The sequence below is a fragment of the Balaenoptera borealis genome, assembly GCF_965194805.1.
Source record: "Balaenoptera borealis genome assembly, chromosome: 1".
Taxonomy (NCBI): Eukaryota; Metazoa; Chordata; class Mammalia; order Artiodactyla; family Balaenopteridae; genus Balaenoptera; species Balaenoptera borealis.
The window spans coordinates 99439245-99583423 of NC_138860.1; the positions used below are offsets into that span (position 1 = coordinate 99439245).

A 144179-nucleotide genomic window follows, 5' to 3' on the forward strand; every position below is an offset into this window, starting at 1 on the left:
ACTTTGATTTTGTTATTGATAGTAGGATGCTGATGCATAAATTGTGTTTGCAACATATAATTTTTAAGATAAATATATTACATTTTTTCTGTTGATTTACTTTAGTTTTATTGGAGAGCATAGTGAGTGAATATGGACAGAGAATAGTTTTTAAAAAAGAAAAAAATATGTTGTGTTATACCCAGGTTTTAAATAATAGTTCTGTATTTTTTTGTGAGTATATTTTAGGAATCCATAACTATTATACTGATGACTAAAAAAATAAAGACCCACTAATCTTCCTTCTTTCCTTTGATGTCCTCCTGCCTGCATTTCCCTCTCTGTTTTTACTAGTATTTATCCCAAAGCTATTCTTCATCTTTAAGTTGCAGCACCCTCTACTGAGTTGGTAGCAACATTACATTGTGGCTATTTTTCCAATAGTGGATCCTTTTCCTTCGAAAGGAAAAATAACACTTTGAAAATGTACTAAAAAGATGGACTTTCTGCAAATTGAATTGCTTGCAGACTATTTCAAACTTATTAAAAAGATACAAGTACAGTCACATTACTACAAAGAAACAAGTGATCATGAGTTTGAAGGTATTATGAAAACACAAGCAAACAATGTAAAAGACATTTAATTTTTGAGTATATATAGCAATAAGGTATGAATGAAATAAAAAAAGCAAAAAGTCCCATTTTAAATATGAGTTATGAACACTTTAAAATGAAAAATGTGCATTTGGACTTTCTCTCTGCACAGTAAAACTGTTAAAATGAATGTTGGAGGAGCAAATTTTTATTGTTCTGTAGATTCTTAGTTTTATTGTTATTCACATGGCCCAAATTTCTTCCAGTTACAATATCCTGGAGGTATGGTTAAGTTATTTTGTCTCCTCTGACTAAATTGTACGCTCCGTGAGTACAGACACCCCTCTATATTTCTGTATCTAAAAATATTTAAAACCATGAATTCACACCAATACCACTAATTCAAATCCAAAACTATAGGGTTCATTCTAGTTTTCCTCTTGGCATATTTGTAACTCGCTTCCGTGACAACAAGAAGCCTAGCTCTCATTATCCTCAGTATATTTATTTATTTGCTCTATCCTCTTGTATGTAACTAGTCTCCCAACCATTAGACTGCTGCCCTGCTCAGCTTCCTTTTTTCCTTGAGCTTTGATCCATGCTGGGCAGCTTTCCTCAAGCCTGCCTAATAGCTTTTAACTGGTGATACCAGGAGGAAGAGAGGGAGGGAGGGAGGGAAGTAGGAAAGGAGATGGAGGCTTTACATACAAAAACATAAGTATAGAATATTGATACAATTTCCATGATTATTGATTCTTCAAAAGATGTGCAATCTTTTCCCCTTCACTTTCAATCTATTGGTCTTCAGGACAAAATTTACACAAATGTTCACAAACTGAAGATGGTCTGAACACAGTCTTTCACGTAATTATTTTCAAAGTGATGAGGTATGTGGTTTTGAATCCAGTTTGAATTTGACACAACTGGTTTGAAATGGGAATTATTTACATGATTTAATAATAATGGCAGTTTTTCAGTAATTAAGTGCCATGTTTTTGTGATTGAGAGTTGTCTGCATTTACCTTTTGGGGGATTGGAGATAGTGGATAGCCTGAGCAAGAGACAGAATTCACCTTCTTATCTGGATTTCTGTCTCCTAAATGCCTTGGAAAACCTGGAGAGAATATCCACTTATCTTAATGGTATAAATGAGTCAAAACTTAAAATGATTGTTGTTCCCCTAAAGACTACAAGAACATTCAAATGTAAAACTCATTGTATGATAAAATTGTCTATCCAGTGATGGTTTTACAGTGAGCCAATCAAACTCTTGGCCCACTTTGTGATCACTTAAATTTGAGACAGCAATGACCAGGATTTTGAAATAGGATCAGGTCTTTGTGGACCAGCTGAGACTTTGGTCTTATTGGAACTAAGTGTTCCAGGAAATAAAAAGGGTAAACTTGTTTACCAGCTAAAACTCTGAAAATCTAGAATGATTATTCAAGCAGATCCCCCTAACTATATGGTATTCAAAGTAGGTGTTGAAAGAGGTCTTTGAAGAGCAAAGTAGATGAAATTGATTAAGTTCAAAAGTTGTTCCAGTGGAAGACAGTAGTACTTGAGAAGGCTAGATGCTGGGAAAAATGGAAGCAAGCTGAACCCCAGACTTCTGTCCTGACCATGGAAATAAATTGGGCTAAGGAAGCGAATGAGTTCAGGGTTTCTGCTCTTGACCTCTGTAGGAACACTGGTCTTTGAGAATTACCAGCATACAAGTGGGTAGGGATGCCCTCTCTCATGCAGATGTTTAAACATCTATGTAACATTTTCTTTTCTCATGCTTAAAGTTGCTATTGTTAATTATACCTTTATTAGGTGTGGTAACAGTGTTTTCTTAACTCATTGCAGTTACTTTTATTTAAAAAATTAAAAATGAATTATTAGAAAATTGAAATAAAAAGACAAGCCATGAGGTTTTCTTTTTATGTACTAGATTCAACAAATAGGAAATTACTCTATCAAACTGCTGTAAAGTTTCTAAATGCTTCCTCTTAATCTCTGACTTACCTTGTTGTGAACAGGTAACAGCTTGCAGTCTGGCACCAGTGTGCAAACTACACTTTGAGTGGTATTACTTTACACCAGCAGAGCTTCTTAAACCTGAATGTGTGAAAGATCACCTGAGGCTCTTGTGTAAGTGCAACTCTTATTTCGTAGACCTGGGGTGGTGGTGCTGAGATTCTGTATTCCTAACAAGCTCTCAAGTGATACTGATGCTGCTGGTCTGCAACCACGCTTTTGTGTAGCCAGTCTTGAAGTTTATGTACTTCATAAGCTACTTTGATTTTCACAGTGATCTTTTGAGCTAAGAATTCTTATTCCATTTTACTTATGTTTAAGTCAGATTTATTGAGGTATATTTCTAGAGAGTGCACAGTGCTGTGCATTTTAACAAGCTCATACAGTTGCATAAACACCACCATAATCAAAACACAGAACAGTTCCATCACTCGCTCCCTGCCCCTCAGCACCTGACAACCACTGATCTGTTTTCTGTCTCTAGAGTTTTGCCTTTTCTAGAATGTCATGTAATGTATGGTTGCATGCATCAGTTCATTCCTTTTTATTGCTGAGTAGTATTCCATTGTATGAATGTAACACAGGTTGCTTATCTGTTCACCCATTTAAGAAATTTTGCTTATTTCTGGGTTTTGGCAATTATGAAGAAAACTGCTATAAACATTCTTGTACAAGTTTTTGTGTGAACATAAGTTTTCTCAGTCAAAAATTTGACAGGTAATTCCTCTATTTACTCCAAAGAAAGAAAAGAAAGAAAGAAAGAAAAGAAAAAGAAGAAGAAAAACATTTAAGTCTGAGATGACCATTTCAAGCAGCTTCTCTTCAAGTACAGTGTTCATCGCAGGGATTGAAAGAGGTTTTTAAAGACGGATAGAAAATTTGATGACGTTTGAAAGCCTTTCCAAAGGAAGAGGATAATTCTTAACAAAACCAGAAATTGTAAGTAAAATAAGCAAACAAATTGGTTTCAAGATGATTTTACTAAACAAGCAGTCCTCAGTTTACAAACTCTAGATTTGCATATGTCTTAAATATATAAAGTAGTATGAGGGGAAGTAAATTCAAGGTCTGAGTTCCTGGATTTTGTTGGAACTAGTTTTTGTTTAGTGTTTCAGAAAGCGTGGGCAGATCCTTATTTATAGTACAAATACGGATCTGTATCTCCTGCAGGTAACAGGAACACAGTGATAGTTTCTATAAGCAGCTGTGGATGAACAGAGAATTATTACAATTAATATCTCATCTGATTGGCACTTGAGAGTGTTAAGATCTTTCACATACAATATACAACCTTGTTGTTATGAGACAGATATTTATACTCTCATTTTACTGATGAGAGAGGCTACCCAGGGAGGTTATGCCACATCTCCAAGTTTACACAGCTGAAGGATTAGGACCCTGTCTGGTATTTTCTTTGGAGGTCCACTGTTCCTTCGCTTATCCCATGTTATGCAGTAAGAAGTTCTGTCTTTCCTGGGCAATAAACCCCAAGCCTTGTAACTGCATCCATCTTGAGAGGGAGAGGCCTGAGGTTTTTCTAACACGTGTTGATGGCAGATGCTCCCTAAGATTTATCGGGGCAGATCACACTAACTAAGCTGTAGAGCGAAGTAATCCCTCTTTTTACCGCCGCCCACCTGGATGGATGTTGATAGTTTCTGCAAAAGACCCTTGAGTGCCCCCCAACCCCGCGCCCAGTTTTGTTGAGCTATAATTATATAATACCGTATTAGTTTTAAGTGTTCCTTTTTGTTTCTTAATTGCTTTCAGATTTAACTCCTCTGCTTCTTAAAGCTTAATTCCCATCCCAGGTGAGCAGCCACCCAACTCTCTCATTTTCTGCGAATAGAAAACAGTCCCAGAGATGTGTAGCGTCCGCGGAGTTGCACGAAAAAGTGCGGAGATCTGTGCGAGACAAAGCCCGAGAAGGCCCAGTGTCCCTGCAGAGAGGACTGTTTCTGGGCAGTTCGCCAGGGCTCCAAGCCCGAAGGGAAGGGAGCTTGAAGTTAAGTAACCTGAGCTTCAAGCTGCTCCCCCAGTCCTCCCGTTCACACCCCCGCCCCCACCTCCGTCCCCCGCTCCACCTTTAATACGCTGATGCAGAATCCCACAACCTCCGGGGACTGGCTCCTCGTGCCGCACCCCTGACAGCTCCACTAGGGACGCCGCAGAGCTCACCCCCCAGGTCCCACAGCCCCTCCCGGGCCGCACCCCGCAGCCCTTTCACTTCCGGCCCGCTCCAGGCAGCGCCTGGCCCGTCCCCCGCGCCTCTCGGGGAGGCGGGCGCCGGGCGAGCTCCTCCCCAGGCAGTAGCGGGAGCGGCCACGCCCTGTGCGCCGAGCCGGCCTCGGGTGGGGACTTGGCTCTGTTCAGCTTGCGCGCCGCGGGCCCCTTACAGCCAGGCCTCGCGCCCGATCAGCCCTCGGCCCCCCTGACCTCCCTCGGCTGGGCCGGCCCGCGCCTCCCGGACCATGCTGCGCTGGCTGCGGGGCTTCGTGCTGCCCGCGGCGGCCTGCCAGGACGCGGAGCCGCCGACGCGCTACGAGACCCTCTTCCACAAGCTTGACCGCAACGGGGACGGCGTGGTGGACATCTGCGAGCTGCAGGAGGGGCTCAAGAACCTGGGCATCCCCCTGGGCCAGGACGCCGAGGAGGTGGGTCGCTGCGGGGCCCGAGGGCCGGGAGGGCTGCGGGGACTCTGGGCGCTGCCAGGACGGAGGGCGACTGCCCGCGCCTCTGCAGGAAGTAGCTGGGACTGTGGCTTCCAGCCCGCGAGTGGCTTCAGAAGCTCGGGAATGGGGTCAGGTATCCCGGAACGAATGCGCGTCAGGATCTGAAAGGCTACCGGTACTTTTCCAGAAAAATTAGTGCAGTGGACACTCTGGCTCACTCTAAGAATTTAAAATCCTGTGCCCAGTACGTTTGGTCTGAATGCATCCCAGGCCTTTTTAAGCCTATGCAAAAATTTAGCCACTTTTTGTTTTCTGTTTTTTTTTTAGCTCTCGCACTTCAGTGGGCCCCAAGTTCTGTAAAGAGTCTCACATTTTGTATCTCTTCGAAGCTGCTTTCTTACACCAGCTAGTTTGTCTACTGTTTCAAAACTCTTTGAAAACCAGTGGTATGTTTCCCCCAACTTCCCGTTGAGGAGAGGCGACGTTCCATTGTTTAAGACATTCTTAATGCCCTAAGTACATACATTGACCTGAAGGGTTGGCCCGTCGTATGAGCAATTTCAGCTTCTCTGAGTCATTTTAATTGTGTCCCTGAAGTGCAGCCCCTATCAGCAGAGATACTTGGAACCTCTCCAACCCCACTGAAACGTAGGAGGACACTTTGGCATTCCCTATCCCAAGAGATAAAGTGATTAAGCTATAAGAGCCATAAACTGTTTTATAGTAGTTATATTTTAAGCTACTCATTCAATGTCTTTAGTAGTTACAGGCCTCTTCAGGTTACTATTTCTTCCTGAGTCAGATTTAGAAAGTTACAACTTTTAGGAAACTGCCCATTCTGTCCAAGGCTCATAATATTTATATTCACTTGTGATTTAAAAAAAGTTCTGACTGTATCTGTAGTTATGTTCTCTGTTTTATTCCTGATATCTCCCCCCCACCCCCGCTTTCCCTTCAATCTTGCCAAATCTTTTTTTTTTCCCCTTCAACCTTTGTCTCTTTTATTCATACACTGAAAGAACCAACTTTTGGTACTTTTTGCAGATTGTCTCCGTTTTTAAAATCTTCTTCCATTAACTTTTGTTTATTTCCTTCTACTTTCTTTGGGTTTACTCATTTGTCCCTTTTCTAATTTCTTGAGTTATTAATAAATGCTTGATTTATTAATTTTGAGCTACAATATCACTTTAATCACTTCTTTAGTTTCATCCCGTAAGTTTGTACTTTTGTTGTAATTTAGTTCTAAGTATTTTCTAATTTCCAATATGATTTCATCTTTGACCCATGAATTATTTAAATGTGTGCTTTAAATTTCCAACTATATGCTTTTTTGGTTGGTTCTTTGAAAATATGAATAAAATAGACAAATCTCTGGCAAGACTGATTAATAAAAAGAGAGAGGAACTCAGGAATAAAAAATGTCTTCAATTTTCCAAAATTTATATAAGAACAAATTATAAAATAAGTTGTATAAAACTGTGTGTATGCAAACATATAGAACAGGATGGCGTATATTTGTCACACACATAATATATGTATTCTATACATACACATAAAATATATTTTATACCTACATACATATACATAGTATCACTCTGTGCTCATGCCAGATATTATTAACTATTCTCAGCACTCTTTTTTGATGGGTATATTCTTCAATTAAAGGTTAATAATGATTACTTCTGGATGGTAGGCGTTAAATTACCTTGTTACTTTTTTCTTCACAATTTTTGTATTATTTCAATTTTTTAAAATGATCATACATTATTATTTTTATGATTAGGAAAAAATAGAGTTTTTTTTTTTTTTTTTTTTTAATAAATATCACCTCCTCTGGGATGAGCTTTTCTGGACCACCCTCTATAGAAGAGTTGGTCTCACCCTGCTATTTGTAGATCTTTGTCTCCTATATCGCTACGACTGTAATTTTCAAAAGGTACTATTTTTATTTATTGGCTGTGCCTTCCACTAAGACCAGACAGCTTGAAGATGAGGGTCATGTCTCAGTGATCTAAGCACAGTGGTACAAAAAGATTTAAGGCTGTGATTTGAAATACCCTAAACAAGACAGTGGGTCATTTGAAATAATTAAAAGAAAAAAAAATTTAACTGTAAAACAGTTGTTAGTGCTTTTATTTCCAGCATATGTAGGACAAGAAAACCAAAAACTCTCCTGTTGCTAGATACCTAGAAATTTTGGATAAAATAAGATAAATATATAAAAGACTTTTTTTAGAGCAGTTTTTTGTTTCAACAAAGTTGAGAGGAAAGTACAGAGATTTCCCATACAGTCTCTGCCTCTAAACATCACATACATAGCCTCCCCCATTGTCAACATCACTCATCGGAATGGTACATTTTTTACCAAAGGTGAACCTACATTGACACCTCATTATCACTTTAAGTCCATAGTTTACCTTAGGGTTCAGTCTTGGTGTTGTATGTTCTATGGGTTTGGACAAATGTATAATGACGTACATCCATTATTATAATATCATATAGAGTATTATTACTGCCCTAAAAGTCCTCTGTGCTCTGCCTATTCATTCCCACACCCGTGACCACTGATCTTTTTATTGATTCTGTAGTTTTTCCAGATAAACATCTTTTTACATACATAGATGAGCTTGTAAGAAAATAAGAAAAATCTAGTCAAACCACCTGGGTTTAAATCTTGGTTCTGCTACTTAACTAGTTAACTTTGGGCCATTAAAAATATCTTTTTAGCTTCAGTTTCCTCATCTGTGACAGAGGTAACATGAGTACTTATCTTGTAGGGTTATTGTGAAGAATAGATGAATTAAAATACGTAAAGTATTTAGAATAATTCATGATACCTAATAAGCAATCAATTAGCCTTTAAATTATCTAAAACTGTTACTACCATCACTTTTGAAAGAGGGGTGTCAAAATTTCCTCTATGATTGTACATTTGCCAACTTTCCTGTATAAGTCTGTTGATTTTCCCTTTTATTTTAAAAACAGACAATATAATGGACTATACTGCTAGTGTATTCAAATTTAGCATTGTTTTAGCTTCCTGGTGAATTGCTCCTTTCATCATTACGCTTTCTTGCCTACCCTTATAGCATGGTTCCCGCCATATTTTACAAATGCCTGAGTCATTGCACTAGCCAGGGTGTTCCCCTCAAACGGCTTGTTTTCCCAGGTCACCGCTGGGAAATCTTCAGCATTTGGGCTCCCACCTTGTACAAGGCATCATCCTTGCCCCATGTTCCACTCAGGGCTCTTTGCCTGCTGGGCAGTGAATGAGCCAGTTCCCAAACCCCATGTTCTCACCTCTTGTCTTGGGCTACTGCTGGTGCGAACTGCGTCATTTCTGGTTCTCCTAGGAGCAGAAACCAAGATGGGATTGGGTGTGCAAAAGAAGGGTAAGGGAGAGGAAACAGGAGTGGGTCGAAGGGGGTGTCTTCAGACCACGATACAAGTTTAACCCCTGTTAGAAGAGCGCAAGAAAAAAGAAGGTTTAGGAAGAACTTCAGACCAAAGCATAGTTCTTAGAAAGTCTCAACTAGGCTAACGGGGAGTCACTGAGGAAAGGTAATCTGTTAGGAGAGTCCTGCAGTGGCTGCCCCGTGCTGTACTAGTCATTGGTCGGAGCAGCCCAGGGCAAGCGTGGCCTTGGAGTGAGTGCTGCAGTGGGTCCAGAGGTCCAAAGGTGTGGCAGGTTGGCTGTCAGTCACCTCTGCTCCTGCAGCAGGTTCGCCTGTGGAGCGACCTGACCTGGCCTCCACAGGCCACTCCATGGCTCCCACAGATGTGCTTCTCAGCATAGCTTTGGGGAGTGCTCCCTTATTGTTCTCAGCCTCTCTTCCTCAGGGAGGACAGTGGGACAAACTACAGTCCCCATTGCTTCACTTGGTCACAACTGGCACTCATGATTTCCCTTCTTGACTGTCTATTTCAAATTCCACTCACATTGAGCTAGACTCTCTGCAGGTCTCTGTGACTTACCTGGTGGTGTGACCCACGCTTTCCTTTCTGCAGTGTCTGAGCTTCTCAGGCCAGTGTTGCTGCATGTGCCCATTCACAGTTATAACTGGGCATCCCTGGGGTCCACATGGATCATCTGGGTTCCATAAGTATTCCCCTCTGTCTCTGCGGTGTAGAAGCAGCCCTGCTTCCTGCTGATCAGGGCCAATTTACACCTACTAAGAGGATGACTTCTTTTCTTGCCTGTTGGTCCCTGGACACAAGGAGTTACAAATGTCCAGGTGAAAGTTACAGCTTGTAGTTCAATGGGACCCTCATTGTGTTCCCTGACAAGAGTATATCTATCCTGCTTGGGGACCAGAAGCTAACCCTGCAGAGCCCAGAGTTGTGGGGGCGGGAAGCAAAAAGTCCCCAGTGGGTCATTGGGAGTGATAGTAAGTGGGACCGCTCCTGCTTCCACCTCTTAGTTCCTGGACTCATGTATTCTTCCTTTGGGGGGCACAGAGCCACATGGTAGTTCTCTGATTTAGTGTACATAACGGCATCCCGAAGGGTGGCAACCCATTTTTGCCAAATATTGTCTCCTAGGTGGTGCTTCGGCTGTGCTTTCAGTAGGACATTCCAGCATTCTGTGAGGTTGGCTGCTTCCAGATGGTGTGGGGTGTGAAATGGCCAGTGGATCCAGTGGTCTTGGGCCCATGTCCACACCTCTTACACTATGAAGGGATCCCCTGGTCAGATGCTGTGTTCTGCAGGGATTTCATGCCTGTGGCTCAGGCATTCCACAAGCCCCCAGATAGTGGTGCTATCTGAACCTTTGTGGGCAGGAAAGGGAAACCCCTACCTTCCTTTGAGGAAGACCCAGTGCCCCTTACACCACAGGAAGCACCCAATATAACTGACTTTCCACCGAGTGACCAGTTGGCCTTCTTGAGGATTAGTGTCATGTCAGGGCCAGGCAAGGGCCAGATCATGAAAGGCATTGAGGACCTGCCAGGTGGTTTGGACTTTTATCATTTAAGTGATGGGAGCACTTGGGAGGTTTTAAGCAAGAGGGGACACAGGCAAACTTATGACTTAGGAAGATCACTCTGGTGGCTGTGCAAAAACAGGAGGAAGAGAGGGTGTGGAGGCAAGCCTGGGCGACAGTAGCCGATCAAATACTTGGAATTAGGGTTACATGGTCAGTCTTTATGGGGGAGAATTTCAGAGGCATAGGTCAAGGGTTTGTATAATGTCAAGGATTGGGGAGATTACCCACTTGAGTATCTAGAAATGAGAACTATGGGGTGATTCTTCAAGGGAAGGTTTCAGGATAATTTGCATCTAAAACAAATACTCAACCTAAAGTGAAATCTCTATAAATTTCTGTCTGACTTGATCTCATCTCCATGTTGCCAGGCTTTTGTAACGAGTTTGGCATGTAGAAGAGAGCAAATTTCTGTTTAAGTTCCTTTAGGCCTTAAATGGAAAGAATGTGGAACATAATAAGGAATACAATAACTAATTGTTACTAAGTGTTCCAAAAGTATACAGGGAAGGGAAAAGACATCAAGGCAAGTCCTTAGACAAAATTAAGAACTAGCTAGAGGCGAACTCACTATGGTTTCCTCTGATATGAATGACCCTGCTTTTCCATGTGTTTCCAGATCTCCTCATTATGAAATCAGTGTTTTAGAAGAGATAAAATTCACATTAAGTTCTCCTACGACTCAGGAATTGAGAGCAGAAGGTAGTATGAGGAACAAGGAGATACAGTAGTTATTACTAATTTTCCCATAAGAATTTAGTAATCCTGTCTGCTTTTTGGAGTATTTTCCATCGTTTCCTCCCTCCTCCCTCTTTGCCTCCCCCTCCTCCTCCTCCTCCTCATTGTTTTTCATCAAAGCCCACATTAGAACATTTTAAAAGGCAATCCCAATGTTTGGATGTCATTTGAGGTACTCTGAGGAAAAAAATTTCAGAACATCAAAGAGCAGAAGAAATAATCTGAATTTTAATTTACTGAAATGGAAATCAGAAAAATAAACTGATGATGAAGAGTCAGCAGTTTTAGCTGGAAGTATGCTTGTTTTGGTTCAGTTTAGGCTTGGAAGACTTCAGAATAGTGTAGGACCAAAAAAAAAAAAAAATCTGGATTTAGAATTAAGGCAATAAAATGATGAGATGATCAAGTCTATGTTTTGCTCTCTTCTATCAGTTCTATAAAATGCTGTTAGTCTGTTTTCTTTATTCAGAAGTCTGGCTGTGACTTCTGTCTCTTCTACTTGGTCTTTAGACTCTTGCGCCTGCCTGGATGTCTGTCTTCTATGACTCTTTGTGACTACTTGCATTCTCTGCAATGCCCAGGGAAGGATCATTCCCTGTGGACTGTAAAATTCTCTTTTGTTGGAGAATTCCTTGTTGATTGGGCCACAGCACATCTTGTGAAACAACATTAGATGTTTGCCACTGCTCAGCAGCTCTGGGGAGAAACGTTTATTGCGAAGCTTGCAGTAGTTCTTATGACTAAGCATGGCATAATCTCTTTCTGGCAAACCCATGGGTAGTTCAAGGACATGGGATGGTCCTCTTTGTGTTTTCAGTACTTGACATGATGAGTAAACAGAACAAAAACTGACAGATAATGGCTTGATTAGATTACCTTTATGAATTAAAAAAATTTTATTTTGGGGGAGCAGTTTTATGTTCACAGCAAAGTTAAGAGGAAGGTCTAGAGATTTCCCATATCTCACCTGCCCCCATGCATGCATAGCCTCCCCCATGATCAACATCTGACACCGAGTGGTAACATTTGTTACAGCTGATGAACCTACATTGACATATCACCCCAAGTCCATAGTTGACCTTAGGTGTTGTATATTCTATCGGTTTGGACAAATGTATAATGATGTGTATCCATCTTTACAGAATCATACAGGGTATTTTTCACTGCACTAAAGATCCTCTCTGCTCTGTCTATTCATCCTTCCACCCATTTCTCCAACCGTCTGGCAACCACTGATCTTTTTACTGTCTCTATAGTTTTGCCTTTTCCAGAATATGATATTGCTAGAATCATACAGTATGTAACCTTTTCAGATTGGCTTCTTTCACTTAGTAATATGAACTTAAGATTTCTCCATGTCTTTTCATGGCTTGATAGCTCTTTTCTTTCTAACACTGAATAATGGTCCATTGTCTGGATGTACCACAGTTTACTTACCCGTTCACCTACATCTTGGTTGCTTCCAATTTTGGCAATTATGAATAAGGCTGCTACAAACATTTGTGTTTAGATTTTCATGTGGACATACATTTTCAACTCCTTTGGGTAGATACCAAGGAGCATGATTGCTGGATTATATGGTAAAAGTGTGTTTAGTTTTGTAAGAAATTGCCAAACTGTCTTCCCAGGTGTACCATTTTGCATTCCCACCAGCATGAGAGTTCTTGTTACTCCATATGAATTTTAACATTCAAGTTTTTAAAGAGTACTCCATATTTTTAAAAGTAACTTATGTAAAAAGTGGAATTTTGACTGTGAAACTACACTTCCACATTTCCAGTGGAGCCAGATGAGGGACCACAGGTATGTGTATAGGGAAGCCAGAGCTCTCAGCGGTTACGGAAAGTGGCGATTAAGAAGACGCCATAAACATTGTTTATGAGTATCTCCTGGACCCCAGTTGACTTAACTTCTGCGCATTTTGAGATTATCCTCCCAAGTGTGCTGCCAAAATCTGTACAGATGGAGATGGGACTCCGTCTGTTCAGCAGCCTTGCTCTGGAGCCACTGAAGATACTGAGTGAAGATAAGGAACTGGGGGAGAGGATCACAGAAGGAAAGGCCCACATAGTCAGATTTTCATTCTGGTCCCAAGCTTCATTACAGTAATTCCCAAGTGCCTTAACCTTAGAAGAAGAAGTCTTAGGTGTGACCAGACAACTTAAAAAAAAAAAAAATGTTGGACCAACACCACCAGTTCATGTCTCAGAACTCCCCTACCCACTTTTCTCTAAAAAGAAGTTCTACCTTTAGAGACAGACCTGTGCGGAGGCCTCTCAGGAAGCTTCTGGAGAAAAGGCTCTTCCTGGAGTGAGGTGGGAAACAGGGAGTCTGATTGGCTGATCTGGGAGTGGGGCCGGAACTCCATAGCCTCACACTCCAGGCCTGACCTCCAGCACCAACCCCTCCGAGGCTCCCAGCGCATCTCGTGCCTCCGCTCTGGAGCCGTTGCGATGAACCGTCCCCTTTCCGTTCTGTACCTGGCCCAGGGGTTTTGCATTTGGTAGCAGAGAGGCGGCTGCTACCTTAGGTCTTTTCCAACTCGGCCTGTGGTGGGCAGAGATCACCATCCTCCCTCTCACTTCCACCTCGGGGAGACTAACGGGGGTCACGGCGTGGACCACCCGAAGCACTTCTGTTGCCAGAGACATCCCAGATGGACGCCTTCTATGAAGAACTGTTTTTGTACCTAGACCATAATGAAGATGGGACCCTGGACATCCTTGAACTTCAGGAAGGCCTGCAGGACATAGGGGTCATTCAGGATAAAGGGAAGGTGGGCTTCAGTGGGACTGTGGTCGGAGAGACGTTGGGTCTGAGAATTCTGGAGGGGCCTTGGGCAGAGAAGGGTAAAGCCAAATTTACACGTTCCCAAGCTTGATGCTGGGCCCCACTATAGTTTTCAGGTCTATTACCAACGTTACTGTATGAAGAATAACAACGTTATTAATACTCCTCTCAAGCATTTTTCTCAATTTTCTCCCTGGCTCTAATAACACTTCTAAATTCAAATTGCTCTCAAGATGTTGGCTGCAACCTTGTTTTTGGAGTCACCTTGTTCAATGTACTCACCTGTTATTAGTAGCCTAGATGTGCATTTAGGCCAAAGATGCTCTCTTCCCACTTTGGGGAACTGGCATAATCACTGTGTGTTTTGGGAGTTGTGTGGTAGTTGGAAATTCTCTAATAGTGTATTTTGGTTTCTGTTCTTGGAAGGAGGGCAATCAGTCTGAGTGGCTTGTACTCTTGGCGTTTCTCCCATGCTGCTGTTTCCTCATAAGGTGCCTTTATCATCAGACTTTTGAAGAATGAGCTTGGGCATTGTTTCCTTTGCACATCTTTTCCCCAGCAACCTAGATGAGAGGATACTTCTCAGTATGCAGTGCCTAATGCATATTTCTATCAGTGTATTTCCAAGTTATTTTCTGTTCAGAAGTTATTATTGAGTATAATTATTACTTTCCAATTATCTTTGCTCTTTGGATGTTTAACCCAATAGATGGAGATCCATGAGAGTTAAAGACTGGCAAATTCATTGAAGATAATTGGCACTTCATGCTCAAAAAACTGTCAGATGAGTTCTGTCATGTTAAGATTTGGTAAAACTCTTCCGATTAGCCGTGTGAACTTTGGGAGTCTTTATTTTGATCATTCACTTAGTCATTGATCAGTTGTATTTTGAGCACATTCTATATGCCAAGCACTGTGTCCTGGTTTCCTCATTTGTAACATCAGAGGCCTGGACTGGATGTTGTCCATGGACCAGAACAGTCCAAAATATTATCTCTGTAAAGTTTACTTGGATTTTTAAATTGTTTTTCCTTTTAAACCTAAATGTCCTTCATGCTTTTTTAAAGCTACTCTTGTACTTAGATTTTCACATGTGACTTGTATTGATATTTGTTTATTTGATACAAACTAACCTTTCATAAGAAATTCAGGATTATGCCATAAACAAGCTTAACCCTTTAAAACACATTTCTTCTTTATCAAAACAAATTTTGTTGCATATTTGTCTTTTGTTTTTGGTAAGAGGTGGTGTGAGCCATATAAAGGCTTTTTATGACTGATGATGTCTCACATATCAAAACTCTGGCAGTCTCTGCACCAGCCACATAGAACCTTATATTTCAGGGAAACTGATGTGGCTTTTCCTCAGGTGCTGGTGATACCTCTAGGAAGTTTTGATGTGAGTTTTCTCCCCCATGTCTCTAGCTTCCCTAGTAGAAGTTTATTTATATAGATTGAGAATTCAATTGATTCTTTAAATATAGAAATGGTACTTACATACTGCTAAGAAAGAAAAGATACAACCTTTTATTCTGATAACAGATTTTTTGAATGATACTTGATTTGGTTTTTTTTTTGCTGTGAAAGGTGAGAGACTGAATACGCAAATAGACAGTGGTTAGACCATATTTAAAATTGAACTTTGAATTTCATAATGTGTGCAAATGTCAAATCACTATGTAGTACACCTGAAACTAACTTAATACTGTAAGTCAACTATATTTAATTAAAAAACATTTGAACTTTGACCTAGGACCTACCCAGAAAACTACCCCTTGTCTATAATAAACGATCCAGGAAGCCAACCTGCTATAAGTCAGACTTACTGGAAGCCAGAATGCTATCTCTAGTGACAGTCCAGGAAGCTAAACAATAACTTGTGTAACAGTCAGCCCCAAATGGCCAGAAATTAATTGATAACTGACATTTTCCCCAATTTTTGTCCCTGCTTCCAACTTAGGACCATCCAGAGAAAGCCAAATATGCCCCCCTAACCAATCACACAGGATGCCCCACGTTTGCTTTAGCCCATCTCCAGTTTACCCAGGCCAACAGTCTCCAATCAGGGCACACCCCAAAACTCCTTTTTTTTCTACTGTAAAGCTTTCTCACTCTTCTTCCTGCCTTTGAGCCAAAATACAAGTGACAGTGGTTGACTTCCTTGCTATAGTAATCTCAGAATAAACAGCCTTTCCTTTTCTCCTTTGACTGGTCTTTATTTCCACAGAGGAATAGGCAAGAAAACTCAAAAGTCAGAGTCATTAGACAGTTGTAACTCTGGGAATCTTTATTTATCGTAACAAAGGCTAATGAAACATGGGTAAAAAAATCAGGCTTTTCAAAGATAGCATTAGAGATGTCCTTTAACTTGTAATTTCTAAAATGATAGTTGTTCACTGTTATTTTCATTGACCAAAATATGAACTTCTTAGATGAAACTTCAGTACATAAATGGGGCCCCAGAATGCTGTGACATTTTCTCTTGGATTATGCAAATCTCAGTATATGTGTTGAGTAATCAGAAAATAATTTCCAGTTGAAAATCATCCTTAATCTAATTTGTGAAAGTAATTAAATAGGAATAATTATTTTTCAGTGACACTACAAATGTATTTGCTTTTAAAACTGTAAATAATAATTGATGGCATTTAGGTTGCAGATAAGAGAATCCTAGTCATACTTGTTTAAACAAAAAAGGATAGAATTCTTTGTAGATACCCTTTATTAGTTTGAGGAAGCACCATTCCTAGTTTGCTCAGAGTTTTTAGTCACAAATGATATTGAATCCATCAAATGTTTGTCCGCATTTATTAAGGTAACCACATGACTTTTCTTTTTTATTCTGTTACTGTGGTAAATTACAAGATTAAAAAAAAATATGTTAACCTAACCTGGGATTACTGGAATACATTTATTTTGTGTATGTATGTGTGTCCATATGTAGTGTTATGTATATACGTATTATGTACATATGTATATGTAATATATAGTATTATACATGTACATATGTGTATGTATAATACATATAGTATTATATGTGTATATATATATAATATCCATTTATATATTGTATTCATATAATTATATATATAGTATTATCAATTTTATATATTGTATCCATATATATTATGTATATATATATTATGTGTGTGTGTATATCAATACATATATTTGTGTGAAATAATATATTATTTCTTTCTCAAAGGAATGATTTTTCTTTTTTTTTTTTTTTTTTAAATTATTTATTTTTATTTATTTATTTATGGCTGTGCTGGGTCTTCGTTTCTGTGCGAGGGCTTTCTCTAGTTGTGGCAAGTGGGGACCACTCTTCATAGCGGTGCGCGGGCCTCTCACTATCACGGCCTCTCTTGTGGCGGAGCACAGGCTCCAGACGCGCAGGCTCAGTAATTGTGGCCCACGGGCCTAGTTGCTCCGCGGCATGTGGGATCCTCCCAGACCAGGGCTCGAACCCGTGTCCCCTGCATTGGCAGGCGGATTCTCAACCACTGCGCCACCAGGGAAGCCCAGGAATGATTTTTCTTAATAGAGATAGACAGTTTGATATGACAGCTTTTTATAAGAATCATCTTTAGGAAAAGATTATTTAATTTTGGAAATTAAAGGGAAAAAATACTATTTTAAACATTTAAATTTAGGTCAAGATTTGTCTTCTATCTTAGGATTTATAAAATACAAGTCTTAATAGGAAAACAGCCAATCTGCTTGACGTGTTTGTACAAAAAATCTAATATTTTTAACCCATATAAAAATATCTCTAATTTTTTCCTTTTTTGTAGAAAATTTTTACTACTGGTGATGTCAACAAAGATGGAAAGCTGGATTTTGAAGAATTTATGAAGTACCTTAAAGACCATGAGAAACAAATGAAATTGGCATTTAAGAGTTTGGACAAAAATAATGATGGTGCGTCTTTCTTTTCTGTTTATCACCAGCACATCTCATGCTTCCAAAAGTCTAAAACAATGTATATTTAGTCAGTCTACTTTTAGATGATAATTATTACTTGTGTTAATGCTTGTTTTTCTTAGTAATGTGATTTTTATATAGAATGTTTTTAGTGAAGAAAAGTTATATGTAGCTTTGCCCAATGAATCATAAACTGTGAGTAGGGCCTTTGTAATATATTAATTATGGAACCTTATACTGATTTGACTTAAAACTATGGGTTAAAAATAATAGTTATGTTTTTTTGCTCTCTGGGCAAGAGACTTATTTTTATTCTTACTAAGCATAAGTATTATATATTCTAAAATTTAAACAACTTTCAGAGTATCTTATATTTGATAGTCTTTTTGAAAGAATTACATGTGATCAAAGAAGATGCTCTGATTCTGAAAGTTAGAAAAGAAAACAGCAGATAGACGTTTAAATATATACCTTCTGATTGGGATTATAGTTTTTCTATTTAGATTAATAGCTTGGAGTCCCAGTCATGTGGAGCAAGAAGTAAGGGCCACCGTAGGAGAAAGGGAAGAGCTATCAAACCCTTATCACCAGAGGCAACCTTTGGTAGGAAGAGGGCATTTATTTTAAAAATGTATAATGCAGCCTCAGACCCCTCCCCACACATGAGTGGTCAAGGCCATTTCATTCAAGATTTGTTATTCAAGAAACAAGTTAAACAAATAAATTGAGAGACAATATGGTTCATACCAGGGATAGGCAAACTTCTTTGTTTTGTAAAAGTCCAGATAGTATTTTAGCTTAGTGGGCCGTATGATCTCAGTTGCAGGTACTCATCTCTGCTGTCACAGTGCAGAAACAGTCATAGATAATATGTAAATGAGTAGGCGTGGCTGTGTTCCAATAAAACTTTATTTACAAAAGCAGGCAACTGGCCTTATTTGGCCAGAGGGTTATAGTTTGCTGATCCCTGATTTTTACTGAACATTAACTTCAGTTAGACTCAAGGCAAGTTCCTTCAAACAAAGAAACAACTAAACCCTTTGAATGGTATTGATGATCGTTCAAATCTGTGACTTGGCTAGGAAGAGCTGAGTTTGTGGTGGAAAGTAGTACCGTTAGAATATTTGTTACCACCCATAAACCTTACATTGTATATTCCAAGTCTACCTTAGTCCAATCTTGTAGCAAAATTCAATTCTTACAATCAAATTTATTTCTTCCCACAAACTTTCATCCCACCCTGAACCCTCTAAAGTTCAGCTGCAGAGAAGGGACTGTCTATATACTGTTAGGGCAGGCAGTTGCTGGGAGATGAAGCTACCTCAGGATAATCTCCAGGTAAGTAGAGGCCAATCGTTCAGTATGTACAGTATGCAGGTATCAATGGTCCGTTTCAGAAAATTCTAAATGAACCAGAAGAAATAATTAAAGGTGAAATATTTTTATTTTATTTTTTATTGAGGTATAGTTGATTTATAATGTTGTATTAAAGATGAAATTTGTAGTAAATACAAACAGTTTCCCCTCAGTTTATCTTGTTTTTGTATTTAAAAACACTTTTTCATTATAGGTTCATACTTTTGTTTATTAGACTTTCTTAAAGCAAAGCATAAACAGTCTGTCCTCATTATTCATGAATTCTGTATTTGAGAATTTTTCTACTTGCTAAAATTTAACTCCATAAGTAACCCCCAAATCAATACTCACAGTGCTTTTGCAGTCATTCATGGATTTGCACTGAGCAGCCACAAATTTCATTTGCTTGGTGAGCACATTTCTAGCTGAGATAGAAAGAGGTGATGCGCTGTGTTCTTGTTTTAGCTTTTTTATTGTAAACAAGTCCTTCTGCAGTCTCCTTGGTGCCATGTTTTTTGCATTTTTGTGCTTTTTATTGGTGATTTCACTATTTGCAATGGCTCCCAAGAACAGTGCTGAAATGGTGTCGAGTGTTCCTAAATGCGGGAAGGCTGTGATGTGCCTTTGGAAGAAAATACGTGTGTCAGAAAAGCTTCACTTGGGCATGAGTTATAGTGCTGTTGACCATGAGTTCAATGTTTATGAGTCAATAATATATATTAAACAAGGTGTCTTTAAACAGAAACACACAGAAAACAAGGTTTTGTATTGATTGGTTGATGAGAATATTGTGACCAGAGGCACAGGAGCCTAACCCTGTATTTCCCTTAGGAACAGTGGTTCGGTTCTTTAGTTCTGTGTTCATGGTGACCTTATAGAAAGTAACTACAGTGAATAATGAGAATCAACTGTACTTCTTTGAGAGTGCAATCATAAAGGAGATTGTTCAGAGTGGTATTTGAAAAATGTCATCGCTAACAGGGTGACGCCTCTAACTGCTCTTACATTGTCCGGATTCTCATGTTGCTCCTTTCCTCGCCCTGGGAGAAGTCTCTCCAAACCCTGTCATTCCTTCAGAGTCCTTCCGTTAAAGGGAGTCTTTCCTTTCACCACTAACAGTAATTTTTGTGTTCTTCTTTTCCTGGAGAACTTTGCTGTTAATCCTGGTTTGGCATCAGACCCTTTGGTTTGTTTACCTGTTCCATGCGTCTTCGTCTTAGGATCCTCATGAGTCTGTGGGATGCTTGAGGGAAATGCAATCTTACATTTATTGCTTATGTTTTCTCTTTCTTCTTCTCTTCTGATTCTTCTCCTTTCTATAACATGCTCTAATTGCTCTTATAATAATAATTTTCCTACTTCCATCATCCTACATCATCCCGCTTTATTTTTATTGCCAGATTTCTCAAGAGAATATTCTACACTCTTTGGCTTCATTTAGTCATTTTCTACTTTCTTTTAACTCAGTGCCTTACATCTTTATGTATAATAAATGCTTAATCATTTATTAAAATGTAGAAATGCATACTTTAAAATTAATAGAGCCTAGCTTAATTGAATTTACCTCAAAGTCAGAGTATCTTGATTTGAATCTCAGTTCTGCTCCTTCTTTTTTTTTTTTTTTTTTTTTTTTTTCATAAATTTATTTATTTATTTGTTTGTTTGTTTTTATTTTTTGGTTGTGTTGGGTCTTCGTTGCTGCGTGCGGGCTTTCTCTAGTTGCAGCGAGCGGGGGCTACTCTTCGTTGCGGTGCACGGGCTTCTCACTGCGGTGGCTTCTCTTGTTGCGGAGCTCTAGGCGCGCCAGCTTCAGTAGTTGTGGCGCACAGACTTAGTTGCTCCGCAGCATGTGGGATCTTCCCAGACCAGGGCTCGAACCCGTATCCCCTGCATTGGCAGGCGGATTCTTAACCACTGCGCCACCAGGGAAGCCCCTCTGCTCCTTCTTAATGTCATTTCTTGGTAAGGCCATGTAAGCTCTCAGTCTTTTCTTTAGATGGAATGTCATTATTTACCTACAAGGCTGTTATGATTTTTGAATAAAATAATGTGTGTATATTTGTTTAATGTATTTGTTGAAATTTGAGTTGGTGTTGCAATATGTTCTTAAGCAAATCTATAGCTCATCTAAATTCACAATTTTACCTTAATCAGTTCAAGGCTCTCCCTTATAAAGTGAGGGATTTGAAATTCATGATTTCTAAGGTCTTATCAGTTCTGAGTTTATAATTTTGATTTTTTAAAGGAAGAATTGAGGCTTCTGAAATTGTCCAGTCTCTCCAGATACTAGGTGTAACTATTTCTAAACAACAAGCAGAGTTGATTCTTCAAAGGTAAGCTCTTCCTCTATTGACAGTTGTTTTTTTTTTTTACTTTTAGTATCCTGTATTAGAGATCTGCCTTTGTAACTGTGGCTTAAAACAAATCCTTGTACCTTACCATTCCTCGCTATGTACTTTCGATATCTTTCTCCCCTTTTTCTCGCTTTTCATTTTGTGTGTACACATATACCTAAAGTGTAGGAATGGGAAAACTCTTTCAAGGCCTCCAGGGCTGGTGCAGTAGAAGAAGCTGTTTTCCCTTTTACGTGACTCCTTTACCACTCACACAAAACACTTCACTTCTGAAACTTCTGGTCACTGAATATGTGGGGTTTTTTCTCCACAACAAGCAATTCTAGCTGACACTAGCTGGGTGTCCTACAACGTAACTCAATTCTAACATTGTCTACCTGGAGGTAGTGTCAGATCCCACAGATTAAGGACTCAGTTTCACAAGACTGCTCTCCGCTTCAGATACCAATCGCAAGTAGTAGGTCCCCAGATTACCCACATCTTCTGCCTGACTTGACTACACATCAGAGGTTCCCGTGACCTTCTCCCCCTTGGGTTCAGTTACTTGCTAGAAGAGCTTACAGAACTCAGGGAAACATTTACTTATGCTTATTAGTTTATTACAGGATATTATAAAGGATACAGATGAACAGGCAGGCAAAAAGATACGTTAAGGGGAGGCCTGGGAGGGTCCTGAGCACAGGTGTCCTTGTGGAGTTAGGTGTTTCACTCTGCCAGTGTGTGGATGTGTTTGCTAACCAGAAGCTCCCTAAATCCTGTGCTATTGAGATTTTTATGGAGGCTTCTTCATGTAGATATGCTCAATTATTAACTCCATTTTCAGTCCCTCTCCCCCTCTGGAGAATTGGGGTGGGATGGGGGTGGGAAGGGGGCTGAAAATTCCAAGCTTCTAATCATGACTTGGTTTTTCTGGTGACCAGCCCTCATCCAGGAGCCATCCAGGAGCCCACCCAGAGTTGCCTCATTAGAACAAAAGATGCCCTAGTGCTCTTATCACTTAGGAAATTACAAGGGCTTTAGGGGCTCTTGCCAGGAACAGGGAACAGAGACCAAGTTATATATTTTCTTTTATCTCACAGTGTTTTAAAAGGCAGAATCTGATTGTGTTTTCAGTAGTGGAAATCACAGACCTTCCCTTGAGTGCTCAGCCGTCAGTGTGACTCATATACCTCCAAATGTCAGCTTCCTTTCTTCCATTTCACTGTCTCTTAGTATACTCAAAACTGAATTCATGGGAGAGAAGTCTGAAAGGTGCTGATTGAAACAGCTGAGGCTGAGTCATCAGAGTATGAGAATAGGAATCAGTTGGTTGAAATACAGCCTCCTAGTTCTACTTTTTCAGTAGAAAATATGGGTGGGGAGTAGCTGAAATAGGTAGGCAGTCGCTCCCAAACATGTGTGCTTCATGTATCTTTATCTTCCGCTCTCAAGTAAAAATCCATTTTCCTTTTAGGCTTTCATCTCCATCCCTCTTTCCTCTAATTTTCTTATCTCTAGTTCCCTCTCCACATTTATTGAGGACCTTGGCACTTGTCAAATAGTCATTTTCTCTTTAAGTCCTAGGAAACTTCAGTATTCGTGCTGGTGACTCCTCTTTCTAGCGTCCGTGTTCCTTGCCTTCCTCAACACACCTGAGACTTTTATTCCATTTTGCTTCAGCAGCCCACTCCCTCTCAGGATTGTATCATAACTTGAAGCCACTCCTCGTCTGAAGTCTTAAAAATCTGTATCCTACCTTCTGACCCTTCTTCCTCCAGATTCTACACTGTCTTGCTCCTATGGTACTTGCATTTTTTTTTTTTATTATGATGTGACAATGTAGGTTCATTCTTTTATTTATTTATTTATTTATTTATTTTTGGCTGTGTTGGGTCTTCGTTTCTGTGCGAGGGCTTTCTCTAGTTGCGGCGAGCGGGGGCCACTCTTCATCGCGGTGCGCGGGCCTCTCACTGTTGCAGCCTCTCTTGTTGCGGAGCACAGGCTCCAGACGCGCAGGCTCAGTAGTTGTGGCTCACGGGCCTAGTTGCTCCGCAGCATGTGGGATCTTCCCAGACCAGGGCTTGAACCCTTGTCCCCTGCATCGGCAGGCAGATTCTCAACCACTGAGCCACCAAGGAAGCCCGGTACTTGCATTTTGACTTACAGATCTCTGGCCCCTTCATTTCCACCAGTCCGTCAATCTCCTCTTGATCGATTCCTTCTACCACTCTTACTTACTTTCCCCCAATCCTGAACCATCCTCTCAGTTGTTCTCTTTGCCCCAGCATTTGAGCTATGAAACATTTCTAGAGAAAAATGAAACTATACAGGCCCAAGAATAACCAAGACATTCTTGGAGAACCATAAGGAGCTGGGGGCCTGCCCTATCAGATATCAAAGAGTTGTTATAAGCTATAATTAAGACTTAGTGGTATTGCTACACAGACAGACAAGTTGACAAATGGAACATACCATCCCAGAAACAGACCCATCTATATTTGGGATTTGTCACATGAGAGAAGTAGCTTTGCAAATCCCTGGGAAAAGGAGAGACTATGCAATAAATGGTTCTGGTGCACCTGGTTATCCATGCAGACAGAAATACAGTTGGGTACCTGCCTCACGCCATGCACAGAAATCACAGACATAGAAAACAAACTTATGGTTACCTAACGGGAAAGGGAGGGTAGGAAGGATAAATTAGGGGTATGGGATTAACAGATGCAAACTACTATACATAAAATAGATAAGCAACAAGGATTTACTGTATAGCACAGGGAACTATATTCAGTATGCTGTAATAACCTATAATGGAAAATAATCTGAAAAAATTATACGTATAACTGAGTCACTTTGCTGTACATCTGAAACTAACACAATATTGTAAATCAACTGTACTTCAATTTAAAAAAATCAAACTAAATGTGAAAGTTACACTGCAATACCTTTAGAGGAAAAAGAAGCAAATGTCTATATCTCAGTATAGGGAAGAATATATTTTAAAAAACTACAGATGTCAGTAACCATATATGAAAAGATTGATAAATCCAGCTGTATTATAATCAAGAGCATCTATTCATGGACACTATAAATAAAATGAAAAGACAGAGAGAGGGTACTTGCTAATTTATAACTTGAAGGATTAAATCAACTATATAAAGAACTATACATATTTAAGAAAAAAACACAACCCATTAGAAAAATGGGCAAAAGATATGAACAAGCATTTCACAAGGGGAAAAACACGAATAGCAGATGAATATGATGAGATGCTCAACTTCGTTAGTAAGTTGAAGAGAAACGCAATTTAAACCCCCAGTGAGACTATCTTATTTAAGAAGTTTGTCAACACTAAGTGTTCTGTAGCTTTAAGCTGCAGAGTTTGGAATTCATTTATTCATTCAACAAATATTTGCTCTGCACCAGGCACTGTTCTAGACACTTTGGTCATATCAGTGAATAAAATAAAAAATCCTTGCCTTGTGGAGGATGCTTGCGTGCGTGTGTGGGGGGTTGAGGGGTAGGGTCAGACAATAAACAATTGCATTAAAATAGAAAATAGCGATTAAAAAATAGAGCTATAAATATTTTAACCCAGAAGAATAGTGTCATAAACATCAGTAGTAACTAGGACTCTTATGCAAATATGGAATGTTAACACCTGTGTGCTGGGACAATTGAAAGTTTAAGTGTAATTTCATGTATGCAATCAAAGTTAAAAGTGGCACTGGAAAATATAATCATAAATATCTGAAAATAGCGTTTTATCTGACTGCCATCTTTATGCATCACTTTCACACAAGTCATAGAATAAATATAAAATTCAGAGGAGACACCAAAACTGTTTTTTCAGATATATTCATTAATTCAATAAATAAGTGAGCACTTTCTTTGTACTGCCCACTTTAGATGCTGGGTCTACAGTAGTGAACAAAACTGTCAAAATCCTGGGCAGTTTAAAGTTGCTTTTAGGAAAATAAACAGGTACAAATGACATTATTGCCAAGAACCTACTAAAATAAGCAAAAAGTTAATGAAAAATATCCAAGGCTACAATATGTTAATTTTAAATGTTGAAGATAAGGTACCAGGATTTCTTAAGACTCAGAAGGCCCAATCACCAAGTTTGATTTTATTTTTTACAATCATTGGTAATTTTCTTAGCTTAGAGAAAATTGGAGAAGGAAATTGATAGTGTATTTTGAGTATATTCTGAAGTCACATCCAAATGTTAACAACAGAACATTAAGAACTATCTTCTTGAGCCAGTGTAAGAAAAAATGGATCATAAATTCATTCAATGCTACCCCCCAATTTTATCTTCCAGCATTAGTGTTTGATAGCTCATTGACTTGGAGTTTGACAGAGCACCAAAAGTAACCTTTAGTGAGACCTGTAATTTGGGGGTCTATTTTTATCTAAATGATTAAAACAGATCATCAAATGCTTGTTGCCATTTCCAAAAACCTTTTAAGAATATTAAGTTGGAAGAGAAACTGTCATTCTTCAACATGGCCAATAATGTTAGTTTTATTTATACATTTAATTTTGTTCTTTAATCAGCTTCTTTTTGTTTTCAGCATCGATGCTGATGGGACGATGACAGTGGACTGGAATGAATGGAGAGACTACTTCTTATTTAACCCTGTTACAGACATTGAGGAAATTATCCGTTTCTGGAAACATTCTACTGTGAGTACGCTTTACGTATTAATTTATACTTATTTGGAGCTGTAAGCAATTGGTATGGTTATCATCCAAGAGCACTGTGTAACACTTATGGGCCATGGTACCCAAGTCTCAATAGCTCTTTAACTTGTAGAGTTCTACGTATTCTGTTAAGTGTATACTCAGAGTATATTAAAGCTTTTTTTTTTTAATTAATTAATTTTATTTTATTTATTTTTGACTGTGTTGGGTCTTCGTTGCTGCGGGTGGGCTTTCTCTAGTTGCGGCGAGCGGGGGCTACTCTTTGTTGAGGTGCGTGGGCTTCTTGTTGCAGTGGCTTCTTTTGTTGTGGAGCACGGGCTCCACGCACGCAGGATTCAGTAGTTGTGGCTCGCGGGCTCTAGAGCGCAGGCTCAGTAGTTGTGGTGCACGGGCTTAGTTGCTCCGCAGAATGTGGGATCTTCCCAGACCAGGGATCGAACCCGTGTTCCCTGCATTGGCAGGAGGATTCTTAACCACTGCGCCACCAGAGAAGTCCCGGGGATTTTACTTTTTATAGATAATATATTGCCTAAATAATCTCAGTACCTCGTGGTTGATAATGACCAAAGATCCCTTCTGAAACTTGCTTGTTCAGTCAACCACCTACATTTATCTCTGGCTTAAGGCACCTATAATAATAATCGTGGAAGGTTAAAAAATCTTTGGCTCATCTGCTTAGTATTGCACACCTATCCATCTGTATTCTTCTAAACTTTCAAATTTTAATTAAATTTCATTAATATCCTACTGAAATATCCTGGGGTAAATGAAATTCATTTCATTCTGCAATCTGTTCCTGAAAACAATGGGAACTCTTTGAGGGAATTTTTATTTTTCTAATGGGCTTGACTTCTATATGTATTCCTGGATTTCAGTACATTTTATATGCACTAAATGAAGCCTAGAGTTCACATTGTTACTAGTAACAATGCCTAAACTTACCTAGAGCATTGTAGAATTATTGGTGACTAATGCCTTTTCAACTATGAGTATAAAATAATACTATATTTGTAGTTCAGTTGCCTTGATAAATTTTTTACTTATGTGAAGTCATATTTACATAATCAAATTCTTATTGTATCTTTGGAGATAGTAATAGTTGAAACTAAAATCATGTATCCATTTTATTGATAGTAAAATGAAGAAATAGAGCGTCACTACTATAGCAAAACTCCTTACCCTGACACTCTTACCTATAAAATCTTTTACACTAGAATCATTTAGATAATAAAGTTGTAAAAATATTATTATAGAATTTTGTTTCTGTCAAGCTATGTTTGTAACCTATAGTAATATTTAGAGAAGATTGGAAGGTAGATCATTTTAAACAATACCTCCCTGTAAGCTAAATTTTATATAGAATCTATTGCATGTTTTAAATGACAAGTCAGATTTATAAAAATATTTACAGACAGTCTATATAGGAAGTGAGTTTAGGGATACTCAAATTACAGTTTTAATTTAATTTTTATGTACATATTTAGAGCACATATCATGTTATAAAGTATAATGTGGATATAATTTTGAGATAAAGTGTGTATCTTTGAAGAACTGACAAATTATTTTCTTTCTGTAGCTAAGGATTCACTACCTCTGATCAAATGCTGCTCTTTCATTCTGACTTAGACCTAGAAGAGAAAAGTTATTCTGAATCTATTAAGAAAAAAGTTTTAATTGTTGGTTTTGTAAATTTGTAATTACTGTTAATTTTCATTTCTTGTGGACTGATACTGTACTTCATTTAGCGTGAATAGGCTACTTATAATTGCCTATATGCTCAGATTGGTTCATATATTACTTTCTAAGGATTGAAGCTGATCTTAATTATAAAATAATACGTAATTCTTTCAAAGAAGCAAACCTTCTGGAATGATCTGTCTTTAATTGATGGAGCCTGGGGCTCTTTCTTCCATTTTAACAGGGTATTGACATAGGAGATAGTTTAACTATTCCAGATGAATTCACGGAAGATGAAAAGAAGTCGGGGCAGTGGTGGAGGCAGCTTTTGGCAGGAGGTGTTGCCGGTGCCATCTCTCGAACAAGCACTGCCCCTTTGGATCGTCTGAAAGTCATGATGCAGGTGAGCTTTGCGATCTTCTGTCTAAGTTTGTACAAAATATTCTGAAACAATGAGAAATGTGGTGCTTTGATAAAAGTTCAAAAATTTCACAGTGATAGTCATACCTTTAAAAAGAAATCTCTCAATTTTATTGCTATTAATCCTAAATTCAGTCCATGTTAAGTATTTCAGTGTTTGACCAAACCTTAAATTGTTGGTACGTGAGTGTGATGAACTTTTAATCTTGGCTTTCTGTGACTATTCAAATGTTTAATTAGAAAAGAAAATCTCTAGCCATTATTGTAGGGTTCTCCTTAAATTACTTATATTTTCCTTATATTTTATGTTCTTTCTCAAAAGAGGGTTTTTTTGAAATCTAGAATCTTGGAAGAAGGATGTAACTTAAAAAACTATTCTAAAGCTGAGGTTGGCAGGAAAGACCTGGGTTTATAAGCTGACTTTCCTATTTACTAGCAGTGTAGCCTTGGCTGGTCAGAGTGGAAAGAAAGAGGGAAAGGAAAGGATTAATATTTATTTGGTGCTCATTATGGTAACCCATTTAATCCTCTAGTAACCCAACATGGGGGGATTTTATCCTCATATTATCTGTGGAGAACACAAGGCTCAGAGAGTTAAATAACTTTTCCTTTACAACAAATTAGACAAGGAATGGAGTATTTCTGGCTCTAAAGCTCATGGTTCTCAAACTGCATGAAACCCCTGAGGCCTCATTTTCCTTCATTCTAGAATGGGAATAGGAATATCTAACAAGGGTGGTTGTAAGAATTAAATAATGTAAGGTATGTGAAAATGCCTGGTAGGCTGGAACACCCTGCTAGAATATACTAGCTGCTTAAAAAAGGTTTTTAAAAGTTGTGTTGTTATACCTATGGTCAGCACTTTTTATATGTGCCCTTAGATTTCTGTACAAAATGATTTCTGACAATATTTTAAACTAGCATCCATTGAGAATGTACCTACATCTCAAAATAGGTTTAGGGGTAAAGATACTGCTTTAAAAAAAAAGGAGAAGGAATTGGCCTGTATGTTTTTCTTTAGGAACAATAGTAAATTGACTTTGAGAGAGCTTGAATAAGCATTCATCTTTTCCTTTGTCATATTTTATTGTGAAGTTTATTTAAAATAAAATGGATATATTTAGACTTTAGTTCCTGAAAGTTCAGGGGTTTCCCCAAACTACCTTCAGATTCATTAATTCACAGAACTCACTGGAAGCTTTTATACTCATGGTTATGGTTTATTACAGTGAAGGATATACATTAAAATCAGCCAAGGAAAGAAGAGCATAGGGCTTCCAAAGAAGTACCAAATGCAGAGTTTCTGTTGTTTTCTCCCCAGAGAGTCAGAATGTATTATTTCCTGACATTGGTATGTGACAATATGCACAGAGTTGCACGCCAGCCAAGGAGGCTCACCTGACTCTTTGGTGTCCAGAGTTTTTATTGTGACTAGATCACACACTGCCCTCATGGCTGACCTTTAGTCTTCAGCCTCTCCCTTCCTCCCTTCTTGTTTTTTTTTTTTTTTAATAGTAGCCACTCATTTTGTGTAAGCAGAAACAATCAGAAGAATAGCTGACTTCTTTAATTACTTTTGGTTTATTAGATTTAGTCAGTTTTATATAGAGGCAAGCATAATGTCTCGTTTATTTAAACAACTATCACATCGGTAATATGAGCCAGGTAATTCATCGATATTCACTGGGTTAGGCAGTTGGTACATGAGACTTCGAGATAAGCTGTAGAAGTTACAATTTTTATTTTTGGTGTCAGGCTGTGTGTATTCTATTCTCTATGGCTCTGATAAACATAACATCCAGATTGTTTTGAGTCCCATTTATATTTCATGTCAGTATTCTCAGGGGGAGGGATAATATATTACATTCAGTATATTTTTCTAATTTTTCTTACACTGAACTTGCTCATGTTCCAAAGGGTGTTCCATAGCCTAATAAATAATAAATTGGTTCATTTTATCTTATGAACGTTGTTCATAATTTTACTTTTGATCATGCCTTCTCTGTTTGCTTTCCCACACTGAGGGCTACGATTTTTCTTAGTTTTAGATTCTGAGTCAGGATTCTAAAATGATGGTAATAGTTCTTCCCATTATATATTTTCTCAACCTTTTATATTCTATTTTCAAATACATCTTCATGCAGTAATAAATAATACTGAAGAAAAGAGAGTGGACTGTATGGTTACTTTAGAAATAGTAATAATAACATCCCACCAGTATTTAATATCGTTTTGCTTTTGTTTTTAGGTCCATGGTTCAAAATCAGAGAAAATGAACATATATGGTGGCTTTCGACAGATGGTCAAAGAGGGAGGTATCCGCTCGCTTTGGAGAGGAAATGGTACAAATGTCATTAAAATTGCTCCTGAGACAGCTGTTAAGTTCTGGGCATATGAACAGGTAATAGTTATTACCTGTGGAATTTGTTAACAAAGGGGAGTGAATGAACTGATTCAATAACAATTATCATACAATGCTTTTTAGATTATTATTTTAATACATGATAATTTTCCACATATGCTCTATGAGGAATTTCTCTTATAAGAGATTAGACTAGATAACCTCAGAGATCCCTCATGACTCAATTCTGGGCTTCTAAATTTCATATTACTTAAAAAGACTTTTGTGTTCTTTTCTAAGTAGTTCTTAAAGGAAACGTAAGATTTTAGGTTATTCATTTTGAATTCAGAATAGAAGCTGCACATAAGTTTTTGTGAAAGTATCCCCACCCAGCATCTGGAAGGAAAACTTTTAAGTTGAAGTCCTTTGTGTAATTTGACATTGCTATAAAATTGAGTTGAATTTAGAGTGAAAGCTCCATGAAGGCAGGGGCTTGGCTTCTTCTCCATGCACTCCAGCATTTAGACAGAGCCTGGCATGTGATAAGTGCTCAGTAAGTGTAGAATGAGTGAGTGAATGAGTAAATGAGTGAATGCATTTTCTTCTGAATCAACTTCTCTGGTGACTTAGATTGTTTAGGACGCTTAGATATTAGGATGCTGCTTCAGCATAACTTGGTGTTAAGAGGAAATACAGTAGTGGATTTTAGAGTTTGGCTTCTCTTTGTCATTAGCAGAATTGTCTAGGTAAGCACGCACAAAATTATTCTTTCCACTATTTCTTCCATCATTGTTAACCATAGACGATAAGAACCTTGAAATTTAACCCCACCTTATATTTTGTATTATTTCAAATAGATTTTTGATAATTTTGGAGAACATTTTGTTCTTGAGCAACAGAATACTCTTGAGAAGATTACAAAGTCTAGTGGTGTTTTTTTCTTGGCTTAGGAAATAGAGAAACAAAGAAAACACTGAAGAAAATCTAGCCTCCATAACTTTAATTACAGCTTATCTTTGGGAAGTATATTTTCCTTCTGTGAATGTTTGAGGATACATATCACGACTAGTAAGGGCTAGCATTTTAGATACCTGTGTGTTATTCTGATCACGTACTTGGATTTTATGATAGGAAAACCAGACCCTAAAATAAATAAGTATTCAAGTATAAAACCATTATTCCATATGCAGGAAGTCAGTATTTTTGAAAGTCCGTATTATTGCAAGCAAATGTATGTATTATACTTTATGCTACTTAGCAGGTTCTTACCTTGAACACTACCAACAGGCATCCAGCCAGGCTCATTTCTCAGGCCTCTTCCCAATATTTTAATTTCTGCATGCTAACTTTTCTTAGAGATCAAGAGAAAGCTCTCTGCGCAGTGTGGTATAGAGTTCTTGTGGTCTCTGGGACCTATTATGCCTGTCCATTTTCTGCCCCCTGCTGAAGGTCCTTTCATCCCTCAGGGCTCTCTTAAGCCCAGCTTCCTATGAGAAGCATTTCCTAAGCATCCCAACCAAAACCGATGCCTCTCCTGCCTGGTTTCCTTAGAGTACTATTTTACAGAATATCCAATTTTCCACCGGATAATGGAAAACCCATTGTTTTTCCCAGTGAGTTGTAAACTACCTTGGGATAAATGTTATGCCATATATATTCTCAAATTTCCCAGAGTACCTAACTAGCTCACTTCTGTATTCAAGTAGGTCTTGTTCATTGAATAACTAATAGCTTAGAAAACGAAGAAAAGGATATTTTCAGCCTGGTACGTAGCTCTCTTAAACACATCAACATGGGATAAAGCTGCGGTCCATTTGGGTCCTCATTGCCATAGCAGTTCAATTGTATCAGGAACAGGGTAGCAGTATGGTGTTGTGTTCTCATGGTTTCAGCTGCCATCTGCATTCTAACTGCTTTCCATTCTAACATTTTTCTCTTCATCTCTATACCTGCACATCCACCTGAGCACTGCATATCTGTGCATCTCCGCTTACATATCCCAGGGGTACTTTACAGTCATCCCTCCCCCACCCCCCGCTCCAGTGACACACACACACACCATTCCTCTTCCTGTAGGTCATATGGTGGTGAACATCTTTCAAGACTTTGCTCGGGAGTTATTTCCTCCAGGACATCTTACCTTTGTTTCCCTCTGTTAGCACTCTCACACTGAATTCTGATCTCAGTACTTATCTCTCTTCTTAAGGAGACTGTGAGCTTCCTTAGGCAGGATCTGTTTTCAGGTGTGTGTTCCCAGCACCTTGCCCAGTGCCAGTAAATCCTCATTGAAGGAGCGTGAGTCTTTCTTTTTTTTTTTAAACTTTGGGTTTTATTTATGGCTGTGTTGGGTCTTCGTTTCTGTGCGAGGGCTTTCTCTAGTTGCGGCAAGTGGGGGCCACTCTTCATCGCGGTGCGCGGGCCTCTCACGATCGCGGCCTCTCTTGTTGCGGAGCACAGGCTCCAGACGCGCAGGCTCAGTAGTTGTGGCTCACGGGCCTAGTTGCTCCGCGGCATGTGGGATCTTCCCAGACCAGGGCTCGAACCCGTGTCCCCTGCATTGGCAGGCAGATTCTCAACCACTGCGCCACCAGGGAAGCCCCTGAGCATGAGTCTTAAGTCCATTAAGATGAAGGGGAAGATGGGTATTTGAGCAGAAGCAGCAGCCTGTGGACAGAAATGTTGGCACAGGAGAGCATCACTCACTAAGGAAGCTGAAGGTGGTTCACTAGGCTTAAGTGTAGTGGAGTGTGTGTCTGGGAAGATGATGATGAAAGCAGGCTGGACAGATAGGCAGGAGCCAAATGTGATAGGAGTCTAGATTTTATCCTGAATGTGGTGAGGGGGTTACTGAAGAATCTTACCTAGGGAAGTGGAATAACTATATTTACATTTAAGAAAGATCAATGTGGAAAAAGAGTGGAGAGGTATTGGAAGAGAGTGAGGCTGTACTTGAGGCAGGGAGACTATTTAAGGAAATATTTCAGGAATTCAGGTAAGAAATGATGAGTACCAGTATAAGGAGACGGCTGTAGTGACTGAAGAAAAACCGAAATGAACTGAAAGCTATTTTGGGAAATAGAAACAACAGAACTCACTGAGTGAATGTAGAGGTGAGAAAGAGGAATCCAGGGTGATACTCTGGTTTCTAACTTGAGCAACTAAGTATGTAGAGAATACAATAAGAGGAACAAGAGGAACTGATTTTGAGGTAAAATGACAGGTTGCATTTTGGACATGCTGGGTTTGAGCTATTTCTGTAACACGTACAAGGAGCTGTCCAGTAGGACAGGGAGGTTGTGATTGAGGTGAAGCCTTTGGAATGGAGCCCTCAGGAAGGCTTATAGAATGAGAACAGTTCTGGGGACATGCCCAGGGAGAAGTAGGAGAAACTTGTAGAGGAGACTGAGAAGGAGCAGCCAAAGAGACAGGAGGAAATCCAGAGAAAGCGATGGCCCGGAAGTCAGAGGAAGAAGAGGGTTTCATGAAGGGTCAAATACTGCAGGGTACTAAATACAATAAAAAGTTTATCTTTCAGAATTTACCAGCTCCAAGATAGGAAAGCTTGGTATAAATGTTTCAGTGAAGTAATGAGATGAGAAACCAATTGAAATGAGCTAAAGTGAGCAGGAGGTGAAGAAAACTGGACAGTAGACAGCTTTGTCAGGAGCTTGACTTCAGTGAAGGGAAGGAGAAAAGAAGAAGGAGAGAGTGATAGGTTAGAAGGATGTTGGGTTTTGATACGTTTTATTTTAATGACATGCCTGTGGCTGAAGGAAGCATGTCAATACAAAGAAGGAGGTTAAAAAATATAAGTGAGAGAGACTGATGACAAGTGCAGCAGGTATTCAGAGGAAGTATGTGTGTGGAGTAGGGAGTGGGGGTGGAGGGGCTGGGGGAGAAATGGGTACTAACCAGCCTGCTGGCAGGATTAGCCTTTGGCTGTGTGGAGGACTCTTCTCATGTCAGCTCGGGAAGAAAAAGATATAAGTGGATGCAGGTGATTTTGTGGGAACTGGGCAGGAATACCAAGATATCCTTGCCTGGTGGCCTCTCTGTTCTTCCTTGAGTTCCCAAGAAAGGACTTTTTTTGAGAATGAGGGAGGAAGTGGTATTGGAAGCTGGAGGAGAATGGAGAAGGTTGAAATAGGTATTCTAACAAATGGAGAGAAAGTTGAGATAGATAGGATGGATGGAAAGAAAGAAAAAAAGAAACAAACAAAATTGAAAGAAAGGAAAGGAGGGAGGAAGGAAGGAAGAGAAGGAAAGAAAAGAAAACAAACAAGAAAAGAAAAGAAGGAAGGAAGAAAGAGAGAAAGAAAGAAAGGAAGAAAATTGAAATCCTGAAAAGGATTTCAGGCTGGCTTTTAGAGCCCAGCTAAGTCATCTTTGAGAAAGTCAAATTCTGTGGCCTTGAGCAAGCCACTTAAAGTCTCTGTGACTGTAACCTCCTTTCTGGGGTAGGAATTAAGCTTGGTGACATAGTGTTAAGCACCTGTCCCTTTGCCTAACCCTGTACAGGCTCTCTGTCCTCAACTCTTCCCTTTGTGCATTGTATGTTCTGGGGTGCAGGAGCCCCAAACCCCTACACTTCAAATATTTATTCACCAATCACTAAAGAGTACTTTTGATAGGTGCTTTTGGGATGGGGGTACACAATGTAAACGATGTCTCCGAGGTTCCTGTTCATATGCAGGAAGGTTTTCAATACATTATATTTAATGATTGTGATAATCTGACATGCAGGAAAATTAATAGGGCCCACGCAGAAGGGAGTTTTGGTTAACATTCTGGTGCAGTTCAGGAAATAGAGCCTGTGGAAACATTGATCTTTGGGGGTAAGCGGATATCTGCTATTTGGGGAACTTTGTGAAATTATAATATATTTAATTTTTATCATGAGCAGAGAAACACAGTTTTACTAGGAGAAAGTATTCCTGTGTTTTGGCATTGGGCTCTTTGGATCCCAAGGAACAGAGACTGGCTGGCTCAGGGAAGCAGGCTGGAGGTGGGGGTCGCTGTGGAGGTGCCTGTGGCATTAAGGGGAGGAGCCTCAGGAAGTGCGGAAAGTGGAACCTCACTGACCTGTCCCTTCTCCATGTGTCTGCTTCTCTATTGCTTTATCCATTTCTCCCTCAGGTGTCAGTGCCTAATTACACCTGTAGACCCACCTCACATTTCTAGGAGAAGGAATCTGGTTCGCCTGGCTTATAACCACAGTCTGTGTTCGGACAGAGATTTTCTCTCCAAGTTGTAGAAAGATAATATTGAATATATTTGTAATAATAATAACAACAACAACAACAATAACATTTACTGAACATTTGCCATTTGCCCAGCACTGTGCTGTGTTACATGTATTATCTTATCGAATTCTTTCAACAACCCCGTGAAACTGGGGTTATCACAGATGAGGAAACTGCATGTGGACATGTTCATAAACTTGCTCAGGGCCACAAAGACCTAGGGTTCAAGCCCAGGTCTGCCTGACTGTGGAGCCCATGATGTTAACATCCTGCCCTATCGGTATTTCGGCTGCATTTGTGCCAGATTTCCCCATTTGGCCAGATCAGCCATGTCGGTTGCTTTAGTACTGGTGGGCCAGGCGGGCTCTGGGGTCGACAAGTTAGTATAGTTGAATGTATTACCTACAAAAACTGTTTTTCTAAGTTGTTTTGTTAATATTTGTCACTTATTTATTAGTTTTACTTATACTGGTGAAAATAAACTCATCTTAAAGAAAGGAAAACTATGGGGAAAATATCTAAAAACTGTGAACACTTTATTAACCTGTGCATCTGAGGAAGAATGTTGTTATGAATCTGTTTTAGCAAAGGAGCTACCGGGTCCCCTCTGTGGACCATCTGTGTTTTGTGGAATTCTAACTTGAAAATCACTGTCCAGTAAACTGAATGTATTAGCGTTCAAACCTTGCTTTTCTGTTAGATATTGTTAATGCAGTGTGTGCATTTTGAGAAACATCATATTGTCAATTGATTTCTAGGAGCTGATTTGTATTTTTGTATTGTCTTAGCTTGGCCTGCCATAACAAAATACCGTACGCTGGGTTGTTTAAACAAAAGAAGTTTATTTCTCACAGTTCTAGAGCTGGGGAGTCTGTCATCATGGTGCTGACCAATTCGATTTCCGGTGAGGGCTCTCTCCCTGGCTTGCAGATGGCCACCCTCTCACTGTGTGGTCACATGGCCTTTCCTTGGTGCATACAAGTTGGGGGGAGAGAGACAGAGGGGTGAGGGGTAGGGAAGGAAGGAGGGAGAGAGTGAGCATGTGTGTGAAAGAAAGAGAGAAAGAGAGAGGGGCCCCACCTCATGATCAAACCATAATTACCTCCCAAAGGCCCCAGCTCCAAATACTATCGCATTGGAGGTTACAGTTTCAACATATGAATTTGTCGGGGGCGGGGGGGAAGAACACAATTCATTCTGTAGCAGGTATTAATGTGCATTTAAAACTTTATTTACACAGTACAAGAAGTTGCTTACTGAAGAAGGACAAAAAGTAGGAACCTTAGAGAGATTCGTTTCTGGTTCCATGGCTGGAGCAACTGCACAGACATTTATTTATCCTTTGGAGGTAAGTACCATTGTGAAGTCTGATTGCATTAATGGTGTTTGTATTATTATCTATTGCTGTGTAACAAGTTATCCCAAGATTAACAGTTTAAAACAACAAGTATTTATAATCTCGTGGTTTCTGTGGGTCAGGAATCTGGGTGTAGCTTAGCTGGGTTCCTGTGGCTCATGGTTTCTCACAGCCTATGGCAGGGTGTCAGCCGGGCTGCAGTCACTGCAAGGTTCAACTGGGGATGGATCTGTTTTCAAGCTTATTCACGTGTTTGTTGCCAGGTTTCCCTGGCTGTTGGTTGAAGATATCAGTTCCTTATCGCAGGGTCCTCTCCATAGGATGCTTGAGTATCCTCACAACATGGTAGCTGGTTTGTCCAAATCAGTTATCAAAGAGAGCACCCAAGATAGAAACTGCAATCTTTGGTCACATCTGCTCTATTCTGTTGGTCACAAAGACCGCCCCTGGTAGAGTGTGGAAGGGGACTACACATGGTGTGAATACCAGGAGGCAGGGATAGTTGGGGGCCATCTTGGGGGCTGGCTCCCATAGTGTTGATAAGAATTATAACACCCATTCCTCTCCAAAGAGTTTCTGTACCATAAAGTTCGTAATGGAACCTTAGAATTTGATTAGGTGATGGTAATCCTAACTGGACATCCTTTTATTAGAGCATAGGTTAGCAAACCATGGACCTGTGGACTGTTTTGTACAACCCTTGAGCTAAGAATGGTTTTTATATTTTTACGTTTTTAAGGTGGTTTAAAAACAACAACAACAAAAAAAACAAAACCAAAGAATATGCAACAGAGACCTGGTATTTCAGTCTTGCAAAGACTAAAATATTTACTTTGTAGAAAAAGTTTGCCAACTCCTGCTTTAGAGCAAGAATAATATTGTTGATGTGGATATCTTTATTGACATGACAAAGCATTTTTCAATAACTGGTAAGACTTAAGAAATACTGTTAGTTTTCACCTTTTGGTATGCATATTAATATAGCTTTCCTTGCAGGCATCTTAATATGATTGTTCATATTACTCCACACACCCCTCAAAAAATATCCTAATTCAATACCTAGGCTTCCTCTTGTATCCTCCATCTCAGTTAATAGCATCACCTTCCCTCTTCTCTGCTGGCCCCATCCCGAGTTCCAAGCTAGAAACACTGGGATCATCCTTTACGCTACCATTTCCCCCACCCTCCATATCTAATTCGTCACAATTTTGTTAAGATGTCAATATATTATCTTCTCTCTATTTCCTCTGCCACTGCCCTAATTCAGATCATCTTTACAGCAAAAGGGGTCTTCTTGGCTCTGGTCTTAGACCCTTAAGAGAGATAATATGTGAGAGCGAACACATCAACATACTGGACAGTCATTTGAGTGACAATATATGCTAGATATTTGTTCTTTGTAAAGTTACTTCTTTTGAATTCTGTGATGATAGCATTGATGTGAATAATAATATTCGTTATATTCTTTCATAACCAGGTTCTGAAAACCAGGCTGGCTGTAGGCAAAACTGGACAATACTCTGGGATGTTTGATTGTGCCAAGAAGATTTTGAAACATGAAAAAATGGGAGCTTTTTACAAAGGTTATGTTCCCAATTTATTAGGCATCATACCTTATGCAGGTATAGATCTTGCTGTGTATGAGGTGAGTTTGTAGCAATCTTTTGAATCTGAAAATGTAGTTAAATAGTTCTCATTGTTAGAATTTGGGTTTATATAGAGAGGTGTATATGTACCAGGAAACAGTTTGTGACCAAAAGTAGATTCAAGGGTGTGTTCTTTGATCTTTCTTTTCAAGTTCCTTGAATATGAGACCCCATATGCCTGTGGTCACTTTTGTATTAGATTTCCGTGTTAATTATCTTTATTAATGAAGAGAATACTCTCACATTCAGATATAGTTGTTCACTTCTCTAGCACCATATACACAAATAAAATAAAAATAGATTAAAGACCTAAATGTATGACTGGATACTATAAAACTCCTAGAGGAAAACATAGGCAGAACACTCTTTGACATAAATCACAGCAATATTTTTTTGGATCCATTTCCGAGAGTATTGGAAATAAAAACAAAAATAAACAAGTGGGACCTAATTAAACTTAAAATCTTTTGCACAACAAAGGAAACCATAAACAAAACAAAAAGACAACCTACGGACTGGGATAAAATATTTGCAAACGATGCTACCAACAAGGGATTAATTTCCAAAATACACAAATAGCTTAATATCAAAAGAACAACCCAATCAAAAAATGGGTAGAAGAACTAAATAGACATTTCTCCAAAGAAGACATACAGATGGCCAACAGGCACATGAAAAGATGCTCGATATCACTAACTACTAGAGAAATGCACATCAAAATTATAATGAGGTATCACCTCACACAGTCAGAATGGCCATCATTAAAAAGTCTACAAATAATAATTGCTGTGGAGAAAAGGAATAATAATGGTGTGGAGAAAAGGGAACCCTTCTGCACTGTTGGTGGGAATGTAAATTGGCACAGCCACTATGGAGAGCAGTAGTGAGGTTCCTTGCCAAATTAAAATAGAACTGCCATATGATCCAGAAATCCCACTCCTGGGCGTATATCTGGAGCAAACTCTAATTTGAAAAGATACATGCACCCCAGTGTTCATAGCAGCACTGTTTGCAATAGCTAAGACATGGAAGTTAACCTAAGTGTCCATCAACAGATGAATGGATAAAGAAGATGTATTTATACACAATGGAATATCACTCAGCCATAAAAAAGAATGAAATAATGCTATTTGCAGCAACATGGATAGAACTAGAGATTATCATATTATGTGAAAGACAGAAAGACAAATATCATATGATATCACTTATATGTGGAACCTAAAAAAATGATATAAATGAACTTATTTACAAAACAGAAATAGACTCACAGACATAGAAAACAAACTTATAGTTGCCAGAGGGGATAGTGGGAGTGGGAGGGATAAATTAGGAGTTTGGGGTTAACATATACATACCACTATGTATAAAATAGTTAACAACAAGGACCTACTCTATAGCACAGGGAACTATATTCAATGTCTTGTAATAACCTATAATGGAAAAGAATCTGAAAACAAGAATGTATAATTGAATCACTTTGCTGTATACCTGAAGCTAATAAAACATTGTAAATTAACTGTACTTCAACTGAAAAAAAAAGGTTATTACAGATACAGTTGTTCAGCTTAGCAGATGATATTAGGGATTTTTTTGAGGAGAGAGAAATAAGCAGAAATGGCACATTTTCTTTGGTTTGTTAAAATTTAACATTGATAAAACCAAGAGACTGATGTAGGTAGTACAGATTCATTCCTTGTACTTGTCAACCTGAAGAAACCTAGGAGGCAATAATCAAACACAATGCATTTATTTGGGATCAAAGAATTGCAATTCGGTACACACAGATTTGGGTATCAATCTGAACAGTGTCTGCTAGGGAGTAAAAGTCAGGGGTTTTTAATGGCAAAGAAAGGAGGTTTGCATTACAAAGAATTTTAGTTGGAGCTGAAGGCAGAACCTAGTTGGCTAAACATGATTGATTGCTAAGGCTATCAGAGGGAGGTAAGAGTTCGTTACTGTGACAAGTTGCAGGTGTTCTTGCAGAGTCCTTGGACTATGTGTGGTGTGGCCCAGTTCATACGTTCATGGTTCCACCTGGTGAGACAGGCATACGGTCCACCTCTTGAATGGCCTTCCAGCTTCATTTTAAAACCCCTTGACATAAGTGACTCCATCTTATGTCACATATCCCCCTTTTGATCAAGATCATTCTCTAAAAGCATTGCCAATCAACTTACAGATTTGCTTTGTCTCACTTTGCTGGGATGGACCTGTCCCAGAAAGTCATGTCCCATGTCGGGGGGAATTTTTAATTTCCAGTGGTTATTTCAAGGAGTCAGTGTCATAGGGTTAGACCATTGGGCAACAGGGAGGCACAGGAAATGACTCCTAGGAGATTTGGTGGCTTGTAAGGCAGTTGTCCTTGTGGCCTGATTAGCCAAGTTATTTCTTTTGGTTTCATCTGAATTTAATTTTGCATGCCCAGGTACCCTAATGATGGCTAGGACAGATGGAAGTTGGATCGATTCCAACAATTTATTGACCCAATTTTCATTCTTAATCTGGCTTCCCCCTGAGGTTAAGAATCCTCTTGGTTTCTAAAGCATGCCAAAGTCATCAACTACCCTAAAGGCAAAGCGACAATCTGTATAGGTATTCACAGTTTTACCTTCTGCTAGGGTGCAATCTCTAGTTAAACCATGGAGCTCTGCCTGCTGGGCTGAAGTAGCGGTCAGCAGTGGAGCTGCCTCAGTTACTTCAAAGGAGCAGATGATTGCATACCCAGTACAATATTTTCCTTTGCCATTTTTCAAGCAAGAACCATCAGTAAGCCATGAAATCTCAATGTTAGCAACAGGGGTTTCTTGTAAGTCAGCTCTAAGGGTTAATAACTGATCAGTCAGGGTCAGACAGTCATGAGGAGTTTTGTCACTAAGTAAAGGGAGATGGGTTGCAGGGTTGAAGTTGTAGCGGGAAAGGGTTATGTGAGAAGTTAGTAATAATATTTCATGTGGGGTAAGACAGCTTGCAGAAGGGTGTTGAGTGTGATGAGAATTGTGCAAACCTCCTACCACATGGGGGAACGTAGATGGTGAGTGGAGAGCCCATAACTATTTCCTCAGTTGATGCTGTAAGTGCTGTTGCTGCTGAAATAGCTCTCATGTTGGAGGAAGGCCTCTGGCTACAGGTCTGATTGTTGAGTGTAATATCCAAGGGGTTGGTGTTGACCTCTGTGCCTTTGAGTAAGCGCTCCTAAGCCATTTCTGTTCTTTCGTACATGAAGTGGAAAAGGGGAAGCTAATAATTAGTATGTCCTAAAACAGGGGACTGCAAAGTCCACTTTTCAGGTTCTGGAGCCCTAAAGACGTTTTCTTCCCACTCTAAAGGATCTGGTCTTTAAGCTTTGAGAGGCTGGGCAACTAAAAAATTAAGTATCCAGTTTCTGTAGTATCCAGTCAGCCCGAAACATCTTTAAAGTTGTCTTTTGGTCTGTGGCTATGGGAAATTCAAGACACTTTGAATCCTATTAGGGTCTTAAAGGAGTCCTTAATCTGAGATCAAGAGTCCTAGGTATTTGACCTGTGTTTGAACAAGTTGTAATTTCTCTTTAGAGACCTTTATGACCTTTAGTTGCTAACAGCTTGGGGAGATGGACGCTATCTTGCTCACTTGCCCCGTTGGAAGAGGAGCAAAGAAGGTCATCAACTTATTGAAAAGGATGGACACTTACAGAAAAATGACACCTGCTCAATCTGCTTTTAGGATCTGTAAAAAGTAGGAAAGGCTTTTAGTCTAGACTTGTGGCATGACAGTCCAGGTGTATTGTCCTTCCCACATGAAAGCAAATAAAATTTGACTTTCACAATCCACAGAGATGCCGAAAAAGGTGCTACAGAGGTCAGTTATGGTGAAAAGTTTACTCTCTGTAGGTATTGCCATTAAAAGGGTATGAGGGTAAAGGGCAACTGGATGATGATTGATGACAATGTTATTAATAGCCCTCAAATCTTGGACAAATCTCCATTCTCCTCTGTGGGGTTTCTTAATAAGGAGAATGGGTGTATTACAGAGACTAGTGTAGGGGACTATGAGTTCTTGTGTTTTGTATTCCTCTATGATTGGTTTAATTCCTGCTAAGGTCTCAAGATTTAAAGAATATTGTTTAATGTTAGGAAGAGGCTGACTGCGGTCAATTTGAATTTTAATTGAGGGAGCCAAATGAACCTGCCCAACGTGGGTTGTGGATTTTGCCGAGTCTTTCAGGGACTTTTTTGAGTTTTCAGTTTACGTTACCTTCCAAGCTTGTCTTAAGGGCAAAAACTGCTGATAGGGTTGAGGAGCTTGGAATGCCATCAGTTGTTGAGGGGTTGAATTAATTTCAAGGATACTTTCCCCTCTTGGGAAAAATGGATACAAGTATTGATATCTCTTCAAGTCTCTGCTGTCAGTTCCTTTGGGTGTATACCTATCAGTATACAAAATTGCTGGGTCATACGGTAATTCTGTGTTGAGCTTTTCGAGGAACAAACTGTTTTCTATAGAAGCTGCACCATTTTTCATTCCCACTAACAGTGCGTTTTTCTGCATCCTTGTTAATATTTGTTAGTTTCTGGTTTTTGATAGTGCCCATCCTAACAGGTGTGAGACAATATCTCATTGTGCTTTTGACTTGCATTACTCTGATGATAAGTGATGTTGAGCATCTTTTCATGTGCTTTTTGTCCATTTATTTATCTTCTTTGGAGAGATGTCTATTCAAGTCCTTTGCCCATTTTTTTAATTTTGTTGTTGAATTGTAGGAGTTATTTATATATTTTGGATATTAACTCCTTCTCAGATATATGGTTTACAAATATATTCTCCCATTCCATAGGTTACCTTTTCACTCTGTTGATTGTTTTCTTTGCTTCACAGAAGTGTTTAAGGGGATGAAATCCATTTGTCTATTTTTGCTTTTTTGCCTGTGCTTTTGGTATCATATCCAAGAAATTGTTGCCAAAGCCAATGTCCTAAAGCTTTTATCCTGTGTTTTCTCCTAGGAATTTTATAGTATTAGGTCTTATGTTTAGGCCCTGGATTTATTTTGAGTTAGTTTTTTGTATATGTTGTAAGATAAGGATCCAACTTTATTCTTTTGCGTGTGGGTATCCAGTTTTCCCAGCACCATTTTTTTTTTTTTTTTTAATTTTTGGCCCCACTGCACAGCATGTGGGATCTCAGTGCCCCGACCAGGGATCGAACCCATGCCCCCTGCAGTGGAAGCACGGAGTCTTAACCACTGGACCACCAGGGAAGTCCCCCCAGCACCATTTGTTGAAGAGACTGTCCTTTGCCCAGTGTGGGGTCTTGGCACCTTTGCTGAAGATCATGTGCCCATGTATTCAAGAATTTATTTCTGGGCTGTCTATTTTGTTCCATTATTCTATGTATCTGTCTTTATGCTAGCACCACACTATCTTGGCTGCTGTTGCTTTGTAATATACATTGAAATCAGGAAGTGTGAGGTCTCCAACTTTGTTCTTTTTCAAGGTTATTTTGGTTAGTTGGGGTCCCTTAAGATTCTATTTGAATTTTTTTTCTACTTCTTCAAACAATGTCATTGAAATTTGAATAAGGATTACATTGAATATGCAGTTTGCTTTGGGTAGTGTATTAGTATGTTTGGGCTACCATAACAAAATACCAGAGACTGGGAGGGTTAAACAAAAGAAATTTACTTTTTCGGAGTTCTGGAGGCTGGAAGGCCAAGATCAGGGTTCTGGCTGATTTGGTTTGTGGTAAGGCTCTCTTACTGGCTTGCAGACAGCTGCCTTCTTCCTATGTTCCCAGAGGGAGAGGGAGAGAGAGTTGAGTGAGTGAATTCTCTGGTATTTCTTCTTATAAAGACACTAATCCTATTGGATCAGGACCCCACTGTTATGACCTTGATGTTGCCAGAGAACCTTCATAAGGTGATAGAATTTTGAGAATATCTATAAATTGAGGGGTACAAAGCCAATAAAGAGGAGGAGACAAAAATAAATAAGTAAAAAAATATATATAGTGAGATCTGAGAGGCAAGGAATGATAATGGATCCTAGGATGTAGAAGAAAATGATTATGGGACACACAGAGAGGACTTATAAGATCATGTATATTTTATAGGATTTTAAATTAATTGTTTTAAAAGTGCATTTTCCTATCTCTCCCCCCCCCCACCCCATTCTGGTGTTAATAGTGTAAATAGTTGCTTAGTTTCTAGTGAATCACTTCTCTTTTCTCATTTTTGTAGTTCAGACATGGTTGTCTTTAGCCTTATTGACTTTATTTCTTGTCATATTACAGTAGTAAATGGACCTTAAATAAGATACTTAAATATAATCTTTGTTTTCAAATTTATAGAGATATTCTTGTTATATAATTGTAAGGTCCAAGTATGCAGTTAAATTTTATCTTAAAATATTTAAACTAGAATATAATTTCCCGCACATATTAGCATATATTTTAATACTTCAGATATTTTTTATTTAAAAAGTAGATTATACATTTCTCTCAATTAATTGCCTTCTAATGGAAATACAAAGACCTAGGATAATAGGGAAGAAGCATGGCCTGAGGATCCGTATGCTTGATTCAGCACTCTTGTTTAGAAAACCCCACTGAGACTAATTTTCCTCATTTCTAAAATCAGAAGAATAGCTCCACCTCAGAGCTTTTGTAGAAGGACTGAATGAAATAACATAAGTGTAAAGTACAAAATTAGCTGCAGTTTGTAGTATTATATTATTTTCATTGATAAACACTGTAGGAAATGTTGTTTAGATCCTGGTCTGATGTGCTGTTGATCTTCACATTTAGTTAGAAGAAGATGAGCACCCAGTCACACCTCTCATGTTTTGAATCCCCTGTGGCTTCCCCACCTCTCTACAGAGCTGCTGCTTCCTACAGTGGCTGTGCCGCCCAATCTTGCAGAAATGTATCCTGTCTCATAAGGATGAGAGTAGCTGTGAGAACGTTCACGTTGAGTGAAAGCAGTTGTAAAGTTCGTTGTTTATTATTTTTCTTCTTTTCTGTTTCTCTGGCAGCTCTTGAAGTCCCATTGGCTAGATAATTTTGCCAAAGACTCTGTAAACCCTGGAGTCATGGTGCTGCTGGGATGTGGTGCCTTATCCAGCACCTGTGGTCAGCTGGCCAGCTATCCCTTGGCTTTGGTGAGAACACGCATGCAGGCTCAAGGTGAGTTTTGGATAAAAGGATGGCACTGATAATGTACTGCATCAGTAACATGCTTTTGGAACTTCAGGTTTCACTGAGACAGCAGAGTGTGGTTTTAAGATAGTATTTCTCAACCTGTTTTGCATTATTGCCTCCCTAAGGAAGCTTTTTAGAAATTCTTTTCCAAATCAGTTCCTCTTCATGAAATTTTAATACCACGGATACTCTGTGCATATATTGTATGTATATCTGTGGTTTATGCACAGGGTAAGATTTTCATGCTCCCGTTGAGAATGCATGTTTTAAGAGTACAGTTGGCCCTTCATATTCGTGGGCTCTGTATCCATGGATTCAACCAACTCTCTCGATTGAAAATATTCAGGAAAAAGACTCCCAAACTCCAGAAAGTTCCAAAAAGTAAAACTTGCATTTGCCATGCAGTCCACTCTTTACATTTGTATTCACAGATCATCTACATTGGAAATACTGGTTAATTAATGATTGACTGCTTGGTTGGGGGAGGGTGGTTGGTACTTGGAAGAGAAATCGGAGATAGAGGCATCTCGATGCTCAGGGAGTACTGTTTAAAGAAATGGTAGTGGGTGAGATTGGCCAGGGATAAAGCAGAAAACGAAAGAAAGGCGCAGAATGAATACTACTTTAGCATAGCAATAAAAGCCAGCAAATCATAAGAAAAGAGAATACTCAGTCGGACGGCAGGAGAGCCAGGAGGGCGCTGTGTAATCAAAGTCGAGGAGACAGTGTCACAGTGGGGAGGAATCACAGTTCAGAAGTTGTAGGTCCCATAATAACAAACAACTCCAGCCACCATTTACTGAGAATTTGACAGATGCCAACTGCTTTACATATGTTGCTACTGATTCTTTCAACACTGCAGTTTTCATTCCATTTACAGAGGAGAAAGACCATCAGCTTTCAGCTCTCCCACTTGCTAGCTGAGTGTGTTGGGACAAGTTTCTCTATCTTTTTAAACCTCCAATTCCTTACTTATTAAATAGGTATAATAACACTTAGCTTAGAGGATTGGTATATAAAGTAATTAACTCAATATCTAACACAGAGTAATCACTCATCTTTGTTATAATCAGGGCATTCACTGTTAGGTGCCACACAGGGAGAATTATATAAAGGGGGCACTTTCTCGGGCCCCTTGGAATAAATTTTATCCTTTTGTTCTGTTCGTTCTAGAAAATCATTCTGAATCATAATTGCATATAGTCATAATAAAACATGCATGAATATTAAATTAGCCTGGTTTCTTTTTTAATTTTCTAGCCATGGTAGAAGGAACCCCACGGCTGAACATGGTTGGGCTCTTTCGACGAATAATTTCTAAAGAAGGATTACCAGGACTTTACAGAGGCATCACCCCAAACTTTATGAAGGTGCTCCCTGCTGTAGGCATCAGTTATGTGGTTTACGAAAATATGAGACAAACTTTAGGAGTAACTCAGAGCTGAATTTTTTGCTTTAGCATGATTATGGAAACTTCCAACCATCTCCAGAGTGACCTTTTCTCCTAGAATTGCAACAAGTCCATGGCAAAAAGAAGCTGTATTTTTTTTTCATGAAAGGGAAGAGCATATCATTGGTGACTTCAAACATTTGGACTCAATTTTATACATTCAGAAATGCTAAAAATCATTGTTTTGATGAGCTCATACAGTTTTGAAAAGGCAATAAAATTATATTTTTTCTTATTGGTCCTTTCTACAAATCTCTCCCTGGAATCCTAAATCTGAAAAAATGTACCTGCTTGAACTAAATTTGCTTTGTTTGAATTATAAATCTTTGATCTTTATTTTGCTTGGTTCAAGTTTGTGCCAGTTCCTTTATACTTAAATATCTTTTTCTTAAAAACAAAATGATCGGAAAACCTAGAAACTTAAATTGTTTATATATTTTGAATGTCTTTATAAACTTCTTAAAATTTCCTTGTAGGACCGTTCATGGAGAATCATTGCATGAAAACATAATCTTACAGCAGCCAAATAGGTGTAAGGTCTCTATTCTTTCTTTAAGCTGAATAAGAATGAACATAAGCGGCAGAACTTCAAGGCATGTGAATACCCTAGTCCACTCATATGATTTTTGTGTAAGGAAGAGTGATAAAATATTATTTATTTCAGTGAGCACTTCTCCATTTTTCTTGTACTGTTATTTGGTTCCCAGGATGACACACTGATTGTCAGTATATTACTGTTAAATTATTGACACAAGGCAACTTAATTGAAAAATTCTGTTTATTGTCATTGCTTTGAAAAGAACCAGGAAACAAAACCCTTTTACTTGTATCAGTTTCTGAAGAGCATCTCTCTTCTCTTTGTCCTTTGTTTCCTACTTGAATCAGACTTCCATTTTAATCAGGAAGGCTTCTGGGGACCATTCTTGGTTATCTCAAATTTCTTAATTACATGAAGTAGGTTGATCATGGGTGAATGGCATTCTCATTTCCCCCTCACTTTTAATTTATTTGACCCTGCAATTCTCAATTTGGGCAACACAAAGCTAGGAGAATAGTATATATTAATAGTAGTATATATTAATTTTATGTATTTGGTACTATAAATGAAAGGCCCAATTTACAAACATGTACATTCATATTTTTTCTTGCCCCCCGCCTAGAAACACATTATGATATAGGAAATTTGATTTATAATATTGATAGCATGTTTTTATTTTACTGAAGCCATTGTGTGTAATCAACTATCTTTTCTGATTTGTGTGATTAGGACTTAGAAAAATATTTATTAGTTGAAGTTATTCTTATGACTTTTCAATTTAGTTCTTTTTTTTTAACATCTTTATTAGAGTATAATTGCTTTACAATGGTGTGTTCGTTTCTGCTCTATAACAAAGTGAATCAGCTATACATATACATATATCCCCGTATTCAATTTAGTTCTTAAACTCAAGTTTGATTTCTAGTAATTTGTTATAAATTGCCAACATTTTAATGGAAATCTAGTGACATAATAGGCATTTACTTTATTTGAACCTACCTCTCATCTTTTCTGAACCAGAGAGAAATGTTGGACTTGTGTTTGTGAAACATATCCTAACATATAGTTTTCATTATATTAATTATACCTGATAAATGTCTTAGTATTTTTATAATACATATGATAAGAATGGGACTCTATCTTCAGGGTGTTTGTACTTTTGAGTGATACATAAATGACAATATTAAGGTATATGATTAGCTCTTTTTTCACTTGTAAAATTATGGAATGAGTAAAATTTCAAGCTACTGAAAAATATTCATTGTTCATTATGAATTTAAATTGTTTGCTCTTTAACATTTGTAAGGAATGAATGTGATTTATCTGTGTATCTTGTATCTTTTGAAAAGAGCCTGGAGTTGAAGATAGTTCATTTCTGGCATTACTGCATATTTACTTTCTGTTTATATTAAAAATACATATATGTTTGTTTTTGAAATGTCTTGTTTCCTCATTTAAAAAAAATAGTGTAACTAAGGCAAAAAAATGGCTGTGTTATGCAGTTTATATCACTGGCAGCAGTTTGAATAGTCTGTATAGTATTGCTGAATAAGACTCACTGTAGTCTTTCCAAATATTTTGGCCTTTTCTGAACAGCCATAACAGTTATTACCTCTGTCATACCTTTTGGTATAAGATGATGTTTTTCGTGATGTCCAAATTCCACATTTACCATTTAGGGTGATACCCCCGGGGCTCATAGTGCCAAGGAGAGTCCAAAGTCACAGGGCTCCTTGGCACATCTCGGTGGAGTACCAGTTTGTCTTGAAGTTGTGGGAAACAAAAGCTAAGTAAGTTTACTGGTAAGTAATTAAAACAATTTTATAATGCAGATTATGCAACTATAAAGATTATAAAATTTGATTTTAAAAAATAAAATAAAACATAAGACTGCAAAGAAATTCTGCTTTCCAACCTGAATGCTCCCCGGCCTCCAGGAAAAACGTATTTGCCCTCCTTGGCTCTCAGGGACCCTTTATTAGAAAAATGTCACCAATTTGTTTCTTACACATTTGTCTTGTATCCCCATCCAGAGAGTAAGCTTCACGTGAACAGGCATTGCATTTTATACTATTTTGTTTTTTGAGCTTTACATCAGGTCACATGTATAAAAGTATGGCATAGGTTCCCTATGCCCAAATAAGAATTTTCCCAGCTCTTTTGTTCTCATGGAATTTCTTTGTTTTGAGAAGAGCACCTAACGAGTAATAATATATGTGAAGAGGAGCAACCAATAACCTTCCTTTTCCTCCTTTGCCATATTCCCTGCTTGGGAGAAACACAGAGCAGACTGAGCTCATCAAATCGCTCTCTGGGAGAGCATGCCCTGCAAAGTTCTGTCTGCCCTCCTGCTTCCATGTAGGACAGAGCTGTGCTGAGGTCCAAGCTGCCTGGGCCTGGACCTGGACCTGTTGCAGCCCTCTGACCACAGTGCAATTGAAGACACCTGTTCACAGCCTTCTGGTTTTTTTGTTTTTGTTTTTTGCTTGTTTTGTTTGTTTGCAAATTTGCATGTTCTCTGGTTGTCACTGGGCTCCACAAACCTATACTCAGATGCTCGGCCAGAGCCACTGCAGCATTGTTTGTTGTGAAAGCAGAAGTGCCCCAAGCCTGGGCCACTTGGCATTTATTCTGTAAACATTCACTTGCTCATTGGTTCTTTCAGTGAGAATTTATTAAACACCTACTGTGTGTCAGATACTTTTAGAGGCTGAGGACACAGCATTGAACAGGACTCCATACTTTTCCTAATGGAGATTATCTAGTGGAGACAGACAACAAATGAACTAAGTAAAATATGTAATATGTCAGATGTTGATAAGTGCAGGAGGCAATGCTGGGGCCGAGGTGGCAATTTTAGGCAGAGAAGACCTTGCTGAGAAGGTGCTGTTTGGATAAAGGGCTGAAGGCACGGGAATGGGCCCCACTGGTGTCTGGGAAGGGCATTCCAGGCAGAGGGAATGCAGGTAAAGGCCGTGGGTGGAGGGAACATCGGGGAGGTCGGTGTGCCTGGAGTGGGGTGAGCAAAATGGAAGATATTAGGCGATGAAGCCACAGAGGGCTGGAGGGAGGCCTGTCTGCTGAGCACTTCCGGTACTGCAATAGCCACAGTTCCTTGGTAATGTTTCCTAACCAAGATTCAGACGTCTCTCCTCTGGGGGTGGGAGTCTCATTATTGGAAACATCATTGGAAAACCTTGCAGTTTCTGTAACTGTCGTGTCCATCACACACACAATGGTTTTCCCTGAAACTGCTGTCCCAACATAGTGGCCCTTTTCCCAGGTGGCATGTCTATTGGCTACTCTTTGCCTTTCCTTCTCTCAGGAGGATTTTAATTTTTAAAAAGACAAATTAACTTAGAGACCTTAAAATCTTTCTAGATATTTTCCTAAGAATTAGAGAACTTGAATCTTAGCAAACCAACAAAGCTGTCATTGTGCTCACTTCCTTCTCTGACCACCTTGTAACTGCCCAGGATTTATTTGTTTGTTTATGATTTATACAAATTGTACAATATTGAAAACAATCTTTTTATTTATTTTTTGTTAGTTGATATTGTCTTGCTTTGAATTTACTTCCACCAAGTCAAGATAATAGTAACCAAAGAAGTGATTTGTATTTTGTTACTTTTAAAAGAGGGCCAGGGATTTTAAAGCATTATGAATTACTCTTTCAAACCGAACCTTATCGCAGATCCTTGGTATTTGCTAATCAGGTGTGTTTTCCAAGAGTTTACACTCATCTTTTTATACACCATTCTGCAATACAGTCACGACCATGGATTCAGGATGAATTAGCTTAAATTCCAGCACCTGTAATCAATGTCAGCCGCAGATATACATCACTCAACCCCCAGGGGAGGTCCCCACATGAATCTTAGTGTGCCAACTGGGATGTGCAAAAAATGTGACATTTCTGAATTTTCTTTAAATTAGCTTAAATCCAGCTGGAAGCTCCTATACCACTCAGTGTTGTGCCAGTGAACTGGGATCTTGGCCACCTAGGGACACTGGTCATGGTCTACCAGTTGCTGCTAAAGGGCCCTTTGCTGCAGCCTGTATGGTCCCTTGGACCCCATGGCTGTGCTGTGCTTGGCATGGGGGTAGTTGGTAAGACATGGGGCATCTGTACCTGGGGTCTGGCCTTTCCATTCTGCAAGGGTTAGGAGTTGAATGTGAATCTCTCCTCACCTTGGGGCCCACCAACCTATGTCTCCTTTCCAGGCCCTGGGTTTGTCCCTTTTTCTTTTTGCTCTTAAAGGCACCCATCTGCTCATCCCCTGGGACTCCTGGCATCCTCTCTGCAGGTAGGTTAGATGCTTGCAAAAGACAGAAGAGCCTCTGATTGAAAGTGACTTCTGTTTTCCACTTTTAAAAATCACTGAGGGAAGGAGATATTAAAGCCCTGCCTCCTTGTCTGAAATGAGATGAAAGGGAACATATAAGGAGAATAAATACAAATTAGTCTTTCACTCAGTTTTCTTGCTGTAGGCTCTCAAACCACCTCCTGCCCCTTGTACTCTGTGTTTCAGGAATGAGCATTATTGTGCCGCAGAGTGGTGGGCTCTGCTCACGTGAAACAACACATCGTTCAGCCTACTGAATCTCTAAATCCCCAGAACGTTACTGATATGTGGCATTGTAGCCTCACAGCCAGATGGTTCAGTAAATAGTGTCCTGAGTGAAAAGTCAACAGTATAATTGAGAGCTGACACTTTTCAAGGAGATGGAAGGAGATGGGAAGGAGAGGAGATGGACAGAAGAGGGTAAAATTAATTGTAATGTGGAAAAGGATGATAAGATTCTTCAGAGTTAGAACTGTTTCTAAATCTGTTTTGTTCTTGGATGATTTAGGGAATATGAGTGTAAGCCCTCAGAAGACATGGGTGATAAGGTGCAAGTGTAGACTTACAGGTAATAATGACTCGGGTGCTTGAGGCTTTTACAGTAGAAGAATCTGCAGGCAAACTAAAGGTGAGGAGAAGTTTTAAAGTCCATCCATTTGTGATTTGTTCCTCCTCTGATTTTGTTCCCTTCCCTCTTTACTGTTTATAAAGATGTCCCTTCTGGAGAAAAACGAGAAAATCTTCCATAAGGTAACAAAACTATATCAAGGAGAGGAAAAAGTCGGTAAACAACTGAAGAATTTTGCTGTAGTTTGAAAATTTTGCTATTTCATATGTTTGTTTTCTTTAACTAGTAAAAATGTATGGCTATTGTTTTAGGGAATACTGACCAGATTATGAGAGATGCTCCTCTCTTTGCCAAGCCTTAATCATTCACTTATTTTTCTTATAAGGCAATGAGCACAAAGATTCAGAACATCAAGAGCCATATGTTGGCCAAGAGTGTTATTCAGCAAAGTTCTTTCTATTTTTTTATGGTACTATTAACTTATAAGCAGATGGTGACTCCTGGTGAGGTATTTCCCTCCCCTCTTCAGAATTCCCAGCAGTGGTGTTCCCCTTGGTCAGGAGGGGCAGGAAGAAGGACCTGGAGAAGTTGGTTCAGTGCAGTGCTGTGGACATGCCCTCAAGGTGAGAAGTGAACCGACAGCCTTATTTATCACCATGATAATTGCTCATGATGTTATTCAACTATAGATTTGCCCATTTGGGGCACCACGGGCCATAAATATGTTCTCTAGTCACTAATATAGACTTTCCAAGTATCAAGCATGCCTAATTTCTGAGAGAGAGAGGGGGAATTGACTGATGAGTTTTTTTTAAAATAAATTTATTTATTTATTTATTTTTGGCTGTGTTGGGTCTTTGTTTCTGTGCGAGGGCTTTCTCTAGTTGCGGCGAGCGGGGGCCACTCGTCATCGCGGTGCTTGAGCCTCTCACTATCGCGGCCTCTCTTGTTGCGGAGCACAGGCTCCAGACGCGCAGGCTCAGTAATTGTGGCTCACGGGCCTAGTTGCTCCGCGGCATGTGGGATCCTCCCAGACCAGGGCTCAAACCCGTGTCCCCTGCATTGGCAGGCAGATTCTCAACCACTGCGCCACCAGGTAAGCCCAGACTGATGAGTTTTGCAGCCCACTTCATGCCTTCCCTTGTTGAGCTTGTATAAATTCTCTTTAAAAACAAACAGCACAGCCTTTGGGAACAGTACAATCAAGCTCTTCCTTTCCCAGGTGGTTGGATAGTCGTATAGCAAATGGCTAGGAGCCTCAGCCCAAAGGGACAGTATTTTCCAAGGATTTCTTGCCGTAATTTACCCTTTGTCTTACTGACTGGCAACAGAGGAGTTACAAAACTCTTTAAGTAGATCCTTGTATTTGTTCCATCATCCAATCAATGCAAAGTGAAATGCGAAGGCTGGTTTTTACCTGTGGTGGTGATAGCACAGGACCAGTAAAATAGGGACACCTGGCCCACAGAGCAAGGCTTCGAGGGTGCTGGTCATGGGAGCTTTACCCACAGCAGCCCAAAGACCACCATTCCCAAAGTATAAACTGTTAGTGCCTAGTTATTGATTTAATTTTAACACTATGGCCTGTCTTGCATTAGCTCTTCACTTAGGGCCAGATACGATTGTTCAGTTTCAGATGATTCAAATTAAGATTATCTACAAAGTGAGGTAAGGCCAAGTTTACCTCAGCCTGTTGGGTCCAAAGTGTACACTCTTGACTCTCATAAAGTGTAATCCAAATGGTATATGCTCCTTCTGAGGGGCATTATTTTTTGCCAGGCAATAGAATGGTGACTTTAACTGGGGTGGGGGTTGGTCTCTGTATCCTTGTTGATTGCGGCCCTCACGAGGATACTGACAGCTTTGGTTGGGTAAATTAAATGGACACATGTACATAATTGCCAATTTAATGTTAGAATGAACTGTCCAGGTTTTTTCCTGCTACGGGAGGAGTCATCTATTTCAGTGCATATTTCTACTTAGAGCAAAGCCAGGTATTTTTATGGAACCTCCAGGATTTCCAAAGTGAGCCAGTAAGTATGTACCTTATACCAATTGCATATATAATATGTACAAAGTAATACAGATTAAGGAGGAAGTTACAAATTTAATAAAATTGTTTGGAAGAACAAAAGTAAACTAATTTTTAGTAAGGAGACATTGTAACTTCTTAAGCAGATCTTCTTAGACATAAGTTGAGTCTTCGAAAGTAATATTTTTTACATAGCCTTCTTGATGTATAATTGACGTTCGATAAACTACTCATATTTAAAGTGTATAATTTGATGTGTTGACGTATCTATTTACCTACAATCAAGATGATGAACATACCATCACCCCTAAAAGTTTCCTGTTGCACAGGAAATCACTTATCTGCTTTCTTGTTATCACTATAGATTAGCTTGCATTTTATAGAATTTCATATAAATGTCTGACTTCTTTGACTCCGCATACTGGTTCCTTTGTGTTGTTATATGTGTCAATAGTCCATTCCTTTTTATTGCTGAGTAGTGTTCCATTATAGGGATATTCTACTATTTGCTTATGGACACTGACCTATTGATGAGCATTAGCGTTGTTTCCAGTTTTTGGCTATTACAGATAAGCCGCTATGAACATTTATGTACAAGCTCTGTATGGACATATGTTTTTAATTTCTCTTGGGTAAATACCTAGGAGTGGCATGATTGTCCCACTTGTTCCACATCCTTGCCTTTGTGGATATTTCTCAATTTTAGCCACTCTAATAGGAGTTATGGTATCTTATTGTGGTTTTAATGTACATTTCCCTAATGATATGTGCTTTTTCTTGCCACCAGTTTTGGTAAAAACTGTGTTTATGAGTGTATACATAGGTCAAGGCTTATCAAATTATAAGTTTCATCAAGTGAAAAGACACTTGTCTTTTCAGATATTTTGACCATTCTGGGGGGTTGTTTGCCTTATTTTGGAGTAGTGAGAGTTCTCTCTCTATATTGTGTATGAAAGTCCTTTTTCAGGTATATCCCAACCTGGTGCTTGTCTCTCCACTCTCTTAGCTATGTCTTTGAAGAGCAGTTTTTAATTTTGATGTAGTCCAATTTATCAATTTGTTCTTTTTGAATCATAGTATTATATCTAAGAAAAATTTCTTAGCTTTTAAGATTTTCTTAAAATTTTAAGAACATTTTCTCCTGTGTTTTCTTCTAGAAATTTTGTAGTTTAAAGGCCTTGAATTTAGGTCTATCATCTGTTTTGAATTAATTTTTGTGTATGGTGCAAGGTATGGATTGAAGTTCTAGCTTTTGCATATGAACATTCAATTGTTCTGGTACCATTTGTTGAAAGGACTATTCTTCCTCTACTGAATCACCTTTGTACCTTTGTTGAAAATCAGTTGTCCATGTATTTGTGGTCAATTGTTGGACCCTATTCTGTTCTGTTTATCTATTTGTGTATTTTAATGCCACACTGTCTTCATTACCGTGGCTTCATAAGTCTTGAAATCAAGTACTGTAAATTATCCAAACTTGTTCTTCTTTTTCAAAGTTGTTTTGGCTATTCTAGATCCTTTGCATTTCCATATGAATTTTGGAATCAGCTTGTCAATGTCTACAGTGAAACCTGCTGGAAATTTGATTGGGATTACATTGAATCTATAGATTAATTTGGGGAGAAATGACATCTTTCTTAAGATGTCAGAAGAGAAGGTATCTCTCTCCATTTATGAATTTAAAAAAATTTTCTTGATAATATTTCGTAGTTTCATAGCAATATGTGTGAATCTAACAAAAAGTCATAATATTGAGTAAAAATTGCAAGTTGTATAAGGATACTTATATCACCTTTCATATAAGTTTAAAAAACCCACCACAATTAGTTACCAGTATAGTATTTAAAAATAACATATAGTTTAAAATACAGTTTTAAGAAAAGCAACATTCAGATTAGTGGTTGTTGTTGGGTGGGAGGGGGTTATAATTTAGGGGGCTTTCTGGATATTTCAGCAATACTCTTACATCTTAGGCTGAGTAATGGAGACACATATTTTATATATACATATATATTTTTATGTAGAATATTTCATTGAACTATTTGAGTCAAAACTGTAAAATAGCTGTGTAATTTCTAATCTACTTAAAGAAGGCAAAGGAAACATGAGAACTTAATCAGCCTGACAGAATTGAGCAAAGGGGATGTAAAAGAAACAGTGAGAATGCGTTACGTACATATCACATGTGCCTGTGTCTGTAAAGCTTGTAAATGCACAGATAGGATCTCTACTGAAACCCACAGTGTTATTCCCTGGGGCAGGGAGTATCATGGGTGGGCTGTGCATGAGAACTTTCACTTTTTAATGGAGACCTACATATTGTTTGATTTTGTACAACTAGTATGTTTTACTTTTATAACCTTTAAAACCATAAAAAGCAAAGTGAGATTGTATTCTATGTGACATTTTGTCATCTTAATTGCCCTGGTCCTGGGCTTGTCTGCCTTCAGATTTATCCCTTGCCCTTCCCCTGCCCTGCTCTGTATTCCTGGTGTGACTCCTCCAGGTAATGTTTCCCAGCCTCTCAGGTCTGCTGCTCCCAGGGGGAGCTGGCCAGTGGGGGCACTGGCAAGAGACTGGAGGGCAGAGGAAGAGGGAAGCCAGGGTATTTCTCCCCCAGCCTCTGCCTTTGGAAGCACCTCTGGCAGCACACACATCTAGACCCACCATTGCAAAGTTCAGAACACCAAGGGTAAAGAGAAAAGATCTTAAAAGCTTCCAAAATGGAGGAGGAAACAGACCATCTGCAAAGGAATAAGAATCAAAATGCATCGGATTTTGCAGCTGTATCCCTAGAAAGTAGAAAAGTGATAATCTAGAGTCAAAAGCAATGCAACTGTTTACTAAGCTGAAGATGAGAACAATAAATTTCCAAAGTGAAAGGAAGTTTACTTCCCACACATTATTTCTTAGGATATATTCAAGTAAAACTAGGGAGTAAATATACCAAGAAAAAAAGGAGAACGGGATATAGGCAACAGTGGATCCAACCAGGGAAAGCAATGTCAGGAAGTCTGAGGCTGACAATAGGTGCAGAGAGAAGGAGTCCAGACTAGAGCAGCACCATGGAGGGCACTGCAAAGAAACTCTACAGAGAAAAGGGGTACAACAGAACACCTGACCCCTGATGGGTAGAAGAGGTTAAGGAAAAATGTCATTATGAAACAAAGGCAAAAAGTGCAAGAACATTAAAAGACAGAAACCTCAGGAAAAATGGAAAAGGTTGAATACAAAAGAAATGTAATTATAGTGAACACTAGCTCTGCAGTGAAAAATACTGTGTAGTCACATAAATGCACTTTTTTTTTTTGCTTTAAAATATGCTGTTTATTTTTTTCTCCGATTATAAAAATAATACATTATCCAAACAGATAGTTTAGGAAGCACAAAAACCCACCCAGGAAAATGACAACAAAAGCCCCTCCATCCCACCAGCCAGAGATAAGCGCTGCTGGTGTCTGTGACGAAGGCGCATCTGAGGCCGTGCGGTGTGTACAGATGATGCCTTTTAAGTCCGGGCAGAAGACAGAAGAACTCACACTAAAAGGAAGGCTGCAGTAAGGCTCCAAAGTTTTTGCACATGGAACGGTGGCCTTAAAGTCTCCTCCTCTTGACCATTTTTCATGCTGCAGAGCCCCACCCACCTGGGGACACAGGAAGAACACGTCCTGGCCCCCTGGGGACAGGGCTGGCCTCTCCTCCTCTCAGCCAGGTGCCCATGTCCATGGCCACAGGGGACGATGCCCCAGGACTCCACGGGGCATAGTGGGGACCTGCAAGCAGGGACCCCGAGCCTGTGGGTGTGACTGTGCGTTCCAGAGCGGGCACCAGGAGACGGGGCTGGAGTCCCAGCTCTGCCGCCCAGTGCCCTTGGACCAGGCAGTCTCTTGGGCCTCGGCTTCCTCATCTATAAAACAGGAATAACGCCCACCTCATGGGTTCCTGAAGGGACTAAATAAAACATGAGAAGCAGGTCACAGCACTGGCACATCTCAAGGGTCAATAAATGTCACAGAACCCATCACTCCTTCCCATTAACCTGCTTCGTGTCAACCCTGTGGCTCTCATTTTTTAAAAAACTGTCCCTCTGAGCACTGACCAAAGCCCAGGGGGTAAAGGGGAGGTTTATCCTATCCAGAGCCAACCCGAGTCTAGATCCAGCCAGGCCTGCCAGGTGATGAGAACCCGTGAGCCAGCGGCCTGGACCCGGGACCCTGGACCAGAGGAGAGCAGCCCTGCGAGGGCTCTGCCAGGGCCATGTTCACACTGCAGAGCAGACAGGGCCCAACAAAGGACGGGCTTGTGTGGAGGGGCCCCATGGGGGGCACCGAGGCGACCCGGCAGACCTCGGGGGAAGGAAGCCTGTTCACAGGCCAAGCTGGAACCCTCCCTGCAAAACAATGAATCCCCCATCATTGTTTTGCCTTTAATCACGTTTTTAAACACTTAACATATGAACATCTGTTCCTTGATGTTTCGTCTTTGTGCATCTGTCATCCTCAATATGAAAGTCCGGAACCTTCTGCACTAATTTTAAAGTCGGGCTGAGCGTTTAGTAATGAACAAAGCTGCTTAAATTTCCCTCTAATTCTAAGTCTTCGTGAAGTTTATCATAAGTAGGGTCAGCATAAAGGAATTTCTGAATCATTCCAATCAACGATTCTAAGACCGTCATCTTTTTGCTGTCTTTCTCAGTGGCGGGACTGTGCCGGAGACATCTCTGAGCAAAAGCAAAACCTTGGTAGCACCCGATCTCAGATCCAATTTTAGCTCCATGTAACGTGCCGTACTGACTTCCTTCAATCATACCCAAACTACTTCCTTCTTCATCGCCTTCCTGATACCCTTCCCCGTGAAACCTCTCATCCGCCATCACGAGGGCATCGAACACGTCCTGACTCCCGGCCGTGGCGGTAGCGGGCCCGACCCCCAAACCCCGCCCCTCGAGCTCCGGCGCCTCGCGCTGCGGCTGCAGACCCGCGAGGCTTGGGCACGGACGCCTAAATGCACTTTTAAAATTAAACTATAGGCTGAACTCCCAGGACTTAGTATAGCTATAGAACAATGCAACTGAGAAAGAAAATATAATCAAAAGTTGAGAGGTGGGAGGCTGGGGGGTGGGGTGGTGTCTGAAAGTCTTCATCTTAAGAGGATGAGATGCTGCCTATTGTGGATGGAACAAAAAAGAAAGCTGTTAGTATATACGGAAAGTTACAAAGATTTCCAAAGAAGGATTAACAAATGGTGGTATTGGGAGGATGGGAAGGGGAGGTAGGGTGTGTGCTGGTGACTTGCTCATCTAGGCACGATGGCTGTAATGGCTGCAACCAGTGCCCTGCCCAGACACCTGGTCCTGCCCATGGCAGCACACAGCGGCTCTGTGTCCACTTGCCAGCTTCTGCATTTCTTTGCTCCAGGGTTTTGCCTGCCAGAACTCACTTTGCTGACAGGAGCAGCCCTCAACCAGTGATCCTGGGCTCCGTTGTCCACTGGCTCCATTTTGCCCTGGGGTCTGGCTCCAGGTGCCCACAGTGGCAGCTGGTTTGGTGATGTACCCTTTCCTGGCTGCCTTCCCCACCTCATCTGACTTCCCCATCCTGCCCTTGAATCCTTGTCTCATGGTCTACTTCTGAGGGAACCCAAACTGAGGCAGTCTGCCCCCCACAGATCTGAAAATAGCAGCAGAAGCATTTTATTCAGAGAAACAGCTGACAGACGTACGGGGAGTTACCTCTACCTGGACCAGGACTGGAGGTGGGAAGGGGTGGAACTGATGCCTTCAAATCGATGCCTGTATGTGTACCTGAAAACAATCATTTAAAACATAAGGCAGGGCTTCCCTGGTGGCACAGTGGTTGAGAGTCTGCCTGCCAATGCAGGGAACACGGGTTCGAGCCCTGGTCTGGGAAGATCCCACATGCCGCGGAGCAACTGGGCCCGTGAGCCACAACTACTGAGCCTGCGCGTCTGGAGCCTGTGCTCCGCAACAAGAGAGACCGCGACAGTGAGAGGCCCGTGCAATGCGATGAAGAGTGGCCCCCGCTCGCCGCAACTAGAGAAAGCCCTCGCACAGAAACGAAGACCCAACACAGCAAAAAATAAAATTAATTAATTAATTAATTAATTAAAAAAAAATGCTTAAAACATAAGGCAAACTGGAATAATGTGACAAAAGAAACCAAAAGAAGAGAGCACAAATACATGTGGGCGGCCTGGCCTGGGCTCTAGGTCCAGATCCCTTAACTTTTTTTTTTTTTTTTAACATCTTTATTGGAGTATAATGGCTTTACATTGTTGTGTTAGTTTCTGCTGTATAACAAAGTGAATCAGCTATACATATACATATATCCCGTATCTCCTCCCTCTTGTGTGTCCCTCCCATCCTCCCTATCCCACCCCTCTAAGTGGTCACAAAGCACCGAGCTGATCTCCCTGTGCTATGCGGCTGCTTCCGACTAGCTATCTATTTTACATTTGGTAGTGTATATATGTCCGTGCCACTCTCTCACTTCGTCCCAGCTTACCCTTCCCCCTCCCCGTGTCCTCAAGTCCATTCTCTATGTCTGCGTCTTTATTCCTGTCCTGCCCCTAGGTTGTTCAGAACCATTTTTTTTTTTTTTAGATTCCATATATATGTGTTAGCATACGGTATTTGTTTTTCTCTTTCGACTTATTTCACTCTGTATGACAGACTCTAGTTCCATCCACCTCACTACAAATAACTCAATTTCGTTTCTTTTTATGGCTGAGTAATATTCCATTGTATATATGTGCCACATCTTCTTTATCCATTCATCTGTTGATGGACACTTAGGTTGCTTCCATGTCCTGGCTATTGTAAATAGAACTGCACTGAACATTGTGGTATATGACTCTTTTTTTTTTTTTAAATGGAACTTGTTTTTTTGTTTTAATTAATTAATTAATTAATTAATTAATGGCTATGTTGGGTCTTCGTTTCTGTGCAAGGGCTTTCTCTAGTTGTGGCAAGCGGAGGCCACTCTTCATTGCGGTGCGCGGGCCTCTCACTATCGCAGCCTCTCTTGTTGCGGAGCACAGGCTCCAGACGCGCAGGCTCAGTAATTGTGGCTCATGGGCCCAGCTGCTCTGCGGCATGTGGGATCTTCCCAGACCAGGGCTTGAATCTGTGTCCCCTGCATTGGCAGGCAGATTCTCAACCACTGCGCCACCAGGGAAGCCCGATGACTCTTTTTGAATTATGGTTTTCTCAGGGGATATGCCCAGTAGTGGGATTGCTGGGTCGTATGGTAGTTCTATTTTTAGTTTTTTAAGGAACCTCCATACTGTTCTCCATAGTGGCTGTATCAATTAACATTCCCACCAACAGTGCAAGAGGGTTCCCTTTTCTCCACACCCTCTCCAGCATTTATTATTTGTAGATTTTTTGATGATGGCCATTCTGACCAGTGTAAGGTGGTACCTCATTGTGGTTTTGATTTGCATTTCTCTAATGATTAGTGACGTTGAGCATCCTTTCATGTGTTTGTTGGCAGTCTGTATATCTTCTTTAGAGAAATGTCTATTTAGGTCTTCTTGCCCTTTTTTGCCGATCCCTTAACTTTGCTTGAACATGTCAGTCACTTTTGAAAGAGAGCATAAACTGAGGTACATTATTGCATGGATCTGAACAGATGAAAAATATTCTCTGCAGATACTGAAAAAGTACAACTTTAATCATAGTAATGGGGGATAAATATCCTTCCCACCTTGTTTTCGCTATTGAGTAGGAAAAGACACACAGAATACATTGGTAATCACTGTAGAAATGAGAAAGGATTTGTTAAACACTCAGTACTTTATGTGGCACTTTAGAGCATACTTTATGCTCTTATATAGGGCACTACTGCATAGTTGTCATTTATAGAACATTTTGTGTCTTGGGTTTAAATATGGCTGCTTGTTGTTGGCATTTTCCCGATAGAACACCATGTCTCGAATGGAAGCTATGACCCAGGGCTCTGTAGAAGCAGTTCTTGATGCCCCAAAAGACCTGCACCAAACTACTATTACAAGTAACCGTCATGGCCTCCATCCTCCACTGGGTGGCCGACTTCTCCCAGCTCTGCGGACTGCAGATACCCAGAGCTTCTCAGCTTCTCCCTTTGCCTCCTTCTGGAAAATCACTGGGCTGCCTCAGGCCAGATTTGAATTTCCTTCATGAACCATCATTGCCTTGTTTAGAGGAGGGAAGGTAGGGTCGGCTTGTTACCATTCCAGCAGAGAAGGTGACAAAGAAGGTCCTTTATGTGTAACATTGAAGAGAAAGGCTTGTTCTTATTTTTTTAGACGATTTTTCAAAAATAGAAAAATTCCGTGTTTTACAAGTCAAATTAGAAATGATTGAGGAAAAAAAACAAGCATTACTGGTCATACACAGAGTTATATTTAAATGTTCAGATATGAAAACTGTGACCATAGAAGATATTTTGGGATATTTGTTTTAATAGTGTGATGAATATTTTTTCATTTGCTTAAAATATTTCGAGAAGTGTACTCATAATTCAAGCTTGGAAGTACAAGGAGGGGTAAAATAAGTGTAAAAATAAAATAAAACAAACAAGTAAAATGCACCACAGAATTGTTTACTCACAAAATTGAGTTTATTCTATTCTTTGTTTTGTTTTGTTTTTTTTAAACAAGAAGTTGTTTTCCTTGATTGCACTCTGGTTGACATGTTTTAAGAGAAATACAGTTTAGGTTTCAGGTTAAGACAAGCTTGCTCTGGTATATCCCTGGAATAATTAGCATCATGGGAAAAATTTAATATTACTATTAGGCAAATCAATCTGTATTTTTGGATTAATCTAAAGTACCCTTCAATTCTAGTAAACAGGCTTTTTTTTTAATGCTAAATTCTTATTTCAATGTTATGCAACTGCATAAGTATAAATATTTGTTCGATGTACAATTGTGACATCCATAGGGAATTTCTCAGGGGAAATAAGACTGCAAACATTTTATTGCACAGATTTTAACAAACATAAATTTGAATCAGAGGAAGATAGAAATTAGGATGGGGAGGGGAAATGGTAGGTTCTGATGTAATGATGGGCCCCCCGTCACAGGGTCCACCAGCTGCTCATCTGTTTTCCCAACTTCCTCTAATAGTAGGAACTGAGAAGTGCCAGCCCTCACCTCCTTTGCCTCTTCTTTCCTCCTTCCTCTCACCCACCACTCTTTGAGTTGTTTTTCCCTATCATTTTTTAACTTCTCAAGTGTCTCTTTCCCCTTGTTTGTTAACTTATCATTAAAAAACTGCAAACTGGTCACCCCACAGCCTGATGCCTTCAGAGGAAAATGCTTGAGAACTGAAAAAGAAAATCAAGGTAATAAAACTGACCTTCTTAAATTGTTATAGTCCTTCAACCCTGCCTAATATTGGGATGAGCTTTTCAGCTCATTTCCCTCAAGATTCGGAGAAATGTCAGTGCTTGAAAAGAAAACACAGAGAGGATCCAGAGCTGAGATCTGGTGATAATCTGGCCAATTCTTAGCTGGGAGTACAATTTTCTCATCAAACGATCAGTATATAGAACTAATAAAAAAGATTCTTATAAAAATGAGAAAGAAAAGATTATAAAAGTGAAGATTGAAATTATAAGGCTTATTCAAAAAGAATAGAACATATTGGTATAGATTTCCAGTTTTAATTATTATTATTGTTTATTTTAATTTGGGGGATATTGTTTTTAGTGTGTGATACTGATTCTGAAATCTACTTGACATTTAAACACTGATTAATACTAATGATTTTCACCAGGTCTCTCTGGGTCTCTCTCTTTAAGCCCCAAAACTTGACTGCACATTAGAATCACCTGGGTGGGGGCCAGGAGCAGTATGCCATACCCCAGACCAATTAAATGAGAATCTCTGCAGGTGGGACACAGGCACTGCCTCCTGCCCCCACCACCCCAGTGATTCCAGTGTGCAGCCAAAGTTGAGAACCACAGCAAACTTGTTTCCTTCTGACCACTGCATTTAAATGATGTCATTAATGGTTGAGATGAAAGGGCTATAAATAAAGGGTAATGTTCTCCAGCCTCCTACATAGAGGAGAGCAGGATAGAGAGCTGATAGGATTAGATGACAGATTAGACAGAGGTTTAAAGGAAATTATTGAGTCAAGGATGACTAAGTTTTTGACCCAAGAAAGATAGAATGATGAAGTTGCCTTTTATCGAGATGGAAAGACTATGTTAATACTAAAAAAGGTGGGGCTGAGTGGGCAGGTAGAGAACTGGGTTTGAAGCATTTGAAATTTGAGATGCCTCTGAGATATCTAAGGCAAAATTCAAAAAGGCATATCTGGAATTCAGGAGAGAGGTAGACATAGACATTGAGAGTCATCAGCATCCAGGTGGTATTTAAAGCCAGAAGCTAATTATCAGAGAAGTGAGTAGAGATAAGGAGGAGATGACAAGGGATGAAGACTGAAGCTGAGTGCTCCCGTCTAGTAAGAGGTCAGAGAGATGAGGAGGAAGCAGTCCAGGTGATGAGAAGGAGTAACAGTGAGGTTAGAGGAAAATCTGAAACATGGGCTGTGTTAGAAGCCAGGTAAGGTGAGGACTGAGGATGGACCGTTAGCTTTCCCTTCATGAAGGTCACCTGGACAATGAGAGGAAAAAGATAAGTGGGTGACAGAAAAGAAAATCCTGCCCTCCCACACGTGTTTTTCTCCAGTATTTACGTTCCTAATGTAAGCACCAAGAAAGCACATAGCTTGATTCACCACGTAGGGTTTAACTGGGCAGGTGCTGTGAAAGTGCAGACCAGAAAGGAAATTGCAAATACTGGAGAGGGAGTTGTTGACATCAGGAGCGTGGAGTCAAAGCAGAGGAAGGGAAAAGGAGGAGATGGATGCATAGCAGTTGTGGGTTGTTGGACCAGAGGTCCTAATGAATCTGCAAAACAAAGGTGGTGGGCATGATTGGCCTACAAATTGAGAGGAGAGAGGGTGGGTCAGACAGAGATTTTGAGTTATAAATCTGAGAGAGAAAGTTTGGAGAGCTGACAATTTCTCGTGATCCAGCTACCTAAAGTCTTTAATGAATGAGAGATAGTGAATAAGTGGTCAGATGGCAGGACCTTCAGTGGGATGGGGTTTAACAAGAGGTGGATGTGGGAGAGAACTTCAAGATGGTGGAGGAGTAAGACGTGATCACCTTCTTCCCCACAAATACATCAGAAATACATCTATATGTGGAACAACTCCTACAGAACACCTACTGAACGCTGGCAGAAGACCTCAGACTTCCCAAAAGATAAATATATTTTTTCCCTTTCTCTCTTTTTGTGAGTGTGTATATGTATGCTTCTTTGTGTGATTTTGTCTGTATAGCTTTGCTTTTACCAGTTGTCCTAGGGTTCTGTCTGTCCTTTTTTTTTTTTTTTAGTATAGTTTGTAGCACTTGTTATCATTGGTGGATTTAGTTTTTGGTTTGGTTGCTCTCTTCTTTCTATCTTTTTTTTTATTACTTAAAATTTTTTTTTAATTTTTAGTAATTTATTTAATGTTTTATTTTAATAACTTTATTTTATTTTTTTCTCGTTCTTTCTTTTTTTTCTCTCTTTTCTTCTGAGCTGTGTGGCTGACAGTGTCTTGGTGCTCCGGTTGGGTGTCAGGCCTGTGCCTCTGAGGTGTGAGAGCCGAGTTCAGGACGTTGGTCCACCAGAGACCTCCCAGCTCCATGTAATATCAAACGGTGAAAGCTCTCCCAGAGATCTCCATCTCAACACTAAGACCCAGCTCCACTCAACGACCAGCAAGCTCCAGTTCTGGATACTCCCTGCCAAACAATTAGCAAGACAGGAGCACAACCCCACCCATTAGCAGAGAGGCTGCCTAAAATCATAATAAGTTCACAGATGCCCCAAAACACACCACTGGACGCAGTCGTGCTGACCAGAAAGACAAGATCCAGCCTCATCCACCAGAACACAGGCACTGGTCCCCTCCACCAGGAAGCCTACACAAGCCACTGAACCAACCTTAGCCACTGGTGGCAGACACCTAAAACAACGAGAACTACGAACCTGAAGCCTGTGAAAAGGAGACCCCAAACACAGTAAGTTAAGCAAAATGAGAAGACAAAGAAATAGGCAGCAGATGAAAGAGCAAGGTAAAAACCCACCAGACCAAGCAAATGAAGAGGAAATAGGCAGTCTACCTGAAAAAGAATTCACAGTACTGATAGTAAAGATGATCCAAAATCTTGGAAAAAGAATGGAGAAAATACAAGAAACGTTTAACAAGGATCTAGAAGAACTAAAGAGCAAACAAACAATGATGAACAACACAATAAATGAAATTAAAAATTCTCCAGAAGGAATCAATAGCAGAATAACTGAGGCAGAAGAATGGATAAGTGACCAGCAAGATAAAATAGTGGAAATAACTACCGCAGAGCAGAATAAAGAAAAAAGAATGAAAATAATTGAGGACAGTCTCAGAGATCTCTGGGACAACATTAAACTCACCAACATTTGAATTATAGGGGTCCCAGAAGAAGAAGAGAAAAAGAAAGGGACTGAGAAAATATTTGAAGAGATTATAGTTAAAAACTTCCCTAATATGGGAAAGGAAATAGTAAATCAAGTCCAGGAAGATCAGTGAGTCCCATACAGGATAAATCTGAGAAAAACACCAAGACACATATTGATCAAACTATCAAAAATTGAATACAAAGAAAAAATATTGAAAGCAGCAAGGGAAAAACAACAAATAACATACAAGGGAATCCCCATAAGGTTAACAGCTGATCTTTCAGCAGAAACTCTGCAAGCCAGAGGGAGTGGTAGGACATATTTAAAGTGATGAAAGGGAAAAACCTACAACCAAGATGACTCTCCCAGCAAGGATCTCATTCAGCTTCTACAGAGAAATTAAAACCTTTACAGACAAGCAAAAGCTAAGAGAAACCAGCTCCACCAAACCAGCTTTACAACAAATGCTAAAGGAACTTCTCTAGGCAGGAGACACAAGAGAAGGAAAAGACCTACGAAAACAAACCCAAAACAATTAAGAAAATGGTAATAGGAACATATATATCAATAATTACCTTAAATGTAAATGGATTAAATACTCCAACCAAAAGACATAGACTGGCTGAATGGATACAAAAACAAAACCCTTATATATGCTGTCTGCAAGAGACCCACTTCAGACCTAGGGACACGTACAGATTGAAAGTGAGGGAGTGGAAAAAGATATTTCATGCAAATGGAAATCAAAAGAAAGCTAGAGTAGCAATTCTCATATCAGACAAAATAGACTTTAAAACAAAGACTATTACAAGAGACAAAGAAGGACACGACATAATGATCAAGGGATCAATCCAAGAAGAAGATACAACAATTGTAAATATTTATGCACTCAACATAGGAGCACCTCAACACATAAGGCAAATGCTAACAGCCATAAAAGGGGAAATTGACAGTAACACAATCATAGTAGGGGACTTTAACACCCCACTTTCACCAATGGACAGATCATCCAAAATGAAAATAAATAAGAAAAAAAAGCTTTAAATGATACATTAAACAAGATGGACTTAATTGATATTTATAGGACATTCCATCCAAAAACAACAGGATACACTTTCTTCTCAAGTGCTTATGGAACATTCTCCAGGATAGATCATATCTTGGGTCACAAATCAAGCCTTGGTAAATTTAAGAATATTGAAATCATATCAAGTATCTTTTCCGACCACAATGCTATGAGACTAGATATCAATTAGAGGAAAAAATCTCTAAAAAGTGCAAACACATGGAGGCTAAACAATACACTACTTAATAACCAAGAGATCACTGAACAAATCAAAGGGGAAATCAAAAAATACGTAGAAAAAAATGACAATGAAAACATGACCACCCAAAACCTATGGGATGCAGCAAAAGCAGTTCTAAGAGGGAAGTTTATAGCAATACAATCCTACCTCAAGAAACAAGAAAAATCTCAAATAAACAACCTAACCTTGCACCTAAAGCAATTAGAGAGAGAAGAACAAAAAACGCCCAAAGTTAGCAGGAGGAAAGAAATCATAAAGATCAGATCAGAAATAAATGAAAAAGAAATGAAGGAAACAATAACAAAGATCAATAAACCTAAAAGCTGGTTCTTTGAGAAGATAAACAAAATTGATAAACCATTAGCCAGACTCATCAAGAAAAAAAGGGAGAAGACTCAAATCAATAGAACCAGAAATGAAAAAGGAGAAGTAACAACTGACACTGCAGAAATACAAAGGATCATGAGGGATTACTACAAGCAACTCTATGCCAATAAAATAGAAAACCTGGAAGAAATGGACAAATTCTTAGAAAGTACAACCTTCCGAGACTGAACCAGGAAGAAATAGAAAATATAAACAGACCAGTCACAAGCACTGAAATTGAGACTGTGATTAAAAATATTCCAACAAACAAAAGCCCAGGACCAGATGGTTTCACAGGTGAATTCTATGAAACATTTAGAGAAGAGCTAACACCTATCCTTCTCAAACTCTTCCAAAATATAGCAGAGGGAGGAACACTCCCAAACTCATTCTACGAGGCCACCATCACCCTGATACCAAAACCAGACAAAGATGTCACAAAGAAAGAAACTACAGGCCAATATCACTGATGAACATAGATGCAAAAATCCTCAACAAAATACTAGCAAACAGAATCCAACAGCACATTAAAAGGATCATACACCATGATCAAGAGGGGTTTATCCCAGGAATGCAAGGATTCTTCAATATACGCAAATCAATCAATGGGATAAAACATATTTACAATTTGAAGGAGAAAAACCATATGATCATCTCAATAGATGCAGAGAAAGCTTTCGACAAAATTCAACACCCATATATGATAAAAACCCTCCAGAAAGAGGCATAAAGGGAACTTACCTCAACATGATAAAGGCCATATATGACAAACCCACAGCCAACATCGTTCTCAGTGGTGAAAAACTGAAACCATTTCCACTAAGATCAGGAACAAGACAAGGCTGCCCACTCTCACCACTATTATTCAACATAGTTTGGGAAGTTTTAGCCACAGCAATCAGAGAAGAAAAAGAAATAAAAGGAATCCAAATCAGAAAACAAGGAATAAAACTATCACTGTTTGCAGATGACATGATACTATACATAGAGAATCCTAAAGATGCTCCCAGAAAATTACTAGAGCTAATCGATGAATTTGGTAAAGTAGCAGGATACAAAATTAATGCACAGAAATCTCTTGCATTCCTATACACTAAAGATGAAAAATCTGAAAGGGAAATTAAGGAAACACTCCCATTTACTATTGCAACAAAAAGAATAAAATACCTAGGAATAAACCTACCTAAGGAGACAAAAGACCTGTATGCAGAAAACTATAAGACACTGATGAAAGAAATTAAAGATGATACAAACAGATGGAGAGATATACCATGTCCTTGGATTGGAAGAATCAACACTGTGAAAATGACTATACTACCCAAAGCAATCTACAGATTCAATGCAATCTCTATCAAACTACCAATGGCATTTTTCACAGAACTAGAAAAAAAACTTCACAATTGGTATGGAAACACAAAAGACCCCGATTAGCCAAAGCAATCTTGAGAAAGAAAAACGGAGCTGGAGGAATCAGGCTCCCTGACTTCAGACTATACTACAAAGCTACAGTAATCAAGACAGTATGGTACTGGCACAAAAACAGAAATGTAGATCAATGGAACAGGATAGAAAGCCCAGAGATAAACCCACGCACATATGGTCATCTTATTTTTGATAAAGGAGGCAAGAATATACAATGGAGAAAAGACAGCCTCTTCATTAAGTGGTGCTGGGAAAACTGGAGAGCTACATGTAAAAGAATGAAATTAGAACACTCCCTAACACCATACACAAAAATTAACTCAAAATGGATTAAAGACCTAAATGTAAGGCCAGACAGTATCAAACTCTTAGAGAAAAAGATAGGCAGAATACTCTATGACATAAATCATAACAAGATACTTTTGACCCACCTCTTAGAGAAATGGAAATAAAAACAAAAATAAACAAATGGGACCTAATGAAACTTAAAAGCTTTTGCCCAGCAAAGGAAACCATAAACAAGACCAAAAGCAACCCTCAGAATGGGAGAAAATATTTGCAAATGAAGCAACTGACAAAGGATTAATCTCCAAAATTTACAAGCAGCTCATGTAGCTCAATATCATGAAAACAAACAAGCCAATCCAAAAATGGGCAGAAGACCTAAATAGACATTTCTCCAAAGAAGATATACAGATTGTCAACAGACACATGAAAGAATGCTCAACATCACTAATCATTAGAGAAATGCAAATCAAAACTACAGTAAGGTATCCTTTCACACTGGTCAGAATGGCCATCATCAAAAAATCTACAAACAGTAAATGCTGGAAAGGGTGTGGAGAAAAGGGAACCCTCTTGCACTGTTGGTGGGAATGTAAATTGATACAGCCACTATGGAGAACAGTATGGAGATTCCTTAAAAAACTAAAAATAGAGCTACCATACAACCCAGCAATCCCACTACTGGCCATATACCCTGAGAAAACCATAATTCAAGAGTCATGTACCACAATGTTCATTGCAGCTCTATTTACAATAGCCAGGACATGGAAGCAACCTAAGTGTCCATCAACAGATGAATGGATAAAGAAGATGTGGCACATATATACAATGGAATATTACTCAGCCATAAAAGGAAACGAAATTGAGTTATTTGTAGTGAGGTGGATGGAACTAGAGTCTGTCATATGGAGTGAACTAAGTCAGAAAGAGAAAAACAAATACCGTATGCTAACACATATATATGGAATCTAAAAAAAAAAAAAAAGGTTCTGAAGAACCTAGGGGCAGGACAGGAATAAAGAGGTAGATGTAGAGAATGGACTTGAGTACACGGGGTGGGGGAAGTGTAAGCTGGGACGAAGTGAGAGAGTGGCATGGACATATATACACTACCAACTGTAAAATAGATAGCTAGTGGGAAGCAGCCGCATAGCACAGGGAGATCAGCTCGGTGCTTTGTGACCACTTAGAGGGGTGGGATAGGGAGGATGGGAGGGAGACACAAGAGGGAGGAGATATGGGCATATATGTATATGTATAGCTGATTCACTTTGTTATACAGCAGAAACTAACGCACCATTTTAAAGCAATTATACTCCAGTAAAGATGTTAAAAAAAAAAATAGAGGTGCATGTGGAGGGAATGGTCTAGGAGTTGAAGCGGACAGTGAAGAGCACACATATCCCGCCTCCCACCCCATGGAAGGCAAGTGGTGTCCTCATGGGAGAGAGAGGCTGGAGTAGGAGAGGGGAGGATGGGAGAGGCTCGGGTGGGTAGACTTTTATGAGGCTACGGTTTGCAAGAAGCTGATGAGAGGGGGAGTTTAAAAAGTGTGCAGGTAGGACTGTGCTCAGCAATGACACCTGTCAATCTCCTTCCCCTGTTGGGGTGGGGGGAGGTGCTCCTTGAAGCTTGTGCTTCCGAGGGTGCTTCCCTGTGGCCTGAGGTAGGGCACTGCTTGGGGCTATCATGGGGGGAGGGACAGCTAGTCCAAACAGAATCATCGATTCACGGTTGGTAAGAAAGAATGCGGCCATGGTACAAACCCCAAATGTGGGAGTGTGAAGGAACCTAAACACTGAGTGGGAGAAATAATGGGATGCACAAGTGGGCAGGGGAGGGGACAGCGTCCTGGAGGCGGAGCAATGACCTGCTGTTTTGTGCAGTGACTTTTTAATTAAATCCCAATGAGGTCTAGTGTGTGGGCGTGGTTCATTCACAAGGGCAGGAATAGGATGAGCGGAAGGCACGATTTTCAAAGAGGGGTATGTAGTAATTACTACACAAAATTAGAAAGAATGAAAGGAAATGAAACATTGTCAACTATAGAGGCTGTGCTTTTTAAATCAAGAATAGCCAATTAAGCTGTTTTGTTATGTAATATCTCACTCATTAGTCATTGCATTTCCTTTGGTTGTATGTGCCGTTTCCATGAAGTTGATTTTTATTCCATTATGAAGGAATAAATCAAATCCAGTGAAAGGAAATCTGTCCTCATTGCTATCTATAGGAGGAGGGGCTTGAACCAAAAGTCTTTTGTGGTTTAAGAAGTTTGGTTTCAATTTAATAAAGAAGAGGAGACTGAGGGATAAGAAAAGATGTCAGGTTTTGCCTTTTCCTCTTGAAGTACATAAATAGAACAAAAAGAAGTAGTGAGATGTAGACAATGGTAAAGAACATGAAATCAACCCAGGACATATTAAATGTTGATGGGATGCACAAGTACCGAGGATTTGTGGTACCACTGAAAATAGAGTAATTAATTCAACACGGTTTTGTTGGTGTCTGTGTTAATAACTGTCTACCAGGGACTTTGCTAGGCATTAGGCATGTGTGAAAATAAATAATATGTAGTTTTTGTTCTCAGAGCTCACAGTCTATTGAAAAGGCTGACATGAAAAAACAATTTCAATTTAAAGTGATAAGTGATTTAACGAGTTTACACAATGGGAACAACAGATGGGGTGTTGACAAGGCATCATAGGGGAGATGACATTTTTGCTCAGTTTTGAAGGATGAAGTGAATTTTGCCACACAAAGAAGATAAGTAAGGGTGTTCTAGAGAGAGAGAGAGAGAGAGGCAGAGTATGTAAAGGCAAAGAGGCATGAAAGGGTGTGTGTGTTTGGGAAATTGTGAGTTGTTCTGGGTGATTGGAGTGTTCGCGGTGGAGAATGGCTAGACAGATAGATTAAAACCAGATATATGCCATGCTGAGGAGCTGGGCTTAAACAGAGAGCCAGCCATTGGAGGGACTTCATCAGAAGCGAGTGACAAGACCTGCCAGATCTTTCCAGAAGATGGATGGGTTGGGGGGGAGTGAATTGGAGGCCGGTACAAACTGGAGGCAGAGCAACTACGCTCTCATCTTTCATAGCTGCATCCCCAGGGTCAAGTACAGTATTTGGCATATGGTTGGTGCTTGACAAATACTTGTTGAGTGAGTCAATGAAGGAAGGAAAGGCAGGACTACTGAGTTGGGTTGGTGGCTGCAGGATGTCGAGAGGAGCTGTGTCTGAGGATGGTTGTGTCTCCCTTCCGCTCCTTGCCAGGTCCACTCACCCATGCCTCACATCCCTGCCTACTCATAAAAGCGGAGCGCCCATGAGGGAGACTGAGAAGGAAGGAAGGAAGCACCAAAGAACGGGCATCACAGAGCCCAGGATGAGACAGTTTTTCACAAAGGAAGACATGGCCAACACCGTCACATGCAGCAGGGACGTCCAGCAAGGACAGGTCCTTGGGCATTGCCAGGTGTGAGATCCTGAGTGACTGCAGTGAGAAGAGTTTCTGGGAGTGGCAGCAGCAGGCTCCAGATGGCAGTTGGCTGAGGAATGAATGGGGGGAAGGAAGAGGAGAGCGTGAGTGTGGACCTTCGCTCAGAAAGCTGGGCTGTGAAGGGAGGAGGGGGAGGAGGGAGCTTGAGGGGGAGGCAGGATCAAAGGGATGCTCTTTCGTTTTTTGTTTTTAAGGAGGGTAAGTTTATGAACTTTAGAAAAACCAGCGGAAAGCAGAGGTTAAAGCCAGTGGGTAGAGATATTATAGAATAAGGAAGATGGGTTTGGCTAACTAGGAATAATGAAAATTTTTTAGTTTTAAAATTGAAACCTGTATTTTAAAAGAACGAATAGGGCTTCCCTGGTGGCGCAGTGGTTGAGAATCTGCCTGCCAATGCAGGGGACACGGGTTTGAGCCCTGGTCTGGGAAGATCCCACATGCCACGGAGCAACTGGGCCCGTGAGCCACAATTACTGAGCCTGCGCGTCTGGAGCCTGTGCTCCGCAACAAGAGAGGCCGCGATGGTGAGAGGCCTGCGCACCGCGATGAAGAGTGGTCCCCACTTGCCGCAACTAGAGAAAGCCCTCGCACAGAAACGAAGACTCAACACAGTCATAAATAAATAAATAAATAAATAAATAAAAGAACGTGAATTTCTTAAAAAAAAAAAAAAAAGAACGAATAGATGTCAGTAATGGAAATAGGATGAGGTGGAGGAGAGAATGTTAGACGGATGATAGAAAACCTGGAAACTAGTCCTTTCTCTGCTACAACTCAACTGTGTGAACTTCACTAAGCTATTTATCTGCTCTGAGCCTTTGTTTCACCTTTAAAACAAGTGACGCTCTCTGGAATGGTCTATTTCAGCCACAGAACTCTATAATTCAAAGTGTTATAAGTTTGGTAATATACATATATAAAAATAAGACTTTTCCCCAAATGCAGTTTGCCTCAAGTATAACTTAGCTATATTGTTTTTGGAATTTTTGCTTTATATTATCTTTAAGAATAAATGAGATAGTGTGTGAGAAGGAACTTTAGAGATTTAAGAAGTAAAACAGCTAAATTTCTACTCATTAATAATCATGCTAGTATTCTTGACCCAGAGACCTCACATGTTTTCCCTTTTTTGTATATATTACCCCAGAGTATGAAATCTTAGCAGAAGGGGAACTAAAATTAAATTAGCTCCTTATCTAAAGATTTAGATGCCCTGGTACAAGCCTCTTAAGGATAATAAGCTAATAATTTCCCTGTGGATGGCAAAATTATGGTTTGCATAACGATTTCCTCATGATTTAATTGAAAATATTAAACATTAGGCACTCGGATACCAGGGACTCTAATACAGGATAACACATTTCCATCTTCTGTCTCTGCAACCCTTGCAGCTGATGAAGTTTAAATGAAAACAGAAATGCTCATGAAAGACACAGCTGCATTTAGACGTGAGTTGGGCCATTCTTGGACATATTTAAGCACTTGGTCATGGGCCATGAGGTAGATGCCATTTCCAGGGTTCAGTGGAGAGCAGAGGCCAGTAGCTGCCTTGTCCAGCATCACGCTACAGTATCTGGTGATGCCACCCAAGCATTCACACCCTCAGACCTGGCAGTGCAGCAATCGGCTGGCTTGTCCTTACACTGAACTTATAAATAGACCTGCTGCACGGCTCTCTCCTCCACCTCCTGAACTCTGTATTTTAGAGATACAACCAGTCATGCTGGCTAGAAACCGGACGGCCATCCTCAGCGTCTTCCTTTTTCTTTTGCCCCATGTCCAATGCATCAATTACTTTGGATTTTGCTGCTTCCATAGCCTCTCTTCTGGGTCCCTTTTGCTCTTACTGTGTTCATTGCTCTAATTTCAGCAATAGCTCCCTCCTTTTTCTCCTGCTTCCCAGCTTTGCTCCCTTCATATCCACCCTCCATCCTGCTGCTAGATCTTAAAGACTGCATTCAAGGCCTTCCTGTTTGGGCCTCTGATGCCTCTAGAGTCTTCTTTCTCACCCCTGCTACTCCTTTCATGTCTAGATTCCAGCAAACGGTGGTGGTGCCCTGTTTCATCTCTTTGCACATGGCTTCTGCTTGCCCATACTGCCTTGTCCTGAATTTTTCTGCCTCTGAAACTTCTATTCATGTTTTCTATTATCTTCCCTTTGAAAGCCCTCCTATTCCAGTCTCTCCAATGAACTATAGAAGGCACGGCCAATTTCTCTTTTGCGTAGATTAGAGATTCTACATCGTATTTACAGGTTTAGTTTCACCTGTCTCCACAACTAGACTCTGAGCTTCTTAGGGGCAGGAGACTAGGTCGTACTCCTCTAGCACATAATAGGTGCTCAACACATGCACGTGAATGGGACTAAATTTTGTTTCTGTCTTTCTTTGCCAGCTATATAACCCTTTCATTTTTATTTTCACAAATATGTTTCTAGTAAAATAGAGAGCTCTTCTTTTGCTTTTCACACATATCCTAATAATAATAATAGCTTCGATTTATTGAATGCTTTCCAAATGACAGGCACCATTCTAAGAATTTTACATACTTTATCTCCTTTATTCCTCACAACAGCCATGTGAGGGAAGCAGTATTGTCCTTATTTTGTGCCTGAAGAAACTTAGTCTCAGAGATGAAGCAACTTGACCAAGGTCCGGCAGCAGACTTTGGAATGTGCCTGCAGACGTGGCTCTCCTGAGAACAAGACGTACACTCTCAGTTACCTTGTACCTGTCTCTTACCAACAGTAGTTACCATTTGTTGAATGGGTTTTGGCAACATAATCTTTGTCACTTCTTTTAAAAAGATATCTTTAAAAATGCACAGTGTGTGAATACCTTCTCTTATTTAAAAGAGAAACATCGCAGAAAGAGTTCTTTGACCACTGATCTCAAACCCATCCCCCAGCCCAGAGAAAACTACTGTGAGCTTTGTGTGTAGTCTTCCAGATATTTCTCTGTGCTTTTACACACACTGCACACACCTACATTGTACAGTTGACCCTTGAACAACCTGGTTTTGAACCGCACGGGTCTACTTATATGTGGATTTTTTCACTAAACATGTACCAGAAAATATGTAAATAAGTACATGAATCCCTGGATGTGGAACTATGGACGTGAGATCCTGCAGGGGGGTTGACCCCCTTAACCCTCACGTTGGTCAAGGGTCAACTGTGTTAGTTGGGTAAAAGCAAGCTACTTCAGCAAAGAGGACCCCAAATACAGCTGATTAAAGAAAATAGACATTTATATTCTCTCACATGATAGTTGCAAAGTGAGCAGCTCAGGTAGAAAGATGGCTTTGTCCACATGGCCAATCACATACCTTCCTTCTGTTTTATTCTTGTCTGCATGGTTGAAGTTAAGTTAAAGAGAGCTCCAAATCCCATCATCAGGAAGATGCCAAGAGGCGCTCACACCTGTGTTCTCAGGAACGGATCTAATAAAGGCACACCTCACGTTTGCTGATATTCCATTAATGGGATATGAACATTTCAAATCTGAAAAATATTCTGTCAAATAACTTGCTGTACTGGGCAGCTGTTTACATGGTTGCCAGAGGTATATGAGAGTCTTCTTTTCCTAAGTTCTCATTATCACTTGATATTGTTAGATTTTTTAAACTTTTACCAATTGAAAGGATGAGGAATATCTCATTTTTCTGTTGACTTTTTTTTCTTATTGATTTGTAAGTCTCTCTCCATAGTAGACTCTAATCTTTTATTGGGGACATATATGCCAAACAACTTTTCTCAGTCTTTAACTTGTCTCTTCACCTTGCTTATGGTTGGGTTTCTCAGCCTTGGCACTACTGACAGGCTGGGCTGGATAAGTCTCTGTTGTGAGGGCTGTCCTGGACATTGCAGGACATGTAGCAGCATCCCTGGTTTCAGGGCGTTAGATGCCAATGGTATCCCACCTCACTTCCCCAGTTTTGGCAGGGAAAGTATATCGCCAAATGTCGCCCGGGGGGCAAAATTACCTCCAGTTGAGAACCACTGTTTATAAAAAGCTTAATTCTTAGTGCAATTGATAATGCTTTTTCTTATGATTTTACTTTTTTCATCTTGTTTAAGCAAGACTTTCCTACCCCCAGATAATACAGCTATGCTCTTTTATTTTCCTCTAGTATTTTTGTAGTTTATTGTTCTTTGAAGAATAGTTAAGTCTTTAATGCCCTGGGAATTATTTTTGTGTAAAATGGGAGGCGAGGATCTGTAGCAGAGCCAGTTTATGTGCCATCTCACATCTCCTTGGCTCTGCCTGGATCTGGTCACCTGCCGTGTTTCCTGGCCAGAGTTACCCTGGCAAAGGTTCTCTTTGCTCTCATGGTTATAAAGCCATGGCCACTGAGGCCATAGACTAAGGAGCTCTTGTGTGGCACTGACTGAGAAGGAGAGTCCGTCATACCTGCACCCTGAGTAGATGGGACCTGGGGAGACTTGGAACTTCTGCAGGGGCTGCCTGGAGGGACACACAACCAGGGAGTGCGAGGGAGTCAAAGCCCCAGCAGGTGGACTTCTACCAAGAAAGAGAAGAGGGGAAGGGGAAAATCAGCCTTTAGATTGCTTGTCCGTGCTCCTCCGTGGAGTTCCAAGACACAGGGCTTTCATGTCACCTTTTTGGAGACGTCCTGCGAGACCAAGCAGTGAGCTGTTTTGGCTGCAGGGCTGTGGCTCAGTAACTCACCTCCGTGCATTTGCTCTCCCTCCTTCCTGCAATGCAGGGTTAGCACATAGGCATTTACCCGGGCCTGTCTAAGGTTAGAACTTCACTTCAGCATGTACCTCATATGGATAACTAATTTCCTTAACAGCTTTTATCAAATTCTGCCCCTCCTTTTTTCATTCTGATGATGATTTTTGCTGTGAGTAACAAAAATTGTAACAAAAAGTAGCAGGGCCAGGACTAGGGTAAAGTAACTGAGGGACTCGCCTTGGGCACAAATTTGGGGGAGGGCACCAAAAAAGTCAGTAATGAAGCCTAATACCATTTAAATGCAATGTTTAAAAAAGTCAACATTAATGCAAAAAATTCATAATGAGCAAAGTATTGAAATTTTAAATAAAGCCAGAATCTGATCTTACATTTGCTTGATTTACACACTCCCCCTAATCCTGGGGGAATTTAGTAATAAGTAATACAGTAATAAGAAATTACTGTATTACATGACAAGAAATCTATAGGAAGATAAGGGCAGGCAGGCTCCAGGCATGTCACACTCATCTACTCAATTATGTCATTGAGGACCCAGATTCCTTTCTTCTTCTATTCTGCTATCATCAGTGTCAGCTTCAGCACAAGTCTAGTGTCCCATGGGATTGCAACTTGCTGCAACATCCCAGAAATTACATTCAGAGGTGATCACATGCAGAGGCAAAGAGGGGACACACCTGCGGATGAAATTCTACTAAATTGTGTTTTGGACCAAAAAAGGGGAGCCTTTGTGTAAATTAACTCGATGATATGTTTTCTTCCTAATATCTAGTGTAACTTCCTTGAGGGAGATTGAATTTTGGGAATGGGAATAATTATGGGAAAAGTGGAGACTTAATTTTGTGATTTTTGGGGACACTTCAGGGAGGGCAAGTCTGGGTGGGCTCTGGGAAGCCAGAGGTACAAGAGCACTGGGAAATTTAGGCAGAGAGATGAGGTGCCAGAAGGAAGGGAGGGGAACGAGAGGCATAAGAGAAGGAGGCTGAGGACTGACTTGTTGAGGACTGACTGAGTGTGTAGGACCTGCCTGCTCCCTGCTCCCTCCATACCCTTCAGGACCTTGGATAAGGGTCTCATTTCCAGACAAGCCTGAGCAGTCATTTGACCTTCAGGCTGTGGCCACTCTCTCACCTGCTCCAGTGAGTGGCTCCATTGACACTTACACGGGAACCTGGGGACATTTCCCAAGCTGGCTAGGCAGTGCCCTAGGAGCTGTGTGTGTGTGTGTGTGTGTGTGTGTGTGTGTGTGTGTGTGGCCTTTCTGTCTCCAGTGGCACTGTGGAGGCCATCAGCCTGGTTCACAGCATGAAGACATCTTCCCTGTCTCCTGATGTGGCAGCTCAGGCCAGGTCTGGAGGGCCCTCTCTTGGTCACCTGTCACATTGAGCAGGGCTGGCCCTTTGTAGGCTCAGCATCATGACCCCAGCCTGGGGCTCACCAGACCCTTGGCTAATTGATTGCTGATCTGATGGCGGTGGGTCTTTCCAGGATGAAATGATGCATCTGACCTGTACTTACTCCATTGCTCAGCTCATTCCTCCCCACGTGTGGGGAGTGGGAGAAAGCAACTTATTTGATTGACTTTGGGAGGACCTGAACACGTGTGGCTCAGCCAGCCCCCCTCCACTTTTACTCCTTTTGGAGTTGCCTGTCCATAGAACAGGCTTATTTTGATCTGATTTCTGCCGTACACCATGTGGCCTGACCCGGTCAGGGAGGCCTCTGATTATTCAGCTGGGGATGAGGGGTGGGTGCTGGTAAGTCTCTTCAGTCTGGGGGTGTTAGGAAGTCCATGTAGTTACACATCCAGGCCACATGCTCTAATCCAATTACGTCAGAAATAAAGCTGTCTGATGCCTTCCCCCTCACCTCAATGGCCCCTAAAATCCTACCCCAACAATGGAATTTATTCCAAAGGAGAGAGGGACATAAAGCATCTTCTTCCACAGGAGACTTTTAATTTGCTCATTTATTCAACAGATACTTATTAAGTGCACACTAGATGCTAGGTGCTGGATATGTTGCAGTGACCAAATCCAGCATCATGGAGGTAATATCCAGTGTGTGCGTGTTGGGGGCAGGAAGCGGGGAAGGTCAGTAAACAGAGAATCCGCAAATTAGTTAATGACAAATGTTAAGGAATTTTACTATGAAGGAAAAGTGCTGTAAGAGTCACTTGCTCTCATCCAGATCAGCCTGCCCCAGCTTCAAAGACACCCTCCCACACCCCGTTTCCCACAAGACATGAGGCACCGGGCAGAGTGAGCCTTGGAAATACCCTTATGTGTCCCCGGGGTAGATACGCAAGTTACACTCATAGTAGTTCTGGCTTACAGAAGTATCTTTAACTAGAGATGTTAAATTGCCAAATTAAAAGAAGAGGGAACAACTGCCAGAGAGAAAAAAGTTGAAAAAAGCATTGTATCAAGGAAATAATTGCTTAATCACCCCCACTCTGTTCTACTCCTTTAAGAATATGAACAGGAATAGTCTTTTGGTCTTGGAGGGTTCAGAACAGGCATCAGACTCCACTTAGAAGTCAGGAGCAGTTCTTAAGCTGTACTCTAAAGCGTGTGGGTATGGAGAGAGGGCCCAGAGAGGCAGGGAGATCCTCCTGTTCAAAAGTATCTCTCCAATGTTCCCACTAATGAGAAATTTTTCTTGCTTTACGAATAACTGATTCTGAGGGTTAAATCAGTTAATAATCTTTTTCTTTTGCATAAATTAAGATAATCTGTATTGGGATACTAGCAATTTGAGTTGAGAAATTGAGGAAGTAATAATAATGACTATTGTTTACCGATAATTGAACTGACTGACTTCCGTGAATTATCTGATAAGGATTTTTTGAGGTTGGTACTATTATTCCAACGGGTTTTGAAAAGGTTAAGTGACTTGCTGAAGGTTGTGCCTCTATCAATTGGCAGAGTTGTGATTGGAACCCAGGACATTCTGACTCAGGGTCAATGCTTTAGTCTATGGGAGCATTTCTGGGAAGGAAGGGAGACAGTATCTCTGGGAGGCCAGGAGGCAATGTGAGAGGGAGATGGAGTAATAATGATAATATTGAGTCAGGTAGCTGCAGTTTATTGGTTTACTCTATGCAAACCATCTAATATATGTCATAGCATTTACCCTCTCAACAACCCTAGAAGGGCAGCATGTGGTCCTCATTTTACAGATAAGAAAAGGGAGGCTGAGAAAGGTTGCACGACATGCTCAAAGTTACACATCTTCAGGGTCCAGAAGGCAGCTTGGATTGCCAGACAAAATGATACCGTTTCAGTCCATCCCCAGGGCCATAAACTGCTGGTGCTGCTTAGAGAAGGACATGTTGTTAGCAGCAGGAAGTACCCTCAACTCCATGATTCTGGGCATAAACTACCTTGGGAAGCAATTGAGACCCAAGAACTAGAACTCTATTAAGTTTATTTTCCTACTCTGAATTTGTTATATTTATATATCTAATTAGCTCAGAATCACACGTAGAGTTTAATCTGCACGTCTTCCATAGGGAGCTTTGGGCCTATTGCAGGAACTCCGTTTACATCGGGAGTCCTGGACCCTGGAGGTAAGGGTGGGGAGGAGTAGGTGGAGGGGGAGCCTCTGATAGACTCAGGTGGTCTCCGTGGCTGCCTGAGAGCGGGCTAGTCTGGATGTGTGTCAGCTTTGCCTCATATTCCCCAGGCCCCCAGTTTCTCCCAAAATGGCATGGAAACCCCCAAGTTGCTTGGTGTTACTCTGCCAAGGTCATCAGAAGACACCCCATCCCAGACCCACTCACGAGCATGAGCCCCTGGGAAGTATGGAGGGGACCATCAGTCTCTTTTTAAAAATGCAGTAACCTTCTGGGGAGAAATAATCTGTGTTACGGCAGCTTTTCATGGGGACTGAGCCCAGAACCCTGAGTCAAGGTGGGCTCAGGAGTTTTTTGCCAGAGGCTGGAGCAGATGGGCTCCTGTCACTATTGCTGCCAAGAGCTGAGCCTAATCTACGGTGTTCCAACTACCACCTCAGTTCCTTCTTTGTGGACTCCCCAGAAAGCCCCAGGTGCTCTTGCCATGCTACTCAAGTCCCAGGAAATGAAGTACATTCCCCAATTTCCCTTGGTGTGTAAATACAAACTAAATGTGATGCAGGGCCACATTCACAGATTTGGCAGGTTAATTAACTGTGTTTTCAGGAAGTAGAATTAGGCATGCTAATAAGACCTTAAGTGAAACACAAGCCAGGCTGTCTGATGAAAAAGGGCTTTGCTGACAACTTCATTAAACATATATGAGGAAGTGAGTCACGCATTTCAGCAGAGGAAATCCAGTAGACAGTGGGTAGGAAATAATAGGAACACCAGCAAGGCTTAGAGATACGTGAACGCAAAGCATAGTTCTTAGGAAAAGAGTAATTTGGTTGGGATGGATGCCTGCCATTACAGAGAATTAATGAGGCTTCGTTTATTCACTCATTAAAAAAAGTTTATGGAGCTATTTTTTTTTCATCCCAGGTACTGTACTAGACAAGGGAAGAGGTATGAAGAACAAGATTTAGGACCGACCCTCTTGGTACTTACAAAGTCTAATGGGTGAACATTATCAGGAGTTTTTTAGGGAACTATAGGCTAGTGGGCAATTTGGGCAAATTATTTACTAATATTCTTGCTTTTTTGAATTTTGAAACACAAGTCAAAAGTATATATATATAAGTATATACTGCAAATGTATATGTACATTTAAGTATAAAACACAAATATACAGTTTAATGAAAAATAAGAAAACAAATACCTGTGTAGCTATGCCCCAGTTTAAGGAACCAAACATTACTAAAACCTCAGAAGCCTCCAGTGAATACCTTCCCAACTTAATGCTCTTCTCAGCCCACCCCCCCCAAAAATAGCTACCCTAAAATTTGTGTTAAGTATTCTCTTCCTAGTTGTTTTCCTTTTATATGTTTCTCTGAACAATATTTTGGAAATCTGCAAAGTGTATAAGTGAATCTAAAGGTCACTTTGATAAGAATTATCTTCAGTATGATATTAAATCTTTCTCACCAAGAATAGGACATGTCTCTCCATTTGTTTAGGTCTTTCACACCCTTGCAATAAAGTTTTATATTTTTTTCTGTAAAAGGATGTACACCTTTTGTTAAGTTTTTCCCTTAGCTAAATGTATTTTTTTAAAAAAAAGTATCTTAAAGTGTACCTATTAAAAAATTATGATCTCTGACTGGTTGTTGAGGGTGTAGAGCAATGCAATTGACATTTTTGTAGGGACTTTGTGAACATCAACTGCTAAACTCTGATACTAACTCTAATGATTTGTAGCTGCTTTTGAATTTATATGTGGACCGTCATGCAATATGCAAATATTGGCATATTTATTACTTTCAGATCCTTTTTAAAAATATTTTTCTTGTCTTACTGTACAGGCTAAGGTCTCTAGTACAATGTTAAATAGAAGCTGAGGTAAATAGGCATCCATGTCTTGTGCCAGACAGTGACTGACAGTGAAATGCTGAAAGCACTAGGTTTTAAATTTTTATTTTTATTTATGTATTTATTTTTATTGGCATATAATTGACTTACAATATTGTATTAGTATCAGGTGTACAACATAATAATTTGATATTCTTATACATTACAAAATGACCACCATGATAAGTTTAGTTACCATCTATTACCATACAAAGTTATTACAATATTATTGACTATATTCCCTATGCTGTACATTACATCCTCATGACTAATTTTTTCTATAACTGGAAGTTCGTACATCTTAATCCCCTTCACTTGTTTCACCCATCCCCTTACCATCAACCCTTTGGTGACTGTTCTCTATATCTATGAGTCTGTTCCTGTTTTGTTATGTTTGTTCATTTGTTTTATTTTTTAGATTTCACATATATGTGAAACCATACAGTATTTGTCCTGAAAGCACTGTATTACGTATGGTTGGCTATTGGTTATTTTTAGATACCCTTCAATAAGTTAGGGACTTACTATTTCTAGTTTCTTAAGGTTTTTAAAAAATAATAAATGGATATTGAATTTTATTAAATTCTTTTCTTATATCTATTGAAATAATCATTTAGATTAATTAATGTTTAATTTTAGGTCAAACTTTTATTCCTGAGAAAGAGAATCAACTGATCATGTTATATAATCATTTTATAAATTTTGAGATTCAGGGTTATTTTATTTCCTTAGGATATTTCCATTTGTGTTCATGAGTAGAGCCTAACTTGGTGATCAGTTTCCTTTCTTGTAGTGTCTTTGTCTGGGTTAGGTATGAAATTATGGTAGCCTGAAAATATGAGTGTGGGGGGGAATGATTCTTCTTTTTATGTTCTCTGGAAGAATTAATGTAAGATTAGAGTTATTTTTTACTAGAATGTTTGGTAGAATTTGACTGTGAAGCTCTCTGGGTCTAGTTTTCTTTGTAGAAAGGTTTTAAAATATTGATTAAGTTTATTTAATGGTTGTAGGAATATTCAGATTTTCTATTTCTTCAGTTATTGTTGATAAGGACTTTTCTCCCCCTAAGGATTGGTGTATTTTGTCCGGTTTTCAAATTTACAAAAAGCTGTTTATCTTATTCTCTTTTTAGTATCCGTGTTTAAAAAATAGCCCTAAATCTCAGTTAAACTTATTATCTTTTCCCTGAGCCATTTTTCCAGTGAGAGGATTTATTGGTTATTACACCGCTAATTCAACCTTTACTCCCAGCCACCATTATCATTTTGAAGGTATTGATCACTAATTCAGGTGTCCGTACCTTGACCAGATATTTTCCCCAAAGCTGAGTTTTAATTGGCCTTTTTTGTGCCAAAACTTCCTCAATTGTTATCTTACCCCAAGGTTGAGAGACACTGTACAAGTCCATCAATTTGTGGACTCTCTTCTTTCTCGCCCTTTTTTGCAAATCAGCCAAACCAAACCAGCCTCTGTGAGCTCCTATCTTCCCCGTGGCAACTTGTTGAATGCAGCCAATTGTAACTAAAACATATAACTAACATTTTGCTTTCTGAACTCTTTCCCTAGGGTTATAAATTCACTAGATATATGATCTGCCTTCTGGGTTACTGTGGTGATAGTTCTACCAAATGCTTCCCACTGTATAAAACCAATTGCCATTCTAGCTTCTAATTAATTTCCCTGCTGCTGACCAGCTGAGCATTAAGCCAGTGTCCCCTGTTGAGGGTTTTTGTTATTAGCAGAGTCCTCCTTCTAACTGGTAAAATACCAATTTCCATGTCTTTCAAGGTAAACGTGGGTTGTGCTGTAGTACCAAATGACTTCAAAACCTCAGTGGCTTCACACAACTTTGCAAGGTCAGTGTAGATGGGCAGAGGCTCTGCCCCTCACGGTCACTCCTTGACAAAGCGCTGCCAGGATAACAGCAGTAAGGGAAGGGGTGGCTATGCTGGCCGCTTGCTTGTTTGCTCATGGCCCTATTCTTCGTCCCTCCCCTGCTTTGCTCTTTCATGTAGGAAGCTGACACTTAAGGCCCTGTTTCATGGGTTCCCATGTCAGCTGGCTTCCTTGTGGGTTTATCAATTGGGAGACTCGGAGGGAAATTCCTGGGTATCTGAGATTCTGAAAGGCTGAGACTATTGTCCTCTCCCATCCCCATGTGTCGTTTTTGAACCGAGACTTGGAGCCTGTGAGGGCTCCTCTCAGTTACACGTGTTCTCAGACCTTTTTTCTAGCTTTCTACTTGGGTGGGGTCTCTTTTTGGTGGTGAGCATTTGCCAGCATCTTTAGGTTGTTCAGTTTGGTTTCATGATGAGTTTTGGAGAGATTCAATAACTTCGAGCTGTTGCCATCATTCTTTTTCAGGAAGTCCCCTGGGGCCACTTTAAATTCTGTTTGAGTTTTTGGACCACAGAATTGGTGTGAACTTAGAGTTTGAACCCATGAGAGAGATCCTTCTGGTTATGAGATCTTAAGGGGAATATTTTTTCCCCTTCCACCCAGCATCCAGGTAGAGGCCGACTGCTCCTTTCAGCATAGAGGAATTTTTCATTACTTTTTTCTGAGGGTGTAGCCCTTTGCTATCTCAGCTTGGTGCAGGGGTCTTCTATTCGAAGCACTACCTTGGGTAGTATCTAGTATTTCCCCCACGCATCCTGCAGTTTAACTAAATGTTTCTCCAGGATCAGAACAAACCCTCCATGCAGAGTTTTATACTTGCTTACCACTCAGAATTCCTGCTCTCATTTCATTTCTGGATTCTGTAGATTCTTTTGAATGCAGCTCAGTGATGCATTCAAAATATTTTAAGAAACATTTTATCCTGCATTTTAGTTGATTCAATTTTGAGGGTTGTTCAGAGTATCTAATCTGTCCATAATGCCAGAAAAGGAAGCCTACTTCTAGTCTTTACTTTTTAATTCCTTCTGTAGCACAGAAAGCAAAAGTCACTGGGACAATAGTCCCCATTTTAAAGTACCATGACCACACTAAAAAGACACGAGAAATAGATGACTGGTTTAGTATGGATTACTATCTAGTAACATGGTAAATGGATACGTTTACATATTAGTCACTTGTCTGGAATTCCTCAGGTCCTCCTGTAGGCTGGAAGGTGGGGGAAAATGTTTAATCATCTCAAATTAAAAAGAGAAACACATACTTGCTACAATAGATCTAAAGATTCTTGGGTAGAGGAGGCTTGCATTTGGGATTGCTGGATTTAGCAAATAATACACTAATTTTTAAAATATAAGTATGTTTCAGGCAATCTTTGAGATATCCTTAGACCAAAAAATGTTATATGAAATTAAAATTTGACTGGGTATCCTTTATTTTATCTAGCAACCCTGCTTGCATTTCTCTTAGTCACCTCTTGCTCACATTTTCTGCTCACAAATTCTTCTCTCTGTTTCACCTTTCATGGATATTCCCTTCTCTTTGCTCTTGGTTAACCTGAAGGGAAGAGTTCTCTGATTTCTATGAAATATATTGTAGGCATTTATTCATGATTTGGAGGTTGATGTCATGTTTGTGTGATATTGCAGCAGAGCCTAGAAAGCAATTTAAAATAGAATATTAGCTATCCTTGTTTTTCAAGATCAACAGCTATGCCCACAACTTTGAATTTCTGCACAGACATCTATTGTCTGGTCTCTTGTTACTTTACCAGCCTTCTCTCTCTCCATGATGAAAGGAAAGTAAAAATGAGGTTGGTGTTGCTAAGTGAGCTCTCTAAAATGGAGCAAGGTGCCATTAAGGAAGCATGACTTATGCGCATCTCAGCCTGGATGGAATCTGACCTTTGACCTGATGAAGTCAGCAAAACCTCTGCCAGAAACTCAAGACACTTATCAGACCTAAAATAACTTGTGAAAGTCTATCAACTTATTGGACCCATACCCTAAAACAACTTGTGATTCCTTAAGGACAAATATTTTCTTCCTTTTTCTAAAATTCAAGTATAGTTATTTACAGTATTGTGTTAGTTTCAGGTGTACAGCAAAGTGATTCAGATATACACATATTTCAGATTATTTTCCATTACAGGTTATTACAAGATATTGAATATAGTTCCCTGTGTTATACAGTAAATCTTTGTTGTTTATTTTATGTATAGTGGTGTGTATCTGTTAATCCCATACTCCTAATTTATCCCCCCCCTTTCCCCTTTGGTAACCATAAGTTCATTTTCTATGTCTGTGAGTCTATTTCTGTTTTGTATGCAGATTTATTTGTATTATTTTTTAGATTATACATATAAGTGATATCATATAATATTTGTCTTTTTCTATCTAACTTATTTTACTTAGTATAATATTCTCTAGGTCAATTCATGTTGCTGCAAATGGCAATATTTCATTCTTTTTTATGGCTGAGTGATATTCCATTTTATAGGTATACCACATCTTCTTAAGCCAGTTATCTCTTGATGGGCACTTGGGTTGTTTCCATGTCTTGGCTATTGTAAATAGTGCTGCTATGAACACTGGGGTTCATGTATCTTCTCAATTTAGAGTTTTTGTCTTTTCTGGATACATGCCCAGCAGTGGAATTGCTGAATCAAATGGTAGCTCTATTTTTAGTTTTTTAAGAAACCTCCATACTGTTTTCCATAGTGGCTACACCAATTTATATTCCCACCAACAGTAGAGGAGAGTTCCCTTTCCCCACAGCCTCTCCAGCATTTATTATTTGTAGACTTTTTGATGATAGCCATTCTGACCCATATGACGTGATACCTCATTGTGGTTTTCATTTGCATTTCTCTGTTATTAGTGATGTTGAGCATCTTTTCATGTGCTTGTTAGACATTTGTATATCTTCTTTGGAAAAATATCTATTTAAGTCTTCTGCCCATTTTTTGATTAAGTTGTTTATTTTTTTGATATTGAGTTGTAAGAGCTGTTTGTATATTTGGAAATTAATCCCTTGTTGGTTGCATTGTTTACAAATATTTTCTCCCATTTTGTTGTCTTTTTGTTCTCTTGATGGTTTCCTTTGTTGTGCAAAAGCTTTTAGGTTTGACTAGGTCCCATTTATGTTTGCTTTTATTTCTTTTGCCTTGGGAGACTGATCTAAGAAAATGTTGCTATGGTTTATATCTGAGAATGTTTTGCCTATATTCTCTTCTAGGAGTTTTATGGTATCATGTCTTATACTTAGGCCTTTAAGCCATTTTGAGTTTATTTTTGTATATGGTATGAGGGAGTGTTCTAATTTAATTGATTTACATGTAGCTGTCCAGCTTTTCCAATACCATTTGTTGAAGAGACTGTCTTTTCTCCATTTTATGTTCTTGCCTCCTTTGTCATAGATTAATTGAGCATAGGTGTGTGGGTATATTTCTGGGCTCTATTCTGTTCAATTGATTCATATATCTGTTTTTGTGCCAGTACCACACTTTTGATTACTGTAGTATTTTTTGAAGTCTAGAGGTGTTATTCCTTCAGCTTTGTTCTTTTTCCTCAAGATTGCTTTGGCAATTCTGAGTTTTTCTGGTTCCATATAAATTTTAGGATTATTTGTTCTAGTTCTGTGAAAAATGTCATGGGTATTTTGACAGAGGTAGCATTAAATCTGTAGATTGCTTTCGGTGGTATAGCCATTTAACAATATCAATTCTTCCTATCCAAGAGCATGGGATATCTTTTCATTTCTTTGAATCATCTTCAATTTCTTTTATCAGTGTTTTACAGTTTTCAGCATACAGGTCTTTCATCTCCTTGGTTAAGTTTATTCCTAGGTATTTTATTTTATTTTTTGACACAATTTTAAATGGGATTTTTTTTTTTTTTTACTTTCTCTTTCTGATATTTCATTGTTAGTGTAAAGAAATGCAACAGATTTCTGTATATTAATCTTGTATCCTACTACCTTGTTGAATTAATTTATTAGCTCTAATAGTTTTTGTGTGGAGACTTTAGGGTTCTCTATACAGAGTATCACATCACCTATGAATAGTGGATACCTTTTATTTCTTTTTCTTGTCTGATTGCTGTGGCTAGGAATTCCAATACTATGTAGAGAAGTGGTGAGAGTGGGCATCCTTGTCTTGAACTTGAAAGCTTTCAACTTTTCACCATTGAGTATTATGTTGGCTGTGCATTTGTCATAAATAGATTTATTATGTTGAGATATGTTCCCTCTGTACACACTTTGGTGAGAAATTTTATCATGAATGGATGTTGAATTTTGTCAAATGCTTTTTCTGAGTCTATTGCAGGGGTCCTCAGCCCCCGGGCCATGGACCAGTACCGGTAAGTGGCCTGTTAGGAACCAGGCTGCACAGCAGGAGGTGAGTGGCAGGTAAGTGAGCAAAGCTTCATTTGTATTTACAGCCACTCCCCATCACTGGTATTACTGCCTAAGCTCCACCTCCTGTCAGATCAGCGGCAGCATTAGAGTCTCATAGGAGCACAAACCCTACTGTGAACTGCACATGCAAATGATCTAGGTTGCACACTCCTTATGAGAATCTAATGCCTGATGATCTGAGGTGGAGCTGAGGCGGTAATGCTAGCACTGGGGAGCAGCTGCAAATACAGATTATCGTTAGCAGAGAGGTCTGACTGCACAGAGACTATAATAAATCAATTGCTTGCAGACTCAAATCAAAACCCTATCAGTGAGGGGCAAGTGAAAATTAAGCTGCATCTGGTGCCAGGCTTTATAGTGGCAAGTGAGTTGAGGTACTTCAGTTGTATAGCTGCATCTGGTGGCAGGCTTTAAGTCAGAATCCGACGCTCATTTTAGTCCGCGCTTGGCCCGCCCATTATTTTATTTACTACTTCCGTCCGCACCTCTTTCCTGCACTGCGTACTTGCTCAGTCACAGTTTTGGTAAGCCCACAAGCTAACTCTAGCCAAAACGAGTAAAAAACAAACGTCGCTGGAGAGCTTCTTTGAATAGGGGGAAAGACCCAATGATGAGACGGCAGAAGACTCTAAGACTGCCAGCAAAAAGAAAGCTGCATTTAAAAGAAAATACCAAGAGTCCTCCTTAAATTACGGGTTCATTGCAACAGGTGATTCACATTCTCCAAGCCTGCTTTGTATAATGTGTGGCGACTGGCTATCCAACGAAGGCATGAAACCTTCAAAACTGCTTTGCCACATGGAGACCAAGCACCCTGCTTTAAAAGACAAACCTTTGGAGTTTTTCAAAAGAAAAAAACGTGAACATGAAGAACAGAGCAATTATTGAAGGCTACCACTTCGTCAAATGTGTCTGCGCTGAGAGCATCATTCTTAGTGGCTAACCACATTGCTAAAGCTATGAAGCCCTTTACTACTGGTGAAGAGTTGATCCTGCCTGCTGCTAAGGACATTTGTTGTGAACTTTTAGGAGAGGCTGCAGTTCAAAAAGTGACACATGTTCCTCTTTCGGCTAGCACCATAACTAGACAAATTGATGAAATAGCAGAGGATATTGAGGAACAATTGTTAGAGAGGATTAATGAGTCACCGTGGTACACAATCCAGGTTGACGAGTCTACCGATGTTGACAACAGGCAACAATGCTTGTTTTTGTGTGATATATTTTTCAGGAGGATGTGCATGAGGATATGTTATGTGCATTCTTGTTGCCAATCAACACCACAGCTGCAGAACTATTCAAGTCTTTGAATGATTGCATATCAGGAAAACTGAACTGGTCATTTTGTGTCAGTATATGCATGGACAGAGCGGCTGCCACGACTGGACGGCTTCCTGGTTTCACTACTCGGGTCAAAGAGGTCGCTTCTGAATGTGAGTCTACGCACTGTGGCATCCATAGAGAAATGCTGACTAGCCAAAAAACGTCACCTGAATTTAACAACGTTTTGCAGGAGGTGATTAAAATTATCAGCCACATTAAAGTACATGCCCTTAACGCACGTCTGTTCGCGCAGCTTGTGAGGAGATGGACGCAGAGCACACACGTCTTCTCTTATACACAGAAGTGAGATGGCTTTCTAAAGGTAGATCACTGGCCAGAGTTTCTGAGTTAGAAGAGCCGCTCCAGAGATTTCTTTTAGAAAAACAGTCACCACTGGCAGCACATTTCAGTGACACAGAAGGGGTCGCAAAACTTGCTTACTTGTGTGACATATTCAACCTGCTCAACGAACTCAGTCTGTCACTTCAGGGGAGAACAACAACTGTATTCAGTCGGCAGATAAAGTGGCTGCATTCAAATCCAAACTGGAATTATGGGGGCGACGAGTGAACATTGGGATTTTTGACATGTTTCAAACATTAACAGAAATTTTGAAAGAGACTGAGCCAGGGCCTTCTTTCTCCCAGCTGGTGCATGATCACCTATCTCAGCTTTCAAAAGAGTTTGAGCATTACTTCCCAACCACAAAAGACCCCCAAACTGGGAAGGAATGGATCCGCGACCCATTTGTGAATAAGCCAGGTGAATTGACTTTGTCCGTGCTAGAAGAGGATCAACTGCTTGAGATCGCAAATGACGGCTGCCTTAAAAGTATGTTTGAGACAACTTCAAATCTCCATACGTTCTGGATTAAGGTCAAGGAGGAATATCCTGAGATTGCCACAAAAACACTGAAAAGCCTGCTTCCATTTCCAACATCCTGTCTTTGTGAAGCAGGGTTTTCTGCAGTGACAGCAACCAAAACGAGACTACGGAGTAGAATGGACATAAGCAACACACTTCGGGTATCACTGCCTCCCATCACCCCCAGATGGGACCATCTAGTTGCAGGAAAACAAGCTCAGGGCTCCCACCGATTCTGCATTATGGTGAGTTGTATAGTTATTTCATTATATATTACAATGTAATAATAATAGAAGTAAAGTGCACAATAAATGTAAGGCGCTTGAATCATCCTAAAACCATCCCCCACTCCTGGTCCATGGAAAAATTGTCTTCCACGAAGCTGGTCCCTGGCGCCAAAACAGTTGGGGACTGCTGGTCTTTTGAGATGATCATGTGGTTTGTTTTTCCTTTTGCTAATATGGTGTATCGCTTTGATTTGCATATGTTGAACCATCCTGGCAACTCTGGAATGAATATTTTCTGACTCAAGTCAGATTCAATCACCATTCTCGCTGGGCACCTTAACAACCTCGTGGCTTTTTGTCTCTATAAGCCCCTGGCTCTTTCTCTTCCTTGGAATGCTCTTCTGGGGTAACCCAAATTTGTGTCTCTGGAATTATAATTCTTAAGATCCAAAATGAATTCTATTCTTATTTGCAGCTTCCTGCATTATTTTTTTGGTTGATACCATCTTCTTTTATCTCCTCCCTCAGTTTCTACCTTATTCTCAGACCACCCACCCCACCACTCCCCTTTCCACAAAAACTTCTTACTTATTACATAAGGCAATTTAATTCTCTTTTCTTCACTCTTCCCCTATCCTGCACCCATCTTAAGGGATATCTTTCTACAACCAAGGGCCAATCAGGATGTTATAAGTAAAAGGTACTTTTCTCTTGGAAGGATTCTGCCACCTAGTTTTTTAAACCAATATCTTTTCTTACCTTCCTCCCCACCCTGCATGATTTTTAGTGTTTATAGATGTGAGCATAAAAGAAGAGAGAGGAAAGAAAAATCCTTAATGGAAGTACTGAGACTAAGCTGTGTTGAAAGGAATTAGGAACACCAAGTGTTGTGAAATTTAGTTTTATTGATAGAAAAATTATTCAAAGGCATTTATAGCTTTGGTGGATCCAACAACTGTACTCATATATTCTAACTGGTATCAAAACAGTGATTACAAATATAATATACAACATCAAATTATACAGTTGCTTTTCATGAAGATTTATAGTTAAAATGTCATGTTTTCATAATAATGTATGGTTAAAACATTTTTTGTTGGCAATTTTTTTCATTATAGCATCAAAAAAAAAAAAAAAAAAACCCAGAATTTATAGCACCCTATATACTCTAGTTACTTATTATTACCAGTAAGTTATATTTGCTTTTTTTTTTTTTTTTTTAATTTCAGAATTTTATTCTGGATGCAAAGGTGGTCTTTAGGAGATTGGAGAATTCCCAGCAGGGGAGGGCCGTGATCCAATTTACATTATAAATATTCCACTTTGGCTCCTATATGGGCAATGATTGTGGGGCTATTGTCCAGGTAGATAATGGAAAGCAGAATCACAGGACCAAAAGGAAGGGATGCTTGCATCCCCCTGCCTGCAGGAAACTCTACCCACAAACCACTCCCAGATAGATGTGAACCCATCATGCTTCCAGAATTCTCAAGAGGCCAAAGATCCAGGGAACCAGGGGCATCTCTGTCCATGGAAAAGTGACAGGCCTAAGGCAGGATGAACAACCAGTAAAGCCCCACTAGGCAGCCAGAGAATCAGGCTTCCCCAGAAGGCCCAGGGCTCAGTCATGGAGACCCCAGAGATTTCTTAATCACAGTCTGAAAAGCCATCATCTGGAAATATAGCCCAGATTGACTCCATGGAGGTGAAGGCATCAGGCATGGACCAGCTGCCTCTTCTAGAAGCACAAAGCACTTGAAATAATTCATTTTAATCCAGTTATTTTCAACCTCAGCTCCAAGAAGCAGTAAAGATTTGGCAGGAATATTAATATTAGTTAATATTTATTGAGCACTCACTAAGTGGCAAGAATTAACCATTATTAACCCCAGTTTACAGATGAGGAAATTAAAGCAGGGAGGCAAATCGTATTTGTTGAGCCCCTCCAATGTGAAGTTCTGGCCAAGAACTTTCCCAACATCATCATTTGCAAGGTTCCACAACAGCCTTCCAAGATGGGCAACACTGTCCCCATTTCACAGGTGAAGAAGCCCAGACTCGGGGGCATTAAATTACTTGTCAAAGCCCAAGAAGCAAAAAATTGGAGGAGAAAGTGTTCAGCCTAGACTCACTGTACTCTGCTTGCCCCACTGCACACAAAATGGAAGCTGGGAGAATCAGGACAAAAGACAGGTCCTCTGGCTCCTTGACTGTTCTAGCCATTAGATGACTCTACTTGCAAGTGACAAATAGGAAGTGTCACATGGTTTCTGCTTGCCAAAGTAATGGCCTGCATACAACCAAGCCATGCTAAGGCACAGGGACCCTGTGTTTCTCAGCAAGGTCCCATTCCCCTGCCATTAGCATCACTGAACTTCTTGCTCGTGATGACAAGCCCTATACGTCATGACTGTTTTGTCTTCCAGGAATGCCCACAGAGACCACCACAGCCATTTGCTCCATGATCATGGGTGGAGTGTTCGAGAAGTTTCCTAAACTGAAAGTATGTTTTGCACATGGGGGTAAGACCCTATCTGTATTAGTCAGCTTGGGCTGCCATAACAGAATATGACCACAGACTGGGCAGCTTAAATAACAGAAATGTATTTTCTCACAGTTCTGGAGTTCCCAAATCAAGATGCCAGCACAGCTGGTTTTTGGTGAGGTCTCTCTTCCTGGATTACAGAAGACTGCCTGCTTACTGTGTCCTCACACGGCCTTTTCTTTGTGTGTTCACAGGAAGAGAGAGAGAGAGTTCCTGTGTCTCTTCCTCTTCTTATTAGGACACCAGTCCTGTCAGATGAAGGTCCCACCTTATGACCTCATTTAACCTTCATTATCTCCTTAAAGGCCTTATCTACAAATACTGTCACATTGGGGGTCAGGGACACAATTTTGGAGGGACACAATTTAGTCCTGGTAGTTGTTCTAGTTATAAAGTATATGAGGGTTCAAGGACCAAATTCCATTTCTGCAGACAAATTTAGTTTGGTTGGCACAGTTTACTTGATTTTGTTTTGTTTTTCATTTAAATCTCTCATCAGACCACAAGCTACCACAAGCTCTCCAGTTTGCAATAGTCCCTACCATTCACTATTGTTTACAAACAGGCCTGTTTCATTCATTTCCATTTCCTGCTTGGTTCCTGTAGGTAAGTGAGTTTGTGACTCTTGAATACACACACACAATATCAAACTGTACACACTGTTCTCTAATCCGCTTTTCCTTCTCAACAGCACGTGGAGACATCTTTCCATGTCAGTGAGTACAGAGCTTCATCATTTTTGATGGTTGTATGAATGACAATGCATTTTATGGATATGCCGTCATTATTTAGATATTCCCCAACTGAAAGGCTGCCTCTGTATTTTTCTATTATAACCACACTACATTTGAAAACCTTGACCACACATCTTTATACACTTGTCTTTTCTCTTTAGGATAAATTCCTTAAATCTGAATTTCTAGATGAGTTAACTTTATTCTTTTTTCTGGGTCATCTCTCACATTTGGAACCCAGTAGATCCTTTGTAAATACAGTTAACTAGCTGGGCTACAGTAACTTCTCTTTGCATACAACATGAGGGTTGAAAAGAATCCTTTTCAATTAACACTAACCCCTCAGGAATGGGCTTTACTTGCAGGTGGTTCCTTCCCCTTCACAGTAGGAAGGATCTCCCGTGGATTCAGCATGAGTCCAGATCTGTGTGCCCAGGACAATCCAACCAACCCAAAGAAATACCTTGGTTCCTTTTACACGAACTCCTTGGTTCATGATCCTCTGGCCCTCAAGCTATTAACAGATGTCATAGGAAAGGTAAGCCAGGGCTGCCATTTGGATGACTTACGGGGAGCAGAGTGCAGGATCAGCAACCAGTTGCTTGGTCTCTCCTCAAAAGCCGCGTCGCATCACTTCTGCTGCATTTTATTCATTAGAAGCAAGTCACTAAATCTGGCCCACATTCAAGGGGAGTGGAATTCGGCTCCACCTTTTTTTTTTTTTTTTTTTTGATTTGGCTCCGTTGGGTCTTCGTTGCTTCTTGTGGGCCTTCTCTAGTTGCAGCGAGCGGGGGCTACTCTTCATTGCAGTGTGCAGGCTTCTCATTGCAGTGGCTTCTCTTGTTGTGGAGCACGGGCTCTAGGCACGCGGGCTCAGTAGTTGTGGTGCGTGGGCTCAATAGTTGTGGCGCGTGGGCTTTAGAGCGCAGGCTCAGTAGTTGTGGCGCATGGGCTCAGTAGTTGTGGCTCCCGGGCTCTAGAGCGCAGGCTTAGTAGTTGAGTAGTTGTGGCACATGGGCTTGTTGCTCCGCAGCATGTGGGATCTTCCCGCACCATGTTCCCCGCATTGGCAGGCGGATGCTTATCCACTGTGCCCCCAGGGCAGCCTGGCTCCACCTTTGGGAGCCTCCAAATGACAAGTGGAACAGAGCATTGTGGTCCCGGGCTCGAGAGGGAGGCCCAGGGCAGGAAAAAGAAAGAAAAAGACTAGGGCGAGCCGGTAGGGCAGCACCTGTGCACACTCATGGGTGGCGGCGGGGGTGAAAAGGGCTATTTGCTTTTTAAGATTATCAAAATGACAAATTTAAACATATTAACTTCCTTCATAAGTAGCACTGAGTAATAGAAGCAAATTGGTGCCTTTACATGAAAATGATTTTTGTCACACGCTTCTAATGTTATGGTGAGTGACTTGCTGAGAACAAATAGAGCTGCTCCAAGTACACATGGCCCTTATCTTGGTCACTTTCGTATGACCACCACTTGCTGCATGCAGTCCTGTGTGCTGGTTTAGACTTCTAAGGATACCACTTCCTCAACCAGTAGATTTCATGCTCATCTCAAAGCTCCTAAGGTCAACCTGCACTTCTCTGTGGATCTCCATTCTTAATTGACAAGGGCCAATGTCTTGCAATGTAGGGCAGAATTTTTCAAGTCGTTGGCAATGAAAATTAGAGATTACACACAATTTTATTTTGAGAGGACCTGTGATAGTTTGCATTTTATACCCAATTCTTCACTGCTCCTTGCTTCCACACCCTTGCCATGGCCTTACTGTGGCTGAAAGGTGTTTCCTTACCCTTGACTTTGGGCTCAACTTAGTGATTTGTTCTTGCTAATGGCATGTGCTCAGAAGTGGTAGTGTGCCAGTTCCAAACCTAGGCAGTGCATTTCCACAGCCCCTCTTGCACCTTTGTCATTGACATGAGAAGAACATGCCTGGCTAGCCCACTGGTCCAAGGAGGATAAGGCACTTGGGGAGCAGAGCTGCCCCCGCCATGCCTAATCTAGATCAGCCAACATGCAGATGCATTAACAATAATAAATGAGTGTTGCTTTAAGCCTCTGAATTTCAGGGAGTTGTTTGTTCTGTTTTGTTTTGTTTTCATATCACTTTTGTGGCACTAGATGACAGACCAGCAGTTTCCTAACTTTTTTAAAGTAAAATGTCATGACAGTTGAATTAAGGATGACAATTTTCAACTTGCCTGTTAATTCTGATTGATGTTACTAGCTGCCTGTTGCATCGTTCTGAAAAGGAATTTGAAATTGAGTCTAGGTTTAGCACAAAAGTAATGGGATTGATTATTAATGTCTGCCACAGGAGTGGAAAGGGAAAGTGAAAGAACATATGCTATAAATCTTTTATCCTAACTCAGACTCAACTTAAGTGTGACTGGCTGTTAATGACTGGTAGGGTAAATGGATCACCAGGAGCTTCCTGAAGTAGATTATAACTTGTCTTTGAACCCCACTCAACTCATTCTATTTTGTATTTTGTTTTTTTTCCAAAATACCTGCTTTCTGTAAGTATTGTATCTATGTGTGTGTGGGATACTGTGGTTTGTTTGGCCTTCTCCACATCCACTGTAATTTCCTTCTAGTGTGCCTTCTTGTACAGTAGAGGCTAGAAAGCTAAAAATCACATTTTTAAGACTCCCTTAAGGTTATGGTTGTAATTTAGGTTTTGCCAATCAGATGTACTTGTGTAACTCAGAATTGAGTTAGGTGGGAAGAAGGTCAGGGTCTGAAGCATCATTGGGCTGACAGGGATTGCGATAGACTAGCAGTTTCTTCAGTCGGCAAAGAAATTATTTTTCTTAATTTCTTCCTGCCCTTCTTCCTGCCACTCATCTTTGGTTCTGAATGATTCCAGTCCATGTAGCCTCTCTGGTAATTCTGGTGACAACAGGTATGTCCTCCTAGCATGCCCTTAGACAGTGACTGGCTTTGTCCCTTTCCAGCCCTCCTTAAATTATTGATGACAGCATTCCTTTGAGACAGTAAAGTATTTGATTTTTATTTTCCCTGGAAAAAAATCAGGAGTAGCTTAAGTCACATGAGTCTTGTAGATGCATTTCTGAAAGGAAGCCACACAATTGGGCATGGTACGGAAGCTGGGCAGCTCTCAGGGGTGGGGTGGGGGGAGGATTGGCTTTCTTGCCTAAGAAAGCTCTTGTAGTCTGATCCTGGGAGTGAATGTAATTGACTTCAGAAGTAGTTTAATCTAACATCCCACTCAATGGAGAAATTTTCTTTTACATCATCCTTAAGAGGGCTAATCTCTCACAAAACATGCCAGCAAAGGGGGGATCACTAGCTCATTAGAAAATGCTAACTCACCTCAACACAGGGTGTGTTTTATTTTGACAAGTGATAATTTGCAGGAAAAAGTTCTGAGGTCAAATACATTAGGGAAACATTTTATAAAATTGCCCCCTTTTGGAGAGTCATCATGTAAATTAACATAATAAGAGCTCTGCAAAAATCAGAACAGGGAAAACTTTCTATTTTGTTTAAGCCAGAATTTTGCAAACATTTGGCCATGGAACTTCCCCCCCTCTTCACAGAAGTGATATAAGGTCACATTTGGGAAAATGCCGCAATAATTTTAAAGCTCTTTCTAATGAGACAATTTTTTGTTTTTGTATCTTCTCTCACACTTATACCAGTTTGTCTTAATTGTAACCTGGAGCCATAGAGACAAATGATTAACCTCCTTCCCACATAAAAACCTGATGTATGGTGGTTGCCTCAGGACTGGGAGTGGGTGAGGGGTGGAAGGTGTGGGTGGAAAGAGAGGGCATCATGAAGGATAGAAAAAAAGTCAGTCTATCAATTTGTCTTTCTGTCTGGCTTGTGACACACTTATTCTGCCCCAATTCCTTCTTCACTTTTAGAGTGGCCCCGTAGAGTGGCCTTTCTAATCTGACCATGTTCTTCCCTTTAAAACTTTAGTGCTTCCCATCATGGAATGGATAAATTTCAGCTTCTTTGGCCAGGCATACAAAGTGCTGTAGGATCTGGTTCTTGCTTCTTGCATTTTTTTTTAGGTCGATATTTTCTCTCCTCATTTCACTTGCATTTGAAAGACAGCACTAGTGAGCTACTTGCAGTTCTTGGAGCCACAATACCATTTCACACCATCTGGGCTTTGCACAGGCTGGTCCCTGTTCCTGGAAGAATATTCTCTCATTCCCCATCCCCACCTTGTTCAATGGCCTTCACATAGCCATTATTCACTCCTAAAACCAACATCACTGTATCTGTAAAGTTTTATCTGAATTCTCTCCAACATAGATTCCTAGTAGAGTTAACCACTACTTGGTACTACCCTTGAATGCTGTACATAATTTTATTTTTTGGTCTTATTACTCCATGGTAGAAATATTTGTTTGTACGTTTGTCTCTTATTAGATACAGGTTTCTGAAGATAGGGATTGTGTTCGTTTTCTAGGGCTGCAGTGGTAAAGTACTACAAACTGGGTGACCTGAAAACAACAGAAATTTACTGTCTTGTAGTTCTGGAGGTTAGCAGTCTAAAATCAAGGTGCTGGCAGAGATGTACTCCCTCTGAAATCTGTGTAGGAATCTTTCCTTGCTTCTTCCAAGCTTCTGGTAGTGGCTGTCAGTCCTTGGTGTTCTTTGGTTTGCAGCTGCATCACTCCAGTCTCTGCGTCTGTGTTTACATGACATTCTCTTTGTGTTTCTCTCTACTCTTTTTATAAAGACACCAGTCATTGGATTAGGGACCCAACCTAATCCAGTATGACCTCATCTTAACTAATTATACATGCAACCACCCTAGTTCCAAATAAGGTCACATTCTGAGGTACTGGAGTTTAGGACTTCAGTATGTTTTGGAGGAGGATACAATTCAATCCATAGCAGGGACTGTATCTCATTTATCTGTTGCTACTGAGTAGATGCTTAATAAATGTTTGCTCAGTTGAGGCCCGTGTTTAAAGTTAAACATTTTGGTTGTCTGGTTACCTGCACTTTTCCTCTCTATTATTTAAAATATTGTTGTGAACATCTTTGTGTATCCATTTTTTTTCTTTGCCTCTGCTGTATTAGGCCTATGACATAAATTCCTGAAAGTCAAGTTCTTGAGTAGGGGCCGGGCATTGACTCAGGCCAACTAAAGAGATGACAACAAGGGTACAGTCAGGTGGGCAGTTGATTCATTCGTGGTTCATTGCTCCTTCATCAATGTGCCTACTAACTACCAGATGCTGGGTTACTGAAAAATGGTGCTATGATCCATTCCTTCCTGGAGTTTATAATCTAAGAGCCCTAAGCACTGTGTAAATTGTTGGGGATTAGATAAACTATGATCCCTACCCTCAAGGAGCTCCCAGTCTAGTGGGGGAGATTGACACACTGAGTGATAATTACAACACAGTCTTGAGTATAACACAAAAGTATGTGCTGTGATGGCTTTGATGAGGGGCACCTAAGCCAGCCAGAGTGGAGAGTGGGGGATCTAAGGGGGGTTTCTGGAGATGGAGACAGCTCAGCTGAGTGAGTATAAATGATGAATAAGCTGGGTATGTTTTTGTGTCAGAGGCTTTTGTGGCTCAGGGGATGAGAGGGTTTCCAGGCTCTAAACTCTGTTCCATTGAACTATAGTCTATTCCTGTGCCAGTGCTACTCTGTTTAATTACTAGAGCTTTGGAGTATGTTTAAACATCTGAGATGACAAGTCTTCTTTCATTCATCTTTGTCAAAGATTTCTTGGCTGTTCTTGTGTATTCATTCTTCTTGTGCATGATATTGATTAGGACCAGGTTCAGCTGCAAACCCAAAGCCAACAGTGGCTTAAACTAGATAAAAGTGTATTTCTCTATCAAACAAAACTTGGAGCAGGGACACTGTGGTGGGTCCATGGTTAATAGAACACCAGAATATTCTATCCTGTTGTTTCACCATCTTCAACATTTGGCTTCTACCTCATGGTCTAAAATGGCTGCCCAAGCTCCAGCCTTACCATCTGGAGGAAGAAGTAAGTGGGGATGAAGGGGCAAACGGGGCATGCCAGCTGCCTTTTAAGAGGGGTTCCTAGTAGCTGCCACACAACATTTATAGTTACATCTTATTGGCAAAACACAGTCCCAAGGCTATACCTAACTGTTATGAAGCCTAGAAATATATTCTTTGTTTTATGTGGCTAGGTGCCCAGCCTAAATTTTAAATCTTTATTACTAAGGAAGAGAGCTTAAAGAACATATATTGGGGTGGAAAACTAGTAGTCTCTACAATACTTCCTTCTTTCCTGTTGGGATTTTGATGGAATTACATTAAACTTATAGATGAATTTGGGGGTAATTGCTATTGTTATGATATCACAGCTCTCTAACCAGGAGCATGGCTTGAATCTCGATTTATTTGGAGGTTCCTTTATTTTTTTTAGCAAAAACAAAAAAAAACTATTTTCCATAAAAATGATGCACTTATCTTTTAAAAATTTTTTTATTTCAGAAGATTTTTAAGACTGCCTTCACTCAATTCCCCCTCCTTCTACCCCCTTTGCCTATGGTAACCATAAATCTTATCTCTTTTTCTATGTTTGTTTGCTTTTGTTTTTGAAGTATAAATGACCTATAATACTATGTTAGTTCCTGTTATACAACATGATTTGATATTTCTATACATTTCAAAATGATCACCATGAGTCTAATTATGATATGTCACCATACAAAGATGTTATATAGTTATTGACTATATTCCTCATACTGTACATTTCATACCCATGACTCATTTATTTTGCAATTGGAAGTTTGTACTTCTTAATCTCCCTCACCTATTTCTTTCCTCTCCCTACTCCCTTCTCCTCTGGCCACCACCTGTTTGTTCTCTGTATCTATAACCCTGTTTCTGTTTTATTATGCTTGTTCATTTGTTTTTTAGATTCTACACATAAGTGAAATCATACACTATTTGTCTTTCTCTGTTTGACTTATTTCACGTGGCGTAATACCCTCTAGGTCTATCCATGTTGTCACAAGTGGCAAGATTTCATTCTTTATCATGACTGAGTAATGGTCCAATATATATAAATCACATCTTCTTTATCCATTCATCTATTGATGGGCACTTGGATTATTTCTATATCTTGCCTATTGTAAATAATGTTGCAGTGAATGTAGGGGTGCATATATGTTTTCTAATTAGTGTTTTTGTTTTCTTTGGATAAATAACCACGAGTGGAATTGCTAGATCATATGGTAGTTCTTTTTTTAATTTTTAGACATGATTTTTAATTAAAAAATTAAAAATATGCACCTATCTTTTAACATTTATTTCTAGATATCTATTTTGCTAGTGTGAATAGTGCCTCTTTTCCATTATTATTATTATTATTTCTATCTGGCTATTACTAGTATGCAAGAAAGTGATTAATTTCTGCACATGCTTATAACTGCTCACATTTGTGACTTTTCTTATTAGTTATAATATTGGGTTGGCCAAAAAGTTCGTTTGGTTTTTTCCATAAGATCTTCAGTTGATTCTATTTTCTTGATAGACAATTATAACATCTGAAAGTAATGATAACTTTTTCCTGCTATTACTTAGCCTTCTTAATTCTTTTCCTCATCTTGGTGCAAGGATTAGGCTCTCTAGAACAACACTGAAACAGGGAGGTGACATGGTCAGATTTACAATTCAGATACACCATTCTCATGGCTAACTGGAGAACAGATTTGAGGGGAAAAGGTAGAGGTAGAAGACAAATTAGGAGATTGTTAAAATACTGTAGGTGAACAGATAATGAGGTCTTAAATTGATTTAATGGAAGTAGGGATAGTAAATAAGGAAAACATTAAAGAAATATTTAGGAGATAAAGCTAGCAAGACTTTAGTCCTTGATTGTGTTGGTGAGAGGGAAGAGTCTTCCTGAAGTGATTATTGATGCAGTTTAATGAAAGAGAGATTGTTGTTGAGGCCATGATCCTGACTCTTTGAACGATTATTCTGACAACTTGTACCCTATTTGATTCCTGGAAAAGACAGGACAGAGATAGGCTAGAAGAGTTCACTTTATTTTTGCTAGAGCTTCAGAATCAAATGTTTATTTAGAATAACCTTATTTTTCAGAGTGAGTTGCTGAAGTGGAATGTGAATGAAGTTTGTTACAATCAAGAATATTAATAAATTTTGAGTCTAAATTATTGAATGGATGATCACATGGAGGTGAAAGTTGTTCATGAGGATAATAAGATTCTGAAGTCCTCAGTATAAAATAGGGGGTTGGTGATCCTGGCCATGAGTAAATAACAGCATGAGGGAGGGATAGAATGTAGTGCAGCTCGCATGTATGTCTTCGGAGAAAAAGTTTGGGGAAGGTGGTAGAGAGGAAATGGTATGAATGTTGCAATGGAGAGCTAGAAGTTGTCCCAAGGAATATGGATTGTGGGAGTTAAGTGACAAAGTAATAAAAAGGGTTTGAGTATGTGGGTAGGTGTGGAGGAGACTCAGTGGAGTATGGGTACTCTTAGAATATGAGAACTGAGAGCTGACTGGGGGTTGCCTGAGAACGGGATGGAAGTTATGGGTTATTTATACTATACAAGGTACATCTATACTATGTGTACTATATCTAGACTAGACTAGATTAGACTAGGGGTTTGGTGTGGGCAACTGAGGTAAGGAGTAGCAGAGGCTTTGTGTTAGCAAAGAACAATCTTTATTGGTGAGAGTTTTCTTAGTTATCTCTTGAGGAGAATCTTCCCAGGTTGTTAAGGGGAAGCATTAGCTGGTCATCCATATGCCTTATTTCTAATGGAAACATGAGGGCTGGAGGTGGCTGGGAGACTTAGAGTGGGTTGGGGAAAGTAACTCTTTGCCAGTGTTCTCCCCATTTATTTGGAGATGGGATTGATGGAATCTAGGATTCTTATCTGGGTAGAGACAGATATGGGTAGAGGAATCAGGGTAGCTAATGGTATATTCAGGTCAGAACCCATTCCTGAGATTAGACTGAAGAGGGAAAGTTTTGTGGCCAAGAGTACTGAGCCATAATATAGAGTCCTCCCTCCAATGACATCAATCTTAACTTATGTGACAACTGGGATTGAAAGAAGAAGAAAAATAATAATAGGCAGGGACATAAGGAGGAACAGGAAGAGAAAGAGGAGGAAGGGGAGGGGGAGGAGGGGGAGGAGGAGGGGGAGGAGGAGGAGGAGGTAGTGGGGGATTCCAACATTAGGATATCTGTCTCTCATTACTCTATTCCTACCTCTGGCTACCCACTTTAACATGTAGTTAGCTGGGTAAATGAATAGGAAAGGGTTCTCTTTACTTTCCACGTATTGGACTTTCACATTAAGGATGAAGAAAATGCATACTACTAGAAAACATTTTAAAGATATACTCTGGCTGAAGTTTCAATAGCACTCATGTGATGCGGACTCGGCATTCATTATTTTAATAGCTGTGTGATAATTTAGAATCACGCTTGCTTCCTGCATGTTTGGTTAGTTTAATTTTCCAAAATAAGGGGTCACTGGAATAGTTCCTGATCAGTGTGAGAAAGAAATCCTAAAGGGTTCAGGGCTTGGAAAAATTACTTGCAGATGATATCAAGACATCATTAGCCTCAAAATAGAAGTTACATAAACAGTTACTGAGAGAAATGAACAGATATCACCACTGCCTCTTTTTTTTTCTTTAAAGCCTGTTATATTAAGGACCTTGTGTTATGGACCTCATAATATAAGAGGAGATTTGAATAGATGATTTTGTGGGAGGTAATGTAAGTTTCTTGAGGCCAGTGATTATGTCTTTTTCATGGTTGTATCTCTAATATCTAGCACTGTGCCTCACATTTAGAACATGAGTTTTTGTCTGGCTATAGTTTACATCCTACTTTTTCCTTGATTTTTAGGCAATAGTCTTATGAATTCAACTTTCAGGCATGGGAGTCCCCAGGTAGAGAAATGGAGTAAGTAAAACTTTCTGTGACACCGTCCGATATTCTTGGTTTTGTGGGGTGGAAAGTTTCTTTCCAGATCATTCCTAGGTTGGTTGATAGAGGGCCCAGGGTCATCGTTATGCTGTTATCAGCTTAGATAAACAAGACCATACCACACATCTACTAATGATCATCCTTTCCTCTATTCTTTATAAAATAGAATTAGATTAACATGAACATCAAGAGCAGTTATGAAAGAGAAAAAACACAAAAACGAAAACAATGACAACCCCCCTCCCCCTGCCCAGGGGCATATGTTTGAAAACATAGTTTTGAAGAGAGAAGTCATCTCCCTAGTTCAAGTCCCAGCTCTGCTACCTACTAGCTGTGGGGCCTTAGACACCATCTCTGCTTCTCAGGTCCCTCACCTGAAGAATGGGGGTGATAAACACATACTCCACAGGATTGTAAGGATGAAGTTCAAGAATGTTGATAAACACTGTCCACCTGTAAAACTCCCACTCACCCTTTAAATAACAATCCAAATTCTGCTTCCTTTAAGAAGTCTTACCCAATTTCCCAAGGGCAAGGTTAGGTACTCCCTTCCTCTATGTTTCTATCATAGTTTGTATATACCTTCAAGAAAGTAACCATTAATTGTATTGTAATTGCATATTTGCCTATCTGTCTAATGTAAGGTTCTTGAAGCCAGTCATTATGTCTTTTTCATGGTTGTATCTCTAATATCTAACACGTGCCTCACATTTAGAACATGCTTTAAAATATTTTTGAATAAATGAATGAAGCACTTATTAGAATTTCTGGCACTTAGTAGATGTACAACTAAGATTAATTCTTAACTTCCTTCCACTGTCCCTTTTTACATTGGTGGGTGTATCATGCAGGGGGTAGGGAGGGAAGAGGAAGAGAGAATTCAGATAGAGAGGTGGTTTAGATTAATTTATACGTAAACGAAAATATTTTGGTTCCCCCATCCTTCCAGCTGCCTCTCTGGGTCACCACTCACCTGTGCGATGAAAGGAGGGTGGGTCTTCCCCTTCACTACCCCTGAAAACAGCTTTGATTTCACTCCAATCTTGCATTCCCTTCCTATAGGAATGCTGTTTTATTTCCCTAAGATCAAATGTTTGTGGCAGGCCTTGAATACAATAAAATATAGTTCATTTATCTGTTGATTTATTTTGTCTTAAATTCTTGATTTTGAGGAAATTCTTGAATCCAATATTCAAACAGATGCAGAGGAAGCCAGACTATTGGGGTAATTGGAGCATGTAGTTCTATTTGGCAGGAGAATTGGGACTCATGCTGGCTTCCATACTGGATTTCCAAGGGCAACATCCAGCTGATGGCTTGTTGTCTTCAGGCCCTGACCTTGCACTGATATAAAACAATTCCTTGGAGTCCTATTTGTTGACCCAAGCTCTGAGCCTTGTTATTTGCTGAAGTGAGAAATGGTGTAAGTTTCTTCTCATAAGGTCAGTGCCCTGGGTTCCTAATATCACAAACAGATGTGTTTCCTGGGAAAGTCTTCCTGCCAGTTCACCATCTCTGGAGGATTCCTGTATGTTTAAGTACACTGGTATCTAAAAATGATTCATTCATTCTCAGTTGATTTAGTCTACTATGGTTGAATGAATATGTCTCATTTCTAGAAACCTCTTATTGTGAAAGGCATAAGAACTTCCTCTGTACTATTTGACCATCAGGCTCGGCATGGTCCAATGAGGAATGTGTACATTTTTTTGGAATAAGAGAGTTTCTGCTCTCTGATAGCACGAGAACAGAGGGTTTATCTGTGCTGCAAAGCAGTGGAGAGATTTGGAATGGTGTGGGGCTAGGAGATAAGAGACCAGAGTTACAGCTTTTTCCTTTCATTTAATAATCAATGTACTCTGAGTCACATTTTAAAAACCCATTTCTGATAAAACTTTTGTAACTGTCCATATTGATCTGATAACATTCAAAGAGAAAGGCTTCTTTTCCTTTAAGAACAATTGTTTCTCACTTAGATGTACATCCTTTTTCCTGACACATTTGAAGCTAGCATCCAATATTTAGAGGACCGGGTGGGGGCACTCACTGAGATATTAGTGTATAATCAATTGCCAAATCTGACATTTTTATGGAGAAAGTAATCTTTCTAAAGAGTTCATATTTCTAAACGGCTTTGATGAAAGATTTCTGAATAAAACTTGTTCTGAAATATCAGTGACTCAGAACTATCATGACTAGAAACATATAAAGACAACAAATTTTGATTTTAAATATCATATGTCTCTAAGTTTTAAAAACAATTCTTTCTTTCTCTGTATCTTACCTTTTAGTTCTTGTCCTTACGCTCGCATATTTTTAGATAGTTGTGTTAACAGTGCACATACCGCTTTGTATTCTGCCTTTGTTTTGGCAATAGGAGATAAAATAAGTAATCAAAACAGGATTCTTTTGACTATAACTGTAACTAAAAACATCATTCATAAAATCACATAAGTAGGAAGAAAAAGAAAGAAACGAGTGTCTTATTTGTAGAACCTGTATTAACCAAGCCACATCAGAACAATATTTAAAATTTACCCCTCTTGCTCTTTCTGAATTTCTACTGTTTGAAAGACGCTTACATCTGTTTATGGAGCCCGTGGGACATCTCGTAGATGTTTGGGAACCCAGCAAACTCAGGTGCCTCATTCCCTGTCTCAGTCCATTTGGACTGCCGTAAAAACATACCACGTAACTGAGTGGCTTATGAACAACAGAAATTTATTTCTCACCGTTTTGGAGGCTGCAAATTCCAAGATCAAGGTGTGGGCAGATTCAGTGTCTGGTGAGAGCCCACTTCCTGGTTCATAGATGGTTGTCTTTTCACTGTGTCCTGACATGGCAGAAGGGACAAGGGAGCTTTCTGGGGTCTCTTTTATAAGGGCACTAATCCCATTCATGAGGGCTCCACCCTCATAACCTAATCATCTCCCAAAGGCCCCACCCACAAATACCATCACTGTGGGGATTAGGTTTCAACATCAGAATCTGGGGAGGACATCAATGTTCAGTCTATAGCATTCCCTATGCCATTTTCTTCTGCTGCCCTGGATATAACTTCCCAGGCTGCAGTTGACCAGCAAGCCCTGGGCAGGTACTTCCCTGCTGCTGTGGTGCGGTCTCCCATGACTGTCCGTCTCCCTTTGACCATACTTTGTTGTGCTGAGGTCATTCATGTGTCCTCGAAGAGGCTACAGTTCATCTCATCTAGCACGAAGTGGAGAGAATCGCTTCCTTGGCTGTGGCATCATACATTCTTAACGGAGTCCTAAAGCAATTTTAGGATTCTGCCTTCCCTTTTTGTGTTCTACCACTTTCCAGTAATATCCAGTTTGACACTGGTAATAAGTTCAGACATTAGGAGATTGTCGTCATTCCATATCCAGAGAAGCACTCCATAAACACATTCCTGACTCTCGCTGTACTTGTACTTTGGCAGCAGGAAAGTTAATTTATGATAAGCGTATTGAGTTTCAATCTGAGATGAACTAGTTGGCAAAAACCTTGAGCTTCTTCTCCTTTAAATTATCTGGACAAAGCATAGCTCCTAACTCTCAGAGACAGAGTGAGGGTATAAAATAAAAGATTTGGGGGAGGGTGTGTCAGCAAATGCTGGCTCCTGAACTCAAATTTAGAAGTTTGTTGAGGCTTTGAATGCATGTGCACAAACCCTTCTCCTCCTTCCAGGAGAGCTGGGGCAATAGGATTCCTCTGGGAGCTCCTGTCCTTGGGCTGCCCCTTCTGTCTGCCTTTCCACAATAGTGCCGCAGTCATGACCTGATCACTCCCACTCAGACCTCTGAACTTGAAGGTTTTTAATTCTCTATCACTGATGAACCTGAGCTGACAGCAGTGGCAGAGTTATTTTCATCTCTGCTGCAATTCTATTATTTCCTACATGTTTTTTTAAACTGAGGACCTAGCAGGGCTAGTATTTGTCATGGTGTAACTATAAGCTCATATCTCCCAGATGGAGAACAATTATGTTCATGAACCTCCAAGGTCTTGCCAAATAAAATTAGGTCATATAAACAAACCTTCATATAATTTATGTCATTAGTCATTTTACCATTAGTTTCTAGAAAACAGCAGTAGCTCCAAGATCCCTTGGGCCATCCTTTTAAATTGGACACTTATGAGATGAAGAATATTATCTTTTATTTATCCTGGTAAGTCCTATGCATTTGATAACAGCCACTTCTTAAAACAGTTCTTGAAAACAACTGGCTTCCTAGCATTTCCTCTGGAGTATCCTGGATTTATGGCTTTGGTACACAGATCTATTTTGGTACATCTATTCAGAATGCAGTCATTCATATGACCTTTAAATTTTTCCTTGATTTTCTGCAATCACCCAAGGGAGCATATGGACTATAGGACTTAGAAACAATTAGGTGACCATACATTCCAGTTGGTCTAAGACAGTCTTGGTTTTGTGCCTATTATTTGGGTGTAAATATCACTAGGGTCTCCTTTCATGCTCAAGTTATCCTAATCTGGACAATGAAGTAAATGATCACCCCTGAGATGATGTCATTAATCACTGGCTCTAACCAGATGTTGACTTAAGGCAGAGCACTCTTTCTAAAGTGTTATTTTCAGGGTCAAGTTTCTTATATCTCTATTATATGCTGTTTCCCTGAACACTAATTCTATTACACTCAGGAAGGACATAACCTTACTCCTTGCTTGTATGTTCCTCCTCCATCTCTTCCTCCATTCTCTGGGGATTGAAGAGTCTTTAAATCACAAGTTTTCAAGAATTAACCAAGGTGTCCCAGTTGTGAAAGCCTCAGGAGAGGAAGCTGTTTCTGTCCTTTGGCAGAATCTGCAGTCAAGACAGGGATGAGAAAAATATCCAGAAGCTCCCCAGCCTCTCACCTATAGTATTGGCAAATACTTCGGATGGGCCGGGGTTGTCCTCTGCTGGTGAATCCCCCCTTACACACCCATCCCCAGCCCAGGCATGCAGTTATTGCTGTAACCATCTCCTCGTTATCCCCACCCCTTCTTCAGGAGATTCCTCCCTCGCATACATGAAGAAGAGGGAAGCATTTGGACTTGGGCATGGAATCCCAAGCCCCACCTAAGGGAGGGGCTTAGGTGATCATCAGGATGATTTCAACGTTATGGTCATTTGTCCCAGTTAAGACCTTAGGAGTACCAAATCCCTTCTATTTTTCTAATAGGGCTAAATTCTTGTTTCTCTTGAACCTCGTATAAATAAACATTTGAAAGCCATTCCTTTAATTTCGTTCACTGGAGTCCACTAGTTACCTCTGAGAGTCCACACTTTTTCTGTATACTAAAAGCACATACAATTGTTCCAAACATCAAACAATTCTTGTTCTAGATAGAGTAATAAGTGTGGGGAGCAAGTGTACACTGGACAGAGATTCGTCATCATCTGGACAGTGCCCTCCCTCCTCCCCCCACCCCCATCCTGGTCCTCCTCACGTTGATACCTCAAAAGATGACTCCCAAATCCCATTAACCAAACTAGCAAAAGTCCAGCTTTCCCCAGCGTCTTCCTTCTCTGATATTTCTGGAATTACTGTGGAGGATTAGCAGCACTGACCCTCTGCATAGTTGAATATCTGCGTATAATTTATAATCAGCCCTCTGACTAGGCTCTTCCTCTGAATCCGGAGTTCTGCATCTGTGGGATAAAACCAACAAGGGATCTTGTAGCGCTGTAGTATTTACTACTGATACTTGTAGAGGTGGACACCTGTAGTTCAAACCTGTGTTGTTCAAGGGTCAACTGTACCCGCAGGTAGTTTAGGAATTCAGACGTCTTGTTGAGGCTCCCACTGGCCATGGGAATAGCCTCCAGAGAGTTTACCACCAACTGAGAATAGCGTGCTCTGAAGTTGGCAGAGCAGGAACGGGTGTTGCCTACTAAGCCAGAGATCCAAATTTCACTCTCATGGGGATAGCGCCTTCTATGATAGGCTCAATTAAATGAGATCCAGGTGGCGGTAGAGAGAAGCCTCTAAGCAAGGTTGTTTGTGCCCCATGAGTCGTGTTTCTGTAGCAAAGTGGCTCTTGCCCCTACCACTGGGACAAACTGGGTGACCACTGAGAGCTTCGTGGAGGCCTTGGCAGCCCTGCAGGGATCTGGCCAGCTGGACCCCCACTCCTGCAGGCCCCATTGCCCTGCTCTGTTATCCACCACCATGGGGACAAATGACAGCAGTGGTGCCTTTTGGGAAGAGGGACTCCTTGTCTTCTCTCTGCCTTGCCTTTTGTGCCCTGCAGAAATATACCCTGGGCCCCAAGGGTTAAGACCCTTCTAATACAAGTCCTTCTCCAGGGTACCTGAGTTGGGGAGGAGTTCTGAGACAGAGGCTAATATCCAGAGCCTTAGCCCTTGATGCCAAGACCAAACCACTGCTCTGGATTCCTTCCACCTACACGGTAAGTTCCTTTTAGGATTCTCACTAGTCTTTCCTAATTCAGACTTAGACCCTCTTACTCCCAATCCATCAGACAATTTACAAAAACTTTGAATCTCAAAAAGAAGGATTTGGGGTCTTTCAGAAGTCTTTACTCTCTCTTTCTTAATTTATAGGTACATAAAGATTATGATCAGACACTCATTAATTCTCAAACTTTAACACACATGGACATATTGGGTGAGACATAATGAAAATCTGCCAGATTCCTGAGTCTGGGCCAGCATGTGCTCAGCCAATGCATGTTGTAAAATATGATCACACTGAATATTCTTTTTTATAGCCTTCATGTTTTTACTTAACTTCACAAACATCCTTCCATGACAATAAATGTTTTTCTATAGCATCATTTTTACGGCTGCAGAGTATATTTTGCTAATCCTCTAGTATGAGACATTTATTTCCATTTTTTCACTATCATGAACAGTGATGAGATGTATACCATTTTATAAACATCTTTGCGTACATCACTGATTGTTTCCTTAGGATGATTTCCTAGAAGTAGAATTTGCTGGGTAAAAGGGCACTCCAGTTACACCAACACCAGCAGCTTACGGGGCTTTGCAAAGGGCTGTCAGTAGTCATCTAAAATAATTCAAGAAACATTCTCTTGTGGCTTTTCTTTTAAAAGGTCCATAAGAGAATGCAATCAAGGCTTAGAATTGTTCACACACACATGCACACACACATACACGTGGCTACTACTGAATCTCTGAATAACAAGCTAGGATTGTACAGTTTAGTTAACTGCTTTCTCTCAAAATATCTTTTATTGAATACATTTTTAATATTTGCTTTTCAGCAAAACATAATGACAGCTGTAATACTAATAATTGCCAGAAAGGGTTTTCCCTAATGCTCTGAGTATTTGTGTGTCAAAGGAAGAGCCTTTATATCCTTTCAAAAGAACAGCAAATATGATGGGGTGAGGGTGGGGACAAAGCAGCATCTCAAAGGCCTTCCTGTTGGGGAGATGCCTTAGAGAGGCCGGGAAGTATTTACTGGTGGGGGTAGGGCTGGCTATCTCCCCCATCAGATTGTATGTAGCCTTAAGAATACTATGTCTGAATGATGCGCGATGTTTGTCATTTTGGCTTTTAGTTTGTCTCCTGGGACCCTCTTCTAGCCTTCTTAAACTTCCTGTAGCATTTTGGCTCTAGAATTGTGACATTTTGTCTTTTTCCCTGAGGTCTCAGCGAGAGTGAGGGAACCATCTGTGCTTGTCCTCAATCCTGTGTTTAAGAGATAAAGAAGCAATTACTTCTCTCCTCAGGAAAGCTCTTTTTTCTGTCCAGCCTCTGCCTTGATCTCTCTTCAGTAAACAGTAAAAGCAATGTAGCAATCCACAGCCGTGTAAGCCTGCGGCTGGCTGCTGCCCCCAGCTACTTTAGACTGCATTAATAAAAATACAGCATATGGGCTGAATAAAATACCTATCCCTTTGTGCCCTGCAAGTCTTCATTCTGCAAACATTTCCTAGGCATTATGCACTGGACACTGGGACGAATATTGAGATTCAGGGCTAAAAAGACAGTCCCACATTTCAGGAACTCAGGCAAGGGAGACAGATGTGGCAACAAACAATTGTCATATGATGATACAATTATTTTAATGAGTATTTGTTGAAAGGGCAGGAGGTAGTTCAGGAGGTGGAGCACCTGGGCAAATAGCCAGTGAGGTCTTAGAGAAAAAGTAGCTAGAGGATGAATAGGCGAGAGGAGGAGGGAATTCCAGGCAAGGGAACATCATGAAAAGTCATGCAAAGTCAGTCATGAAACTAGGCTAGTTCATGGAGAGTTGGGTGGAACATCAAGTATTCTACTTTTGCTATGAAAATATGAGTGGATGGGCAGGAAATGTGGTTAGAGAAATAGGCAGGGGCAGGTGATGGGGGGGGGTTCTTATATGTCACATGTGAGAGAAACTAATTGTCCCCCAATATTTGTTTTCTTCTGTCTTCAACTAGCAATAGACATGTTTGCTGGGCACATAACTGCTAGGATTAAAGACTACATTTCTTAAGCTCCCTTGGAGCTAGGTGCGGCCAGAAACTAAATTCTGTAAACTGTGTCACCTGGCTCCAGGAAGTCTACTCTTAGGGCCTTAAAGACAGTGGAGCATGAGTGCATCCTTTTGGTTTGTTTGTTTAGTCTTCGTCCCTTTCTCCATCTAAATTCTGGAAAGCAAATTATGTCAACCATACAGAACAAGATAGAAAGCCTGGTGCCTGGTTTCCTGATGCCATGGAAAACGGTATAGCCCCAGACCACCTACCCAGATTTCTACCCGAGACAGAAATAAATTTCTGTTTTCTTTAAATGAAAATTATTTTGAGTTTTTGTCTCTTGCAAACATACCAGGTCCTGACTAATACATTATGCAGACAAGTTTAGATTTTGTGCTATTGCTGATGGAGAGGCAGTGGGAAATTGCTGCGGCTCAGGGAGCAATGTGGTTGGAGTTGCATGTGAGAACCATCTCCTGAAGACCCTATGAAGGGTGGATTAGAATGGGACAGATGAGATGTTGGCAGAGCCATGCGATTATGTAGTGGCTTTGTACCTAGTCAGCTGAGTTAAACCGGAATTCGACTTCCCAGAATTCCCTTCCCTGTGTGGTTCTCCGTTAGGATTGGCTTCAAGATAAAGATTTGAAAGGGGAAAGTAAAGCAGCAGCCATGTTTACATGGAAAGTTGATATAGGGTCGGGCGCTGCTGCAGCTCAAACACATAATCCGGAATCTGCTGGTTCACCTGCTTTGCATGAGGCAGCGGCTGGGACCACAACTAATTCAACTACTGCTGATCTCCTCTTTCAGTTCCTCCAATTTCTGGGCCAACCGTGGTTTAGATTCTGGATAAAGGCTGAAGGCTTGGAAGTGATGGGAGACTGACGAGCATCCCAGTTTTCCTCTTAGGTTCCAACTTCCCCTTGGGGGGTCCAGTTTATCCTTGCTCTCCCACTACCGGTCCATCTTTCCTTCCCAACTGCCTGCCCTGCTGACTTCAAACCAGCACCAAATGAAGGAGCAAACTGCACATAAACTCTTTCATCAGTTCCCCAGGCTGCATACGGTCAAATCCATAGGGATTTGACTTATTAAAATAAGTCTCTTATTACTCTAAGTGGTTCTGCTTTTCTTTCTTTCCTTTTTTTTTTTATTTTTAAACATCTTTATTGGAGTATAATTGCTTTACATTGTTGTGTTAGTTTCTGGTGTATAACAAAGTGAATCAGCTATATGTATACATATATCCCCATATCCCCTCCCTCTTGTGTCTCCCTCCCTATCCCACCCTTCTAGGTGGTCACAAAGCACTGAGCTGATCTCCCTGTGCTATGCGGCTGCTTCCCACTAGCTATCTATTTTACATTTGGTAATGTATGTATGTCAATGCCACTCTCTCCAGCTTACCCAAAGCTGCCACTTCGTCCCGACTTACCCTTCCCCCTCCCCGCATCCTCAAGTCCATTCTCTACATCTGCATCTTTATTCCTGTCCTGCCCCTAGGTTCTTCAGACCATTTTTTTCCCCCTTAGATTCCATATATATGTGTTAGCATATGGTATTTGTTTTTCTCTTTCTGACTTACTTCACTCTGTTTGACAGACTCTAGGTCCATCCACCTCACTACAAATAACTCAATTTCATTTCTTTTTATGGCTGAGTAATATTCCATTGTATATATGTTCCACATCTTCTTTATCCATTCATCTGTCGGTGGACACTTAGGTTGCTTCCATGTCCTGGCTATTGTAAATAGAGCTGCAATGAACATTGTGGTACATGACCCTTTTTGAATTACGGTTTTCTCAGGGTATATACCCAGTAGTGGGATTGCTGGGTCATGTGGTAGTTCTATTTTTAGTTTTTTAAGGAACCTCCATACTGTTCTCCATAGTGGCTGTATCAATTTACAATCCCACCAACAGTGCAAGAGCGTCCCCTTTTCTTCACACCCTCTCCAGCATTTATTATTTATAGATTTTTTGATGATGGCCATTCTGACCGGTGTAAGGTGGTACCTCGCTGTGGTTTTGATTTGCATTTCTCTAATGATTAGTGACGTTGAGCATCCTTTCATGTGTTTGTTGGCAGTCTGTATATCTTCTTTGGAGAAATGTCTATTTAGGTCTTCTGCCCATTTTTGGATTAGGTTTTTTGTTTTTTTGATATTGAGCTGCATGAGCTGCTTGTATATTTTGGAGATTAATCCTTTGTCAGCTGCTTTGTTTGCAAATATTTTCTCCCATTCTGAGGGTTGTCTTTTCGTCTTGTTTGTGGTTTCCTTTGCTGTGCAAAGCTTTTAAGCTTCATTAGGTCCCATTTGTTTATTTTTGTTCTTATTTCCATTTCTCTAGGAGGAGGGTCAAATAGGATCTTGCTGTGATTTACGTCCAAGAGTGTTCTTCCTATGTTTTCTTCTAAGAGTTTAATGGTGTCTGGCCTTCCATTTAGGTCTTTAATCCATTTTGAGTTTATTTTTGTGTATGGTATTAGAGAGTGTTCTAATTTCATTCTTTTACATGTAGCTGTCCAGTTTTCCCAACACCACTTAATGAAGAGGCTGTCTTTTCTCCATTGTATATTCTTGCCTCCCTTATCAAAGATAAGGTGACCATATGTGCATGGGTTTATCTCTGGGCTTTCTATCCTGTTCCATTGATCTATATTTCTGTTTTTGTGCCAGTACCATACTGTCTTGACGACTGTAGCTTTGTACTATAGTCTGAAGTCAGGGAGCCTGATTCCTCCAGCTCCGTTTTTCTTTGTCAAGATTGCTTTGGCTATTCGGGGTCTTTTGTGATTCCATACAAATTGTGAAATTTTTGGATCAAATTCTGTGAAAAATGCCATTGGTAGTTTGAAAGGGATTGCATTGAATCTGTAGATTGCTTTGGGTAGTAGAGTCATTTTCACAATGTTGATTCTTCCAATCAAAGAACATGGTATATCTCTCCATCTGTTTGCATCATGTTTAATTTCTTTCATCAGTGTCTTATAGTTTTCTGCATAGAGGTCTTTTGTCTCCTTAGGTAGGTTTATTCCTAGGTATTTTATTCTTTTTGTTGCAGTGGTAAATGGGAGTGTTTCCTTAATTTCTCTTTCAGATTTTTCATCATCAGTGTATAGGAATGCAAGAGATTTCTGTGCATTAATTTTGTATCCTGCTACTTTACCAAATTCATTGATTAGCTCTAGTAGTTTTCTGGTAGCATCTTTAGGGTTCTCTATGTATAGTATCATGTCATCTGCAAACAGTGACAGTTTTACTTCTTCTTTTCCGATTTGGATTCCTTTTATTTCTTTTTCTTCTCTGATTGCTGTGGCTGAAACTTACAAAACTATGTTGAATAATAGCAGCGAGAGTGGGCATCCTTGTCTTGTTCCTGATCTTAGTGGAAGTGATTTCAGTTTTTCACAATTGAGAACGATGTTGGCTGTGGGTTTGTCATATATGACCTTTATTATTTGAGGTACGTTCCCTCTATGCCTACTTTCTGGAGAATTTTTATCATAAATGGGTGTTGAATTTTGTTGAAAGCTTTCTCTGCATCTATTGAGATGATCATATGGTTTCTATCCTTCAATTTGTTAATATGGTATATCACATTGATTGATTTGCATATATTGAAGAATCCTTGCATTCCTGGGATAAATCCCACTTGATCTTGGTGTATGATCCTTTTAATGTGTTCTTGGATTCTGTTTGCTAGTATTTTGTTGAGGGTTTTTGCATCTATGTTCATTAGTGATATTGGCCTGGAGTTTTCTTTTTTTGTGACATCTTTGTCTGGTTTTGGTATCAGGGTGATGATGGCCTCGTAGAATGAGTTGGGGAGTGTTCCTCCCTCTGCTATATTTTGGAAGAGTTTGAGAAGCGTTGGTGTTAGCTCTTCTCTAAGTGTTTGATAGAATTCGCCTGTGAAGCCATCTGGTCCTGGGCTTTTGTTGGAAGATATTTAATCACAGTTTCAATTTCAGTGCTTGTGATTGGTCTGTTTATATTTTCTATTTCTTCCTGGTTCAGTCTCAGAAGGTTGTGCTTTTCTAAGAATCTGTCCATTTCTTCCAGGTTGTCCATTTTATTGGCATATAGTTTCTTGTAGTAATCTCTCATGATCCTTTGTATTTCTGCAGTGTCAGTTGTTACTTCTCCTTTTTCATTTCTAATTCTGTTGATTTGAGTCTTCTCCCTTTTTTTCTTGATGAGTCTGGCTAATGGTTTATCAATTTTGTTTATCTTCTCAAAGAACCAGCTTTTAGTTTTATTGATCTTTGCTATTGTTTTCTTTGTTTCTATTTCATTTATTTCTGCTCTGATCTTTATGATTTCTTTCCTTCTGCTAACTTTGGGGATTTTTGTTCTTCTTTCTCTAATTCCTTTAGGTGTAAGGTTTGGTTGTTTATTTGAGATGTTTCTTGTTTCTTGAGGTAGCACTGTATTGCTATAAACTTCCCTCTTAGAACTGGTCTTGCTGCATCTCATAGGTTTTGGGTCATCGTGTTTTCATTGTCATTTGTTTCTAGGTATTTTTTGATTTCCCCTTTGATTGCTTCTGCGATCTCTTGGTTATTTAGAAGCATATTGTTTAGCCTCCATGTGTTTGTATTTTTTACAGATTTTTTCCTGTAATTGATATCTAGCCTCATAGCATTGTGGTCAGAAAAGATACTTGATATGATTTCAATTTTCTTAAATTTACCAAGACTTGATTTGTGACCCAAGATAAGGTCTATCCTGGAGAATGTTCCATGAGCACTTGAGAAGAAAGTGTATTCTGTTGTTTTTGGATGGAATGTCCTATAAATATCAATTAAGTCCATCTTGTTTAATGTGTCATTTAAAGCTTGTGTTTCCTTATTTATTTTCATTTTTGTTGATCTGTCCATTGGTGAAAGTGGGGTGTTAAAGTTCTCTACTATGATTGTGTTACTGTCGATGTCCCCTTTTATGGCTGTTAGCATTTGCTTTATGTATTGAGGTGCTCCTATGTTGGGTGCATAAATATTTACAATTGTTATATCTTCTTCTTGGATCAATCCCTTGATCATTATGTAGTGTCCTTCTTTGTCTCTTATATTAGTCTTTATTCTAAAGTCTATTTTGTCTAATATGAGAATTGCTACTCCATCTTTCTTTTGATTTCCATTTGCATGGAATATCTTTTTCCATCCCCTCACTTTCAGTATGTATGTGTCCCTAGGTCTGAAGTGGGTCTCTTGCATATATACAGGTCTTGTTTTTGGGTCCATTCAGTCAGTCTATGTCTTTTGGTTGGAGCATTTAATCCATTTACTTTTAAGGTAATTATTGATATGTATGTTCCTATTACCATTTTCTTAATTGTTTTGGGTTTGTTATTGTAGGTCTTTCCTTCTCTTGTATTTCCTGCCTAGAGAAGTTCCTTTAACATTTGTCGTAGAGCTGGTTTGGTGGTTCAGAGTTCTCTTAACTTTTGCTTGTCTGTAACGGTTTTAATTTCTCTGTCAAATCTGAATAAGATTCTTGCTGGGTAGAGTAATCTTGGTTGTAGGTTTTTCCCTTTCATCACTTTAAATATGTCCTGCCACTCCCTTCTGGCTTTCCGAGTTTCTGCTGAAAGGCCAGCTGTTAACCTTATGGGGATTCCCTTGTATATTATTTCCTGCTTTTCCCTTGCTGCTTTCAATATTTTTTCTTTGTATTTAATTTTTGATAGTTTGATTAATATGTGTCTTGGCATGTTTCTACTTGGATTTATCCTGTATGGGACTCTCTGCGCTTCGTGGACGTGATTGACTATTTCCTTTCCCATATTAGGGAAGTTTTCAACTTTAATCTCTTCAAATATTTTCTGAGACCCTTTCTTTTTCTCTTCTGCTTCTGGGACCCCTCTAATTCGAATGTTGGTGCATTTAATGTTGTCCCAGAAGTCTCTGAGACTTTCCTCAATTCTTTTCATTATTTTTTCTTTATTCTGCTCTGCAGTAGTTATTTCCACTATTTTATCTTCCAGGTCACTTATCCATTCTTCTGCCTCAGTTATTCTGCTATTGATTCCTTCTAGAGAATTTTTAATTTCATTTATTGTGTTGTTCATCATTGTTTGTTTGCTCTTTAGTTCTTCCAGGTCCTTGTTAAACGTTTCTTGTATTTTCTCCATTCTGTTTCCAAGATTTTGGATCATCTTTACTATCAGTACACTGAATTCTTTTTCAGGTAGACTGCCTATTTCCTCTTCATTTGTTTGGTCTGGTGGTTTTTTACCTTGCTCCTTCATCTGCTGCATATTCCTCTGTCTTCTCATTTTGGTTAACTTAGTTGTTTGGGGTCTCCTTTTTGCAGGCTTCATAGTTCTGTTTGTTTTTGGTGTCTGCCCCCATGGGTAAGGCTGGTGTAGTTGCTTGTTTAGGCTTCCTGGTGAAGGGGACTGGTGCCTGTGTTCTGGTGGATGAGGCTGGATCTTGTGTTTCTGGTGGGCAGGACTGCATCTGGTGGTGTGTTTTGGGGTGTCTCTGAACTTATTATGATTTTAGGCAGCCTCTCTGCTAGTGGGTAGGGTTTTGTTCCTGTCTTGGTAGTTGTTTGCCATGGGGCGTCCAGCACTGGAGCTTGCTGGTCATTGAGTGGAGCTGGGTGTTAGCGTTGAGATGGAGATCTCTGGGAGAACTCTCACTGATTGATATTACATGGGGCCGGGATGTCTCTGGTGGTCCAATGTCCTGAACTCGGTTCTCCCACCCCAGAGGCTCAGGCCTGACACCCGGCCAGAGCCCCAAGACCCTTTTGGGAGGTCTGAGGTCTTCTGCCAGCATTCAGTAGGTGTTCTGTAGGAGTTGTTCCACATGTAAATGTATTTTTGATGTATTTGTGGAGAGGAAGGTGATCTCCACATCTTACTCCTCCGCCACTTTGAAGGTCCTCCTCAACTTCCTTAATTTCTATAAGCCCATCTGGTAACCAGGGCAAGGATGCAAAATGAAGGCTTGGCTAATCAGAAGTGATGCAAAGATGAAAGGACAGAGGAGAATCCTTTCCATCACTGGCAATGAGGATGTTTCCAGAGCTGGTGGTGGGGTCACCTGGAAGAGACCCACACTTGTACAGAGACTGACTTAACTTTCTTTTTTCTGCGCCACAGTCCATTAGTCTATGCCCACTGCTGTGCTTGCTTAACAGAAACTAAGGCAGAAGCTACATAAGCAAAACTGCAGAACCAGCCAGAGCCAGAACAGGCTAAGGTAGCAACAGTCAACTGCCCTGAACCGGTTCCAGCCTGACCACGAGGGTAGCACCTGCGCCGGTTCTGCTTTTCTGATTGAACCCGGCCTGATATTGTGTATGAAGATGGTGAGGGCAGGTCTATGATTTTCTTATTTACCACTGTGTCTCCAGAGTCTAGAATAGTGTCTGGAAGATAATAGATGCGCAATAGCTATTTTTGGATGAAACAGTGGAGAGGACGAATCCGAGAGAGCTTGGGGAGGCAAAATTAATAGGACTTGGTGATTGCTTGGATGAGGAATTGACAGAGAAGGGTGAAATCAGCAGAATCTCGATATTTTTGGCTTTTGGCAACTAGGTACAGATGGTGTCATATGCTAAGATAGAGGACCCGGGAGGGGGATCATTCGGGGGTTTATTTTCCAAAAGCGCTCTTCCTAGGATGATATTGAGTTAAATGAACCACCAGGTAGCCCTTCTGTACTAATGCTTGTATTCTTAGGGAGTTCTTGAAGTTGTGGTATCGGAGATTGAATCAGACAGACTCTGCAGTTCCTTTTGGCCTTAGAATCCTGATGTAGTGGGGAAAAGATAATAAGTTCTGCTTTGAATATACTGAATTTGAAAAGATGGTGGGATATTGCTTTTGGAGGTATGTAGTAAACTGAAATTCAATTCATACATCAGGAAAAGGATCTAGGTTGGGGATTTAGTTTTGGGAGTTGTGTCAAAGCAGTAGTTGAAGCAATAGGCATGATTAAAAGAGTTTAAAGGTGATTAAGAGACCAGACTGAAGCCTTAGGGACTGGCAATGCCAAGAGTCTGGAAGGAGAAGAGGAAACTGCAAAGGACACTTAAGACAGTTGTCAGTGAAGTAACAGGTAGGCCAGAGAGTGTTCAAGGGACTGAGGGAGGAAATGGTTTTAGAGAGAAGCACCAAATGCTGAGAACCATCACTAAGCACCAAATACTGCAAGTGAATGAAGACTTAGAAGTATCCCTAGAAACAGTAGTTCCTGTGATACATTGGGATGAGAAGCCAGAGTGAGGTGAGCTGGGGAGTAGATGTGTGTTGGTGGGTGAAAACTATACGTTTTTGAAACTTGGCTGTGAACAAAAAGAGAGATTGGGATAGGAGTTAAAAAGAGTACAAGAATTGGACAGAGAATTTTTAGGATAGGACAATGGGGTTTAGAATTTCAGAGGGGGAGCTGTTGTGAATGACAACAAAGTCTGAGTGTGGACTTGGGAGTAGGTGGTTGAGGGGGAGTGAAGATGAAGTCATCAGAATTGAGATCAAGGAAGTGGAGGCCAAGATGTAGAAACACAGTCAATGTGGGCATTGGTGCCTTGGCAGATGATGACGAGATGGTGAGAAAAATGATGACCCCAAGTTCATGATGGATATGAGGGAGCTGACAAGAGATTGGCATATTGCAGGGATGAAGAAGAGAAGAAGTTGTCATTCTCAGAAGGTGTGGGCCTCAAAGAAACATGAGGTTATTTGTTCATTCAGTATTCAATATTAAGTGCCTACAGTAGTGACCTGGGAGCACGGGTGAAGCGTAACTAGGCGAACCACCTACTGAGTGATCAGTGGGGTTGGGGAGATAAAACATCTACACATAGGAAGGAGTAGCCTTCAGAAGGATCCAGATTTCCTTAGCAATTTTTAACCCTCGTTGCACATTCAAACTCCCTGAGGAGATTTTAAAAAGTACCATGCCTAGTTCCTATACCAGTCCAGTTCTATCAGAATCTCTGACGGCATCATCAGTAGCGCAGCAGCAGCAGTAGTTTTGAAAGGACCCCAGGGATTTCCATTGTGCAGTCAGGCAAATCACTGATGAGCAGGCAGTCCTTGGGAATAAAGAGGTTTCAGTGCTGAAGCTTACAGGGGCCTGCGGGAGCTGGAGCTGGGGTTTGGTGGGAAGTGAGTGCTGAGTAGCACCTGTCTTTGGGACCCAGGGGGCAGGATGTATAGTGGGGCCCCAGATATGGGGAGCTCTGATTATCTGCAGCTGAAGCCCTTGGCTGGAGGGCAGGAAGCAAAGCGGGGCCCAGGTGCAGAGCATCTTATCGTTGCCTGCAGCTGGGCTCTGGTGCCAGAGAGAGGACAGGAAGGGAGGTAGGCCCCAGGCTTATTTCCCACTGGGAGGATACTTCTAGCAAGTTCTGTCATCAGTCGTCAGTCCTATATTTGAAAAGTACCATAAGAAATTGTGGCCTGTCTTGAGAGAACAAACAGGAAGGAGACAGTTCAGGAAATCATGTCACATTAGGAATGAAAGAAGGAATTGAGAAATTGGAGAAGAAAAACCTTTGACTGGCTCTGACAATTGTCATCAAGGAGTTGAAAGGCTGTCCTATAGAAGAGTGATTAGATTTACTGTGTTTAGCTCCAGAAGGCACACCAAAGAGTTGGAATTCAAAGGAAGAAGACTTCATTTCTGTTTAAAGGAAGACATTTCTAATAAATACCTTCCACCACACTTGAAAGGGTCACCATATGAAGTGGGGCTTTCTTCTAGGCTTTACCAAGAGGTTGGATGGTCAGATCTGTAAATGGTTTAAGAACATTACAGCCCTACTTTGGGTAGGAGGCTTGATATCATGATCTTTATGATCGATTCCTAGTCTTAGATTCTAGAAAATTCTTCGATGTGAACATTAAACATTAAAAAAATAAAAAATAAAAACCTGAAAAAAATGCTTGGTGTGTATTGGCTATTTTCTTGGGGAAAACAAAGTGTTAGGTTTTTCTTTTTCTTTTAATCTAGCATTGTACTTGGGAAATATAGGTAACAATATTAAACTATTCAAGCTGACAGTTTTTTTTCTGAAATTAAAAAGCAAATTCTTTCTTCATTGTATATATTTATAGCTTAACACATTAATAACAATATTTATAGGCCCTGACGTTTTCAGAACAATTTATTAGTTAATCCTCACAATGTTTCTATTTAAGTGGGTCAGTATTTTTACAGGAGAAACTTGAAAAAGAGAAATATCTATGTGACTTGAGGAAGGTCATAGCTTAAGTCAGCAATGCAGCCAAAAATAACCAATTGCCATAATTTGACAGGTATACAGCTCTGACAGTGAGCCCAACTGAATATATAATACAGAGCATATAGATAAATATAGTTCCTGTTCAAATGGATTTCCACATAAACCAAGGCAGATGATAATTAATACAGAAAGAAGATAGCTTACGTTCTTTAGGGAGAGTCAGTAGATATTACCTTGTTTTCCATTGCTGGATTCTTCAAGACCTTGTGAAGAAACTACATTATAGCCCTTTAAAAATGGCTTTACTGTAAACATGTTTAAAATTTTGGAGAGATTTAAAAAAAAAGGTTTTAAGGAATAACTCATCAAAAGCTGGAATAAAAATGACAACCCAGGGATGGCTTTAGGAGGAGGTAGTAGGGCTAATTTCTAAATAATTTTAAGGAATTAGATGCAAAAACTCTCACAGCTTCCCAGAGCTGCAAAACACGGGGGATGGTAGCTGGAAGAATAGGCACTTGGTCTCCAAGAATGCAAACCTTCCCTCTTTGGGGGTGCAAGGAGAAGGCAATTAGTGATACCTGCAGATTTTAAGGAATGCATAATTATTTTTTGTTATGCAAACAATTATTAGTATTTTGGTCTGTCCTGACCTTTTAAAGAGAGTAAATAGCAAATGTAGTACAAACTGCTAATCCCCTCTGAGAGGATCTGGGCAGGTATGAGAATACCCCATCGTAGATTAGGAGAGGTAAAGAGGTGAAGCACCCCTTCTCTAGGAAAACGATAATGCTCTCTGAAGCTCCTGAGAACATGGTATGAAATGATAAGTCTCCAGGAGGTCTGGTTTGCACAGGCCCTGACTTCAGAATTTAGAGAAAGTAGGAAGTTTCTTCTTCAAATAAAAAATAGAAACAGTGTTGGATTCAGTGGTCATTGTTTAAGAATTGATGTTCATAGTGTGAGAAGAGAAGCTATCTGCTTATACTTAAATTTTAAGCCTTATTGTAATTTGTGCATCACACTGTTTACGAATGGACTTACGTGTTCCATTATATTTCCACAGAAAGAACATGTGTCCTGAATTGTGAACTGAAAGCTGTGGCACCAGATATCCCCACCTGGGGGGATCCTGGGCAGGTGGACCAGGTGATGATGGCCCATAGCATCACACTTCCCTGGGTACAAAGTCGTCAATGTATAGAAATTAGTGTGTCTCTAAGCTGCAAGTGTAAACCAAGAGCCCATCCACAGGCACAGGCACATTCACGTTTACCTCCATCTGAGGCCTTTGGGTGCAGATCACTTTTCAGGTAAGTGGTGAAATTTCAAAGATAAAACATGTTTAGCTGTGAAATCAGGCAAAAGGAAAAATGTCCCTGCTGTTATCTAGGATGACTATAATGCAGACAAGGAATTAAGTCAAGGCGAGTGGCAAATGATGGGTGTGGAATAATGGTCCTCTAACTTTGGTCTTCATCAGAATCACTTAAAAGTCTTGTTAAAAAAACACACATTCCCAAACACTACCTAAGAAGATATGCAGATGGCAGAGAAGGATGTGAAAGACGCTCAACATCAATATCATTCATCATTAGGGAATTGCAAATTAAAACAACAAGGAGATATCACTGCATGTCTTTTAGAACTGTTAAAATTTAAAAAAAACCCCGACAACACCAAATGCTGATGAGGATGAGAAGCAACAGAAACTCTCATTCATTGCTGATGGGGATGAAAAATATACAGCCACTTTGGAAGACAGTTTGGCAGTTTCTTACAAAGCTAAGTATGGTCTTAGCATATGATCTAGCAATCACACTCCTAGATCATTTACTCAATTGAGTTGAAAATTTATGTGCATACAAAACCTGCACAAAAATGTTTGTAGCAGCTTTAATTATAATTGCCAAAAACTGGAAGCAACCAAGATGTCTTTAATCAGTCAATGGATAAACGAGCTGTGGTACATCCATTCAATGGAGTATTACTCAGCAATAAAAAGAAGTGAGCCATCAAGCTATGAAAAGACATGGAGAAACCATAAATGTATATTGCTAAGTGAAAGAAGCCAGTCTGAAAAGGCTACATAATATATGATTCCAATTATATGACATTTTAGAAAGGGCAAAACTATATAAACAGTATATAAGATCAGTGGTTGCCAAGGGCTTGGAGGGTGGAGGGACAGGATGAAGCATCCCCTGTGCAGCACAGGGGATGTTTCAGGTGATGAAACTATTCTGTCTGATACTGTAATGATTTATACATGATATTGTGCATTTGTCAAAGCCTGTTATAGCTTTACAACACAAAAAGTGAATCTTAATATATGCAAGTAAAAAGATTATTTAGGAGGTCAGGGATCCCAGGAAAGACTGCAGACTGTGACAAGAGAATCTTACAAGCATAAGAAACACTCTCATTGAAGGAATCAGGGAAAAGGCGCTGACCTAAGTAACTTTGGAAATGGGTGGAGTCTGTTAGACCGAAGGCAAAAGGGAGTGCATATACGTATTGAACTCTAGTCAAAGAAGTTGTTTCTCATGGGGGCAAGTGTTAACAATTCTGACACTGCTGTACATGTATGTCGGAATCAAACAGTTAAGTAAATGAATGGTGTATGGTGGGTTCCAAGTTTCTTTCAGAAAAGGGAGAGAATGATCTATATGGTAATGGATTAGAATTGGAGGCTTCGGTAAAAACTCACATTAACATTGATACAAATGGTTAATATAAAAATATTTATAAATATGTACACACACATACACACACTAAAGGGGTATGTCAAATGTGCACAGAAGCCAACTGAAAGAGCTCCCAATGGCCAAAGCTTGAACATATTAGCAACAAAATAAAATGCCTTTAGATTATAATCCAAAGTATAAAATAGATTAAAATGAATATCCATAGGTCCATACTGATATAAATAAATTATTGAATAAATTAATAAATTGGGGAGAGGACAAATTTCCCATCCAGACAAACTCCAAATAAATTATGAGATCCTCCATCATGAAGGAGGGGTGGTATAACCCCCACTCCTTCCTTATGGGCTGCCTAAAGTGACTTCCTTCCAAAGAGTGCCATGTGGAAAGGGGGAAAAAGGTAACTTTTCACTGGAGAAAACTGACAGACACTATGTAAGCCAGATGATTAAGGTCAACAACAGTCACAAATCATGTTGATAGTATATACCCTTGATATGCTGTGATGAAAATGGAACTTGGCCTCTGTGATCCTCTTCCCCAAATTCATAACCCACGGTCTAATCATGAGAAAAATATCAGACAAATTCCAATAGGGGGCCTTCCTACAAAATACCTGACCAATACACCTCGAAACTGTCAAGGGCATCAAAAACAAGTCTGAGAAACTGTCACAGCTAAGAGGGGCCTAAAGACACCTGGCAACTACATGCGTAATGTGGTATCCTGGAATAGAAGGATGGTAATGGTAATGGTAACACAGGTACCAAACTTGTGTTAGATGTTAATAGGGGAAACTGTGTGTGGGGCGAGCACGTGTATATGGTAACTTTCTGTATTATTACCTTTTTTTTTTGGCTGTGCCGCGTGGCTTGCAGGATCTTAGTTCCTTGACCAGGGATAGAATCCGTGCCCCCTGCAGTGGAAGCATGGAGACCTAACCACTGGACTGCCAGATAATTCCCTATTATCACCTTAATTTTCTGTAAATCTAAAACTGTTCTAAAAAAATAAAGTCTATTAATAAATCAATTTAAAAAATACACATTCTCAGCTTCCACTGCCCAGGTAATTCTGATATACATCAAAGTATGAAAGCTACTTATCTCAAAAATGCTTCAAAGAAAAGAGAAGCCTTACATTCTAGACCTCTTAGTGAGTCAGTATTTTTTTTAATATACTAAAAAGCAAACATAAGACCTTAGTGAATTTTGCTTATGTGGTTTTCTGACATCTGCCCGCTTGGCTAGATGGATCAGGTGCAGCAAGAAGCTGTCTGATGCTGGAGTGGGAGGCGGGTTCCATGGTAACAAGCTGAATCACAGTTACCATGATGCATTTTTGTCCATTTGGAATATATTTTAAAATTATCGGCCAACTAGATTTCTTTATAATATAGTTGTCAAGATGTTTATCAGGGTTAGATGCAAATAAGTATTGATATTTTTAGGTAAGTGCCATTACATCAGTGATAAAATCATTTTGGATTTTAGGAGCAGCTGCAAATGGCTTGAGAGAACCGTCTGGTTACAGCTGAGTGTGAGTTACGGTTTGTGTGTGTGTGTATGTGTGTGTCGGGGGTTGCCGCACACTCAGCAAGCAGACAACAGCTGTTTGGTTGCAGGATGAAGCAGGACAATGGGGAATTATAGAATTATTATTTCTTTGCCCAGATCTTACTCATAACTTGCTGGCTTATGCAAGATTGGCCTGTGATGAATGGAGAAGAGCGGACAACATTCTACCGGATATAAACAAGCCTCTTTTGACATGGTCTCTCCAGTTGGACTGAGCCACACGTAGTTTTGAGTATGCTTTTGATCTCACCATGAAAGGTGTTCTAGAAATGCTGAGCGAGGCTACCCATTGCATTTGCAGCATATCATGGGGTGGTTACAACAGAAGTTGGGTAGGAGAAAGCATATGCACACCTGGCTACCGACAATGATCATCTCTAGCCTGCAACTAACTAAAAAGTGGGTGATCTGGAGCATATTAATGACCCTGAGTCCCAGACCCCAGCCAGGACCCAGTAAAGACAATCCCTGGTTGTGGGACTCCAGCATCAGTCATTTTTTAGAAGCAACCGGGTGATTCTAATGTGCATCCAGACACAAGAACCACTGACCAGTCACTGATCTGTAAGTTCCCTTCCAGACCTGAAGTACAAACTGAACCTAAATTTTGGCAGATGTCCGACCATCAGCTATCCCAGCTCCTTCCCCTTGTTACATTATTATTTTCTTAATTATTTTTCTAATTATGATCATTAGTTCCTGCATCAGCAGACATCTGCAGCCTTCAGTCCAGGATCTGAAATGATACATCCAGCCCGGGGCTGGCACGTCCCACCTCCCAGGACGTGGAGGAACTAGCTGGAACTATGTGTCACTCACTTACTGCTCTTTCCTTATTGTTTTAATGAACTTCTTGCTATTTAAAAATCGGTGCTGGCAGTATGCCCTCTCTATGCCCATTTGCTTGTTACTAACAGCTGGTTATCACCCTAATTAGCCTGTGTTGACTTTCTTTTCAGTCCTATAATTTGGGGTGTAGAAGCTGCCAAGCTGAGGTCAGTTTTGTTTGTGGGATCTGAATCTCACCAAAGTGACCTTGACAGCTAAAACCTAGTGTAGGTTCCTATTTCTATTCTATTAAGGACACATTTTTACCATATTAAGTGACATTTATACCATATTAAAGAATATTTTTTTCCTATTACTTAGGTTATCAATTATAATCAGATATGTTAAAAGCTAAAAATATTCCCCAGAATAAATTAATGAATGCATCATATCTCCACTGGAAATACTATTTCATATATTCATCTTATTTTTATTTCATAACATCCAAGGCATAGAATTATGAAATCTTAGGAGGGGAATTATATGGTCATCAATTTCCTATGAAATAAAGAAATCTCTTCTTTGATGTCACCAATGAGCATGCACCTGTCTTCCAAATAGTTCTAATGACTATAATTTGTTACTATATTCATTCCTTAGTGATTTATTTCTTCTAAACACTTATTTAAACTTTGAAATTTCTAATACCTGTGCTAAATTCAAGGATTACACAGATTTGGGGGGGGAAATCATGATTTATGTCCCCATACCTTAGTGCAGGAAGCAGACAAGACACCAACTATAACAATACAGTGAGACAAGGACTTTCATAGGTGTAGGTTTTTCTTGGAGTTCCCAGCCTGGGAAATAATTTTGCTGCAAACTGGGAGGGGGCAAAATATCAGGGCAGTTTCACAGAGGAGATGATATATGAATTAGGTCTTAAAGGATGAGTAGATTTTCAGGCAGAAAAGGAAGAGTGGAAAGAAGTAATGGCGGTACAATAGCACCTCTCACGATTAAAACCTCATTTAATCCCCGGTATTCTTCTAATTAGTTCTCTCTCTCTCCCTTTCCCTAAGACAAGGAATGGTATACAGTTTTATTACTCAAAGTATATTCATGAGCCAGGAGCTTTAAAGAATTGGAGACTCTCAGATCCCACCCCTGATCTACTGAAGCAGCGTTTGCATTTTTACATGATTCCCAGGTCATTTGTATGTATATTAAGTTTGAGAGGCACTGGGCTACAACTTGTGTCTTCATTTTCTTATTTCCTATTCAGACTTTTAAAAAGTTTTATTGTATTTTATAACTAACTAATGCATGTACGTATATAGTTTTAACAGTCAAATAATTCTACAAAGTTCTTAACAAAAAATGGCCGGTCCCTTTTCAATTCCTCCCTATTCCCACAAATCACTTCCGAGAATCAACCACTTTTACATCTTTTAGCTATTTCTTCTAATATTTACCTCCGACTCTAAAATTAATATGATCATATTACTATTTATAGATTTATCCATTTTAGAACTAACCTATACATCTTATCACAGAAGGTAAGAATTTAACTTTTTTACACAACCATTTTGACTTTCCTTCCCTCCCCACCTTCCAACATAATTATATATACAATTTTGATTAAACTAATATTTAGTGCTTATAGTTTATGACTATAAACATTGTTCATTAAACCAAGTAGTGCACTTTAAAATTTGTTCCTGGAGTTAATTATTGCCTTGCTTTTTATTTGTTTAGGTTTTTATGTACCTATACCTATGCCTAATTCTTCCTTATCTTTCCAACAGAACTGTAAAAATCCTCTGAATATAGTCATACTATTCTATCAGTTCCATTTGTTTTCTTTGGAGTCCTTTCTTAAATTCCTATATCCTCCTATTCTAATCTGGGCTGGCTGCTCTATAGGCAGCTAACACAGCTGTCATCCTAGGACTTCCTTTTCCCATTATCTTGGAAAAGTTTTTGGCTTTCTTTTGTCCTGAATTCTCTGTTTCTGGGATCTCATGATCTCTTCCTCTGTTGGTTTAATCTTTCATTTTTGTGGGGCATATCCTCCAAAAGCTTCTGGAAAGGGATGTGTGCCAGGTATATGTCTGTTGACATTCAGAATGATTCATGGTCTCCCCCTGTATGATAGAGACTAGAATCCTGAGAACTACATTTCCCAGAATTCTTTGCCAGCAGAGCTTGTTTACAGTAGGCTAATGAAAGATTTGGAAGGAGGAAGTGAGATAGGGTTTTTCTTCTTCCGTCAGAAATGGTGACAGATTAACATGCGTTTCTGCAAGTGGCTTTCTCACATTCGCTATTAGACCTAGCAGCTGTAGCTTTACCAGCAGATTTATGTGGTTTCCTGATTGATGGGTAGCTCCTTCCCACCCCTCGAGACCTTTCAACAATATGAGACCACTGTATTAGATCATTTCCTGCTTAGACTACCTATAATAGTTTTTTTTTTTTTTTCCCTGACTGAACACTTACCAAGAGTGGCTCTAAGAAAAAGACCTTCAAAAATAGGAATTTAGGCTTTGTTATTGGAGTTGCTATATTTGAAATAGTGATGACCTACTTAGTAGTGATATTATTAATTAATGATAAAATAGTTACATAAATTATTACCTGTATTACATAGAATAAAGTGCCTAATAGTGAAGGTACAGTTTTGGGAGACCAAGTAGCTGCTGCAATATGTGGATATTGTTGGAGCGAGAACCACAGGGACCGTAGGGCAGATTAGATATTTCTGAGGGCACTGGAGAGATTACAGAAAGAAATGGTAAGCTCAGGGTTTAAAAATGTCTGCTTAAGACATTCTCAGAAAACCAGAGTGATTCTGTGATTGCCCCCAAATAAAATCTTATCTTTTAGAATTACAGGACCAATGTAACCAAAAACCAGACCAAATGTTTGCTCTTTTACACACTGAAGAATGGCAAAGCAACTGAATTCATTAGTTTACAAGGTCTACTATGTGAAAGTTAAGACATATTAGGAAAGAGTGTGTTATGGACCGAATTGTGTCACCCCCAAATTCATGAAGCCCTAACTAACAATGTGGCTGTATTTGGAGATGGGGCCTTTAAAGAGACAATTAAGGTTAAATGGGGTCATAAGGGTGGGGCCCTAATCCAATATGACTGACGTCCTTATAAGAAGAGGAAGAGACACCAGGGAAGAGTGGGCACAGAGTAAAGGCCATGTGAGGACACAGAGAGAAGGCAGCCGTCTGCAAGCTAAGGAGAGGGGCCACAGGAGAAACCAAACATGCTAACACTTCAGTCTTGGACTTCCAGCCTCCAGAACCATGGGAAGTAAATTTCTGTTAAGCCACCCTGTTGGTAGTATTTTGTTATGACAGCTCAAGCAAGCTAACACATCCTCTTAGAGGATACTGTCTTTATCAAAACTTGGGGAAAGACATTGGCCATAGTAGCACCAGTTTTCTTGGAAAGCTCTTTACTGGCTGTCCTTAAAGGTTGGAGCTGACAGCTGAAGATGCTGCCAATAGAAATGGGCTCTTTGATTTCAATGTGGATGATGGATCTCAGAGTGACAGGCCAAGTAGATACTGCCAAGCCAAGCCAAGATTGAATAGTTATAATTAGAATGGTTTAATTACAGACATTTTTGAATATGGCCAAGTGATCATACTGTCCCTAAGACTGAAATAGATGGGCAGTTTTACTTTTATGTGACACAGTTTAACTTTATATTTAAAATACAAAAAGTTCTAGGTCTGTGAGTGGAGACTTAATTTTAATCACAATGGAGAGTTAATGCTACTTATTCTATTTTCAGACCTGAGCCAGTTCTCAAATCTGGAACCCCTTGAATAGAAGGAAAGGCCTATCTCCTGGAGGAAGAATCCTGTGATATTGCTACAACTGCATAATGTAAGTCTTCTACAGAAAAATCCCCAGATTTTTCTGGGATTATTGTACACTGCCTCTGAGCTGACACTACTTCCTAGGGTTCCAAAATGCCACGTTGGTCCACAAGTTAGGGTGGAAGTCCCATGTAGGTCAGATTATGTGTATAGTTTACTACTATTTGCTGAAAACTCCATTTTCTCTCCCTGCAGTGCTTTCAAGATGGCAGAATTGTAACATGTTGAACTCCAGAGTGGCATGCGATTTGTTTTGACTATGAAATGCAGGCAGGAATTACAAATGTCACTCTGGCAAAAGCTTTAAGACACAGACACATTTTTTAATTCTTTGCCATGTTTCTTTTCCCTCTCTCGCAAGATAGGCAATGCTCCAGATGGCAGCTACTAGCCTGAGTCCTGGAGTGAAGACACTGTGGGATAGAGCCATACCTGATCAATGATGATATGTAAAATGAGTAAGTAATTATGCTTTGTTTTTGTAAGGCACCAATATTTGTGGTTATTTGTTATTGTTGCATAACATAGACCATTTTGACTAATGTAGATGTTAAATAGAGTTTTACCCCAAGTCTTCATCACAGTGGACCCATTGGATCCACAGAGCTGTCTTGTGGTTATTTCCCCAGGACCCGAATGGGTAGTTGGAATAGACGTATTAAGAAACTAGCAGAATATTCACTCTGATGTGTAGGTTAAAGTTTATTATAGTAGAAAGGACAAATTTGTAAACTGAAAGCAGTATTGAATCCCTAGGGAAACTGCAGAGATTAATGCTACCATCAAAGACTTGAAAGATGCATGGGTGGTGATTCCTACAGGCATACGTCAGAGATATTAAAGACTCCAAAATGACATGGTCACTTCCTGGCATAGCCAATCACCAACCACTTTTCCCTTATTTGTCAGAATTAGGTCTGGAACATGGGTTCTCTTTGTGGCTTCCTATGTCTTCCAAGAGATGAAATTACCAGCAGGGCAAGTGAAGACTGAATCTGATACTTGATTTTCAGCAGAAGGGGACTTCGAGAAGCTGTTGATGTCATTAGTACAGTTGAACACTACCCTGAATTTTTAATCTCTTTTAGAAAAGCAGTGACTTTCATCTAGCTTGGTGCTCTATGGAGCATGCCCACAGCCATTTAATTTGTGTTCTTTCTATTTTTATCCCCAACTAAATACTTTCTAATTTGCATGTATTATCAGAATCCTGGATTCCCAGACAGGGCTTTACCGATTTGCTCTGGAGTGTTGCCATTTCTCTGCCTCCTTTCTTGTGTATTTGCTTTTTATTAATAAGATAAGCCCTTCCAATATTGGGCTATGAGTTCCATCTTTATGTCTCAGATTGTACTCCATGATTTATTGCACTCCATGAAAATTCCCTGTTTACTTGGCCTGTTCACTATTCACTGTGCTCTGAAATATAGCACCCCCTCCACGTTTTTTGTTAAAATATGATAAATCAGTAGGCTTGAAGTTACATAGTCATATTACATAGGGTAAGAAATGCTAGATGCTATGTCAAACAAACCACCATATCTCAGTGGCTTAATAGAATAAAGGTTTAATCCTTGTTCCCACAAAGTCCAAAGCAGATGTTTCTACTTAGTGGACAGGCTTCCACGTGGTTGTTTGGAGACCTAGTCACCTCAATCTTGTGGAATAGTCTTAGAACCATAAGGCTGAAAGCCAAATGTTAAGGGTGGAGAAGCCAAAAATTAAAAGGATCCCAAAGACTTAACATCGTAGATTCACTGTAATCAGTCTTGCTTGCCCACTTTCAGACTCTTTGTGGTGTGAAAACATCAAGTGGCGCTATTTGTTTACATCATTGTAATAGCTTTCTGTTACATGCAGACAGCCAGTCCCTAACTGACATAGCCTTCAAAGCCTTTCACATATCTCATCTCCCCCATGAAGCCCTCTCTATTTAATAAATATTGATCTCTCTTCTTCCTGACCACTGCAGCACCCCCATTTATAATATGGTATATTAGTTTCCTATTGCTGTTGCAACAAATTACCATGGATTTAGTGGCTTAAAACATCAGAAATCTGTTATTTTATAGTTTTGGAAGAAATCTAAAATGAGATGGTAAGTCTGTGTTCTTTATAGAGATGCTAGGAAAGGATCCATTTCTTTGCCTTCTCTAGTTTCTAGAGGCTGACAAATTCTTTGGCTTGTCGCCCCACATCATTCCAACCTCTGCTTCTTTTGTCACATCTCTGACTCTCTTTCTGTGCTCTTATAAGGACCTTTGTGATTACAGCCAGCCCACCAGCATAACCCAAGATAATTTCTTCATCTCAAGATCTTTAATTTAATCACACCTACAAAGTCTCTTTTGCCATGGAAGTAACACATTCCCAGGTTCTGGGGATTAAGACATGGACATCTTTGGGGGAACCATTATTTTGTCTGCCAGATATGCCTTATATTTGTATGTCTGTAATACATTTTACTCCATAAGTACATTCAATTTATCTCTGCATTTTATATTATTTCTAATTATTTTGTATGGAAGTCTCATTTTCTTGTCCAAGTATAAATCCCCTGGGGGCATATATCTGCCACACAGCTGGGCACATACTTACTGGTTTTAGAATTTCATTCTATTCATTGACAAATACTGTCTATCTCTTTGGTGTAAAGACAAACACCAAAACATCTTTATTTTAATTGAGGACAATAAAAATTTATTCACTGTGCTTATTTCCTAGGGGTCTCAATTCTCATTATGTAATAAAAATATATTAACTCTTTTAATAAGCCTAAAGTGGAAAGTAGTCTTTATTAGTGCCTTTTAACCAAGTTTTAGGAAGAGTCATAATGGTATGCAGTTCTTTTTGGCACCAGTAATGGGGTGTTTGAATTACTTAGCTTTTGTACATTTGTTTTCAAATATTTTTTGTTTGCTTAACTGATTTTTAGACTTTTTTCATAAAAAATTTCAACACACAGAAAAGTAGAAAGACTTGTCCAGTGAATATCCACATACCCACAACCTAGATTGAGCAACGTCTACATATACACATGGTTTTTTCTGGATGACCAATTTTAAGATAAATTACAATAATTAATTTTTATTCAATGCCTTAAAAAAGTGACAATTTATATACATTTCCTCTGTTTCTTGAGACTCATTAAGTTGTGGTTGAAGTTGGTGAACACCTTGTTATATTACAGGTTCTCCCTTTTTAAAACAATATCTGGGGACTTCCCTGGTGGCGCAGTGGTTAAGAATCCACCTGCCTATGCTGGGGACACGGGTTTGAGCCCTGGTCTGGGAAGATCCCACATGCCGCGGAGCAACTAAGCCCATGAGCCACAACTACTGAGCCTGCGCTCTAGAGGCTGCGGGCCACAACTGCTGAAGCCTACGTGCCTAGAGCCCATGCTCCGCAACAAGGAGAAGCCACCTCAATGAGAAGCCCGTGCACTGCAACAAAGACCCAATGCAGCCAAAAATAAATAAATAAGTAAAATAAATTTATAAAAAAAATATCTGGTGTGCTTCAGGTCACTGTAAACTGAGGCTTTCTTCTCACCCACTAGAACATCTGTAAACTATTGCTTTTCTCTTTCAAACACATGATTGACTTTGACTAAATTTTATTTTAATAACCATAGCCTCCACATTCCTTTTAATTTCTTAACTAGTCTCCTGGGAAAAAAATCACTTAATTCCCATTTAATTTGGGGTCAAATCTCATTCCAAGTTGTTACAACAATGTTTGCATGCTAGGAGACTAAAGAAGTAATTGCTTTGGTCTTGATGTTTTCTACCCTGCATATTTGTACCACATTTGTACCAGTTTCTGGCTGCTTTGTTTCTTTCTCAGAAAAAAGAATTTGAACATAATTTAACTTAATATCCACTTAAGCAATTCCTTTGCCCTTGCTTCTGCAAAGGGAATTATGGGTACTCTCTCGACTTTCTCCAAAAATGTGTGGCATTGTTAGAACCACCCGACATCAACCTTAAGAACAATTAAAGTATCAAAACCACACTTCTCACACTTGTTAGAATGGCTTTCATCAAAAAGACAACACATAACAAGTGCTGACAAGGATATGGAGAAAAGGGAACCCTTGTGTACTGTTGGTGGGATTGTAAATTGGTGCAGCCACTATGGAAAACAGTAGTGAGGTTCCTTGCCAAATTAAAATAGAACTGCCATATAATCTAGCAATTTCACTTCTGGGAGTTTACCTGAAGAAAACAAAAATGCTAATTTGAGAAGATATATGCACTCTAATGTTTATTGCAGCATTATTTACAATAGCCAAGATATGGAAGCAACCCAAGCGCCTATCTATAGAGAGGTGGATAAAGAAGATATGGTGTACATATATACATATATATAACAGAATATTACTCAGCCGTAAAAAATGAAATCTTGCCATTTGCAAAAATATGGATGGATCTAGAGGATATTATACTAAGGAAAATAAGTCAGACAGAGAAAGACAAATACTACAGGATCTCACTTATGTGTGAAATCTAAAAAACAAAACAAAACAAAAACAGACTCATAGATACAGAGAACAAACAGGTGGTTGCCCGAGGGGAGGAGGGTAAGAGGATTAGGGAAATAGGTGAAGGGGGTTAAGAGGTACAAACCTCCGGTTATACAATAAACAAGTCACGAGGATGTAATATACAGCATAAAAGAATAAGGTTAATAATATTATAATAACTTTATATGAGGACAGATGATTACTAGACTTATCGTGGTAATCATTTCATAACGTATGTCAAATCATTATCTAGTATACCTGAAACTAACATAATATTGTACATCACCTATATTTCAATTAAAAAAAAAAGAATTATGAAAGTCAGTTTTCAAGTAAAGAAAGCATTGGAATTTTTGCTCTAAATCTCTCATTTCAAAGAGTGACAAATTATCTCCCTAACACACATCTTTCACTTAAAAATTTAAGTTGAGCAAAAATCTCCAAGTTAGAGATTTGGCTATTAGTAAGTCAGGTTGTTGCTGTTACCAGAAATTTGTGTTGTCTGGATGAGCAAACTATATTGTTTGAATAAGAGATAAAATTGGTTAGTATTCTCCCTCTTTCTTCCTGTTTTTCTCCGCTTCTGGTTAGGATAAAGATTCACAGACTGGCTTTACCCATGCCTAGGTAAGAACTCTCATGGTCATTATTCTAATAAAATGGTTTGTCTTTCTAAATGTAAATCCTTTTCTATGCTTTATCAAAGACATTCTCAAACTCTATTCCCTCTTTCCATCTCAAGACTTTAAATTGCAATTTAACCAACGATTATAGGAAAATTCTATCAGCATTGTCATTTAACATATTTTGCAAAGTAATCTAGAGCTTTTATTGTCTCAGGTAATTCCTGTTATTTTTAGCATAATTCCTGGCTTTAATTAGAGTAAAAACCCTCATCCCTTTCTGTTTTTAAGTGTTGTTATTTTATCTTTATTTTTTTTTTAGATTAGGTCAACATTTATTACAAAAATACATGTAGGTTTTCTGATCCAAATGCTTTGGCTATTCTGATGCAAGGGTGTATTTAGAGAAAAATTGAGAGTTTAAGATAATACAATTCCAACTACGTGTGTATAATATGCATTTTATTTATTTATTTATTTATATTCTTTTCCATTATGGTTTATTATAGGATATTGAATATAGTTCCTTGTGCTATACAATAGGACCCTGCTGTTTATCCATTCTGTATATAATAGTTTGCATCCGCTAGTCCCAAACTCCCAATCCAACCCTCCCCACCTCCTCCTCCCCACTGACAAACACAAGTCTGTTCTCTATGTCTGTGAGTCTGTTTCTGTTTCGTAGATAAGTTCATTTGTGTCATATTTTTTTTAAATTTATTTATTTATTTATTTATTTTTGGCTGTGTTGGGTCTTCGTTTCTGTGTGAGGGCTTTCTCTAGTTGTGGCAAGCAGGGGCCACTCTTTATCGCGGTGCGCGGGCCTCTCACTATCATGGCCTCTCTTGTTGCGGAGCACAGGCTCCAGATGCGCAGGCTCAGTAGTGGTGGCTCGCAGGCTCAGTAGTGGTGGCTCATGGGCCCAGTTGCTCCGCAGCATGTGGGATCTTCCCAGACCAGGGCTCGAACCCGTGTCCCCTGCATTGGCAGGCAGATTCTCAACCACTGCGCCACCAGGGAAGCCCATATTTTAGATTCTACATATAAATGATATCATCTGGTATTTGTCTTTCTCTTTCTGACTTACTTTGCTTAGTATGATGATCTCTAGGTACATTCATGTAGCTGCAAATGGCATTGTTTTATTCTTTTTTATGGCTGAGTAATATTCCATTGTATATATATACCACATCTTCTTTATCCATTCATCTGTTGATGGACATTTAGGTTGCTTCCACGTCTTGGCTATTGTAAATATTGCTGCTATGAACATAGGGGTGCATATCTCTTTTTGAATTAGAGTTTTTTTCTGGATATATGCCCAGGAGTGGGATTGCTGAATCATATCACAGCTCTATTTTTAGTTTTTTAAGCAACCTCCGTACTGTTCTCCATAGTGGCTGCACCAATTTACATTCCCACCAACAGTGTAGGAGGGTGCCCTTTTCTCCACACCCTCTCCAGCGTTTATTATTCATAGACTTTTTAATGATTGCCATTCTGACTGGTGTGAGGTGACACCTCACTGTAGTTTTGATTTGCATTTCTCTCTTATTTTAGCTTTAAAAAGCCAACAGTAAACATTAGAGTTTGAATCTATTGTTTCCCACCATAATTTTTGGTCACAAGTATGCCTAATCTAGAAAAAATGAATGATCTTAGTACTATCATGAAACTTTAGGTACTGTCATAAAAAGGCTGTAGTCTGTGTCATATTTTTTATCTGAGAGTTACATATCATAAGACCATTCAACTGTGATATTATAAGCCAATATTATAAAACAGTAAGTATTATTTCTATTCATACTGAAATATTGGAGTTTGAAGAATTCTCAAAATAATCGAAAATTGGTATTTTATTTTCAGCATTTGATTTCATTTGAGACTACAAAAATCATCTAGTCAGCTGCATTTAATGTAACTCAGATGCACATCTAAAATGTCTTAAGAACCTTAAATAATCTTAGAGGAACATTTCTTCTACGAAAGAAATGCTTTACACCTGGAACAACAGAAAAAATGTTTTGTGAAAAGAATTCACACAGCAGGGTTCTCAGAAGACTATCACTGTTCTGACACCAATTCTCTGACTCCCACTAGGTGTCCTGCAACTCAGTTCAGTTCTGACACTAATACCCAGAGTTAGCATAGACCCCACAGGTTTAAGGTCTCAGTCCTCCACAGGACTGCACCCACTTCTGACTCCAGCCACAGGTCTTGGGGGCCACCCCACTTCTGAAGACCAGCCATACATTTTGGGGTTCCCACAGCCCCCTCAGTTTCAATAATTTGCTAGAATGACTCATTGAACTCACTAAAAGCATTATTCTCACCATTATAGTTTCATTATGAAGGATACAGATCAGGAGCGGCCAAATGGAAGACACACATGGGGCAAGGCCTGGAAGGGGGCACAGAGCTTCTCTGTGTCCTCTTCTCATGGACTCCCAGCACATCAATATGTTCACCAACCAGGAGGCTCCTCCAAGCTTGGGTCCACAGTTACTATTGGGGTTTTTCCCTGGGCATGGTTGATTAAATCATTGGCAACATGATTGAATTCAATCTCCAGCACCCCTGCCCTAACTGGAGGTCCAGCTGCCCAAAGTTCCAACCCTCTAATCATGTGATTATTCTTTTTGATGGCCAGCCCTCATCCTGAAGTTATCTAGGCATCCACCAGGAGGCACCTCACTACAAAGACACTCTACCACTCCGTGTATTAATGTGCTGAGACTGCTATAACAAAGTACCATAGACTGGGTGGTTTAAACAGCAGAAATTTATTTTCTCACAATTCTGGAGGCTAGAAATCCAAGATAAAGGTGTTGGCAAGGTTAATTTCTTCTGAGGCATCTCTCCTTGTCTTATAGATGGCCCTCTTCTCCCTGTGTCTTCACAAGACGTGTGTGTGTCTGTGTCCTTATCTTCTCTTCTTATAAGGACCCCAGTCATATTGGATTAGGGCCCCACCCTTATGACCTCATTTAACTTAATTACCGCTTTAACGACTCTCTCTCCAAATATAGTCACAGTCTGAGGTAATGAGGGTTAGGACTTCAACTATAAATTTTGGGGTGACACAATTCAACCTATAACACTCAGGAAATCCCAAAGCTTTTTTGAAGCTCTGTGCTAGGAACCAGAGACAAAGACCAGATACATTCTTTATTACACCATAATTGTCTTCACGTATTCCATCTGCTCATCTCCTTCAGAGAAACACTCTTAAGTTCTTTTTTTTTTTTAACATCGTTATTGGAGTATAATTGCTTTACAATGTGTTAGTTACTGCTGTATAACAAAGTGAATCAGCTATATGTATACATATATCCCCATATCCCCTCCCTCTTGCATCTCTCTCCCACCCTCCCTATTCCACCCCTCTAGGTGGTCACAAAGCACGGAGCTGATCTCCCTGTGCTATGCGTCTGCTTCCCACTAGCTATCTATTTTACATTTGGTAGTGTATATATGTCAATGCCACTTTCTCACTTCGTCCCAGCCTAACCTTCCCCCTTTCTTGTGTCCTCAAGTCCATTCCCTACGTCTGCATCTTTATTCCTGTCCTGCCTCTAGGTTCTTCAGAACCATTTTCTTTTTTTTTTTTTTTTAGATTCCAAATGTATGTGTCAGTATTTGATTTTCTCTTTCTGACTTACTTCACTCTGTATGATATACTCTATGTCCATCCACCTCACTACAAATAACTCAATTTCATTTCTTTTTATGGCTGAGTAATATTCCATTGTATATATGTGCCACATCTTCTTTATCCATTCATCTGTCTATGGACACTTAGTTTGCTTCCATATCCTGGCTATTGTAAATTAAGCTGCAATGAACATTGTGGTACATAACTCATTTTGAATTATGGTTTTCTCAGGGTGTATGCCCAGTGGTGGGATTGCTGGGTCATATGGTAGTTCTATTTTTAGTTTTTTAAGGAAACCCCATACTGTTCTCCGTAGTGGCTGTGTCAATTTACATTCCTACCAACAGTGCAAGAGGGTTCCCTTTTCTCCACACCCTCTCCAGCATTTATTGTTTGTAGATTTTTTGATGATGGCCATTCTGACTGGTGTGAGGTGATACCTCATTGTAGTTTTGATTTGGATTTCTCTAATGATTAGTGATGTTGAGCATCCTTTCAGGTGTTTGTTGGCAATCTGTATGTCTTCTGTGGAGAAATATCTATTTAGGTTTTCTGCCCATTTTTGGATTGAGTTGTTTGTTTTTTTGATATTAAGCTGCATGAACTGCTTGTATATTTTGGAGATTAATCCTTTGTAAGTTGCTTTGTTTGCAAATATTTTCTCCCATTCTGAGGGTTGTCTTTTCATCTTGTTTATGGTTTCCTTTGCTGTGAAAAAGCTTTTAAGTTTCATTAGATCCCATTTGTATATTTTTGTTTTTATTTCCATTTCTCTAGGAGGTGGGTCAAAAAGGATCTTGCTGTGATTTATGTCATGGAGTGTTCTGACTATGCTTTCCTCTAAGAGTTTTATCGTATCTGGCCTTACATTTAGGTCTTTAATCCATTTTGAGTTTATTTTTGTGTATGGTATTAGAGAGTGTTCTAATTTCATTCTTTTACATGTAGCTGTCCAGTTTTCCCAGCACCACTTATTGAAGAGGCTGTCTTTTCTCCATTGTATATTCTTGCCTCCCTTATCAAAGATAAGGTGACCATATGTGCGTGGGTTTATCTCTGGGCTTTCTATCCTGTTCCATTGATCTATGTTCCTGTTTTTGTGCCAGTACCATACTGTCTTGATTACTGTAGCTTTGCAGTATAGTCTGAAGTCCTGGAGCCTGATTCTTCCAGCTCTGTTTTTCTTTGTCAAGACTGCTTTCACTATTCGGGATCTTCTGTGTTTCCATACAAATTGTGAAATTTTTTGATCAGGTTCTGTGAAAAATGCCATTGGTAGTTTGATAGGGATTGCACTGAATCTG

The 144179-nt window shown here is 39.8% G+C and overlaps 1 protein-coding gene and 1 pseudogene across 3 annotated transcripts; one reads left to right on the forward strand and one right to left on the reverse strand.

Annotated features, from left to right (window-relative positions):
- Window positions 1-4805: 4805 nt before the first annotated feature.
- On the forward strand, window positions 4806-49385 carry SLC25A24 (solute carrier family 25 member 24). Of its 2 annotated transcripts, none has more exons than XM_082385515.1 (10): window positions 4806-5249; window positions 17577-17703; window positions 21308-21395; window positions 25976-26087; window positions 28027-28185; window positions 30451-30603; window positions 37027-37134; window positions 38621-38788; window positions 45794-45944; window positions 47220-49385. In XM_082385515.1, exons 1-10 carry the CDS (start codon window positions 5067-5069, stop codon window positions 47402-47404), a joined length of 1434 nt encoding a protein of 477 aa, XP_082241641.1. In that variant the 5' UTR covers window positions 4806-5066; the 3' UTR covers window positions 47405-49385. The 2 variants fall into 2 exon arrangements, with proteins under 2 accessions (XP_082241641.1, XP_082241642.1); XM_082385516.1 differs by lacking the exon at window positions 4806-5249 and adding an exon at window positions 13631-13765.
- Window positions 48841-60392, reverse strand: LOC309619487 (protein LTO1 homolog pseudogene; annotated as a pseudogene). The gene is made up of 2 exons: window positions 60333-60392; window positions 48841-59916 (listed from the first exon to the last, which is right to left on the reverse strand). The product of its transcript is annotated as a protein LTO1 homolog pseudogene (transcript).
- Window positions 60393-144179: the final 83787 nt, after the last annotated feature.

Excerpts from the sequence above, each read along its gene's own strand:
- SLC25A24 (XM_082385515.1), top strand. The coding sequence starts at position 5,067 with ATGCTGCGCTGGCTGCGGGGCTTCGTGCTGCCCGCGGCGGCCTGCCAG. Across the intron at positions 17,704-21,307 it reads TTTGGACAAAAATAATGATG|GAAGAATTGAGGCTTCTGAA; the intron begins GTGCGTCTTTCT and ends GATTTTTTAAAG. Across the intron at positions 37,135-38,620 it reads CATTTATTTATCCTTTGGAG|GTTCTGAAAACCAGGCTGGC; the intron begins GTAAGTACCATT and ends TTTCATAACCAG.